The 144,179-nt window shown below is 35.5% G+C and overlaps 1 pseudogene; it reads right to left on the bottom strand.

Annotated features, from left to right (window-relative positions):
• Positions 1 to 715: 715 nt before the first annotated feature.
• Positions 716 to 1,588, bottom strand: LOC113262386 (ADP/ATP translocase 2-like; annotated as a pseudogene).
• Between the last annotated feature and the right edge of the window lie 142,591 nt (positions 1,589 to 144,179).

Here is a 144,179-nt window from a genome sequence, read left to right on the forward strand (position 1 = left end):
TCATTTTTGATAAATTATGAAATTACCATGAACTTAATATATATTCATTTGAAATAAATTTGTTATGAAATTGCTTATAATTTCCTTATTAGTTTCCTAATGACCATAGGATCTGTAGTGAGGACTTTTCTAAGCCCAATACTGCATATTTGTAGCTCCTCTCTTTTTCAACTTCACTAGAGGTTTGTGGATTTTATGTTTAGTGGATTTTTTTCCCAAATAAGCTACTTTTTATAGGACCCACAAAGTATATTTTATTCATATATATATAAATTATATATATTCTACTTTATCTCTGCTTTTTTTTTTTACTTTGTTTCAGTCTATTTTATTCTTTATTTTCCAATTTTGAGATGAATGCTTGACTCACTTTTTCCTCTTTCTTAATATATATACATACATGTTATGTGTTTTCAGAAGAAACACATCTTCAAAAGAACACATTTTAGTTCATCTTCCTTTTTCAAAATATTGCAGATATTTTTTATTTCTTCAAATTTATCAGGAGTGACTGAAATAAAAAATATAATTGAGTCCCATCATCATGTAAATGGCTTTAAGAGACAGCTGGTCAGATGAATATTATTGCTTCTCATTTTCAATCAGTAAATAGTTGCCATTGATAAATAGCTAGCAGTCCGTCAGGAATGCTCAAGTTATGTTATATAATACAACATGACTGTTCACAGGGTGGGGGAGAGAACTAGGAAATAACTTATGCCAACTTCTTGATTTTGTCATACAAGATAAGCACAAAGGCACCACTCATGCCCCCAAGAACATTGGACCATGTCCCTTTGAAAAAAGCTTTGGCCCCTTCATCATGCTCAATCTTCCCCCAGCAGTCAAGCATGTCAGTTACTTTGTGTCCTGACTGCATCATCATTTGGCGATGAACAGTGTCAAATGGATAGGAAGTCAGCCCAGCAACCACTCTGACAGGTTCTGTGATCATCCAGCTGATGAAGTTGTGCGTATTCTTGGCATCTAGAAGCACTTCCTTTGCAGTGTCATAGATACTGAAGTAGGCAGCTCAGTAGGTAATGCCATGCACAGTCACATTAAAGCCTTGGTACAAGCCCTTAATCCCAAAAAATGTATAGATCTCAACCAGCTAGTCTCTTCAGAATCCCCTTTCAGCCCCAGCTTTGCCCACATCAACTGCTAGACTGGTACGGGCAAAATTAAGAGGTACATAAAACACAAGGATGTGACCCCAGGGGTACCACCTAACATCAGATTCCCTGTGAAGTAGGGCCAAAACTGGGTTCTCTTGTCCACACCACCTAGGAAGTTCTGCTTGATTTATCTTTGAAGGTGAAGTTAAGAGCTTGGGTGGGCAAGTGTCTGGTGACATTGGCCAGGTTACCATGCTAGAAGGACAGGGCTTCATGCTCCTTGGGGGTGTGAACCATGCAGTCTATAATGCCCTTGTATTGCTTATCTGCATGATTTGCTTGCGGGCTTGCTGCACCCGTAGCAGAAGCTTGACCCACTGGAAGTGTGCTGCCATGGCCTTGGAGATGGCCAGGGCCATTCTACCTGCTGGGAAGTCCTTGGTGAGGACAAGGTCCCTGGCATCTGTCATGTTGAAAGGAAAGAGGAGATGGGCAACTGGGGGCTGTGATAGGAACCAGCCGGGACTCCAGAACTCATCTTCTAACTTTGATATCTAGTATTTTCATTTTCAATAATATTAAAATATGTTTTAAATTTTCCATTATGATTTCCAAACATTTGGATATTTTTACTTTTTGTTATTGATTTCTAGTAAAAGTTTATTATGGGCGGAAAATAAACTTTTCAATTCTTTGAAATATTTTGAGACTTGATTTATAGGCCAGTACACAGTCAATTTTTGTTTTGTTTTTAAAGTTTTTACTTATTTATTTTAGAGAGAGTGCATGAATGGGAGGAGGGGCAGAGGGGGAGGGAGAGGGAGAGAGAATCTTAAGCAGACTCCACGCAGAGCCCAGGAGCCCAACACCCTGTCATCCCACAACCCTGAGGTTATGACCTCAGCAGAAACCTAGAGTCCCACCCTTAGCTGACTGAGCCACCCAGGCACCTCACAGTCAGTTTGTTTAAAAAAGGTTTCATGTGTACTTGCCCAGCAGGTGCATTCTGCAGCTGTTTCATTATCATGGTGGTTCAAATATTCTGCTTTTCCCCAGTTCTTCTGTTATGTACCTAGGGAGAGATATTAAAAGCTTCCACTATCATCATAGATTTTCCATTTATCCTTGTACTTATGTCAATATTTGCTTTTTAATATTCAAGGCCAGTTATTAGATTTAAGAAATTAAAATGTTTATGTGGTCCTGGCAAATTAAACTCTTATTATGAAGCGATCCTCTTGATTTCTAATAATGCCTTTGCCTTAATTCTGCTGTCTACTAATATTAATATATCTATGCCAGCAATCTGTAGCTCTTTGTATAGTAAATTTTTTCTAGCATTTAACTTATAAATCTATATCCTTTATGTTTAAATTATTAATGTTTAAATATTTTTCTATAAACAATAGGGATTTAAAAATACAAGTGACAATTTTTAAAAAATAGAACATTACTTTTTATACTAAAAGTAATTTTTGAATTTAGACTTTATAGTTTTTATCGCAGTGTGTTTTCATTTGTTCTATGTTTATTTCTCTTCTTCCCATTTTTTGAAATCACTGCATCATTTTTTACCCCTGCTGGATTAGTTTAAAGATACGATCAATTTCTGTTTAGTTGTTATTACAGATATTACCATATGCTCCCACGACTTATCAAAGCCCTAGGCTGATAAATTGTTTTGCTCCTCCCAGGTAATATAAGGACTATAGAGCAGTTTAACTTCCATAAAACCCCACCAGCCATGATTGTACTACATTTACTATGCTCTCTCAAAGAGTGTTTTTCTGCCTGAAAAACTTTCTTTGATATGTTGTTAAGGTTGGGGCTGCGGGTGTTAAATTCACCAAGTTGGTTTTTTGTTTTTGTTTTTCAACCTCAAATTGTCTTTGTCTAGCCTCATTCTTGAAAAGTATTTTCCCCACATACTGAATTTTAGGTTGGTAAGTTATTTCTCTGAATCCCTTGAGAGAAAATTTTATGACATCCGGTTTCTATTCTTGCTCTTGAGAAGTCAGCTAAACATCTAATTGCTCCTTTTTTGGAGGTAATCTTTTTTTCTGTAATTGCTTCTACCTTTTTGTTTTGTCTTATCTTTTCTCCCCCTGTACTTTTTGTGTAATGTGGTATGTATAGATTTTGTTTCATTTACCTTCTTGAGATATAACAGACTTCTCATCCATAATTTCATCAAAAATTGCATACCACATTGTACTCTCCAAGATTCTAATGAAATCGTCATTACAGCTTTTATCTTTATCCTACATGTTTCTCTCTCTTTTTTATTTCCTACTCTTTTTGGATGCTCTGTGCTTCATTTTAGTTAATTTCTTATTTTTTTCCTCTTAAATTAATTGTCTTCTCAGTTGTCTCAGTCTATTGACTGTAGCATTTATCATACTCGTCTAGAAATTCTATTTGATTTTTTTTCAGATCATTCAATCATTTTATATAATTGCTAGTTTCTTGCTTAAATATTCAAGTGTGACATTCCTCTTTATATTTTTTAAAAGAATGTTTATCTGGGAGACAGGGAATGAGTGGAGGGAGGGGAAGGGGGGAAGGGAGAGAATCCTCAAGCTGACTCCCTGCTGAACACAGAGCCTGATGTGGGCTTGATCCCTGGACCCCGAGATCATGACCTGAGCCAAAATCAAGAGTTGGACACTTAATGGACTAAGCCACCAGGCACCCACCTCTTTATTTTTAAACATCACAAGCATAGCTGTTTTATAGTCTAGTTACAGGTTACTACAGTGTTTATAGTTCTTCTGTCTCTGTGTCTTCCCCCAACCCCACTGCTTATTTGAACAAAAAATTATAATAATTTTTTGATGATAAGATATTGTTTTCTTCCTTCAAGAACGATTCCAGACACATAAGGACACTAAGAAGTCAGTTTCTCCTTAATCTGATTTCAAATTTGAGGTTTTCTGGTCCATCCAGATGATTTGAATGCTGGGTACAGTAGGGATAGTTTAATTCCAGTTAATCCTCTAGGGTATAACCATTTCAGTATCTGCTTAGGGTGGTGGGGATGATTTAGTAGTTCCCCAACTAGAGACCAAGTAGATCAAGATTTTTGATCTCCTGAGTCTGTGAGGCTATAAATTTTTCAGCTCAGCCTCCTGATCTCATCTTTGATAAAGAAGAAGACCTTAGAGGAAAAGCAGCCTGAGTATAGGACTCACTTCACTTCTCTGGATTCCAAAGAATCTGGTTTTACTCAGCCTGCTAATTCTTACGAACTTATTCTTACCTAGTAAAACAAGAATTTTGTTTTTAATTTGTCCTACTTGTAAAGTTGGTTTCAGCAGGAAGGTTGGCCAAAATTACCTGGATACTCATTATTGAAAGTGGAATTATTTTGGAAAATTTAATTTTCCTTTTGCAAAGTGCTCAGGCATTACAGGGACTCATTGACATCTAGGGATCTTAGATATAGTTTGTATCCTTACAAGGACCCAGGTCCTTAACTTCTGCTTCCATAGGCCAGTGAAATCTATCACAGGAAAACCATTGAATCAAGATCACAGTCAGTAGCCCCTAAGACTATAATGGTAACTCTTAGTAAACTCATCTGTTATTTTATATTCCTTCTCTATTTATATTCCTTCTTATTTATTCAAAGTTTATATTCTTTATTTTATATTCCTTCTCTATTTATATTCCTTCTCTATTTATTCACAAGGGGAATCCATCTTGCTTTTTCTTTCTCCCTCCCTCCTTTCCTCCTTCCTTTCTCGCCCCTTCCCTCCTTCCTTTCTCTCTCTTTCTCTCCTTCCTTTCTTTCTTCCTTTTCTCCTTTCAAATAATTCATACTCCAGGAAAGTATCTTCACAGACCCAAATACCCAGACACTTGAGTAGTACAACACTCTCAGGAGAAAGGTAGCAAATTATTAGATTCTTATTATCATGAAAGACGAATTTTTGGAGTAGAGTATGGGTGATACCATTTAGTTAGAAGAGTGATCTTTCTTTTAAATCTTTTCTTTTGCAGTTTAATTTCACTGCTTAGTGCCTGTGCTCTCGGATGGGATGCTAGAGAGCAGCATGTATAGGAAGGAGTCTAATCAGGTTGATTAAGGTGAATGGTCACTAAAGATATTACTTAATATCATGATTGCCATTGTTTTCATAAATACAAATACGAATAGTTCCTGTATGGAGTGTTCATATACCAGGCACTCGGGTAGACAGATGGTACACACTATTTTAATCCTTAGACGTTAGTGTTATCTGTTCAAATGGGGATCCAGAGGTTCAGAAATTTTAAGTGACTTGTCTAGATCCAAATTGAGAATGGAGTTTTTCACTTCTCAATCTGCCCAAAGCAATCATTGGAGAAACTTTACTATTATCTCAGGCTAAAAATTCAATGTTTGGGTGGTGAAAGTATTATTTTACTGTTATCTGGCAGTGATGGGGGATGGAGGAAAATGGAGAGGCTCAGCCAAAGGTGCTAATAAAACAAATGGCTTGAAGTGCATACGGTTAGGCTTGGTCTATACATGTATTCCTTATTTATTGCCAAGTCTTCCAACTCATCTGTGACATGTTCCATTTTTGTGCATATTCTCACTCTTCTAAACTTACGTTCAATCCTGTTTTCACCTGCATCTACCCCAGATTGAAGTTTTGTTGGCCCTGCATCCAAGTAGAGACAAGCAGCCATTTCTTGTTTGTTTCTGTAATTTGGAACTGTCCTTACTCAGCTTAATGCTTGGGGCTCAACAGTGGCAATGGCTGTGAGGGGATGGTACCCACAAATAATAGATCAGAGTAGTCCTGGGTAATAACTTTCCATCTTTTCCCCCTCTGGCTACTGTAAGTGATGGTGGACCTTAGGAGCTAGGATGAGTGCTCATCTGTCTTAATTCTCTTTGACAGCATAATATGTGTTTCTCTAGGCTGTATTGTACTTACATTACTGAAAGTTGATTTCATGCCAGGAGGTAAATATAGTGAACGGAAGTAAAGTGTTATTAGTTTCATATATTTTATTTAAAGAAATGTAATTATAATTCTTGGTGTCACCAAAATAAGTTTGCAAAGTTTAAGCTTGCCTTTGTAAACTTCGCTTTTTCTTAAAGACTTCTAGATGAAATTACAGTGGTTCTCTCAAGGTGGGAGGGTGTTGTAATTATATACTGCAGTCCACTCTCAGTTGTCTGTAATTACTGTGTAAGTTATTATTACAAATTGTTGTTAGTAGGCATGATTTTTATGATTTGGCCCTATGAAATTAAATGTTTCTTTTAAAGGTTACATCTCAATCACACTATCATCTATAACAACATTTATGTGAAAAGAAAACAATGTAAGGTGAGAACAGTGCAATATTTATCTTAGACATTCATAAGTTTTACAAAGAAATCTCTGAAGACTACATCCTCATAACTGTATCCCTGAAACAATCCTACTCTGTCATCCTGCAGGTTTATTTGTCTGCAACTTCACAATTCAGGGAAGGACAACTTTGGTAAACATCCTCTAGCAGTTGATGTTTTGGGGAACAATAAACCTAAATCTTACATATTGCTTTACTTTAGCTCCAGGAAGATATTAAATATTTTGACAACAGTCTGCCTTTCTTTGGCATTAAGTCTTTGCTTATATGCTACCCCAACAGTTATATTAGTAGCTGTTAAAATGTGATTATATTAAGCTGTTTGTATCAAATTGTGGGGTGCCTTACAGTTTTACTATTATTTCCATTTTTATGCATACAAGGAAGAATACTCTCAAGCAAACCATTGGCAGATGTTCCTAATTTCATCACTGGTATTGTTTTTAAATGTTTCAAGGAAAATGCTCATACCATCTAAGTAGGAGACGTTCATCTCAGCCCAAGCTGTGAAAGCAATTGATAAGTTTCTATTAGCTATAGGATTTTTTGATTTCATAAATCTTACATGGCAGGAATATTAAAATCTATAACTAAGAATTTGTATTTATATTCCCACTGTGGGTGGAAATTCTGCCCCTACCCCCATCCCTAAGAGTCACTCAGAACCAGTGGTTGAAAGAGATAGCTGAGTAAAATCGTCTTCATTTTTGCTGACATAATGGGCTAAGTCTACCTAGTATATACAGTGTATTCAGAGCTCTGAGGAATTACTTTGCTTTGGATTTAAGACTCCTAATTTAAATGGGTGGTAACTACAGCAAAAAAAAAAAAAAAAAGTGGATGTCTCATCCTCATAATCTGGTTTTAACATCCAGTAACCTCTGGATACAACTCTAACATTATCACCAAGAAAAAAGAAGAAAGGGAGAGAGAAAATATGTGTCTGTTCTATATATTACTGTGATTTGTGCTGATTATATACATATAAATGTAATCAAAATATAGGTAAAATATGTGTAAGTGTGTGTGTTTTAAGTGAACTAAAGGGTGCGCTAACTTCGTTTCAGTAAAGAGATTGAATTTGGAACAGCAACTGCAAGAGGCATCTGTACCTCCCTTTGGTCCCAAGAGGCCAATGAATTGCAGGACATAATAGGTATTTCCACCTATGTGCCTTTCAATTCTGATGTGGGCCCTAATCTTTCCAATTCTCCCAGAAAGGGGATATTGCTTTTGCTTTATTACTTTGACTAGAAATGTGGTTTTAAAAGCCTTCACTTGCTTTTTTCTTTTAAAATAACCTTTACTTCATGGGTTAGGGAACCAGTGTCATGATATTGCCAGCCTTCTAAGATCACTATGAGCACAATTCAGGTCAAACTCGACTTCTGATTTGACCCTCATAAATTCCCACTGTCACTGCTAGATCACCATAATATCCTGTGTGGCCAGCAATTAGTTGTTAGTTTAGAGCCTTGTAGTAGACAGAGTAATGATCCCCCAAAGTATGTCTTACTCTCGGCAACCTGTGGGTATGTTGTGGAATTAGAGTTGTAGATGAAATAAAGATTACTAATTAACTGACCTTGGGATGGGAGCATTATACTGGGTTACTCAGGTAGGCCCAATATGCTCACGAGGGTCCTTATAATGGAAGAAATGCACATGATCGCGTCAAAGTGTGATATGAAAAAGTCTTGACCAGTAATCACTGGCTTTGAAGATACAAGTGGGCCAGGAACCGAGAAATATGGGCAGCTTTTAGAAGCTAGGAAAGGAAGAAACTAGATTCTCCCCTAGAGCCTCCAGAAAGGAAGGAAGTTTTGTTGACATCTTCATTTTAACACCCATTTCAGACTTAGGACTTTCGGAACCGTAATTTTGTGTGGGGGGGTGTATACTGTAAATTTGTGTAATTTGTTATAGCAGCAATAGAAAAACTAAGTCCGAGACCATGTCAAATAAATCTTTAAAAATCTGGACATTTCTCTTCCCTTAACTCATAATCACCTTGGTTGATAGCAGTAAGCTCTTAAAGCCATAGTACTTCAAGATATGAATTTTGGGAAATACAAACGTTCAACCCATAACACAGCCTTTCTAGAGCCGGGATTAAGGGATGTTTGGGTGTGTTGCTCATAATAAATCTATTCCATCAACTTTATGTCATTTAATCTTTGGAACTTTCAATGAATTTTGGGTACCTCAATTTCATTTATAATAGATCTCAAAAATATCAGCCAACCATTCAAACAAAAGGTAGAATCTTACTCTTTTTGAGCTTATATATTGAAGTTAGTCTAGTTAAAAACAGCTGCCTCTCCAAGGTTTTTGAATTCTTCATGTTTCTCTTAGTCATCTGTCACAACAGCTCCTTGGTCTGTTGGCCTTCACATCATTTCTTTCTATGTGCCTACAGGCTTAATAAAATTAAATAACACGTTCTTGCGTACTATTGGTTAATAGTCCCATCTTCTAAAGTCAACTGGATCCTAATTACCTTCAAATCAGAGGAGTTAGAAAAATAATCCAAATTTCCTCAACCACTTGGTTCCTAACTGTCATCTTGGTCAGTGTGTTTCCTTGAAAACCACTGAATCCACTGCAGCTAGTTTTGCAGGTAGGGATTTACTGGAAAGCGTGGATTACCTGACAAAAGTTCTAGGAGGATCAGGGAACCACGTCTTCATGGCACAGGAGCAATGAAGATGTAAGGGAACATCCAAGTGTCGTGTGATGATTCAGACAAAAGCTTCTATTGTCGTCGCTTGCTTTGAGGGACTCATAAAGGAGAGAGAAAATGTAAAGGTTGGAATGGCTTTCCTGTTTGGTTTTGCTGAGCTTGAATCTGTAATATGATATCTTTCAACAAAGTTGGGAAATGTTTGTCTATTTTATCTTCGGCTCACATGTATGTTTACCGTTTTGATGTTCCACAGCTAGCCAAAGCTCTGTCCATTTTTAAAAGTCTTTCTCTCTTCTTAAGATGAGATATTTGGTGTTGATCTATATTTGAGTTTGCTCTCCGTCATTTCCATTTCGATTGGCATCCAGCTAATGAACTTACTTACATACTTACTGTATTTTCACTTTTAGAATTTCCCTTTTTTTTGGTTCCTATATCTCTGCTAAAATTTGTTACCTTTTTAATTCATTTTCAGCATGTTTTTCTTTATTTATTATTCATAACAACTTTCTTAAAATCCTGTCTACTAATTCAAATATCTGACTCATCTCATGGTTGGTTCTTTTTGAGTTTTTTCTTTGACTGGGTTGTACTTTCCTGATGCTTCAAATGAGGAATAATTTTGTATTTGTAATCCAGGCCTTGAAATTTTGAAATTTTGTTGTGGAGACATTGAATTTTTTTATAGTGTTGATGTTTTTTATATTAGCAGGAGATTGTTTGAACTCGAACTATAAACTCTATCTACTTGGAAGTGGCTCAAAACTCAGTTTCTTACTTTGATCTTCAGTTGGGCTGCTTTGAGTTCATCCAGCTCACACATGGTTCAGGGTTTGTGCAGAGATTTAGATAAGTCTGAATGTCGAATTTGTGCCTTGACTCTAGCTTTTGCTTTTTAGGGGTTCCCCTTCTCTGGTTCCAATTTTGCGTTTGTCCAAAAGTCTTGCATTTAAAAAGAATTTTTTTTTAGCCCAGAAAAGCTTCGGGTTTTCTTTCTTTTAAATTTAAATTCAAGTTAGTTAACGTAGAGTGTAGTATTGGTTTCAGGAGTAGAATTTAGTGATTCACACTTACATAGAACACCCAATGTTCATCCCAACAATTGCCCTCCTTAATGTCGATTATCCATTTGGCGCATCCCCCAACCCTCCTCCCCTCCAGCAATCCTCAGTATGTTCTCTATAGTTGAGAGTCTTTATGGTTTGCCTCCAGGTTTTCTATCAGAAATATAACGATTCTGCATGGTATTGATCAAAGCTTTCCATCAGAATAATGCCTTAAAAATGAAAATTTGTCTTGTGCCACCTTTTTTTTTTTTTTATAGTGTTGACTCACATTCAAAATCTGTTTACTTACTCACTGGTATCTTTAGGTGATTGTTACTACTGGGTTTTTTCTTTGTTGTTTTGTCCTATATATTTCTTTAAAGATTTATTTATCTATTTTGGAGAGAGAGCATGGGGAGGAGGGGCAGAAGGAGAGGGAGAGAGAGTCTCAAGCAGACTTCACACTGAGCACAGAGCCCGACAGTGGGGCTCGATCCCAGGACCCTGAGATCATAACCTGAGCTGAAACCAAGAGTCAGACGCTTAACAGACTGTGCCACCCAGGAGCCCCTGTCCTATATTTTCATTGGAATTTACAATTGCCATCTTTAGGAATTTCTGTCCAGTTGGAGCACTCTTGGTCATAAAAAAATCTAAATGTGCCTATTTTTTTTTAATGCGAATGTAGGCTCATTGCCTAATTTTTGAAACATAGCCATACCCATTTGTTTACATATTTATTGGCTGTTTTCCTTTGAGAGGGCAGAATACAGTAATATGGACAAAAACCATAGGGCATGGTCACAAATTCTAAAGTATTTACAATCTGGCTCTTTACAGAAATAATTTTCTGACTCTTGTCTTAAGCTATTATTCAGAACATGTACTTCTTTTGCGGGGATGGGTTAGGGTGGGGATTTTAGCATATCGATTATCTGGTTTCCACACATATGACATACAAATGTCAGTGTTAGTTGAGTAAAAGTTATGGGTTTCAGGGGATAGGAGACCAAAAGGGTCATTAATATGTACCAAGCACTGCAATGATATTGATTGGGTTCTAAGTGCACACAGAATTGCTGCACAGCTCAACAATTGAGTTCAAGGTGAAGGGCATGCCCTATCTAAATGTTTTATTAATACAGATATAATTCTAATATATATTTTAAAAAAACACAAAATGTATGTAACACAGCATTGAAAGCTCTTCATTGAAAATGGCTAAACAAGGAAGGAAAGAAAGCTTGGAAAGAAAACTCTAAACTATGTTGGAAAATATTCCAAATGTAATTATGATTAGAAACTCAAGAGGGAGTGAATTTCTTTTTTGTTTGAATTCCCTGCTAATTGATAAGGCAATTGAGATTGAAGTAACAAGGCCAAAGCAAAATTTGTTTTTTTAAAATGTGCTCTGTAACTAGCTAACTTTCAGTATGTAGGGGGGCCCAATGTAGACAAACTTACATATCAACATTTGTATAATTTTTATAAGCTTTGAGATGACAGCATACTTGTGGAGTACCTGTGCTTGGCACATGATAGATACTTAATAATTTTAGTAGTATTTTTTTTAAAAGATATTATTTATTTACTTAGAGAGAGGAGGGGAGGGAAGGCAGAGAGAGAAGGAGAGAGAATCCCAAGCAGGCTCCAGGCTCAGCACTGAGCCTGATGTGGGGCTTGAACTCACAACCCTGAAATCATGACCTGAGCCAAAATCAAGAGTCAGACACTTAACCGACTGAACCACCCAGGCGTGCCTGTAGTAGTATTTTTAAATATAATTATTTTTATTTACCTCCAACACCATGAAGAAATTGCTACCATTCCCACTACTGCCCTGAGATGGTCTCACTTGTAAGAGATTATGTTAGACAGAGTCTAGGACAGTCTGTGGTATGTATTAGGTAGGCTTCCTACCTTTCTGGTTTTTTTGTTTCTCTTGTTTCACCCCTGGGGAAAAAAAATGCTTGTGAAGCCCTAATTCATTTATCAATTGGCTTGATATTGACCCCAAAATGAACTCTTATAAAGAGAATTACACATGTGCACATGTGTGTGCAACAGACCCCTGGTTCTTCAATTAGTGCTTTTAAGGGAATGATAGTAAACACTGACTCTTTGTGAAAGTCACACAGCTTTTAGAAGATGGATTTTTTTATGCCACCAAAAGAGCTAATGTATATGTCAGTGGCATTTTGCAAACAAATGAACAGTGCTTCGGAGGCTGCTTAATTTGAAATGAGAGAAGAGATGATAGGTAGCACGCATCATATTAAGTTAGACTTACTAGCTACTGGGTGATAAAATATAGTTTAGGCAGTCAGTCAGTTTTGCAGCATATTTTTAATATCTCCAGATATTTGTGGGAATTGATTGCTATTATTTCATTAGGTAACATAATTGCATTATTTTAAGGTTGATATCATAAGCCACAAGCACATTTGAAAATATAAGAACTAAATCTTAAAAGGTGACCTTCCATCTTAGAACATAGATAAATAGTAAATGAGCTCTATAACCTCGAACATTTATGTTTCAGGGTAATTTAATAACAATACCCTTAACTAAAATACTCAAGTGTGATACTATATATCACACTTAGAGGTATTCACAAGCCTATAAGGGTAATTAGTTACTGTGACTTTTCCAATCCTACCATATTAAATTCAATTAATCTATCATTGATTGAAAGATACTTGGTTTTATTAGATGTTTTCTAGGTATTCGCAGTCAGTAACAACACTTGTATATTCGAAGTTGTAGCCTGGAGAGACAAGTCTTTATTCATTTCCAAGATAATAGTTGAGACGTTATATTTAGTTTTTATGAAGGTTGTTGGTTGGTCAAGGTCGGTTGTGTGTGTGTGTGTGTGTGTGTGTGTGTGTGTGAGAGAGAGAGAGAGAGAGAGAGACAGACAGACAGACAGAGAAACAGAGAGACAGAGAAACAGAGAGATGGGGTGGGGGGTAATTTTGCTAAGATCCTTTTAGTTTGAAAATACAGAGCTTTCCTACCCCATCCTGCCAGTTTTTCAGGTGGCCTGTTATCTCCGAGAAGGCAGAAACTAGATTTTGATGTTTACAATACCTGTGATACTTTGCACAGCATTATGTTCTCATAGATATTAATTCTGATTCCAAAGGAACAGCAATCAATTATTAAAGCTGTTACAAAGTAAAGAAGGGAAATACATGGAACAAGAATTTGTCTCAATTACTCTAAATGGCAGTCCTCAAGTGACATCGGGGTAGTGTGTCTTATTAAGAGCTACAGCTTTGGACCCAGAGATGAGCTTGAATCACAGCTATTCTCAGTTTCTTTGCTGAGATGGCTGAGATTTGCTGATACTGGGCAAGGTAATTATGTTCTCTAACTCTTACTTTTGTTATTGATTGATGGGAAAAATAAAAATACCTATTGTATTGGTTTGTGTGAATTATTATTCCTTTATGTATTTGTGTCATGATGTCTAAACAACAATTACAGTATTGAAAACGCCTTCTGTCCCTAAGATGTTTGAGGAATGTATAGCGCTCTGCCCACCATGTGGCACGGAGAGAGTCCTAAGGACATAGCCCCTGCTGCTGCTGGCTGTCTACCAAGTAGTCATCCCTCCGTTCAGTCTTGCAAACAGAATTCTGATTTTATTCACATTTGGGGGAAGAAATGTACTCTGCATGGGGCATGACTAGTGGTTGATCTAGTCAATTACACTAACACTATACCTTTTTACCTGATTTAGGATTAACTGTGTGATCCTGTTCAGACTAAACAAACGTAACAGTAACTCTGCTGAGGGACGCTGGGGAAAAGGTTTCCCTGTGACTGGAAGGAAGGGGTACATAAGAGGTGCACCCCTCCCTCCCTTCCCACCTTTGCCTTTGAACCCGGTTGTATGCGACTGTGAGGCTTGCAGCAGCCTCAGGTCATCATGAGGGTGGAGCTGGGACAATCATAAGTGATGGAAAAGCCTGACGTGAGTGAGCTGCTGGATTAACCTCCGAATTTCTTGTCATTCAAGATTTATGAATATAACCATATGTTTAAGCCACTGATAGCAGGTATGCTTTTACTTAAACCAAAGCATTTTAAGTTTGCTGCTATAGTTCAAATGTATTTTCCTATTAAATTCTTTCTTTGGGAGATCCCAAGTGAAGAAAGAAAGGAATAATATCCCCAAATGCTTAAATTTAATAATTGATATATTTCGTTTATACATTTATTCAATACATGTTTCTTAAGCTCCAAAAGTGAAACAATTTTCTAAATACTGAGTGGGGTTTATTAAATGAAGTAGGATAGTTAATAAGCAACAGCACTTTGTACTGAAATTCCAAGGGCTTAGAAGTACACCAGAATGGAATTTTAATCGGGCATTGCAAATAATACGATTTATGACCTTTGGGACAATACTTACTTTCTCAGAGTCTCCAAAAAGTGAGGATATGGTGATCCCTACCTACAGTATCACTTAAAAGATTGGTGATTAATATTATTTATCACTAAGCACTATCTCTAACCACAATAAATAATAGTTAAATGAATGAGCAAATGGTGTATTTTCTCATTGGTACTAATAAGGATATATTTTGCCTAAAATTTAGTTCTCTTAAAAGAGTGGAACAAAATTCACTGTAGAAAACATCACTTAAAACACCAGTTATTAGAAATTTAAATAAAATTGAAATGTGTATGGACCCAAGGCCCTTCAGAAGGTACATCTATGCTCTGCTTGTTGTCTTGTAGATTTTCTCCTCAGCATAATATCGCGACATTAGCTACCTATCTTTTGCTTTAACAATTCAGGCCAAAATGAAATTTATGTATATTTACTTCTTTTGTTTGAAAAGAGCTGTCTAGAATGTCAAATAAAATTTCCTCATTTTAAAAGTAAGGATGGCTTCTGATACAAGCTATAGTTAATGCACACAGGAGATGTGTGTGTGTGTGTGTGTGTGTACTTGCATGAGGCAGTCTGGGTGGGACAACAGAGTTGTAGGGCTCATAGGGAAGTGGGGAGACTGTGCTTCATCATAAGGGAAGGCTGCTGCCTGCCAGCTATCGCCACATGAGAACGTGGAAACTTCTGCCTTCCTCTACAAAGGCAACCATGGTCCTGTAGCCATAAATCATCACTCTCTTGCTTTCCTTTATGATAGTTTTATCTCATCTGTAGTTTTTAAGAGGAGTCTGCCAGTTTCACTGACATTAAATTAAGTGTGTATAACAGTGACTATTAATGAACATTAATATATTCTTTCCTAAGTAGAGAACTTTCAGAAACAAAAAGCTCTTTTCAAAATTTTCACCTATATTTTACTGGCATTTATGTAAATCAAATAGCAGAAAATTATAAACAACTAAAGAATTTGGAATCTTATTGAATATAGCCTAAAAATAAGATATATTCTCAAATCACTTACATAGTTATTAACAATAGTAATCCAAGCATACTGTGTGCTTGGCAATGTTGTAAGCACTTCATGTGTATTGACTCACTTAAACTCATATTACTGTTATTCCTATTTTATGGAAAAGGAAACTGGGACACAGAGAAGTTTATTAACTTGCTTAAGGGTACTCAGCTACTGAGTGGCAGATCTGCGATATGATCTGGGGTATGATTGAGACACTCATCTATAGATCCCATGCTCTTACCTCTTATACGTTACTTGTAGGAGGTGAGATTTATTTTAGTAATCATTAGTAGGGGCTAATGGTCAGTTCTGAAATGCTTAGGGATTCTGGACAATTAAAAAATCAATAAGGCTTTGAATAAATATTGGTTGTTTGCTTATAGGAAGAAAGATCTTCCTAGGAACCTGAGTACAAGTGATGCTTTGGACAGGCAGTGTATAAACGAGAGTGTGCATTTGGGCAGGGCAAAAAGCATGAGTAAAGACAGTAGTGCAGGAGTGAGCTTGTAATATATTAGATATTAGGACATGGATGAAAATAGTCTCAGAAAAAATTATTTTTGTATCCCTCTGTTGTCTTTCCTCCTTTGCTGTCTCCATACTTTCCTATTCCCTTCAGAGCCTCCTCGTAATTAAATGATGTGAAAGGCTTAATAATGATTCCCCAAAAACGTCCACACCCTAATCCCCAGAACCTTTGAAAAAGGTTACATACTACGTGGTAAGAAGGACACTGCAGATGTAATTTAGAATAGAAATTTCAAAATAGGCAGATTATCCTGGATTATCTGGGTGGGCCCCAGCTTCTCCGGTGAGCCCTTAGGAGCAGAAAATTTTCTCTGTCTGGGATCAGGAAGACTCAGCAACAGCAGAAGGCAGTTGAAATGCTGCAGAAGGGAAATCAGAGTGATCCCAAGCCTGAGGGGGCTCAGTCTGCTGATGTTGGTTCTGAGATGTAAGAGTCCCATGTGAGTCCACTGGAGAGGGGCTTCTAGAAGTTAAGGTGTCCCTGGCTGAGAGCAAGGAAGGAAGGGGAACGAATCCTATGATTTTATGAAACTGGATCTGCCAACAGTATGAACGACTTTAGGCTGGATTATTCCCCAGAGCCACTATAAGGGATACAGCCCTGCTGACACCTTGCTTTTCATCCACGAAGAACTTCCTCAGGCTCTGACTTACAGAAACTGTGAGATAATAGTTGTATATTGTTATAAGGCATCAGGCTTTGTTGTAATCTGTTGTAGCAGGAATGGAAAATGAAAACAGATGATGTACAGAAGATTATATTTGGACTACAGGGAGGCAGGGCAAGTACTGTAAAATTTCTATCATTTTTCTTTATTCCTTACTTCAAATCCTGATAATAATGGGGATATGTACATGTGTGCCTGTATGTGCATATATGTACATACACACACAATCATATATACTCCCCAATCTTTTTCTCAGACTCAGCAGCCTGGTATTAAAAATTATCCGTTTCTACTTTTTTTTGGTCAGGACTTTTCACTAAAGGAATCATCATTCCTCAAAGTGCTTTAAAAATAGTAAATTGAGGGATACCTGGTTGGCTCAGTCTGTTAAGCTTCTGCCTTCGGCTCAGGGCATGATCCTGGGGTCCTGGGATGTGTCAGGCTCCTAGCTCAGCGGGGAGCCTGTAGCTCCCCCTGCCTGTGTGCCTGCATGCGCTCTCTCTCTCTCTCTCTCTCTCTGACAAATAAATAAATAAAATCTTTAAGAAAATGGCAATTGAATAGGTACCTTTTCAATTTTTTCCTCTCTGCACAGCAGAAGTTTTCACTTAACTGGGATATTTTTATCTGAGTCAATATTTAAAGAAAAGCAGTAGAATAAGGATTTTGTTTATTGAGAGTTCTGTGAGATTAGATTCTTTATGGATTTTTATATGGAGGGAAGGGAGAGGAAACAGTTTTCCCTGCTAGTATTTGGAATACAAAAAGAAAAGATTAGTCATGAGAAAGATACTGGTAACTCAGGTTGGTTGTAATTTCTAAACTGTTTATGCCTTTTGCCAAAGGAAAGGATTCCAGAATTGAATATGATTTTCCTCTTGGTGTATCTTTGCATTACTTTTCATATTCAAGGCTTTACCATGGTCTACTGCCCTCATGTGGATCTGTTTGTGAGGATTAAAAACAACTGCTTAATTAATGATAATACTAAAGTTAATGACTTCACCTTTTTTCTTTCAACCATTGATTTTAGTTTTGTATTTATGAACATAGTAACAATTTTTGAATATTTTTTCAACATCAAAGATGCAAAGTATATCTGAAAGAATTATTCTATCCAGATAAGTTTTCATCAAAAATTTAGAAAAATAACCACCAAACCTCCTGAGCTTAGGGCAGAGGCTTTATTTTCCTTCTTAACTGAACTTAAACTGGATACTTTTTGTTGATTAGCTATTTTGGTGTTGTCATTGAAATCACTAAAGCTATAGTGAATAGAAATGTCTTTTTGTGTGCAACCAAACTTTTAAAATGACTTGACACCAAGAGGAATGTAGAATCTGAAGTGCTACACGCTTAACCTTAAGTCAAAATAGAATTATAGAGATTGTTAGATTGAGCTGAATTCTAATGATTTGGGTTATGTTTATCTAATCTCTTTTGTGAATAGCACTGTTTTAATAAGTGTGCTTTATTTCATGTTGATTCCAGAATCTAGACCATTGATTACCTTGATGTTTAAAGAAAAAAATAGTTTAAATAAATGTACTACTCTGTTTAATTGTTCTATTGTCAAGAAAAAATATTTAATATCTCCTATTGATAACTGGAGCTATCACTTACTTACTGTGACTCCATGGTTCAGGCTAGTAGAAACCAAGCACTTTGCTCCACACAGACATAATAAATACTTATGATTTAGATTTTTAGATTTTATAAAGTATTTCTTAATATTTTAAGGTGATTTTAAGCATAATGCATCATAATTTAGGAAAAATTTTATGAAGAAAGCAGTAAAAATCACCTATGACTACACCATCAAAATAGCGTTAATATTAATTTTAAGACTTGTTTTATGTATATGTAATGGGAGAACATTTTGAAAGAAAATTAATATGATTTTTTATGCCTTTCTTATCATGAGATCTTCCTACTCAACCCAAGGTATTCTTTTACATGGAGGACATTATTACATAAGATATATAAAAAAGAAAGAATGATAATAAACTTTTGACATTCAAAATAAGATTGTTCAGAAAGTTTTCAAAACCAGTTTTCATAAAATAGAATGATTTTTTCTAAATTTATTTTAGCTTACATTTAACCTATCAAAGGGTAGATCAGAAGGGTTTTTAAAAAGATTTATTTATTTATTTATTTATTTGAGAGATAAAGAGAGAGACAGAGAGAGAGAACATGAGGGGGGAGGGGCAAGTGGAGAGGTAGAAGCAGGCTCCTCGCTGACCAGAGAGCTGAACGTGGGCCTATCCCAAGACCCCGGGATCATAACCTGAGTCTCCAATCCAAGCCAAGGATCTAATCCAATTTAAACTCAAAATGGGTGAGAGTAGGGAGGGCGGTGAGGTCAATGATTTAAAAATCAGGTTCTGAAAAACACTGAAGGCAGAAAGGAATGGAATTAAAATGAAGTGGTCACTCCAGGAGACACAGCTGTGAGCTTAGGCAGAGAGAAGGAGGGAGTGTGTATGTAGTTTACATGCAAGATTCATTTGGTTGCTATGTGAGGGTGTGTTGAAATAAGGGCCGGTATGCCAGCAGGGCCAGGCCATTGTAGGGACAGACTGGACTCAAAGACTACATATGGGTCAGTAGGTGAATGAAAATACAGTAAGGCTTCAAAAATGATTTTAACCAATGAGGGTTATGTGGAAGTCATGTCAATAGGAAGGGCTACTGAGAAAAGGTTGAAGGGGTAAACAGGGCATGAGTGGTGTCATCTGTTGACACCCTCAGATCCTAACACAAGAGCCAGGCAGACAGGGGGTAATGCTTTCGAGCCCACAGTAGCCACTGGGGACCTTGCTGATGCAGTGACCCGCTTCTTCTGTTTAACAAGGTCACGCAAGCTTTTCTGCCCATATTCATCTGGACATCATCTTGAAGAGGAGAAGTAATTTAATGAGGAACAGAAATAAGACGGAGCTGAATCATTATCCAGAAAGACTGATTCACTACATTTTTTAAAATCGTTTAACTAAGGATGAAATCTGTAAATATAGATTTCCTGCTACCCAAAGGGGAGGGACTTGGGAGGAAGGCCATATTAGTTATTAAAGATCATCCAAATTTTAGTGTAAGTGACTTTTAAGCCACTTACATAGCAAAGATTAAAATATGTACCTGAATATTTATGCATCTATTGAAATATTATTAAGTATACAGTTGACCCTTGAACAACACAAGTTTGAACTGCGTGGGTCCACTTATATGTGGACTTTTTTTCAATAAATACAGCATGGTACTGTTAATGTATTTTATCTTCCTTACATTTTTTTTTTTAATAATGATTTTTTATTATATTATGTTAGTCACCATACAGTACATCCCCGGTTTTCGATTTCCTTACATTTTTTTAAATAACATTTTCTTTTCTCTAGCATACTTTATTGTAAGAATATAGCGCATAATACATATAACATACAAAATATGTTTACTTGACTGTTTATGTTATCAGAAAGGCTCTGGTCAACAGTAGACAATTAGTAGTTAAGTTTTAGGAAGTCAAGTTATACACGGATTTTCAACTGTGGGGGCAGGAGAGGGTGTTGCTGCCCCAACCTCTCATTGTTTAAGGGTCAAATATATATGGGAATATGCACACAGACACACATGCACACACATGCTAAGGAAATCCTGCTATTCTACCTAATACTATATAACATAGTAACTTTCTCCTTTCAAAAATTAAGTTTGAGGTCATATATTTAAAAGCACTCTTTCTATTGTGGAATGTAATTTATAAATAATTATAAAACATATGTTTATGGAATAAATTCACACCTCAGAAGCCTACTATAGATTCCTTCTTAGTCATAATCATTTCTCTACTCCAAGAAGTATTCACTAACATGCCTTTATAAAAGCTATTCTCTTATTTTTATGTACACTTTATCACTTATATGTATTTCCCTAAACTATATGGTATATTTTGCTTTTTTTGTTCTTTATTTAATGAAATTATATTGTGTGTAATTATGAATGAAATTTCAGGTACATAGTATAATATCATTTGACTATGTGACAAGTTTTTATTCATCCTATTATGGATAACATGAATTTTCAGTACTTGGGTATCACAAACCAAACTGCTCTAATCATTCTTATACATCTATATCCTATGCAAAACAATGTGCATTTCTCTAGGGTATATAATATCTGCCAAATTGCTGTAACACAGGGTATGCATATTTTCCACTTTATTAGGAACGGCAAATTATTTTTCAAATAGACTAGACCAACCACATCATGCTTAGTAGTCCTTGAAACATTTTAACTTGAAAGATACTTTGTCATTTGTGTTTCTATTTCTTTAGCTGGGAATATAGGTTGTTTTCCTTTATATATGATTACATATTATGCTACAATGAATTTCTTTGCAATTTATACACTGTACCAAAGTTTCTGTTTTTCCCTCTAATCAATTCTTAGATTTTTAAATTATTTTAATCAAGAGTTTGATCAGTTTTGTGGTTCTTAATACAATTTTTATGCTTACATCCACTATATTTTTGTAACAGTTTGCATGTATCTATACTCCTTATCCATCTCATGGAGCATAGTGCTGTTATTAAAAGTCTGTTGTACAGTGACATCAAAGAAGAAATAGATTTGGCAGAATCAAATACACCATGTATATATTTTTTCTTTTGTATGTCAGCCATTTCTTATAAACAGGGGTGTTTCCCAGTTTCCCAGAATAGTAGAAATGCTTTTTCTACCCAAATTCTTTTCATTAGGACATTGAAATTACGTTAGTCTGAAAACAATTTTTTAAGTGTACATGATTTCTGGCATTATCTTTCATTCAAGAAAAAAGGATCATATTAAAACTTCCACGATCCTGTTCTAATGTACAGAAGAGTCAAGTGTTCCTGCTTTTAGGACTAGAGCCAAGCAAACCAATAAAGGTAAAGTGTGTTTATATAAATAATCACGTTTCTAAGTGAACTTTTAGGGTTGCTAAAACTGAAATATACCTGGAAAAAATGCAAGTTTAAATAATTCTATATATCAAATATGCATTGGTTTTCTTGAACATATCTTAAAAGTTTTTTATACCCATATATTTTCTATGAAATTCCCTAAGATTTTATTTCAAAATATCTTTCCTTTTGGATGCACAGTTATTTTTAAAGGGTTAACCATGCAGAAAAGTAAGTTGTGAATCAAGAATAACCACACTGGGAATTAACCTCTAAGGGAAAGACAAATCTACTGAGACTGTGCAAGACGGAACTGAACTAATGCCAGTCCATTTTATTTGGATTGAATTGCCTACAACTGGAGCTGCATTAACTAGAGCCCTTGATTTCTTTCTCTTTTTTTTCCCCTTTAGTAGTGGCCTGACTGATTTGATTTCAAGTTGCCTGGGGTTTTAAGAAACAAAATCCTCCCCCATTAAAACTGCATGGTGTTTATGACCACCACAGGGATGGTTTAAAAAACAATGAAAAAAGTTGACTTATGAAAAATAAAGCTGGCTAATTACAGCAAATGGGCTTAATTTAAAAACCACAGGTGCCTCTTTTATAAGCTTTTGTTGAGCTCTTGCCCATAGCATGTTTATATGACATGGATCAAGCCAAAATCTTTGCTGTGGCCAGCTTTAAATGGGAAACATTTGGTTCACCTCTATTTACAGTTCAGACCACGTATGATGTCATAGAAATGTTAAAACCTATAAAAGCTTGTTTCTGCCTTGAAGAATATTGCATCTGCTTCATTATTTATGGAATTTAAGTAAAATGATATCAATTAATGCCCTGACAAAAACCTGTTTGCTATATATTTTAATTGAAAATAAAAAGGGTTTACTCTGGAGTTCATATTATTTTACTTTTAGAAATCTGCAATATGAGAAGTATTAAGATATATTTAGTGAAAACAGTTTTGTTAAAAAAAAAAAAAAAACTTTGGTCACAGTGGAGATCCATATGCTTATAAGTAAGATGTGTGTGATTTTATAGTCTAGGACTGAAAATGTTTCCTCAGGTATATGTATACATTCTCATAATTAACATTTCACTTGCAAGTTTATTTCATTTAACTTGGTTATTTAGCGATATTCATCTCTTTAGTTATATAGCATTTCTTGCTATAAGGACCTTGTAATCACAGAAGGAATGAGAATATCTGTTTTTTTTTTGTTTTGTTTTGTTTTTTGGTTTTTTTTTGCCTAACTCCTGACACATATATTTTCTTGATATATTTTTCGCGAATGTGATAAGCTTTCAAATCTCCTTAGTCTAGGTGCTTAGAGTTTAGGTTAGTTCCTTGGGGTCCTCGTATTTCTAAATCAAGCAGGCATCTAATCTTTTTCTTGTCCTTGAGTAGTTAGAACTTTTGGGCTATAATCAGAGATTTAGAATGAAATCACTAAAAGAGAATCAAGGAGGAAGCCAATGAGTCTCATAGATTACTCTCTTGAAATTAACCCAAAAAAGTAAAAAGCACAGCCAAACATATATATTAAATGTTGCCAATTACTTTTCAATACAAACACTCTATAATAAACAAATACCAAAAATTCACTAAATAGCACCATTTCATGTACCATGTTGAATCTGTGCATAGATTGAAATGAGTTATGAAATCCAACTTATAATTAGAGGTGCGCATCTATTTTCTTTTTATATTTATCAGGAAAAAATCCACGTAAGCCATTTTGCTTTGATTATCTTTTTATATTAGTTTTACAGTTATATTTGGACAGAATGTGTTATATTGCAGAATGAGACCCTCAGGTTCTTCATCTGTTAAATCAAGCTGACACATGCTTTCTTGTAGAGTTCTTGGTGGAATTGCAAGGACTCAGTAAATGGTACAGTTACATTGTTGTTATTGCATTAATCTATAAATTTATAGCACTCTTGTCAGAAAAAAAATCACTCTGTTGTGCAAAAATATTTTCTTTATCAACAATTACTAATTATATGAGCTTTGGCACTCATGTGCAAGTCTAGTATGTGCAGATATTGGTAACAGCTATGTGACACAGATTTTACTATCTTTTCAGGAAAACTCCACAGAACTTTATTTCCGTCAAAAGATATTTCCATCCTCATTATTTTATGTTTCTAAAATGGACAATCCTGATTATTGAAGAAAGATAAATAGGAGATTTTCCCATTATCACAATTACTATCTGCATAATAGCAGATAGAGTTTATTTAGTACCCACTACATTGCAAATGCTGTGCTGTTGTATAATAAACACATTATTTCCGGCCCTTACAACACAAATATTATCTTCATTTATGATAACGTGAAAGTAAGAAGTGAGGAAGTTTTGTAATTTGTCCAACGTGACCAAAACATGAACTGAATACAAGTTTGGTTGACTTCTGCTTTCCCGATTTTTCTGGAAACACTGTCATCATCTTTCATTGAGGTCGGCTCAACTAGCTAATTGATACGGATAGACTTCTAAGCCTAGAGCTAGTTTACCTGCATTTGGAAAGTTTAGAAATAACTAAATATCGTGTGACCTGTTCTGTACTACCTTTGCTGTAAGAATATTCATTTGACTCATTTTATTCTTTTCTTAGGGTATTGCTGACCACAGTAAAGCTTAAATGATTTGCTCAGCAACAACCCATTTTTCCAGCCATGGCTATAAGATACCTTGCTGTTACTGTGTTCTCCTTTAAAGAGTGTGTGTAGAAAATTGAACTGCGCAAACACTACAGCATAGCTATGACTTTAAATATATATAATAGGAATGACATTTGATAGTTCATTTGCCACTGAATTACAGAACTTTAAAAGTCGAAGGGTCGTCATAAACTAAAGTTCAAACTGAAGATTGAGGCCCAGAGGATTTTCAGAGAACTAGAATTGCAATACAGGTCTTACACACATAAATGGGATCTACCTAAAAGATTCAGGTAAATGTCCTAATACATTAAAATTTGAGCTGAATGCGAGGTTCATTTGTTCTTTCGGTAATCACTAAATGCTTTCTGTGTCTCAGATGTTCTTTCAGGCCCTGGAAACCAAGTAGTGAATAAAATAGGTAAGGTTCCTGCCCTTCTGGAGCTTATTCCTTAGTGAAAGTTAAAACAATTTATAAGCCAGAGAACAAATAAATGAAAATGTACTTCAGACTTTGATAAATGCAATAATGAACAAAGTGCCTGGAGACTGAAGTGTGTGTGTGTGCGTGTGTGTGTATTTATGAAGGTGTATGTGAAATACTTTAGGGAAAACCCACCTGGAGGATATGACATGGAAACTGAGACCTCTTTGCAAAGGTAATATTTGAGACTCATTTATAATAACAAGCAGACTGTGTGAAAACCTGACATCAAAGTAGTTCAGAAAATGCAAAGGCCCTGAGGTCTATAAAGCTTTGAAAAGTTTGAGTGAATAGAATTAAGGCCAATATAGTTAAAAGATAGCACAGAGGAAGCTTAGAATTTTCTACATAGAAGGGGCCTGAGGAATAAATCTGTAAGTAGAATTGGGGGATTATTTTGAGACTTGTAAACACACTATCTTTAGTTTGATTGCAAATTTATTTGGGACAACTTTGGGAAGACAGACAAAAATTGCAGGAATCTTAACTTTGGCATTCAGAAGCAGACAGCGTGGCGGTCCTATAGGTAGAGGTCAGATCCTGTATGTCTGGTTAAATCATGTAGTGAATGTTAGGTAGTTTACATTAAGTGATATGATATGTTTTATAATTTTCAAGGATCAGTATGACTCCTGTGTAAAGAATGGAAGGGAAAATCTTTGTATTAAGAGATTAATGTTTTATGGTTTGTTCAATCATTTATTTAATATCAAGTTCCTATCATAAGCCAAGCACTCTTCTAGACACTGAGGAAATAGTAGTGAATACAACAAAATGAGGGCAGAAATACAAAAGTAAATGGCACAAATATAGATGGCGGTAAGTGCTTCATTCCAAATATAAAGGATAATAGGATATAAAGTGAAGTGGTACTAGCCTGTCTTGCTAATTTATGCAAGTGTTTGGGGGAATACATCACTGATTATGTTATTTGAACACAAACTAGAAGTCAATAAAGTAGTAAATAAGGTAGATATTTATCAAAAGGATATTCCACTGTAAGTACAAAGATAGTGGGGGTAATTTTTTAATATATTTTTTGCCTTCATTTTGCCAAAAAAAAAAAAATACAACAAAAGAAGAGTCAGAATTTTGGCTTTCTATACCTGGCATATCTGTTGATTAGATATACAAATAGAAATATAATTATAACATAAATTCAATATATATTGCAAAATCTTCAGTCACTATGGATTACAGCATCTAGTAGACTTCAAAAAGGACACTATCATTTAGAAAGTAGAAGAATGAGAGACCTACAGTAGTAATTCCCATATCCTGCTGATGAATATTGTCTGTACCTCCGTCCTAGAGATAGGAAATAGTCCTTGTTTAGGACACAGTCCTGTATCTCCTCTAGCTCTTCAGTCCATTGTTTTTCATGGTTCTTGGCTTCTCTTTCTGGGAATTCTTTCCTTTTCTACTATCCCCTGTGGCCTCATCTAAGGAATTTACTGAAGAATCAGCTCTCTTTAAAGGCTAGATAATATCCTGCCCATAAATGTTTAGGGCATCGAATTCCTCTTTGAAGTTTGAATATTTGTCAATAATTTAGTTTTGCCGTACTGGGTATTAACATTCTGGCTTTATTACTCATGCATCAGTCTGTGATTGATTTGATGTTTCTGTTTTTATTATAGATGAAAATAAATTTTCTTCATTAATATTTAAGATTAAACTACTAGGCGCAGTGAATACAAAGATTCAGACACATTTCATGTCCTCCCCCAAATTCTACTGAGGACATTGATAAGAATATCAAAAGTTACAACATTGCATAAGTGCTGGTTGTGTAATAATTGTTGTCTTTGCTGTGCTCTGGCAGCAGGGAAGACTATCAATCTGGCCCTGTAGATAAGAGAGAGATTTTTACATATAGTGTTTTTAACTTAAGCTAAAATAATAGAGAGTCATTAGCCAGAGGAGGAAGGGTATTCTGAAAGAGAATACGTAAAAGCAGAGGGCCCCTAGAAATTGACATTCATCTGGGAAAAGGCAGATGACCTTTTGTGGCTGGAATATAGCCCAACTACTGGTAAGTGAGAGGAGGGATTTAGTTGACATAGGTATGTTAAGCAATTTGGATTTTATCTTGAGGATAAGAGAGGAGACAGTGATGTGTTAAACATAGGGATCGAGTTTAAAAATAAGTAAAGGATTTGCAGGTGCTAAAGAAAGGAAGGAGTGGTGATATTGGAGGCTGAAGGAAAAGGCAAAAATCTAGAAATGTTGATGGGCCGAATTTAAATGGTGACCAAAGGGCACTGTGGAGAAGGATTGAGAAGGGGAAAACGAGAAAGAGAAAGAGAGGGAAGCAAACCATAAGAGACTCTTAACTATAGAGAGAGCAAGCCTAGAGTTGATGAAGGAAGGTGGATGGGGGGATGGGCTAAATGGGTGATGGATATTAAGGAGGGTACTTGTTGTGATGAGCGCTGGGCATTATATGTAAGTGATGAATCACTAAATTCTATACCTGAAACCAATTTTCCCATTTATATTAACTAACTAGAATTTAAATAAAAACTTGAAATAAAAAAAAAAAAACGAAAAAAGAGAATGTGGGGCTGGGAGAACTTCTTGACAGGGTGAGGGAAGGAGAACTGGAGAACAGTTCTCAGTTCTTATTTTACAGAGGATATTTGAAGAGGAGGAACTGATTTTGTATATGTGATAAGATTATCTGTGCTGAGACAGTGGTTTATGTTTTATCCAAATGGATAGTTAAGTATAAATATGGATATGTATGTCTGGGGATCAAAAGAAAGAGAACAACCATAGGTCATGTGACCCCAGGGGGATAGTTGGAGGAAAATGATCTGGTAGAGAAGCAGGAAATGGTAAGAGATAGCAAAAGTAAGAAAAGCTTTTTCACGGAAGTGAAGAGAGGAAGTATTGTTGATGGAGAAGGTTGTGAACAGTGGCTGAGTTTCAAAGAGAAGAAAGCCAAGGAAAAGGTTCAGTGAACTTGGCCACTAGGAAATAATTGATTATCTTAGGGGGGAACAATTCCAGCATAATGTATTTATACAGATTTCTGAGGACTGAGATGGAAATGTAAGGCAAGAAAGTGGAGGTGATAAAACTTGGCGCTAATATTTATTACACTTGATAATGAAAGAAGGACATTAGGGCAACACTGAGATTGTTTATTAATGTGTAGAGAGACTCTAGCGTTCTGTATGGCAAGTGCTGAGAGGTGGCAGGATGGTGGAAAGGAAGATGATAAATTGAGAAGTGATACTTGTCTGAGCAAATCCCTAAGGAAGTGCCATGAATTGAACAGGGGAGAAACTGGAATCAAGTGAGAAGCAAAAGGTGATTCTACTTCTTTTAAAAAGGAAGTAGAAAGAGTATTTATGAAAATATACCTAGGGATTATTTCTAAGACTTTAAGTGGTAAAATTAGTTTTGTAGCTTTCAATTTATCTAAATATTTTGCTTTTTGTTTGATATGCAAATTTGTACTGCAGAGCTAAACAGCAATATGAATTCTCTGAAAAAAGCAAAACAACACAAAACAAACTCACAATCAAAAAGAGCAGAAACAAATAAGTATTGGTTGGATATTTAAATCAACTATCCCGTCTCAGAATAGGACTGAAAAATAATTACTTTGAGGAATTCCACTCTGACCTCAGAGGGCACGACGTGATTGCCACATTTAGCCTGTATTTTATGTGTTGTCAGGCTGATCTCCTTGAGGTTAGAAGTTTTCAGTTGTGATTTATGAAGAATAATAATTCGATCTGTTTCAATAACTTGTCTCTAAGTAGAGAGTACAAAGTAACACTTCAGCACAAAATAGAAATGTTACTTTTTGCCTTATATTAAAATATACACCCACCAAATAAGTTGTGATTTGATTTTTGAAATGATTATTCTTGGAAGCAGCTTTGCTTAGTAGATCATGCAGCAAAAATGATGCTAGTAATAAATAGTGAAAATAAATGTATCTGTTACCTTCAAACTGATTCACTCTAACCCTCAAAACCAAATAGAAACAAATAGAAAATGCAGACGTCAATCATATATTATAAATGGTAACAATTTAAAAATATTATCATATGAACCAAAGAGTTTAATCAACAAATATGGGCTTCTTGATACCTAACGGTACGTGGGTGGGTTTGGGTTAAGTGGGGGAGAGAGAGGAGGCTGGAGGGAAGGCACAGGAGCCAGGGCTAGGCAGTGTAGTCTCTGGATGCAGGATGGGAAGAGTTCGACCACTCTTGATGGCTTCTGAGATTAGCACTCTAGATAATGTACCTACGTCATTCCTCAGAGCTGGTCTTTTGTATGGCTATAGACCTAGTCTGATTCTAAAATGTCTAACTGCACAAGTTATGTGGCCTATTCTCCTCTCTGAAGTATGTCCTCTTTCCTTATGATGCAAAAATTCCTTTAGCAGAAGAAAAGTTAAAAACTCTTTTGTTGTAAATGAGAGTGAACAGACTTAAAATGCAAATATGCCCAGGAAAGACAGCACTTTGAATATGACATAGTTTCATTAGATACCATAACGGCAAGTGCTGATTTGTTATTAGCGTTGTTTTCTTTGGAAGCTTAAAGTACATGGGGGTGAGGGGCAGACATATGTATATTGGGTTCATGAAAGGAGGGATAACTGCATAAAGGAAGGGTTCAGACTTACAAAAGACACCATTCACACTCAATTGCACCTGGCTTCCTGTACAAATCCAAAAGAAAGCCAAATTTGAAAATATTTTTCCCTTGTAGGAGCAAAAACAAACAAACAAACAAACCAAAAAAACTCTATTAGTTGTAAAAGTTTTTTGCTTGTTTTTAACTAGTCTCACATCACATAGAGACATTTTGATACCAGTGATTTGTCAGTGTACAAAAGAATTTGTTGTAAAAATTTCATCCTAAAACCATATTTTGTTTTGCATACCTAATGAAATGAAAGTAAGTCATAAATACATTAGAACTTTTGTCCCTCTGTCAGCATAATAGGCCTTTTCATATTTTCTAATCCTTCACACCCTGACTATTCATAATAGTTATTTGCAAGTGAAGAACATACTATTTCAAATGACCACAATTTGAAATGCAAATATAATTCCCTGAAGTGTAATAGCAGACACTGTAATGTTAGGGCTGTCTCTGACGTGTGTTTCCTTGTCTTGCCAGTTGTGAGACTTTGGGTAACATATGGCTTCTAAGCCTCATTTTCCGTACATATTTACTAGCCACTGTGTGCCCCGAATGTCAATGGTAAGATGCATATGTGGCACATAGTAAATGCTCAGTAAATGTTAGTGAAGAACCCTGCCAATGATAAAGCAGGCAGTTGCTTACCTTTTAATAAATAGTAGCATAGATTTGTTACCTATTAGTGTCATTTGGAAAATGTTTTTTTCCCTTGGATTGAAAATAGGTTTGAAAGAGTAAGTGCAAAGACAGCAATTTTTTACTATATAACTGTATAGTATGTATATATGTGTGGCACACATTTATTAGCAATAGAAAATTCTATTTTAGTAGTTTATCAAGTAGTTATTTCTAGTTTTAACTAAGATAACATAAAACTCTGTTTTTTGGAAAAAAAAACCCTATTTTTTGCATGGTATTGTATTTTCTAAAAAACACTGGTAGGTGATTAGAAAGAGTCCACAAACCTAGGCTTCTGGAAATGAGTAAAGTTGGTGACAAGGGCCCTCGAGAGTATTAGGTAGACAGGATTTGGATCAGACTAGCAGGTATTTGGGGAGCCAAGAATAAATGTGCCTGACATCCTCTGTGTCTAGGGTCGGTCAGCTCTAGGTCCTGATTTGTATCCAGAAAACTTATAATACGACTTTCTAGGTATAGAAAGTGGAAAGATTTCAAGAGATTTTTGATTCCTGCTTTCATAGAATCTACCTACTCAGATATGAAAACCAGACCTCTTTTATCTTAGAAAAATGATAACCTATTGTTTTGCAATACCTTTAGAAAATGAGTTAATTAAAAAAAAATACTGTTGCAAGAAAAAGTCTTCCTATATAATCAGTGTACTTCATACCAATCACTTATCTTCTGTGCATTCTTATATCGTGATTTCATTAGATGTAGTATCCATGTGAGAGCAAATTTCTTACTCTTATTTTAGTGATGACGACTTTGAGGCTCAGGCCGTTTAACAGTTTTGGCTAAGGGTGCTCAGTTGGTAGATGTCATGCAGTTATACTGCTAATGAGTTACCATGATTTTATGCTCTTTTTGTTTTAAAAGATTATTTATTTATTTGAAAGAGAGAGATAGCTAGAGAGAACATGAGGGGGGTGGGTAGAGGGAGAAGCAGGCTTCTCGCCGAGCAGGGAGCCAGAGGTAGGGCTCGATCCCAGGACCCCGGGATCATGACCTGAGCCGATGGCAGATGCTTAACCGACTGAACCACCCAGGCACCCCGATTTTATGCTCTTGTTCTATTTTCAGTGGCAGTAGGTAACTGGTTGTATAAAACCGTCCAATGTCTTCTTATATTTTCCCTCCTTAGAAAGGAAAATGCTTGCAGTACAAATAAATAAATATGTGTGTATACTTTTTTTTTTTTTAATAAAGAAGTTTCTATGGACTCATTCTCAGTGGGACATTTGGTTTGAGATTTATTTCCTAATATTGGTAACATGTATTGGGGAGACACTTCACTGTTCAGAACCTAAAGCACAACAATTTATCATGGTGTGGCTCTTGGAATTGAAAAAACTCGAAATCAAGTACTACATGTCACTTCTTAGATAAATTACTAGGTAAATTTTGCTAAGTTTCCTCATCAGTGTAAACCATACTTTTCTCACATGTAAAAGAAGTGTAGTAATACCTTAGTTATTATTAAAGGATACACCGTATGTAAAGCAAAAGGTAAGCACTTAACAAATGATACCATTAGTATTATTTTTTAAATTTTCAGAAGTGTGGATTTAGTCAAAGTCCAAGACACATTTGTTTTTCTCTTATACATGTCATTTTCTTACAACAAAATAAAGTACACCGCATTTTTCCAAACTCATTATCTCTTTCTTCCCTGACTATCCAAATGTTCACATCTATCAGCCAGTGAATTATAGTTATTTGTCTAATTCAGAGGTCAGCAAATGTTTTCTGTAAGGTCCAGAAGTAAATATTTTAGGCTTTGTTGGCCATGTGGTGAGTTGTAACTACTCAGCTCTGCCATCGTAGCATGAAAGTTGCTGTAGATGGTACACAAACAGACAGTGTGGCTGTGTTCCAGCAAAACTGTCCTGTCAAAACCAGCTGTGACTGTGGATGCGCTTGGCTTGAGTCACAGTTGTCTACCCTTGATATGAGTTATTGATAATCACTAAGTACTATTATTCAGCACACACACACACACACACACACACACACACACACACACATATATAATATGTTATATGCATATAATCACTTGTATTTATGTAAAATTAAACATTTAAAATAGTACACATGGTAATTATTTAAAGAGAATTTCCTGTTTTATCAACTGGCACTCTGGCATATATTAGTGTCTCTTTCTCCTTATTTTAGTATAATTAAATTAGGAAAATTTAAGAAAAATATAATTATTTAGGTTAGGTAGATTTCAAAATTTTTCACCGAACCTGCAATAAGAAATGCTTTTTACAGCATGACCCCGCATTCTTTTACACATGCACATGCGTGTGCGTGTACACACACACACACACACACACACACACCTGTGGGTTTCACCCTGATCTATTCAACACTATGCTATGGTATGTTATGCTATGCCATTCCATGCCATACCATTTTATTATATTCTATTTCAAGCAAAAATAGTGTAAAAGTAAACTCACTACAATGATCTAATAATGATCTACTGATCATTCATGATCTACTAATGAATTATAAACTATAGCCTAGAGAATGCTGACAAAGGATGCAAAAACTCAGGGACAAACTTCTAGTAGATTCCTACCCCACAAACATCTTCTCTCATAATGTCTAAATAATACCACCTATTATAAAATTAGAAATGAACTCAGATCAAAACCACTCACTAAAAATCAAAGCAATATATTCACCTGAAATAAATATAAAAAATAAAATTTTATTATGAAAATCGTTCCTCCTATGCTCCTCTCATTCTCATTTCCATGTGCCACTTTGAACTATTTTTGCTTTTGGTTATCGCTTCCATATCTCTAAGTTTATACTGCTATTTCTTTTTATTTTTGAGGTATAATTGACATATAACATTATATTACTTTCTGATGTACAACTTAATGATTCAATATTTGTATATATTGCAAAATGATCACCACAATAAGTCTGGTTAATATCCGTCATCATATCCATCATCACACATAGTTAACAACTTTATTTTCTTGTAATGAGAACTTTGAAGGTTTATTCTGTTAACAACTTTCAAATATACAATACAGTATATTATTAATTATAGTTACCATGCTCTATATTATTCTCAGAACTTATTTATAACTAGAAATTTATACCTTTTGACCTCTTCACCCATTTTTCCCACAACCCACCCCTGCCTCTATGTCAATGACCAATCTGTCCTTTGTACCTGTAAGCTGTGTTTTTGTTTGTTTTAGATTCTACATATAAGTGAGATCATATCGTATTTGTCTCTCTCTCTCTGACTTATTTCATTTATCATAATGCCCTCAAGGGGTTCATTCATGTTATTACAAATGGCAAGATGTCCTCTTTTTTTTTTTTTAAGATTTTATTTATTTATTTGACAGAGAGAGAGCGCAGCAGAGAAAGAAAGAGAGAGAGAGAAGTAGGCTCCCTGCTGAGCAGGGAGCCCAATGTGAGGACTCAGTCCCAGGACCCTGGGATCATGACCTGAGCCAAAGGCAGATGCTTAACCAACTGAGCCACAGAGGTACCCCCAAGATCTCCTTCTTTACGGAAGAATAATATTCCATTGAATGTATATACCACGTTTTCTTTATTCATTCGGTGGACGCTTAGGTTGTTTCCATGTCTTGTAAATAATGCTGCATTGAATTTGGAGGTGCATATATCATTTTGAGTTAGTGTTTTCATTTTCTTTGGGTAAATATCCAGAAGTGAATCTGCTGGATCATATGGTAGTTCTATTTTTTAATTTTTTGAGGAAACTCCTTAGTGTTTTCCAAAGCACTTGTACCAGTTTATATTCCCACCAATACTGTACACAGGAATTCCTTTTTCTCCATAACCTCATCAATACTTCTATTTCTTATCTTTTTGATAGTGGTCATTCTAACATTCTATGGAGAAGTGATGTCTCTATATTGTTATTTCCTGATGTGTTTATTTTAGACATTATCTAATTATTTCTTGCATGGAAATCACCATTATTATCTTCCCTGACTCCTTCTTTTCTACAGCATTAATATGGATGAAAGTAAGAATGGCTATTGGGAGACAGAGTTTCTCCCATATATAGTTTTGTTTTCTCCTGAGTTTTGTGATTGTCTTTTTTCTAATAACCTTTACTTCCAGGTGTGTTTGGGAGTGTGTGAATGTGTGTGTGTGTGTGTGTATGTGTGTAAGCATGCATTTGTTAGTCTTAAACATATTATATCAAATATTTGAAGTTTTTTTTCTTTTTCCTAAAGTCCTCCTACCTAGCATGTCCATCTTCTGAGTCATCTGCCTGTACTTCAGGCAGTTTCTCTGGTTGATCTTGAGCTCCTATCCATTCTCTCCTGAGAAGCAAATACTGTTTTCTGATCACATGTCCTTCCTTTCTTTCATACTTTCTTATTTGCTGCCACATAGGGTAGGTGAGAAAGAGATACCTTATCTGAAAATATTTCATTCCAACCTCATTGCTTATTTAAAACTTTTGAAACATTTAAAAAAAATTATAAGCTTACAAAAAAGTAAGTATGGTACAAATAGGCACAGTACAAATAACTTTATACTTCTAACAAGAGGAAAGTATAAATAATGTTTTTCATCCCCCTCTTCCTCCTTCTTTTATTCTCCATTCTTTCCCTCCTCTCTCTCCCTTTCTTTCTTTCTTTCTTTCTTTCTTTCTTTCTTTCTTTCTTTCTTTTTCTTTTTTTCCTTCCTTCCTTCCTTCCTTCCTTCCTTCCTTCCTTCCTTCCCCTTCCCCTTCCCCTTCCCCTTCCCTTCCTTTTCCTTCCCTTCCCTTCCCTTCCCTTCCCTTCCCTTCCCTTCCCTTCCCTTCTTTCCCTTCCTTCCCTTCCTTTGGGTGGAAAACCATTTATCATGATAACAGATATCAAAAGAAAGCTGGGGTGGCAACCTTTATATCAGACAAATTAGATTTTAAACCGAAGACTGTGGTAACAGATTAGTAAGGACACTATATCATAATTCAAGTGTCTATCCAACAAGAAGATCTAACAATTATAATTATTTATGCCCCTAACATGGGAGCAGCCAATTATATAAGCCAATTAATAACAAAATTAAAGAAACACATCCATAATAATACTAATAACACCGCCTCACTGCAATGCACAGATTACCGAAGCAGAAGATCAATATGGAAACAAAGGCTTTGAATGACACACTGGACGAGATGGGCTTCACAGATATATTCAGAACAGTCCATCCCAAAGCAACAGGATACACATTCTTCTCAAGGACATGTAGAACATTCTCCAGAATAGATCACGTCCTTGGTCACAAATCAGGTCTCAACCAGTCCCAAAAAATTGGGATCATTCCCTGCGTATTTTTGGAACACAATGCTTTGAAACTGGAACTCAATCATAAGAGGAAAGTTGGAAAGAACTCAAATACATGGAGGCTAAAGAGCATCCTACTAAAGAATGAATGGGTCAACCCAGGAGATTAAAGAAGAATTTTTTAAAATCATGGAAACAAATGAAAATGAAAACACAACCATTCAGAACCTTTAAGATAAAGTGAAGGCGGTCCTAAGAGGGAAGTATATAACAATACAAGCCTTTCTCAAGAAACAAGAAAGGTCTCAAATACACAACCTAACCTTACACCTAAAGGAGCTGGAGAAAGAACAGCAAATAAAGCCTAAATCCAGCAGGAGAAGAGAAATAATAAAAATTAGAGCAGAAATCAATGAAATAGAAACCATGAGAATAGTAGAACATACCAACAAAAGTAGGAGCTGGTTCTTTGAAAGAATTAATAAGATTAATAAACCCCTGGCCATACTTGTCAAAAAGAAAAGAGAAAGAATCCAAATAAGTAAAATCAAGAATGAAAGAGGAGAGATCACAACCAACACCGAAATAATACAAACAATTAAAAGAACATATTATGACCAACTGTATGCCAACAAATTAGGCAATCTGGAAGAAGTGGATGCATTCCTAGAGATGTATAAACTACCAAAACTGAAACAGGAAGAAATAGAAAACCTGAACAGACCCATAAGCCACAAGGAAATTGAAGCAGTAATCAAAAATCTCCCAAAAAACAGGAGCCCAGGGCCAGATTCCCAGGGGAAATCTTCCAAACATTTAAGGAATTAATGCCTATTCTTCTGAAGCTGTTTCAAAACATAGGAATGGGGGCAAAACTTCCAAACTCTTTCTATAAGGCCAGCATTACCTTGATCCCAAAACCAAAGACCCCACCAAAAAGAATTGCAGACCAATATCCCTGATGAACATGGGTGCAAAAATTCTCACCAAAATACTAGCCAATAGGATCCAACAGTATATCAAAATAATTATTCACCAGAACCAATTGGGGTTTATTCCTGGGCTGCAAGGGTGTTCAACATCTGCAAATCAATCAATGTGATACACTACATAAATAAAAGAAAGTACAAGAGCCATATGATCCTCTCAATAGATGCAGAAAAAGCATTTGGCAAAGTACAGCATCCTTTCTTGATTAAAACTCTTCACAGTGTAGGGATAGAGGGAACATACCTCAAAATCATAAAAGCCATCTATGAAAAGCCCACAGCAAATATAATTCTCGATTATATTGACACGGCAGGGATGCCCACTCTGACCACTGTTGTTCAACATGGTACTAGAAGTCCTAGTCTCAGCAATCAGAAAACAAAAAGAAATAAAAGGCATCCAAATAGGTAAAGAAGTAGCCAAACTCTCTGTCTTTGTAGATGACATGATACTCTATGTGGAAAACCCAAAAGACCCCACCAAAAAATTGCTAGAACTGATACAGGAATTGAGCAAAGTGGCAGGATATAAAATCAATGCACAGAAATCAGTTGCATTTCTATATACTAATAATGAGACAGAAGAAAGAGAAATTAAGGAGTAGATCCCATTTATAATTGCCCCCCAAACCATAAGATACCTAGGAATAAACCTAACCAAAGAGGTAATTTTTTGATCTGTACTCAAAAAACTAGAGAACACTCATGAAAGAAATTGAGGACACAAAGAAATGGAAAAACATTCCCTGCTCATGGGTTGGAAGAACAAATATTGTTAAAATGTCTATGCTATCTAGAGCAATCTACAGTTCAATGTAATCCTTATCAAAATACCATCAACTTTTTTCACAGAGCTGGAAAATATAATCCCCAAATTTGTATGGAACCAGGAAAGACCCCAAATAGCCAGAGGAATGTGAAAAAGAAAACTGAAACTGGGAGCATCTCAATGCCAGATTTCAAGCTGTACTACAAAGCTGTAATCATCAAGACAGTATGGTACAGAACAGAGAATCCAAGGGCGCCTGGGTGGCTCAGTCATTAAGCATCTGCCTTTGGCTCAGGTCATGATCCCAGGGTCCTGGGATTGAGCCCTGTATCGGGCTCCCTGCTCTGCTGGGAGCCTGCCTCTTCCTCTCCCACTCCCCCTGCTTGTGTTCCCTCTCTCGCTGGCTGTCTCATCTCTCTCTCTCTGTCAAATAAAATCTTAAAAAAAAAAAAAAGGAATAGAGAACCCAGAAATGGACCCTCAACTCTATGGTCAACTAATCGTTGACAAAGCAGGAAAGAATATCCAATGGAAAAAAGACAGGCTCTTCAATAAATGGGGTTGGGAGAATTGGACAGCCACATGCAGAAGAATGAAACTAGACCTTTTTCTTACACCATACACAAAAAATAGACTCAAAATGGATGAAAGACCTAAATATGAGAGAGAATCCATCAAAATCCTAGAGGAGAACACAGGCAGCAATCTGTTTGACATCGGCTGCAACAACTTTGTGCTGGACATGTCTCCAAAGGCAAGGAAAACAAAGGCAAAAATGAACTATTGGGACTTCATCAAGATAAGAAGCTTCTGCATAGCAAAGGGAACAGTCCACAAAACCAAAAGACAACCAACAGAATGGGAGAAGATATTTTCAAATGACCTATCAGATAGAGGTCTAGTATCCAAAATCTATAAAGAACTTATCAAACTCAACACCCAAAGAACAAATAATCCAGTCAAGAAATGGGTAGAAGACATGAAAAGACATCTCTCCAAAGAAGACATATAAATGGCCAACAGACACATGAAAAAATGCTCAAGGTCACTCAGCACCAGGGAAATACAAATCAAAACCACAATGAGATACCACCTCACACCAGTCGGAATGGCTAAAAGTAACAAGTCAGTAAATGACAGATGTTGGCAAGGATACGGAGAAAGGGGAGTCTTCTTACACTGTTGGTGGGAATGCAAGGTGGTACAGCCACTCTGGAAAACAGTATGGAGTTCCTCAAAAAGTTGAAAATAGAGCTACCCGACAACCCAGTTCCATGCTCATGGACTGGAAGAACAAATATTGTTAAAATGTCTATACTACCTAGGGCAGTCTACACATTCAATGCAATCCGTATCAAAATACCATTAACTTTTTTCACAGAGCTGGAAGAAATAATCTTAAAATTTGTATGGATCCAGAAAAGATCCCGAATAGTCAAAAGACTATTGAAAAGTTGAAAACTACGGGGTATTTACCGCGAAGATGCAAATGTAGTGATCCAAAGGATCACTCCAATGTTTATAGCAGCAATGACCATGATAGCCAAACTATGGAAAGAGCCCAGATGTCCATCGACAGATGAATGGATGAAGAAGAGGTCATATATACATGCAATGGAATATTATTCAGCCATCAAAAAATGAAATCTTGCCATTTGCAACGATATATACATTATATAAAATACAAAAAGTTATATAATTGTGCATTCATTTATTTAGTGTGGACTAGTATATTCACTTATTATTCTTATTTTGCTTTTCTTAGGCCAAATAATGTTTCTTTTCTGCAGATAAGATATCTGTGTTATTGGATGCTAACTGACTCACACCTAGGAAGTGATGTAATTGGTCAGTTATCTAGATCAAATAAATTCTTTTTAATCAAGGTGTACTTTCCTATAATATTGGGCTGTGTACTGGGGCATCTGATTCCTGATTTCAGCTCAGGTCATAATCTCAGGGTCGTGAGATCAAGCTTCATGCTCAGGGTGGAGCCTCCTTGAGTTTCCTCTCTTCCTCGGCCTCCCACCACCCAGCTTGTGCTCGTACACATGCTCCCTATCTCTTAAAAAAAATAATTGCACTGCATATTTTATTTTATTATGCTTTTATGATTGGGTATTCAAAATTTATCCTGTTTGGTTTGTTTTTGTTTGCTTAGAATCTAAGAAATATAAATGCCTAATCAGAGTTTAGGAGCATTTAAATCTTAATAAATTTTGCTGATGTATTTATTCAACAGTTATTTTAAACATTTTCTCATAATCTAAGTCATGAATATGCAGAAAATGATGACACCTCCAAGTGCTTCAAAACTGTGTTCACTGCATATTTTGCACTTATAAAGTGTTATGGGGTATAAAAATAATAAAATTCAAGAACTCAGTTCTCTAGAAAATTACATGTGAAATAAAGATTTAATATTTGCAAACATACATTTAATATCATTCATATTACAACTTTACAAATAATGAGTAAAAATGAAGGAAAAAATGAATTTCAGAAGGTTTACTCAGCCAAGACTTTTTGAAGGAGATGAGCTTTCAGTTACTTTTAGCAGGAGAGGAAGAGAAAGTATTGTTGGAGATCAGAAATATGAAGATATTTTCTTGTTATCTGCTAAGACCGAGTACAAAATCGCACCAACTCTTAAGCATACCTTCTTTATATACATTTTCTCCACATTTATGATTAATTTTCAAAAGTTTTTATTTTTACCATGGATCAGTTCCTGCATGATTTTTGAGCAAAGTTTTCATGGATACATTTAATCATAGTTACAGTAGTTTTTTGTCCTAGGCTATATTTGGAGCTTCCACTCATTTGAAGCATATAATTTTTTATAAAAGATTGCCTCTATGTAATAGCCTCCTGTTATAAGCAAATCATAATGATGAAAAATATTACCTCTAATTTGGTATCTGTATGAAATTACCAGTAGTATTTCATGTAGATGAAAAAGTATACATTGACATTTAAATCTATTATATATATGCTTCATTCTATATTTTTGATTTAGTGATGCACATCTTCATGTAACTTTGTTTTTTTACTCTACATATTGTAATTATAGGGAATAAATTTTGTAGAATAAATTGAGCTTTTAGGGAAATTTTGTTACTGGAAACATCTGGGGGAGAATAAAGATTATATTTTCTCATAACCACATAGAAAGATTCAAGTTTTCAGTTGCTCTCAGTTTTTTAATAGACAAGCCTCTCCAAAAAATAGATAATAATATTTGCCCTTTGGGCGAAGCTAACCTTATACTCCGAAAGGGTGTGGTTAAATTCAGGCTCTGAGTTTCATCTATAGTTACAATCCTAGCAAGTCCTGCACTGCCATTCTGTAAGTGTCCAGACAAAAGAACTTTCTGGTTGTCCACAGTTCCCATGACAAGGAGGTCAACTTCACCTTTAGATCTAACCTGTTAGGCAATATGTGTTATGCAGGTTTTGGGAATAGATTGGTTTCTCTATAGAATGTTTGGGGTCTGCCATTGAGTAAAAGAACCAAACATGATCTTCAATAGAAGCTGTGCTTGTGTATAGAATAAGATAGGAGTTGGCCTTCTTTGTTGTTTATTTCTTTGAGGCTTTTTAAAAAACCCTGACTCCTGTTCTGCTTTTTGAGGTAGCCCTGTGAGCAGTTTGTGGAATCCTTATAGAATGCAAGCCTTTTTGTGTTCTGCTGTTGAATTATGGAACTGATTCTCACTTGGTGTCAAAAGTGCTACCTCTATTAATAAGTTGACAACTGTTCCAAATACATCTTTGAAGAACATTTTTGAGTTGGAGAAATAGACCAGAATAGAAATATAAACAAAGCAAAAAGTAGAACATTAGCCATTTTTTAATCTTTCTACTTTTTGCCTAGCGGCAATGTGACACTAGACAAACACAGCAAGTTTGTTTTAAACAACCTTCTCCAAATTTTTTTTTTCATAAAGTTTATTTCTCAGGGCAGTTTTGGGTTTACAGAAAATTGAACACTAAGTACAGAGAGTTGTCATATATCCCCTCCTTCCTCCTGCCTGTTGCCTCTCCTCAACAGTGTTTTCTATTATTAATATCTTGCATCAACGTGATACATTTGTTACAATTGATTGTGTTGTAAATTTTAATAGGTTTTTGAGAAATACGTAATATCACATACCAGTAAAATATCATACAGAATAGTTTTACTGTCCTAAACATGATTTATGTGCTCCACCTAGCCATCCCTTCTCGTTTCTTCCCAACTCCTGGCAACTATTTTTTTTTTACTGTCTCTGTAGTTTTGTCTTTTCCAGTACATCATATGGTTAGAATCATACGGTATGTAGCTTTTTCAGACTCATTTCTTTCACCGAGCAATTTGCATTTGAGTTTTCTCCATCTTTTTGTGGCTTGATAGGTAATTTGCTTCTATCAGAGAATAATATTCCATTGTATGGATATATCACAGTTTATTCATTCACCTATTGAAAGACATTTTGCATAAAATTTGTATACAATTTTTGGATATAACCAGGTATGTACAGGATTTTATGTAGATGTAAGTTTTCCACTTATTTGGGCAAATAACTATGAGTTTGATTGCTGGAATGTATGGTAAAACTATGTTTAGCTTTGTAAAAACAAACAAAACCCCGCCAAACTGCCTTTGAAGGCAGTGGTACCATTTTGCATTACCACCAGCAATGAATGAGAGTTCTTATTGGTCCATATCCTTGCCATCATTTGGTAGTGTCAATGTGTTGGGTTTTAGCCAATCTAACAGGTGTGTAGTGCCATCTTCTTTTAGTTTGCAATTCCCTAATGATATATGAGGTCACACATCTTTTCACATGGTCATTTTCCATCTGTATCTTCTTTAGTGACGTTATCTGTTCAGATCTTCTGCCTACATTTTTTTTGTATTAGGGTCTTTGAAAACTCTTATTATTGAGTTTCAGGAGTTCTTGCATGTAGGGGGATACAAATTCTTTACAGATATATATTTTGCGAATATTTTTTCCTAATATGTGACTTGTTTTATCATGTTCTTCTCAGTATTCTTTGTACAGAAGTTTTAAATTTTAATGAAATACAATTTACCATTTTTTTTGTGGATCATACTTTTGGTATTGTTATCTAAAAACTCATTGCTAATAAATAAATAAATAAAATAAAAACTCATTGCTAAATTCAATACCACCTTGATTTTCTCTTCTAAAAGTTTTTTTTTTTGTATTTTCTACATAGACAATTATGTCATTTGCAAACAAAGACAGTTTTATTTCTTTTTTCCCCAATATGTATGTTTTTAAGTTTCCTTTTCTTGTCTTCTTTTTAAAGATTTTAAAAATTTATTTATTAGAGAGAGAGCGAGCATGAGCGGGGGGGGGGGGGGAGGGGAGGGCAGAGGGATAGGGAGAAGTAGACTCCCTGCTAAGCAGAGAGCCTGATATGGAGCTTGATCCCAGGACTCCAGGATCATAACCTGAGCTGAAGGCAGACACATAACCGACTGAGCTACCCAGGGGCCCCTCCTTTTCTTGTCTTATTACATTAGCTAGGGCATCCAGTATGATGGTAAACAGAAGATATAAAAAGAAATATCTTTGCCTTGTTCCTGATCTTAGGGGAAAGCATCTAATTTCTTACCATTAAGTATGATGTTAGCTGTGGGGTATTTATTTGTTTTTGTTGTTGTTTTTGGTGTGTTTTTATTTTTGTTTTTTGTGGGGGGTAGATGCTGTTTATCAAGTTGAGGAATTTCTCTCCTATTCCTTCTGGAGGCTTCAGGGAGTGGGGATATATTGCCTTGCTTTATCCAGATTCAGAGGCCTTTTCCATGTCTTGGATTTCCTCCATCTTTAAAGTCCATCACTCCCAAATCTCTACTTTCATTGTTAGATCTACTTTTTCTGAATTTGACCCACTTAACTCCCTCTTCATAAGGTCCTTGTGATTACATTGGGCCCACAAGGATAAACTGGGTTCATCTACACGTCTCAAGATTGTTAACTTAATCATACCTACAAAGTCCCTTTTGCCATGTGAGGTAACATATTTCCTGCTTTGGGGGATTAGAAACATCTTTGGAGGCCTTTATTCTGTCTACCGTAATATCATCCCTTGCTTTCATCTTTGCTATTTAAATTTTTCATATTCCTTTAAATTCAACTGAAATATCACTTCCATGGTGAAATTTTTCCTGAACTATTTAATGGGATTTATTTTCTTTTTCCTTTTCTTTATATACAGTATATATTTTTTTACCCTGGACTTAATTTATATTTGCTTGGACTCACTAAAAATTCTCCTAACTCTTTTGTTGTCTTTAGTATCACTTACTGTTTATCAGATTTCTTCTTTATCATTATAATAAGACTCTGAAAATATTTATTCATTCAACAGATATTTATTGTGCCCTTATTAAATGTCAAGTCTCATGATAGACAAGAGGAATAATAATGTAAGCAAAAGAAACACCTTTCTTAATAAGTACAAATCACAAAATATTTAATTGTAATATGGGATAGATTTAATGACAATAAGATTATATGAAATTATATAGTGGAACTGAGCTGGTCTGGTGGGAGCAGGAGTAGTGGTAGTGATGATGATGGTGGAAGATAAGGAGAACTTAAAGAGTTTTGCAAGGATATTAAAGTGATACTTGAAGTTTGGGAGATATTCCAGGCAAAGAGAACAGCATACGCAGAGAGTTTGGGGCAGGACAAATACTCAAGGTACTGAAAGAAAGTTGGAGTGACCAGCTATGGAGAAAGAGAAAGAATGGTGTGGAATGGGTTTGAAATGTCGGCAAAGGCTAGATCTCTTTAAAGCCATGTTATCAGCTTTCACTAGCAACTGTGAGTTTTAAGCAGTAAATCACCATGATTATATCTAAGTTCTAAAGGGATCACAGTGATAATTGAATTTATTTTTTAAAATATTTGATATTTCCTTATAGCCTGATTATATCTTAAAATAATTCTTCATACTACCTTCTATGCATCCCTACTGGTTAAGAAGATTTTTGTCAAAATTTTCTTCTTATAGTTTTTAATTTAGAGAAAATAGCATATGTATTTAAATATGATTTTTCATACTTTGAAAAGCTCCTAAATCAGGAATATGACTGTAACCTCTCCTTCTGTTGTTCCCTACCTCTACATTCTACAGAGAATACACAGAGCCTCAACTTTTCTCTCACACACCCACAAACAAGTCAGGGTCACCAAACTATATGCTATAGTCTAAACTCATTCAGATTTCATTTCTGTAGACTTTTCTTTACTACTACTCACTTCACCACACTATTTGCCGTTTTCTTAATACATCATAAACCTCAGAATAAGTATTTGTGAGTTTTCAACCACGTTATGCTGTCAGCCTACATTAAAGGTTAAATAATCTTGCTAAATTCACTATTGAATAAATACATCATCCCATGCATTGTCTTTATATTGAGAGTATATAAGAAACCTTTGTCACATGATCTTCTGCTAAATAGCTAGTTGTCTTTATGTCAGAGACATTGTATATATCATTTACAGATTGTACTTTCCTTTTTGACTTTGTCCTTAGGTGGCTTAAACCTTTATTTAAAATGATATTCAACTATATTGATCCACTAAGAAATAATATTGTGCGAGCTACCCTTACTACTGGAATTATTTTCCTACCCTTTTTTAATTTTTCTAGGATTATATGAGCTATTATTTTAATCATCTTATACCTCATATACTTATGTTACTTTTTTATTGCAAAGTATATCATAAAAAGCAGTACATAAAGCAGCTGTATTAATAAATTATTATTAAAAGAACACCAATATAACCACCTATGAGAACGAAAATTACAGTGTCAGCCCACCAGCATCACTTTGCATGACACTTCTTATTGACAACTGCTTCCTTCCACCTAAAGAGAAACAATATTCTTACATTTAAGTAGTGTTCTGATTTCTATGGTAATCATTTCATTACTTTTACTTATATTTTTACCTGTGTAATGAGAATCTTTTAGTATGTTATGTTGTGTCTGGCTTTTTTGGATCAAAAATATATGTTGTGATTTATCCACGTTATTGCAGTTAATATTTCTATAATTTCTATAACATTTCTATAATAGTTTTCATTGCTAATGTGTTTTCTATTAGTTTTGACAAACTGTGAATATCAATTTTATTGCAAGTTTCTTATATGTTCTTGTCTTTTAAATTTCTGTAGGATATATAGTCATATTTACTTTGATTTATTCCTAAAACTGATTTAATTTTTTACCTTCCTCTTTCTTTCAATAATCATTGTGCTAGAAATTTTTCAATTACATTTTTTCTAAAGAAGCAATTTGCCTATTTTACATTTATATTCTATTACAACAATTTTCATTCTGGTCTTTATTTCTTCCATTTTTGTTTTATAATTCTTTTTCTAGTATTTTTAGGTTAATCCTTAGCTTATTATTTTTTTGCCATTTCACTTTTCTCATATGTTGTATTTAGGCTATAAAATTTCATGTAAGCATGGTTTAATTTCTACTGTAATTTCTTCAACACATGGATTATTTAGGAGTATTTTTCTTAATTTCCAAATATATGAAGTTTGTAAACTTCTAGCTTTATTGTCCAGTAAAATGCATTGGCTGTATCATTTCAATTTTATAAAACTTTTTTGACATTTGCACCAGTATATTGTCAAATTTGCAAATAATCTTTGTACGATAGAAAACGATGTAAATTCTGCAACACTGTCAATATCCTGTAAATGTGTATTTGGTCAAGTTTGTTTTATGTTTTACCAACTCTCCTAAATCATTACTTTTTCTGTGAATATTGTGTTAAAGATCTCTCACTATAACTATATATTTGTCTATTTCTCCTCCTAGCTCTGCCGATTTTTGCTTTATCATTTTGAAGACATGATTAAGTGAAAATTTGTTTATTAAATTTATTTATTAAATGTTTTTGGTATTTTAAATATTTCCACTCTGTGATAATGATCCTTGAAATGTCTTGAAATGCTTCTGGTCTTGAAGTATATTTTCTCTATTACTTTAATATATTTATATGCATTCCCTTTAGTAGTTGCATGGTATATCTTTCTCCATCTTTTATTTTCAACTTTTCTATATCATTAGTCTTTCAAAGTATGTTTTATAAACAACACACTTTTGTTTTATTCAATAAAACAATCTTATCTTTTAATTGAGCATTTATTCCATTTAATATAATTAGTGGTATGTTGAGTTTAAATCTACCATCTTAATACCATCTTTTATCTTTCTCTGTTCCATTATCTTTCCATTCTTGCCCTATTTACAAATAATTATTTGTTATTTTAATTGTCAATTTGGAAATATTCAAAAGTGGGATAGTTGGATCATATTATGGTTCTATTTTATGTCTGAGTAACCTTCATACTATTCTCTATAGTGGTTTACATTCCCATACACCAATGGTATACAAGGCTTCCATTCCCCACACATCCTCACAAGCATTTGTTATCTTTTGTCTTTTTTTTTTTTTTTTTTTTAAATTAGGTTCCAAAGTGGGGCCTGAACCCTGGATCAAGACCTGGGCTGAGATCAAGAGTTGGATGCTTAACCTCCTGAGCCACCCAAGCCTCTTTTGTCTTTTTAATAGTAGCTATGCTAACAGATGTGAAGTGATATCTCATTGTGGCTTTGATTTGCTTTTCTCTGGTGATTGATGAGGTTGAGTATCTTTTCTTGTACCTGTTGGCCCTTTGTATGTCTTCTTTGAGGAAATATCTATTCGGTTATTTTGCCCATTATCTCTCTATCTATCTATCTACCTACCTACCTACCTACCTACCTATCATTTGTCATCATCTATAGTCTATTTAGCTCTATCTATTTTTGCTATTGAGTTGTATGAGTTATATAATTAAATGTTAATAATTTTGGATATTAACCCCTTTTATCAGATAGTTTTCAATTATTTTTCCCATTCTGTGGTTGCCTTTTCATTTTGTTAATAGCTTCCTTTCTGTGCAGCAGCTTTTTAGTTGGATATAGTCCTGCTTGTTTACATTGCTTTTGATGCCTTTGCTTTAATGTCAAATCAAAAAGTAATAATAATAATTGCCAAGACTGATGTCCAGAGGAGCTTACTTCCTATGTTTTCTTCTAGGAGTTTTATGGTTTTGAGTCCTAAGTTCAAATCTCTAATCCATTTTGAGTTGATTTTGTGTATGGTAAAAGATATAGGGCCAGTTTTGCTTTTGTATACGGAAATCCAGTTTTCTCAACATCATTTACTGAAGAAACTATCCTTTCCCTATTGTATATTCTTGGGTCCTTTGTCGAAAATTAACTGGCCATATATATGCATGGATTTAGTTTTGGGCTCCCAATTCTCTTCTGTTCATCTGTGTCTGTTTTTATGCTAATACCATACTGTTTTGATTACTATGGCTTTATAGTATAATTTGAAATTAGGAAGTGTGATGCATCCAGCTTTGTACTTCTTTCTCAAGATTGTTTTGACTACTTAGGGCCTTTTACAATTCCATATAAATTTTAGGATAGTTTGTTCTATTTCTAAGAAATGCCACTGGAATTTTACTAGGGACTGCATTGAATCTATAGGTAATTTTGAGTAATATAGACGTTTTAACAATCTTAATTCTTCCAGTCTATGAACACACAATTTCTTTCTATTTTTTTCATCTGTATCTTATAGGACTATGGAACCAAGAAGCTTGTGTTCAAATCCTGTTTTTATCATTCTCGGGTGGTGTGACATTGAGCAAGTTATTTAAATTTGGGGTTCCTTAATGTCCTAACCTATAAAATGAGGATGGTAATAAATAAATTGACTTCATTCATAGGACATGATGAATTAATATTTATGGAGAACTTAGTGCTTAGCACAATAGACGAACTATTTATAATATGTCACAGAAAATGTTAAAAAATAGTTATTATGATTAATTTTTTTGTGTCAACTTAGTGGGCCGTGTTGCTCAGATATTTGGTCAAATATTATTCATTACATTCACTATTTAAACATTATTCTGGGTGTTTCTGCCAGGGTTTTTTTTGGATAAGAGTTACAAAAAAAAAAAGTGAAAATAAGATTACTCAAAAAATCAGTGGACTTTGAGTAAAACAGATTGCTCTCCATAGTATGGATGGACATTATCTAATCAGTTGAAAATATGAATAGAACAAAAGATGACCTCCCCCAAGCAAGAAGAAATTCTGATGGGCTGCTGCCTTCAAACTTCAACTGCACCTTCAGTTTTTCCCTGGTCTAGTCTATAGGGCCAGCATATAGATTTTGAACTTGCAGGCCCCAATTATCATGTGATCCAATTCTTTAAAAACAGTTTCCGTGTGTGTGTGTGCGCGTGTGTGTGCGCGCAGATACACAGACACATCCTATTATGGTTGACCCTTGAATAACACAGGTTTGAAATGTACAGTTCCACTTATACATAGATATTTTTTGATAAATACAGTACAGTACTGTAAATGTAATTCCTTTTTCTTTATGACTTAAATATTTTTTGTAGCTTACTTTGTTGTAAGAATATAGTATATAGTTTTTATTTTATTATTTATTTTATATTTATTTTATTGTTTTATTTTATCTATTACAAAATATATGTTAATCAACTGTTTATGTTATTGATAAGGCTTCTGGTCAAAAGTAGGCCATTATAGTGGAGTTTTGGGGGAGCCAAAAGTTATACATAGAGTTTTGACTGTGTGGGGGTCAGTATCTCTGACTCTCACATTGTTCAAGGGTCCACTGTAGTTCTTTGTCTCTGGAGAACTCTAATATAGATGTCTAATAGTTCCACATATTTTTTCATTTTTCAAATAAAAATGGTGTAGCTGATGGTATGAAATTCAGCACTACGAAATACAGTACAACATCTTAATTTTTATTAGTTTGGACAGTGGCCTCAAACTGTTTTGACAGGCCTTATCTCATGTTTTTTCTATTGATAATAACTGTGGTGTAATAAACTCTTGAGGTGGCCCCACCTTCTACTCTTCATGCTCTCGTGTAATATACTCTCTTCGAATATGGGTGGGGCCAATGACTTAACTTCTAACCAATTGAATAGAGAGGTGATAGGATATATTTGTTCATGTGCATGTAGTTATGTTACCTAGATCCTAGTGCCTGCCTCTATACTCTTCTCTTCCTTGCTGGCTGTGAAGAAGGAAATGGCCATGCTGGGGAATCGCACATGACAAAGAACTACAGATGGTTTCTAGATGGTGAGAGCTGCCCTAGTCAACAGCCTGCAAAACAAATGAAGCTCTCAGTCCCACAACTGCAAGCAATTGAATGCTGCTAAGAGCCACAGGAAGAGGCAAACACAGATTTTTACCTAGTTTACACTCCAGATAAGCATCAGCTCTGGCTGACAATTTATAGCATGGTAGAACACTCCGCTAAAGCATGCTTGGACTCCAAACCCACAGAAACTGTGAGATAATAAATGTATTGTTTAAGCTGCTAAGTTAGTGATAACACTATTACACAGCAATAAGTAACTAATAAAATAACATTTTATTACAACATCTATAAGGAAAATTATGCAAGTTTGGAATTATGACATATTTACTTTATTTTACATAATTTCAGTTATCTGTATTTTTCTATGATCTCAAGATACATTCTTAGGAGAATTAAATCCTGGATTCCTTCCCTGCCCTCTTTTTCTAATATATCTCCCTCACCACCTGACAATAATAAGGGAAGGAGAAGAAGAAGGAGAAAAAGAAGTAGAGAAGGAGAAGAAGTAGAAGAAGAAGAAAGAGGAAAAGGAAAGGAAGGAGGTGGGGAGGATGGTGTTAGATGCTTAGCTTCTTGTGCAAACCTCTGGTACACCACTAGTTGCTTTGTGTTGACCTAATTAGTTTCCCAATTTTCCCAAATAGGCTGCAAGGAGATCAGAAAGGGTGTGTTAGTTATGTTTGTATATCAAATTGCCAGAAACATGATAGGTATTCAATACAGGTAAATTAAATGGAAATACTTAATTAAAAATTCTGCATGAAGAATATTTGCTTATACTTAATGCAAAGAACTGCAAAATTTTACCCAGAGAAATGGAATTTTACCAAAAAAATGTTTGGACATTTTTTCTCTTTTTTATTGCCATAGTAACAATGCACTTTTCAGTGTGTCCTTATAATATTCATCAGTTTTTCTCTTTGCTGTCTTTAAAAATAGGAAGAAAACATACTGTCCATCTGGAAAGAAAAGAAAATAATAAATACAGCATTAAATATAATTTAAAATAACATGTGCGATTATTTTTACCGAGTGTCACTGTGCCTAAAAAGAGGAAAAGATGTATTTTATGGTATAATATCCTTATTCTGAAAACTCATGGGAAAATTCATGATCTCTCACATGTATTAACCACTCAACATGATGATTTTGAGGTTTTATGACTCTATTTTTATAAGAAACATGGAGACTTAGGCACTAAACTTCTTTTTTTGACAATGTCACAAACTTCAGGTTATCTGTAGATCTTAAGTATCTTTTTTGTAATGTCCTGCCTCACTCAATTTATCAGACCAATACAGCTCTTCTCTTTAGATCACTTCCACCAAAACTTACACCAACTAATGTTAATATATGTTTGTTGCATCTAATTTGCTATGTGTCTGACTTTCAGGACTACTTCTCATTTTAGTAACATATATAAAATAAAAAACAATTGGATTTAGTTTATGTAAGAGACTGATCTGGCAGTAAATTTCACAAAGAGAAAAAAATGCAAGTGTCCACAGGGGTAATAAAGGAAGGGAATGAAAATTTGTTAAGTGTGTATACATATATGTGTGTCTGTGTGCATACATGTATATATGTTTATATATACATATATATGTGTTGTGCTATACATGTACATATATGCATACAAAATAATAAGCATAGATATTAATAGTATGAGACTAATGAGTAATAATTCACATAAATAATTATCCATCTTGCCAATAGAACAAATGTTGTCCTATTTCAGTGAAGGCAAAAAAAAAATGGTGGTTATTGTATGTCCATTTATATTCTAATGAAAAATATCTCCTTTTAATAACTTTATCTCAGATTCATTGACTAACCAAGTTCAAGGAGAAAGTTATCAGTATATGTTAGAAAGCCCCAAGATTATGGAGTTAAGAACAGTACATTTGAGCTTGTGCAGGTTTCATAACTGCTTCATATATCAAGTGTGAATGGTAATGATTGCTACCTTGTAGCATTATTTGTTATGAGAGTTAACTAGAAAAGTGTTATATAGTAATTAGAGGATGCTATGAGATTAAGGAACAAAGAGATTGGGTTATTTGAGAATAAATCATAATCTCCAATACTGCTGTGGCTTTACTTTAATGCCACTTTTAATATAGACAGAAAAGGGAGTTGTCTATATAATGTGATTTGAAAGGTGCCAAAAATGTTTATCCATGCTTTACAAAATGTTATCCCACAACAGCAGTGATAATATGTGAAATTTTCGTACGTATCATTTAATTTCTTGGTTTCAAGACCTTGTAGGCCCTGATAAATTGATAATTCCTTACAATTGTGTCATCTCTTAAAATTTGCAAGAAATTTCCACTTATTATCTATTTTAATCTTTCCTCTGACCTGTGATTTAGACATTTTAAAGGTAATTATATTCACGGAATCCCTGGCTGGCTCAGTCGGTAGAGCATGTGACTATATCAAGATTGTGAGTTCAAGCCTCACATTGAGTATGGAGGCTACTTTAAAAAAAAAAAAAAAGATAATTATTTCATTTGCAGGCCTGGTCCACATCAGACCTGAGAGATGAACTCAGTGCTTTTGACTCCACTGAGCGCTGGCAGTGGTCTCTTCACAAGGCCATGGCTGACTGAAAATGGCATCTGGAAAAGTTTCCTCCCAAGAAGAATTTAAGGCAAATTAAATTAGCTCTTATCAGCAAAGATAAATTCCCAGGTAAATGGGCATAGGGAGATTATGATGGGAAATTGTATCAAGAAAATTCCACATTATAAAGAACAAGGTCTGAGGGCAAGTGTAAATAGGAGAGTCAATTACTGAGGAGGAGCACTGTGCTATCACCAGATATCCTGGAGCTGGGAAGGGCCTAAATGAGAAGGAGTACAAACAGGGTCACTGAAATACGTAAGGATACTTTGTGACCTGGTTCCACTCCATATCCATGTTTTTCTGTTCCTTGACTTGCATTTTACAATTTAATCCTTCATTCAACAAACCATTACACTGGATCAGGTACCGTTCTAGATCCTGGGATTGGGACTGTGAACAAAAAAAGATGAAAAGTCCTGCTCCTCTGAAGATTAAACTGTAGCTGGAAATATTAAAATCCTTAATAATCTGTCATCATCCTTTTTTTCTACCTACAACCCTGCTATCTGCAGTGCTCTTCCCTTCCCTTCACAGATCTTTAATATTCTGCTTAGTTTTCACATCTCTATTTAGGAAGCTTTTCTGTTTTTTACGATCTGGACAATATCCCCATATCTTATGTGCCTTTAATATTACACTTAACACACATATATTTTTTTACTCTGTTATCAGTGTTTTTTTGTTTTTTTGTTTTTTTTTAAACTTAAAGGTAGGGTCTGGCTTTCTTTGTATGGGAATCACCCTTGCAAAACCCAGCATCTTACACACCTGCATGGTAGAGGTTTGTCCAGTGAAAAAGTACACTTCCTTTGCAAATATACCCAAAAGCTATCCTTGCTTTTTTGCTGTTTTGCTGATTGCATTTTGGTAAATGTTTAGTTAAATTTTCCGGGGTGGTGGTCTTCATTGATCAAATGATTAGATATCTGCTAAATTTCTATGTCAACTTGGAACCATGTAGATATGTTTTTCCCTGCCCTTAAAGATCCTTGAAATAAATAATGAAATATATAAATTAATTATATAAATAGAAGCCTGAGAAAGCATAATGTTCACAGTCAACGTATCTGCTCTGTCTATACCTTTAAATTCCCTGTGTAGTAAAGGTAAGGTGATGGTTTGTGAATTAAATACACCTTCCACCTCCCCTCTCCCCATCCAGAGCTAATGACTGACATTCTTACTGTCATTCTCAAAGATTCTGAGAAGCAAATTAGCCCAAAGATAATAAAAAAAAGAACAAATTCCAAACCCATTAGGGAGAAAAATTACCTATGGAGCTGGAGTTGATCTGATATATCCAGCAAAATTGGGGATAGCAACTTGAATAATGATCCGAAAGACTGACAGAGTGATGGATAGACTTCTGTAAACCCGTGGGGCTCGTAGAGGATTTCTTCGCTCTCTCTCTGCAGTAGCAGCAACTGGCATGGTTTCTTTACTCTATAGCTGAAGTGTATTAGAATATATGATGAATTAACATGGACTTTTTTTCCTTTTCTCGCTGTCCATTTTATTAAAAAAAAACGAAAGAAAGAAAAAATGCAGTGTTAGACATATACATTAAAGTCATGTTGTATATAATAATTATCCCTTCCCTGTCATTTGTTTACTTATTATATATAACCCCTCATTCGGTTAGCGAGTTTCATTTTGTTCTGCTAAATGAGCAGACACTTAACTAGCTGCTTATAGAATCTATTAGCCTACTTTTCACCTTTCCTTTCAGAATTCTTGTTTAAAGATCAATAGTCCCTTTCCTCTTACTAACAACCTGAGTGCTGCAGAAGTCACGTGAGCGTGGGTAGATGAGTGTGCCTGCCCTGACTTTGCTGCTCTGTGACTTAACAGTTGAGTTGCCCTAGCCAAGTCGCTTACCCTTTCTGTGTTTTCTCACTTGTGAATTAAATAACTCACAGTAATGTAATGAAGTTTAAATGATACTGCAAACAAATCATCTAGAACTCTGTAAGCACCCAGAAGTGTTCGTTCCTTCCCCGTCCATGAGTATAGCCTTTTTTGGTGACCATGTTTTCACACTATTTATTTTATTATAATAAGCAGAGAAAAAACAAAGCATATAATTTAATCATAGTGTTACTCATGAAGAAACATAGTTACTTGTCCGAGTTCACTTAGCTAGGAAGACCTTGAGACAATAATCTTTAAATTATAACCTGGGTAGTCTGGCTCCTACAATTCATACAATTTTAAGAGTATAAAGGGGAACAGATGGGAAAAAAATACATGTTGGTGCCTATTACATGCCAGGTTCTGTGCCATATCCTTAATTTCCATTATTTTCTGTAATCACCACAGCTATCCTGAAGGTACTTCTAAGAGTAAATTTAGACTCACAAATGTTAATTCATTTACCATTGCTCACCCAGCCAGTTTGTGGTGAATTTAGATTAAAATCCAGGCAATTGTGAGCCTAAAATCTGTATTCTATCTTATCATGCTGCCTTCCATATTCAGAGGGATCTTAGGGATAACTCACGTTAACTTTCTCTTTTTCGATGAAGTTTGCTCTAAGGAAATCAACTTAAAGTAAGCCAAAGCTTGTGTCCTATATGTTCATTAGTTTTTTTAAAAAAAAACTTTATTTGACCTATTGCTTTCTTATAACCACAGTCACATATTTCAAGTTTTTCTTTGTCCCTGAAATCTTTCAATATTGAAACTATATATCCTCAAATTTTATATGAAGAAGAAAACGCTGAGTTTTAGCCCTTATCTAACTTCCAGTATGGTATTTGGTAATACCTAAATCAGTGTCTGTCTCTTCTATTTGCTTATGTGGTGAAAAATGCTAGTAGATGATTTTAAAGCACTCTAAGTATTAAATGGCAAAAGTGGTCATAACTGTATATATCTAATAAGACCCTTGACATAACCACTTAAGACTACTTGAAGAATACATACAAAGAAGTGTGATTGTTTAAAAAATATACATGTAATTCATCCTTTTTATCAGAGAGCCCATATTTCTGAGTCTATAATTTTCTACTTGCCCCTAAAAAGCATACCCCCTTTTGTCCTTCTATTTTTTTTTTTTTCCAAATTTCCCAAAGTATCCACCTTTTAGATCATCTACTCTTTGGGATGACTGCCTTAGGAATCCTCTAATTCTTCAAAATAATAGACAAGAAGTTTTAATATACCCCTCTTCTCAGATTTGTGAAATATAGCTGTCATAATGGCTGACTTTTAACACAGATGACATCATTTTAACATCATAAAGGAATTTAGAATTCTGTCAATATGATAGAGATCCTAGAAGGTTCATTATTTAAAAGAGGTTCCAGAGTCCACAGTTTCTCATGGTTCATTCCCCCTTCTGTTTACCCCCCCCTTCATTCTTCCCTTCCTTCTCCTACCAGGAAACAAACTGAGGGCTTCAGAGGGGAGGGGGATGGGGGATTGGGATAGGCCAGTGATGGGTATTAAGAAGGGCACATATTGCATGGTGCACTGGGTGTTATCCGCAAATAATGAATCATGGAACATTGCGTCAAAAACTGGGGATGTACTGTATGGTGACTAATATAACAAAATAAAAATTAGTAAAAAACATAAGTCCTTAAAAAAATTTAAAAAATAAAAGAGGTTCCAAATGGATAAAACCAAACACAGTAAAAAGCTTACAAAAGATCTTAGGATATCTTGAAACAACGATATTTTTGGTAACCTCTTCATGATAATACCTTGCAGAAATATGAGTAGAAAGGAGGTTTACTTAGGAATGCTCTGTCAGTGAGGTTGGAAGGTATCAGCATTAATTCTTCCTGTGTAGCAACCCAAGATTCATTGTGTTGTCCCTACTGTAAAGGCACCTCTTGCTCTATTCTTACTCCTTTCTCCTAACCATTTTTGAGCTATCTCCAAACAAATGACACTAGTTAAAGTAAGATATCTCCTTCAGTATAACTTTTAAATTAATGATATGACAAATTGAAATGCTGAGAACTCAGTAAATGCTGTTCTTTTCTCTGCTTTCTATAACTTTTAGTGGAATGAATTTTTCAGTAATGTGTATCAATGTCTCAGCACACAGTGAGGGCAGGGAGTCATGACTGTGATTGTTTTTCTAGCTTGGCTATTGATCAAGATATGAGTTCAATACATGCCAACTGAATTAATCCACATACAGTTATACCACTTTATTTATACATATGTGATTGTATGAAGATTTAGGTATGATTACATGTTAATGCTACTGAAAGTGCTTGTATATACCCCCTTCAACACATATGTAAGCTTATTCTAAGAAATCATAAATTATGGATTAATTCGGATAATCACTTTTATCTTCAACTATGGTATTTTATTCATTTATTTAAACAGAGGTCTGTGTCAAAATTTTATATTTATGTAATTGCTTTCAGATTTCAAATTTCACAAACATTTTTCCATTCGATCCTTATAACTACAGAAAGGAAAAGTTGATATTAGTATTCTTTTTTTTAAAGATTTATTTATTTACTTTTGAGAGAGAGGAAAAAAAAAAGTGCACATGCACACAAGGAGAGGGGCAGAGGGAGAGAATTTCCAGCAGATTCCCCTCTCACAGGGAGCCCTACTCAGGGTGATCCCACAGCCCTAAGATCATGACGTGAGCCAAAATCGAGAGTTGGTTGCTCAACTGGCTGAACCCCCAAGGCGCCCCTAGATATTAGTATTCTTGTTTTAGAAAAGGAGAAGATAGAAGTTAATTTGAACCAATCAGTTTATTGATGCTAAAGTAATGAATAGTTATTTTCATAACAAAATTATTTTGCCAAATATTTATGTTTAGAAGATTCATCAAAGTATTTTTTATGTAAACACATATGCTTATTCACCATAAGGTTGGGTATGTGTCAGAGAGGTGAATTTTGCATCTTTCCAGAAGGCTCTTCTCTAAATGGATGTACAATATCATTATTGTGGTAATCAGCAATAATTTTCTTTTCCTGTAGTTTCAGTCTCCTTCCTTGAGATTCTTTGTGCTGGTGAGATAACACAGCATCCCTCTTGAGTAAGGCACAGTCATTGCATATTCTATGGAGAAGATGTAAGCTGTGGACAAATGAAAACTGCTGCTGTGTTTTATCTGGCTTCTTAGAGATAAGCACTCTAAGGTCAAGATAAGTTTTTATGCTGTGTGCTCTTTATTAATTGCTTAAATTATGATAAGAGGTCAAAACACAGGGGTCCTTCTAATTTATTTACTAATTATTATGTATGTCTGTGTGTATTTGTGTATGTGTATACACATATAATGTCTCAGAGGGAAAAGGGGGGGAAAAGTAATATACAATGAAATTTAACGACAAGAAATGTGAAAAAGCAGACATGATACTTTGACAGCCAGAACAACATTGGTTTGTGGCCATGTTAGAGACAGTTTGTCAGTTTGAAGAGGAAAAATCCAAAATCCATGAAACTATTTTGTTCACAGCCTTAACAAACCTGAAATGTAAGATTAATTTTTATTTGCATAAAAATCCCATAACTCATATAATTAATGATAATTATGTCCTCTAAAGTTATACATGTCCTTTTAAGGATCACAATGGTTTGTTTGTCTACAAATATTTAGTTAATAGGATACAGTTTGTCTCACCTAATATATTTTCATGCTCTTTTCATGCTTCTGTTAACATTATTAAATTTGTAATTTTGTTTTTTATGCTTGTGGTACATTATATCTTCAGTTCTCAAAAATGGACCCATGACTAAAATGTGGTTTACTGAAGCATAAAAAGTAATGAAAAGAGTAACGTAAATAGTACAACCCCAAATAACATCATAAACAAAGAGTGAAGTGGTCTCTCGTCGTAAATATAGAATGCAAATCTCTATATGCTGGAACACATAAATCTTCAAGTGTCACGACTTCCCATATGTGACAGGAAAAGAAAAGTGCAAATAGGAAGTACATTTATGAATATCTTAAAAAATTGAATTATATTTGACTGGAGATTAATTTACCACAATTCCCCAGTTCATTTTCCATTATAAAGCCTTGTCAAACAGGGCATAAATGTCTGGCAAGACTATTTCTTGAAGGATTAATTGATGTGTTCCCTCTGCTTCCTTGTGAAGTTTCCAGCTTGTACCCTGAGCAATATTCCACTCTTCTCGACTGCATGAATTAGGGAAATCACTCATTTAAGAACTAAAAAAAATAAAAAGTCTAAGATCATACAGGAAGGGAAGAAAAGATAAAAGAAGGATGGGAGGAAATCAAGAGGGGAGAGAAGAGGAAGAAAAGAGAGGGCAGACAAAGAGGAAGGGCTTAAAAGCCCCCAATCTTATCTGAAAAATAGGCAGAAAATACCTTCATTTTTAGGCACCTGAACTGCATGGATTCTGGCTGTGTTGTCATTATTTTTGTTCCCCATTGAGAGGTCCACCAACTGATAAAGTGCAGCCCTTTGATTTGAACATCCAGTTGCAATGAAGCTGTCCTTTGACCTAAAGACTCTACCTTCATTTTGCACACTCAAAAATGTCTCATTATATGTGACTGATCCACCATTCTATAGTCTGGGGCACATTCTACACTCCCCCAATGAGGGGAACTTACACCAGCTGTCTTGTGGGGTGGTAGTGGTGATGTTGATGCTCCCTTTGCAGGGGTGAGGGTTGAGGGAGCTAGTAAGAATAAGTTGAAAATTGTCATTCAATCTGCGGGATCTATTTTCATGCAATAAAATCCATCAATTTTGTTGCTAGGCATACCAAAGAGACCAAAAGTTGGGGAAGCATTTATGGTTGCACTCTTTATAGCAAAAGCAACCTAGAAACCTATAGTCAACTGCTATATTAATGACAAATTTTACATTCAAAGAGAAAACAGAAGCTAGTGTCAAAAATCTTTATCAAATGATATTTTAGGATGATGTGTAATATTAATTATGCATTAAAGGAAGAAAATAATTATTATGCGGTAGGTGCTTGCATATATTTTGCTGAACAATAGAATGAAACCAACTATACAGACTATGAATAAATTCTTGGCTTTTGCTCTATGCAGATATGTGGGAATTATACTTGATGGCTTTTTATTATGTTTATCAGTGAGGAATTCATGCTATAGGATAAGAGATTTTTATTTGGTTATCATTTATTTTGTGACTTTGGCCTTGCGAGAGGGTTGGGATAAAGAAGAGGGTCTATTTTGTGAGCCAGTTTGGGTGTACTTTAGTACTAATGTACATATGATTTCGTTCAAAGTGAATATTTTGTGAACACTGATATACTTTCTGACTTTGACTTCATGTATCAAAAAGTACCAAAAGTAGCAAAAATAGTTAGAATGAAACAAGATAAAAACCTCAGGGAAAAAAATAGTGAAATGGAGATAATTAATTTACTTGACAAAAAGTTCAAGGTAATGGTCAAAAGGACACTCACCAAACTGGAGAGGAAAATGTACAAACAGAGTGAGAACTTCAACAGAGAGATAGGAAATATAAGAAAGTACCAAATAAAAGTTACAGAATTGAAGTACAATAATTGAACTAAAAAATATACTAAAGAGATTTAACAGCCGACTAGATGAAGCAGAAGAAAAGTTCAGTCAACTTGAAGACAAGGCCGTGGAACTCACCCAATCAGAACAACAGAAAGAAAAAAAGAATTAAAAAGGTGAAGATGGTTTAAGGGACTTTTAAGACAGAACCAAAAGGACTAACATTGGCATTATAGGGTTCATGTAACAGAGAGAAAGAGGTAAGATGACTAAATTGAAGATATAATCAATGAACACTTCCCTAACCTAGGGAAGGAAACAGATATGTAGATCCAGGAAGTCCCAAATAAAATGAACCTAAAGACATTATAATTAAAAGACACCTAAAGTCATTAATATGAAAAAGTCAAAAGTTAAGATAAGGAAAAAAATCTTTTTTTTTTTTTTAAGATTTTATTTATTTATTTGACAGAGACAGCCAGTGAGAGAGGAAACACAAGCAGGGGGAGTGGGAGAGGAAGAAGCAGGCTCCTAGCGGAGGAGCCTGATGTGGGGCTCGATCCCAGAACGCTGGGATCACACCCTGAGCCGAAGGCAGATGCTTAACGACTGTGCCACCCAGGCGCCCCGAGATAAGGAAAAAGTCTTAAAAGCAGCAAGGGAATAACAACTTGTTAGGAACAGGGGAACAAGACTATCAGTAGATTTTTTAGCAGAAATTTTGGGGCCAGAGGGCCCTCATGATATATTCAAGTGCTGAAAGAAAAAACTTCCAAACAAAAATACTCTAAATGTTCAAGTTATCATTCAAAATTGAAGGAGAGATGAAGTTATCATTCAAAATTGAAGGAGAGATGAAGGACAAACAAAAGCTAAAGAAGTTCATCACCATTCAAATTGGAAACAAAAACTAAAACTGTCACTATTTGCGGATGGCATGGTAGTACACATAGAAAATCCTAAGGACTCCATTGAAAAACTGTTAGAACTGAAAAACAAATTTCATAAAATTGCAGGATACGTAATCAATATGCAAAAATCTGCTGCATTTCTATATACTAATAATGAGCTATCAGAAAACAAAATTAAGAAAACTACACATTTGTAATTGCATCAAAAAGAATAAAATACCTAAAAATAAATAACCAAAGAGATAAAAGGCATGGACACTGAAAAATATAAGACATTAATGAAGGAAAGTGAAGAAGACAGAAGTAAAAAGAAGTCTGTGTTCATGACTGAAAGGCCTGCAGGACTGGCCTGCAGTACATTTGTTACTGGTGTGTGAACAGGGAGATGCTAAAATTGAGAAGAGTTTAGAATTCTTGGAAGTAATTTTATGGTTATTTGACGACATACTGCATGTAAGCCTGAGATCAGTGGACTCATTTCAGGGAGCAGTTTTAGACCAGTTTTGGTGAAGTTCATCTTGTGAAGTAAGTTGATGTAGAGTGAGATGCTTATGTGTCATAGGATTACAGTTCAACATGTGGTACTTCAAAATTTGTAAAGTATAACTCAAAGTGATACATAAATCAGAGAAAACATATCATTTTTTTAATGACATTATTTCTAGGTCATTTTCTTTTGTGTTTTAATTAAAACAGGGTTTAAACTTATAGTTTAGCAGTGTTAGGTAAAATAAAGAAGTGATATTTACATTGTTTATTTTCATTCCTAATGATGTAATGATGAAACATTCTTCACTGAACTACTTGGTGAAAACAATATAAAACTTTTCTAAATGTTGCAAAACGGTAGGGTAAAAACAACTCTGAGCTTAGGTAAAGAAAGGGTTTATTCAAAAGGACAATTGTAATAGAAGAGGGCTATTACAGTAGGGTGAAGGACGCTTTGACCATATGATCTGCAGTCTCCAACATCAAGCAAAAATGAATTTTCCCTTATAGGGACAAGAAACAAGGCTAGAAAGAACAAAGTGAAGAGGAGGGGAATGAATAGGAGGTATGATCAAGCAGTTGATCAGAAAATGTCTTCCCTTGAGGTCAACTGATTTTCGATCCTCCAGAAAGTCTGTATGGAAGCATTGGTTCACATTCTGATGGGGGCTTAGGCTAGGCATGACTCAAAGCTGGGTTCAGTGTGTTCTGAAGGGAGGAGAGAGACTTAAGTTTACCCAAGTTAAGTTAGCATGTATGTTGTCCAGATTGGTAAATGAATACAAATAGTTAAGCTAATCATGGTTGAGGCAAAGAATGGGAATTTGATCTGTGTCTAGCCTTGCCATAGGTAAACAGATTGGGGGGCATTTTGATTCTTATCTAAGTCATATGAGGAAGAATGGTTCTTTGCAGTAAGTTGTTTTAAGAACACAAAAGAATCAAGGGTAGTTTCTTAACCATCACTGTTTTTCAGGAGCACAGGGCTCAAGTAGAGTTTAACATTGTCAGTTTCCCCATTTGCTTAAGCCAAGTGAATACCATTCATCTCTGAACGACTCAGAGGTAGTAAAACACCAGAGTGGGGGCTAGGGCTCCTGAGGACTCTTGTTGGCATTGTTTCTGTAAAATCACTTAAAATGTTTGTTGAGAGTTGGTGGCCAAGGTCAGTTGTGTTAGGTTTCCATGTCTTAAAAGAGGGATGTCTAAAATTAAAAAGAGAGAGAGAGAGAGAGAGAGAGAGAGAGAAATACGGATGTAAAAGGTTGACTAAAATAAAAAGCCAAAGTTGAACACTGGAAGGTAACCAGTACAGTGGATTCTAAGAATTTGGTGGATAACAATCTTTCAGTGATGCAGCACTGCTCAATTTCTTGAAGCTTATAAGATGTTGATAGTCCTGGTGATATTGGGCAGTTATCTCTCCTCTAAGAGCTTACACGGCCTGCACATTTTATCAGATCTCCTTGATCACCCTGACACTGGATTGGACAGGGAGAAACCTGTCCCCTGCATGGTCTACTACCATGATGAGTCCTTCAAGGTTGCCAAGTCTTCAGAATTTAGCACACAGTGCTTCTGCAGATGTTGAGAGCAAAGGCCTCATATAAGGCTACCTAGCGTTCAGATAAGAATCTGGTTAGGCAAATTTTAGCTCTTGGTGATACGAAGTTAGTAAGGAAGGAGAAAAATTGAAAACATGAGTTGGGGATATAGCCAGATACTGAAGGAAACTGGAAGAATTGAAAATATTGTAAGGTTTGACAATGCATGCCAGACGAAAGGATTTAGTCCAAATTACATGTAGGTAACAAAATTGATTTTCCTATCCACCAGTTACTTAGAATTTGCAAAGTGGTACAAAAGACCTCAAAAACTATTAACAGGGCCAGAGTATGATAACTTGCGTGTATGTGCTATAGTTTTTCATTGAAACACAGAAGTTCTTTCTGTAGTCCTCTTTCTTTTGATCAAAGATAATGTCAAATAAAGATTATTGTAGACCATAAATTAAGGCTCCTCTCATTAGATTTGGCTTTACTATTTACGTACTTATAAGAATGGTGATTTACCTTTACTGGCAGGAGTTTTGAAATTTGCTTTGCTGACAATTTTTGTAAGGAATCTTAGATCGAGGTTTTTAAAATTCTGTTAAGGATAGGAAGCCAAACCAATGACTGCATGTTTTACCTGCAGTACCTATGGGTTTGTGAATTTCCCTCTTCTAGAGGTCTCCCAAATATTCTAAAAGTTTTCCTTGCCTGCAGAGAAAGTCTCTTACTCACCTGTAGGGCTGGGAACTCTGTATGCTAGTTACCTCACCATTTTTCCTAATAGGCTTTATGACAATTAACTCCATAAAGGTAACTTTAACTCCTTAAATCAAAGTGTCTAGTCATATCTGATTGAAAAGCATCAATCTCCAATATGACATTTCAGTCAAGGCCTTAGTTTATTAGCAGTGTTTCCAATTATGACCTGTTAACACTGGAAAACAGATTCTTACCAAACCTAAGCAAAATAAGAATATTTAATAAGAGTTTCCAAAAGAATAATATTAAATTAATATTAGAATAAGAATAATTTAAAAATTTTCCAAAAGAAGAATCTTTAATTAATGTTAGAATAAGAATATTTAATTAATAAGTGTTTCTAAAATGTGGAAAGATGAGGTAGAGAGAGAAGGATATATGTTTCATATCAGTTTACAAAAGTACAGTCTACTAAATTTTTAGGAGTTATAGGAAGCATGAGAGAAAACAGAAAGCATTTCTCTGTATCTAGAAAATAGAGTATTAAATTATCAGCAGTATTCCAAGCAAAACCCATAATCATCCTTTATCAGTTCATTCAGTGCTGTGTAATTAATTTCGTTCGATCGATTTGGGGTTAACAGTCTCATGAACCCATCTGCTTCTACACTAGAGTTTTGGAAATCCTGACTCAGTCTAATAATATAATCTCAAAGCTATTAAGGCAGTGCTATCTGAAACCTATGCTCAAGAGTACCCGGCATAGTCTTTTTCTAAGGATCTCTGAGACAGTCTTTTTTTTTTTTAAGAAAAATCATTCCAGTCTGTAGTTGATTTGCAAGTTCCAGAAAGCACAAGAGTAAGAAAAAACTATGTGTAGAGTATGCAAGACTTCAAAATAGTTGTGATTAAATTACTTTTGATAATTTTCAAAAGTGAAAGATCTAATGAAATCTCATTTAAGAATAATGCAACTGACAAGGAAATTTGTGACACGCAAAACAATGTTGACTGAAAATGAAAGTGAGAAGAGATTTTAAAAGTATACATAACATATGACTGAATCTTAGCACAAAAGTGAGAAAACTTTTTTTTTTAAGATTTTTTAAATTTATTTGAGAGAGAGAGAGAGAGAGCACATAAGCAGGGGGAGAGGCAGAGGGAGAAGGAGAAGCAGACTCTTTGCTGAGCAGGGAGTCTGATGTGGGGCTTGATCCCAGGACCCTGAGATCATGACCTGAGCAGAAGGCAGATGCCTAACTGACTGAGCCACCCAGGTGCCCCAAGAACCTTATTGTCTTAAGTAATTAAGGCTATGGTAAAGTCAAAAGAAAACACAAGAAACAATTCCGATATAACAGAACTTTTGGCATCTAGGCAGGTTATTCAGAAGGTAAAGATATGCCTCTTATAATGAGCAGACCAATAATTCAAGAAACTTTGTTATTTTAACAGAGAAAACCAGATTCTAGTTTTGCATCAATATATATAGTTGACCCTGAAAAATACAGAGGTTAGGGGGTGCTGACCTCCAACACAGTTAAAATCCCCTTTTGACTCCCTCAAAACTTAACTACTGATAGCCTACTGTTGACTAGAAGCCTTACTGATAACATATTTTTTATGTTATATGTATTATGTACTGTATTCTTACAATAAAGTAAGCTAGAGAAAAGAAAATGTTATTATAAGAAAATCATAAGGAAGAGGAAATACATTTATGGTACTCTACTGTATTTATTGAAAAAAAATTTGCATATAAGTGGATCCCTGCAGTTCAAACTCCTGTTGTTCAAGGGTCAACTATAACATTTTATACAAAAGCGCTTTACAAAAATTTCTTATAAAGAAACCCATCAGAGCTTTGATCGCTTTGAGCAGAACAAATAAAATTGTTTTTCTGTGCAACTTTACAATTTTCTATATGCATTCAAGTTTTGTCCTCCACTTTCCCCTTTCTTATATGGAACAACTAATTATTTTACATTGGAACAGAACTACTCTCTTTTCCTTTAGCAAAAACACTTCCTGCATACCTTATATGGAAAACTCTTTTTCTCTGCCACTATTTCTCCTAGTAGAACCTCATTAACATAGTGATTATAAATTTTAAGTACATTAACTTCTATTTCACAGAGAAAAGTATAAAGTATATAATTGTGAATGTCTTAGGCTGGGGTCTTGTCATAGAGCTTAGGAATATATATCGTCTCACTTTTATAACCACGTATATCCTTATAATATAATTTGTCAATATGGCCAAAAATGAATACATTCATTAACAGACCCAAATACATACAGCTTTAAGATTAGGCTTAGTAATTTATATTTCAGTATTTTATCTTAGAAATGATTTAGTTAATTAAGCAATAGTCATTAATTAAGCAAATTTAACGTAAGTCTAAGATTTTAAGTTACCAAAAATCTTGGAGATTATGCCTTCACACTGACATACCAAAAAACATAATTATTGTTGAAATAAAGTTTGTTACAATGATTCAATTCGATTTATCATGAATTTACATTTTCATAAACACCTAGTAGATATAATGCAAGTTTATTTATTCAGTAACGTGTAAGTTTAGGGAGAACATATCTAAATAGAAAAAAAGAAGAAGATTGTGTTAACCTCAATTTCTGGCTATTTTAAGAATATTCCATTTTGTAAGCACTTATTTATCTCTAAGCCAATTAGGATAGAGTTCCTTTAAGGCATTTTATAACTTGGTAATCATCTGGAGGTAGGGAAATATTACACATACATACTTAAACACATACATATGATGTCAGTCTGCTTGGATGGGCAGAACGAAATACTCTTTGTGGCTCTTTGTTGTGCCCTGACCACATGGGTCTCTGTAGTGGCCTTGCTTCTGTGGCTCTTTACGGAGGCAGCCTGACATGCTGAAACCAAGGTAGCGATTCCCTCTGAAATCAAGGAGGAATCAGCCTTGCCCTCTGGGTTTGTGTTGAGAGTGGCAGCCCTAATGATCTCTGAATTGCCTTTGGAGCCATTTTCCCTATTTCTTGAAGAATGATACATGTATATTCACAACTGGATAAATTTATGCTCCTTTCTTGTAGAATCCCAGAGATCTGACAGCCTCCGTTCATTTTGTTCTGTTTTCTCTGTCCCCTGTAGTTCCAACTGGCATTGTTTCTGCTTATGTAATCCCATCTTTATCCCTGGTCTGTTGAGATGGCTGAAACCAATTAAATCCATGTATTGCATCCACAATTTCTTTATCAAATGATTGTACAGCCACACTCTTAGTGCTCTTCTCATAACATGTTTCCTTGTTCTCAGTAATATGGATAGGCTGAGAATTTTCCAAATCTTTAAGGTCTGGTTCCTTTTTGCTTAACAGTTGCTTCAAGTTGTCTCTCCTCTTGCAGTTTATGTAAGTGGTAAAGGAAAAGCAAGCTTCTCCTAAAATACTTTGCTTAGAAATTTCCTCAGCCAAATATCCAAGTCCTACCTTCCCCAAAACACTAGAACACAGACAAGTTCTTTGCCACTTTATAACAAGGATCACTTTTCCTTCAGTTTCCAATAACCCGTTCCTCATTTCCATCTGAAACCTCACAAAAATTACCTTTAATGTTCATATTTCTGTCAACAGTTCCTTCGAGATGATTGGGGCTATTTCTAGGAAGTACTTCAACACTCTTCTGGGCTCTATGCATCACTCAGTTCTGAAACTACTTCCAGGTATTTCGGTATTCATTATAGCAGCGCCCCACTTCACAGTACCAAGGTTTGTGTATAAGTCTGTTGGGCTGGCATAACGAAATACCACAGACTGATGGCTTAAGTAACAGAAATTTATTTTCTCACTGTTCTCGATGGTTTAAAACCAAGGTGCCAGCATGATCAGGTTCTGGTGAGAGCTCTCTTTATGGCTTGCAAATTGCTGCCTCTCACATGGCCTTTCTTCTGTGTGCAGGGGTAGTGGTGAAAGAGAGAGAGAGAGAGAGAGAACACAAGAGTGAGTGAGAGAGACAGAGAGATAGAGAGAGCAATCACTTCCGTGTCTCTTATTTTTCTTATAAGGATACCAGCCCTATGAGAACTCCTCCCTTATGACTTCACTTAACCATAATTATCTCTCTAAGGGCCCTGTCTCCAAATATAGTCACATTGGGGGTTGGAGCTTTAAGAGATGAATGGGGGGGTGATCCCATTTGCAGCACACACATAAATATATATGCATCCATATACAGACAAACAGACCCAAATACAGAGATTATAGGTTCAACTCTAAAATTTCACCTATGAGTCAGACAGAAACACAGAAATACGAAGCGCACTGGTTTATAGGAAAGGTCTGGCTCTCACCTTTGCTCCACTTGTACGTTATCAGAACTGTGCTTCAGGCTGATGGGACAGTTTGAGGTGACGTGCTCAATATAAGACTTAAAGAATACCCACAAATGTTTGTGGGGGATACTTTTAAGTTTTTAAGTAATCTCTATACCCCACATAGGGCTCTAACTCACAACCCTGAGATCCAGATTTGTATATTCTAACAACTGAACCAGCCAGGCACCCCCTCTTATTTATTAATTTTTTAATCTGGTGAGTAATCTTATTTAGTCTGTAGGTTAAATTTTGGACAAGGGACTAAATAGAAAGCAAGTGACCATCTGGGTGTTTCCAAAGCTGAATGACATAAAACTAGCCTGCCTTTTACTAGTTAGCTTTTTAAGTCTCAACTGGTTGCTTTGGGGGTTCCTGAGCCCCTCCAGAGGCCCCAGTAAAGGGAAAGGGCATCTAAAGGTGGAGTGTGGAGTGGCTGTAGGCAGTTGAAGGGCCAGGGTGGGAAGGAAAGGTCTGGCAGAAATAGATAGAGGGGTGGAAATAGATATTGAGGCAGGGTGAGGGGCGAGCGGGAAGATAAGGGTTCCCTGGAGCTGAAGGGAAGATCAAAGGCAGCAAAAAGGAAAAAAGAGAAGGGGTGTGTGATGGGTATGGGAAGTCATAAATGGTCCAGTTTTGGGCAGTCCCAAATTTCTAAAACATCTAGAACATTGAAGTTTTAAATGGTTCTATGGTGATATTTTACCTTTTCTCAAGATACGGAACTGAATAGTGCCTGTTATGGATTAAACGTTGGTGCATCTCCCATCTTCATATGTTGAAGCCCTAACCCTCAATGCAGTGGTATTTGAAGATGGATATTTAGGAGGGAATGAAGGTTAGATGAAGTCATGAGGGCAGGGCCCTCCTGATGGGATTAGTGAATTTCTAAGAAGAGATACCAGAAAGCTTTTCTCTTTGAGAAAAGCCATGTGAATACATAGCAAGAAAGTAGCCATCTGCAAAGCAAGGTCACTGGAACCCAACCATGCTGATACCATGATTTCAGACTTGCAGCTTCCAGAACTTCTTTGTTTAAGCTCGCCAGTATATGGTATTTTTTTTATGACAGCCAGAGCAAACTAAGACAGTGACATATGGGAAAACATGTAATCAGTGGGAGAAGAGGAGGCAGGGAGCCTAACAGAGTGGAAGTTACTCATAGGAATAGATAATTTAAGTAAGAGATACAACCTTAAGTGAGCTGAGAAAGAGGTCCACTTGATTAATTCCTTCACACAATCCCCAAAGAACCAAGGAAATTCTTCTATGCATTATCCAGTTGAGGAGCTAAGGAAATTCCCTCACACAACCCCTGGCTTGAGGAGCCAAGGAAAGACAGAAAGGGCCTCAGAAAAGCCCACAAAAATTCTCTGTGCATGAAAGAATCGAATGTTTACCGTGTTACCACAGACAAATGTCCAGAACAATGCATGGGGAATTGAGACTCACCACTGTGGTGAGTTCCCCAGCTGAGAAAGGACACCAAAGACCAGAGGAGTTGGAATGAATTCAGGTGAAGACAGGAGGGTCTTAGGGTGGGCAGCACTCCATCTTAGTCCCAGCACCTAAAAACTTCAAAATAAAAAGAAATCGAGACCTAGATAAGGAGAAATTTTATTTGAAAAGACAATTGCAATAGGGAGAGGGAGACCGTTGTATTAGAGAGAGCCAAGATCTGCAAGTGTCTCAAAGGTCAGGCAAAAAGGAAGTTTTGGGAGGGGATGTGGGTTGAGCAGGTGGTGTGATCAGACATTTGACAAAGGAACTAATTTTTTCCTATGGTCAGCTGATTCTTGAAAGGGTCTTCTATGGAGGTTTCACATTCTGATGATGGTCCTGTCTTAGCATGGGTAAAATTCAGGGTCTTCGAAGTAGGAGAGAAACCTAACTAAAGTTTGGTCATGTTGGCACGTATTTTTGTCCGGATTGCTCAGTGGGTACAAATAGTTCAGCTAGTCAAGTATAAGACAAAGAATGAAAATTTGGAGGATCTGTGTCTGGCCTTGAGATAGGTAAACAAGGGGCATTCTTGAGTCTTATCTAAGTCCTCTGATGAGTAAAGGTGGTTCTTTTCAGTAAGCCATTCCTCAGAACACAATTGGGTGAGTGTGTGTGTGTGTGCGCGTGCGTGCGCATGCATGCGTGTTGGGGGTCAGTTCTTAGCTATTGCTGTTTCCAGGAGCACACTGCCTAAGTTTGATTCGCTTTGCCAGTTATAAACCAAATGATGGTATTGGAAGGAACTCTGAAAAAATCCCAAAAAGTTATTAATTTTACTTAGAAACAAAGTATCTTGTGTACCAAGTTCAATTTTATAGCCATAATTGAAGAGGAATGTTTAAACTAGTGTCTTATTTATAGGATCATGATGTGACTAATGAAGCAATAAAACCATCAAAATCTTAGCAGAAATTATGAACAAATAAGAAAAATTTTCAACTCCTCCCAAATTACTTGAAAGAAAGTGTATTGAATTAAAGTCTGATAGATGTTTTATAGTTTACCTATAAACATTACTGCTTTGCATTATAATAAAGTAAGAGCCAAGACTAAAATATACAATTTCCATGTTGTTATATTTGCTTAGAAATACTGGGTGAATTTGTAGTACAGGAAGTGGTGAAAATGCTACTTTCCACTGATACCTTAATGATATAAGGACCATCTTAGAGAACAAACTATCAAAGTATCTTTCATTGCAAGTTGGCAAATGCCCAGACATGGCTAACATGACAATTTAAAATATTGAACATAGTAGTGATGGGAAGGAAGAATAAGTTTTTTTGGCTTAATTGATGGAAACACAACTACCTTTTAAAATATTTTATAAAAATTATATATATATATATATATATATATACACACACATATATGTAAATATTACATTGTTTAAAAATTAAATTTCTATAGGAGTATGTTCTGAAGAAACAGTTGTGATATCAGAAGAACATTCTGAAGTCCTTATGTAAATTAAAGAGTGAGCTTGTGCCAAAATGTAAATTGATGCCTTGCTTCCTTCATGGAGAAAGACTTGCAGTGGGAAAGAAAAAAATAAAAAAAGGTACCTAGTCACTTAATAATATTTATTAATTACAAAAGGCTAAAATATTAAAGTTGAAATTATTAAGTGATAATATGAAGCTGCTCATAATAATGCATGATGGAAATCAAACATTCTTTTCAAAATGTTTGAATTACTGAACTAACATTTAGTATTTCTACAAAGTAAAAATCAGTTTGGTATTAATTTTTTAAAGTTATAAATTGGACATCAGTTTTCGTATTGCATATATCCGGCATTTGTAATCTTTTAAATTTTTGCACACAAAGGATGAATGCAACATAGCCTTCAAAGACAGAGAAGACCAAAGAACAAAAAAAACCAAAAACCAAAAAACAAAGGTTAGAAGTGTAGAAGAACTGTTTCCACAGATTCTTTAACATGTTTCTTAATTTAAGAATGATAAGGGGATGTTGATATTACATATCTCTAAAAAGTTATCACTGAAATACTTGAGAATTTTGCAGAAAATTTTGATTTGAGCTTTCCAACAAAATAAAATTCAAATTGGACATCTATGAATCTACAATTTTTTCCTTAATCATAAAATAATTTAAATTTAATCATAATTTTACAGAATAAATTGTTGAAATTGCTATTGATCAGTAATTAAGATGAATTTTGAAAAGCAGCATAACTTCCTTCATTTGGATAAAAGTTAAAAATAAACTTTCAGAGATTGACAGAAAAGATTTTAAATTTCATCTTGCATTCAATTCAACAAACCTCTTGGAGAGTGGCCTCTCTACCCATGCTTTTAAAACAAAATGTAAACATACATTATCCCATGCAAGTACCACTGCCATCAACCTTGCCTAGATTAAATAAACTAACAAGCAAGAAGCAAACTCATTCATCCTATTATACATACTGATATACATGTAATTTATCAAAGCTTTTGGAAAGAAGTTTAACATGGAAAGCAGCTATTTTGCTTATAACTTTTCATTAAAGTACAGTTTGAAATGACAAACAGGTAGGAATTTGTCTTTTTATACTTTACCACTTTTGAACAGTCAATGGGGCACGTGGGTTGTTTTTAAATTCTTCTTTCCTAAGTATGGAGAATTTGGTCTTTCATACTTATATTTTCCTGTTATTTTTTTCTGGCAATTTATTGTTATATTTTACAAGTCTCTCTAACCATGACTGATTATTAATTAAAAAATGATAAGAAGTCCCTCACTGAATATAACTTAAAAAGCAATGTTGTAAAGCATTCTATGATATTCTGTTCTAATTCTGCACTGGACAAGGAATACAGTTTTCATAAAATATACCTAAAAATGTTTATGTTTGCCTTTTGGAAATATTTTCAAGACTTCAAAATATGGAAGTCATAGTAGTCAAAAAACATCTACTTTCTTTTATATACCGGGCATATATGTTTTCTTCAGTGCACTCACAAAGAATATGACCAAGAAGGACAGTAATATTAAACAAATTCTAACAAATATTATAACAAAGAATAATAAGATGTTTTTGATTATAAAAATAATTACAGGGTATCTTGTGGAGTATATAATAGGGGACTATTTAGGATATATAATAGCCCCCCAAAAACGTCCACATCCTAATCCCCAGAACCTATAAATGTTACTTTTTTTTGGTAAAATTGACTTTGTAAATGTGATTAAATTAAGAATCTTGAGATGGCTCCCCATTCATTATCCTAGGTTACCCTGGTAGGTCCTGTGTAATCATAACAGCCCTTATAAGAGGAAATCAGAGTTACTCATAGAAGATGTGACTATGGATTGAAATGAAGAGACCATTAGCCAAGAAATTCAGGAGGCCTCTAGAAGCCAGAAAAACAAGGAAACCAAATCATTCTCTAGAGCCTCCTGCAGGAACCAGCCCTGCCAATGTCTTGATTTTAGCCCATTCAAAATGATTTTGGACTTCTGATTTCCAGAACTAAAAGATAATGAGTGTATGTTGTTTTAAGCCACTAAGTGAAAGATGATAAATAGAAAACTGATACAGGGACCTAATGTTTGTAGGAGAGGCAGAGAAGGTTTTCTATATGAAATGATATTTTATCTGAGGCAAAAAGAAAAGCAGAAATTAGCCAGGTAAAGAGGAGCAAAAATTTCCAGGTAAGGGACATATAGCACATGCATCTGAGGCAAGAAAGAACACGATGGGTTACCTGTTGCATCTGTAACAGATTGTACATACTTAGTGACTTAAAACAACACAAATTTATCACATCACAGTTCAGGAGATCAAAAGTCCATAATCAGTCTCACTAGGCTAAAATCAAGGTGTTGACAAGGTTATGTTCCTTCCGGAGAATTTAGAGGAAAATCTGTTTCTTTGCCTTTTCAGGTTCTAGATGTTGCCTGTATCATTTCTTGGCTTGTGGCCCCCTCCTAGCCAGCAACAGTATCACCCCAAACTCTTCTCTGACTTCCTTGCCTCCCTGTTTTACTTATAAGGACCCTTGAGCTTACATTGGGTCCCCTGGGATTATGCAGGATTACCTCTCCATCTCAAAATCCTTAACTAAGTCACATTCATAACGTCCTTTTTACTATGTAAGATAATATATTCACAGGTTTCAGGGACTAGGATGTAGACACTTGAGGAGTGTGTGTGTAGTGAGGGGGTTATTCTGCCTACCACAGTGAGTTTAAGAAATGGAAATGATAGTAATGTCTAGAGAACAATTGTCAGAAGGAAGAGTAGTACGATACGGTCTTAAAAGATACGTAGCAATGAAGAGCATCTTAAACTATGTTAAAAGTTTCAAATTTTACCCCAAAGGAAGTCATTTAATCTACCATAGAACACCTAGAACACTTCTGAAAAATTCTCTGATCTTTCTTTTTTTCTTTTTCTTTCTTTCTTTCTCTTTCTTCTTTCTTTTCTTTTTTTTTTTTTTTTAAGCGTAAAGATAATGTTGGCCTCCATGTGAGGAACTGACACGGAGTAAGTCAATAGGAGGTCAATGCAGAGGCTAGGAGAAATAGTGGGACCAAGGTGGTGGAACAAAGCTGAAAATGAATGGGTAGATTTAGGAAATTTTTCAAATGAAAAATGAAGAGGACTGGTAAATGGTTGGAAGGATAGATGATCAAGTAAGCTTCAATATCACGATTTCTCTAAAACCCTGGCATATATGAAGGCCATGTAAGCCATAAGCTAAGAGGAGAAAATAGATAAGGGAAAAAATGGGAATGGGTAAATCTTGGATTTAATTGAAGATATACAATGTTTTGGTATCACAGATTTCTTCAGGTGAAGACCATTTTTCATAGTTTAAAAGCATGGGTCAGAGGACTAGACTGGGAATGATATATTTGTGATTTCTAGACATCATCACATCGTAATTCAAACCAGTGGAGTGGAGGGTATTGCTCAGTGTAGAGTGGGCGAAGAATTGAGCAAATCCAATGTTTAATGCAGTAGGAGAACATAGTATGAAGGTGATAAAATACTGTTTTAGGAAAATGTAGAAAGAAATCTGGAGGCTGACATGTCGTGGGAACCAAGAGATGAGTGTATTTTAAAAATGATGTTTACAGCCGTGATGAAAGTTGCTAAGAGTTTAATGAATAAAGACCAAAGAAGTCCACTGGATTTTGTTAATGTCAAATTTCTTGAAAACTTGGAAATTGTAACTTCTGTGGAGTTAATCAGGCAAATGTCGGAGTTTAGTGGATTGAGGAAGTGAAATCCCTAATTATTGACAACTCTGTTCTAAAGTATGTCTGTAGGGGTGCCTGGGTGGCTCAGTCATTAAGCATATGCCTTCGGCTTAGGGCATGATCCCGGAGTTCTGGGATCAAGCCTCACATCAGGCTCCTCTGCTGGGAGCCTGCTTCTTCCTCTCCCACTCCCCCTGCTTGTGTTCCCTCTCTCGCTGGCCGTCTCTCTCTCTCTCTCTCTCTCTGTCAAGTAAATAAATAAAATCTTAAAAATAAAGTATGTCTGTGAAGAGGAGTAAATAGATGGTGGAGTTAGTTGGAATTTGTTGTGAAGTCTGGGGACTTTTTTTAAATTAAATTTTATTTATTTATTTGACACAGAGAGAGCACAAGCAGGGGGAGTGGCAGGCAGAGGGAGGGGGAGAAACCGGCTCCCGGCAGAGCAAGGAGCCTGATGCGGGGCTTGATTCAGGACCTTGGGATCATGACCTGAGCCGAAGACAGACACTTAACCCACTGAGCCACCCAGGTGCCCCCCTCCCCTTTTTAATGCTAGAAGAAACTAAATCATTTTTCAGTGCAGATACAAAGTGCAGCATAGAGATACAGAAGTGAGGAAAGGCACAATAGTTTAATATTCCTAAGACCTTGCTCACAAAGGTGCTGCCCAGCTTCAAGGAGAGACTTTTGACCAAGGATAATATAGGATTTAACCACAACTTGTGAAATGTTCTCATTTTAAAGGTCTGTTTCTTGTCCAATCTCCAACGAAGTCAAGATGTTACATTTATTTTTCTTTTGAAAAATTCTGCAATTCTGTTTATTTTTTATTTAAAAAAGGTATCCTTTTTCTTTTAGTTTTTAATTCATGTTGTTATGCCTTGATTGCATGATTACACTTGTGCCTTGATTGCATTTTATATTTATAAATTCTCATTTATTTAATCTATGTATCTCAAACCTTCAACTCTTTTCCTTTTATAAAGTTACCTGTTCTTCTCATCTTTATTTTTTTCTATATTTTCTTTACTTTTATCTTGTGTTTACTCTTGTGGGAATTTTAATTTTCTTTCAATTTTTTTCTCTATTCTTTTACTTTCAATATATCACCATTTTTTTGTTGTTCTTTTTCATCTTGATCTTAAAATTAGACCATCTTTGAATTAATTTTTTTCCTAAAAATCTACTTGTGTATTTCAATTTTTAATATAAAATGTTTGTATTTTTAATTATTATTAATAAATATGATAGAGCTCTTTCCCACATACAGGAGACTTTGTTGGTTTTTTTCCCATTGTTTGACACTGATGCAAACCACTCCTATTTTTTCCAGCAGATCTCTTTATCCATTTAATGATGACTCTTACAAACAACAACAACAATATCAACAACAACAACAAAAACAAAAACAATTATAACAGATTAAGAATAATGGGTTAATTCCTACCAAAAATTCTTTCTCGGCAGATTAAATATTTGATATACTGTAATGATTTTTTCTAGATATTCACAGCTTGTAGTAGTTAAAATAGAGATTTGTATTTTAAAATTCATTGTTTCTGATGTATTAAAGCACTGAATTTAAAGCAAACTGACACGGCATTATCATAGGAGTGGTGATCATTCTGATAGACTCTTATACAAAAAGACATGTAAAGATAGTGAACTCAATGCTACTACATGAATAATATTCTTGTGCTTTAAACTTCTGTACAATTATGTTCTTTTTCTTTTTTCTTTCTTTTCTTTTTTCTTTTTTTTTAAGAGAGGGAGAGAGAGTCGGGGGTGGGGGTGGGCAGAGGGAGAGGGACAGAGACAATCTCACAACCCTGATATCATGACCTGAGCTGAATGTACTATGATATTCTTAAGAAAGGATTAGGCCCATACCACCAAATTATTTTGCTTTTTCTTGCTTTTACCATTTAATATTATGCTGTGAGCATTTTGACATTTAAAATATTTTTAAATCAATGATATTTCATCATATGAGTGATCTGTAGTTTAAACATTTTCATATTACGTTGCTTCAAAATCTTGCATATAATTAACTTTTCCTGATGATTACCTTCAGATACATACCAAAAAATGAAGTTATTAGATGAAAGGATGTAGCCATTTTTAAAGTTCTTGCTACTTATCGCCAAAATGAATTACCACACCATGTAATGAATGCATGGCTGTTTTGTTTCAACTATACTATTATCAATTAGCCTCTGGCTCTGCTCCCTGGAATTGGCTTTCCAGTCCATTGTGCCAGAAAAGGGCTGCAAAATTGGGGCAAATTTACCTTGTATATTAGGTTCCCATGTATTCTATGTAGTTACTTTAGGTCATGGATGGTGGGTCACCCTTCAGAATTAGGTTTACCTTATTACCTGGTAATCTCAACTCCTTGATGAGTTAAAAAAAAAATGATGTTACAGATTTTCCAGATTTTCACCATTGTTCAGCTTGGAATGACATTCTGCTGCAGATGTACACATCGTAAGTGTTAGTAGAACTCTTTCTAATTATATCTTGAATTGTTCTTCCATCCAGTACTTCTGGTACATTCTTATACTTTTTATATCAGATTTCCATTCTCTGTCTTTCATAGTTCTTATATTTTCCTTTATAAATTCTTCTTGTTTATTTCCTCTGTGTTATCTATTCTAGATCCCTGATGATGATTTCCTGTCAAATTTTCTTATTGCCTCAATAGGTATTTTAAAATTTAGTTACAGTTCTTCCTCAAGACAAATAAGACAAAGAATCACATGTCACATGCTTTTTAAAAATTTTGGTATTACTCTGCCTGCTTCCTGCTTTTCTTTCATAAAAGTCAGATCTTGTAGCCTGTTGAAGGAAATGAAGAAGGTTTTCTAACATTTCTTAAGGTTACGCTATAGAGTCTTTTCCTGATATAAATACTTTTGGTTTGAATTTCAAGATGATGTTCTTTTTATTCTGTGCCGTAAGAATTTTTTTTTCAGTATCCTCAAATTTTGTTTATTTTCAGGGTATTCTTTGTTTAGAACTGACATTTGCACCCAGGAAGCATGTATGTGGTCTAGAGTCTTGCTAAGCGTGCTTTGGAATCTTGGTAGGTTTGCAATGTCCTTGAGATGACAAGAAGGCAAATTGCATTATACAAATTCTAGCATAATTTCTAGTAAGATTCCTATAGTAGTTAAGAAATGGGTATGAAGTATTCTACCCAATACCAAAAATCATCCACTCTGATGAGTACAAATCTGTTGCCTTTGATCAAGAAATTGATTGTGAACTGGAGGCATTTCTTACCTACTTTCAGGAATAACCAGTTTTCTTTGTTTCATTGCTGCAAACATGGTTTAATTAATTGGGTTTGCCAGTATAACTCCATGGCTTTTGTTATTGAAAGTTCCTTTTTATTTTCAGCAGTAAGTTTAATGACTTGATTTTAACATTATTATATAAAAGTATATTCTCTCCTCCATTTATGGGCATCTGGGGGAAAGTTGAAAAGGTTGAGTCAGAGATTACCATTCAGGCCATTTTTAAACTAAAACCTAACAAAGTTTTCAGACAATGACATGTATTCTATGGTCATCATATTAATGCTAAAGTTGGTGATTTTTGATAAAGTAAATAAACAGCTGTTTGTTACTGATATGGTATAAGAGGTGCGTGGTGCCTGATCATTAAACTGCATCTGTGGCTTGATCAGTTGTTGTCATATATTTTATTGAGTGCCTAGCCTGCGGTCTGAGCTGTCAAAGCTCCACAATGGCATCACCCTATGAATATCAGAGCTTCGAAAGTTGACAGAGAGCATTGTGAAAGCAGCCCTATTTAAATTTCTTTCAGGCTGTTACCTAGTTAGATAAAATATAACTTTTGTCAATTTTAATCTATGTGAAGAAAGAACATCTAAATTAAAATCAGACAAAAATGGTATGCTCATTTCCCTTTCAGTTTTTCTTCCAATTTAACATACTTTACCCTCTAAGTCTGGAAGATACCTAGCATAGTCCTGTGCTGTGATGCGTAGATCTGTTCTGCATTTCTATGGACAGCCTAATTGAGTCTGTGTTCTTTCATTTCTGGTTGGAATTTGCTGGAGATAGCAATGGGGTACTGAAGGCCTGGTGAAAAGAAGTCCTGGAAAATGATAAACAATTTAGACTCTTAATCATAAACTAGAGCAAGTTGGTAGATATAGGGGCTCCCAGAATGAACTATACCATGTCAAAAACTTCATCCGTTTTAGAGTTTGCGGCAAGTGAAGTGGGATTGGAAACTAAGAGCTGTTAAGCAAATAGCTTTTCCCAAATGTATTGGGTGTTAGTACCCGTACATCTACTCCCCCCATTTCCCAACCTTTCAAATATGATTAATCTGGGGCTTGGAGATTTTAATAACTTACATTATCAAAGCTATCAGAGTTGGTAGACTCACATTTTGCACTTAGGTCTTTATGGATATGAATCCTATACTCTCTCTCCTCTTACATTCTGCCTATAATATGTAGGATATCATTTAGGCTTTAGAGTTACAAAGTACTAATTTGACTTTTTAAATTTAGTGTATAGCTAGGATTCAGATATATCAATTTAAACAACAAAGTTGTATAAAAGATAGCCATGTGAAAGGAGTCATTTCAACAAGGAAAAACATAGAATATTCATGTGTGGGGCAGTTGGGTATATCTTTGTGATTTGGCAGAAAGCAATTAAGATACCTAGTATCAGGTTGGCCTGAGAGTCTCAACAGTGGGTTCAAACACTAAAAAACAACAAGAAAAGTATTTATAATTATTGTTCTAGATCAAAACAGAAACAAATAATATCATAGTCTTATTAGGACCGAAGAAAAGTGAACAGTTTTCATCTTTTCTCTTATTTCTGTTTTCACTTAAGATGCATAGTCATGTGATTGCTTTTTAAACACATAGGTGATATGGTCAGCATAGTTAAGACAATGGTGTCTATCTATCTAGAGCAGCCTTAAAATGCCATGTGTGTGGGAGCCACTTAAACTATATAAAAAGGTCAGTCAGTGTTTGTGGCTTATAGGATTTCAGGAGTGAAGGGCGGGGGGTGCCATTTTCACTTGGCACTTATATAGATGGCAACAGTCTAATCCTTCTAAAAGGTTTACAAAATACTTTTGATATTCTATGTAAGAAGCAACTATTATTTACAAATATTTTAATACTTTCAGATATTTATTGCTTGAGAGAGGATAAGAAGAGTACTTTGAGAAAGGAAGTAATGAGCTTAGAGTAAACAAGGAAATAGATAATACTTTTGGAAAAAATGAATCTATCAGTGTGTTGGAATGAATAGGTTCATTCTTAGGTGAGTTTGAAGATACGTCAGGAAAGGTAAGTAGTAGCCGGGTTGTGAATAATTAGGTTAAAACATTTGGATTTTTCATTAGGTTGTTGAGAACAATAAAACATTTAAGCAATAGACTGGAGAGTTCCAATTGTATTATAGGAGGTTAAAACTGGCAGAGATGCAATCTATCAAACAGAGCAAAGAGTGCCTAAAGGCAGAGTATTAGTCAGTTTTTGTTATATGACAAAGAGCCTCAAAATATCAGTGACTCATAGCAATAAATGTGTCTAGCTTCTTTTTCATAGTTTTGCAGGTCAGCTGAAGCGCTTTGTCTTCAGGCTGCAAATTGTCTAGGTTTGCTAAAGACTGCAGGTTCGGTTCAAGTGTGCCCCACAAATGTCTAACCCTGGGATCAGGGTCTACTAGGGACATTTCTTTTCTCTTCACAATAACACAAAGCACAAGCAGACACATCTTCTGACTCTTAAAGCCTCAGCTCAGGTCAGAACTAGTTATTTTCACTTCCTTCTCTATTCCATTGATCAAAGCAAGTCAATGGCCACGTTCAGTATCAATGGAGCAAGAAAATAGAGTTTTCCAATTCTAGTAGTACCACGATGTCCCATGGCAAAGGGTGTGGCAGTATAAATGTGAGTCAGGGAATTGAAGAACTTGGTCCAAGAACCAAATCTACCACCTAGAGAGTGGTTGGGGAGCTAATATAGTAAATTAGACTTATTTTGACAAGAGCCTCGATTGGGGTAGTGACAGAAGAAATTTACAATTTTAGAAAGGAAAGAATTCAAGAGACATTTCTAATAAAAAGGAAGAGGATTTTCAGACTGGTCGGATGTCAGGGATCCTGGGAAAAGATTCAAAATCAGTACAAAGTTTTAAGTGTAGGGGACTGAATAGATGGTACAGTATATGTAATCTGTCTTAAAGGCAAGAAATTTGAAAGTTGTAATGACTCTGAAAAGCAAGTATGTCTAGCTCCAGTTTTGTTATCTCAACCACCATGCTGTATTGCTATCAGTCATATTATTGCCAGAAATAAAGCACAATATGTCAGATGTGTGGGGAATTAATCAAGCAGCTTTTAACTGGATCCATTGGTTCAGTCCCTCCCTATACCGATTGAGATCTAAACCTGTCAATCTAAATTCACACATTCTCTTCAGAAATGACAGGAGTCAGAGATATTGGAAGATAGCTGGAAGTTTTGAGAGCTTCCCCAAGAAAATGTTGGTTTGCTCTATTTTGGCCCATTTTTGTGGGATTCATTTAGAACTAGACAATTTATCTCATTTATCGGTGGTGTGGATTATTCTTTTTTTTATAGCTCTTTTAAATTGAGATTTCTAGTTGTATCAAGTTTTTCATGACTCCAAGCTAATTTCTTCATGTGTATACATGGGGAAAAAAATAAGGAAGCTGACCATGTGTGGTTTGAAATCTTACAGATAGGATTGATGCAAACATGAGAATAATTATCTTTTATTTAAATTGATCTTAGAATATGACTATGATGTGGAGCACCTGGGTGGCTCAGTTGGCTAAGTGTCTGTCTCTTGATTTTGGCTCAGGTCGTGATGTCAGGGTTGTGAGATTGAACGCCACATTGGGCTCTGTGCTTAGGGAGGAGTCTGCTTGACATTCTCTCTTTCCCTCTCCCTCTCCCCCTTCCTCTGCTTACATTCTCTCTCTCTAAAATAAATAAATAAATACAATATTAAAAAAAATAGTATGGCCATGATGTATATATGAAATAATCTTTGGAAATTAAAATAAATGCTAGATGTATCTTTAGACTTTATAATGTTTGATACATTTTTAAAGAAAAATGTAATTGATTTGAATTTGCATTTATATTTAGACATAATTATTAATTGTTAAGCAAATTTATAAAAAGTTATTTATAACATAGAAGTTTCTGTGCTCATGAGTCAGAAACCAGATAATTTAGTGGAAAAAAAATCCATCAATATCATCATTTGATATCATGTGGAGAGATCAATAGGTTTCTTCAATGTTTTTGGCAATACTTATTTTGGTGTTGTATTGCTATAGTCTAGCAATACAGCAGAAACTTTTTTTGTTTTTTTGTTTTTTTCTTTCAGGCCATCAAGCATCCATTGCTCTATTTTCTAATTATTAAAATATAATAAAATTAAAAAAAGGGGAACTCCATAGCATTTTCCCAGAATATAACATCTGTGACCTCTTTTTATTTACCTTTTCTATCTCACATAAGGGAAGACTGCATATGTGCTAATGATCAAAAAAGGAAAATGAACATATTAGAATAAAAGAGTAGTTATAAAAAAATACTTAGCTTGGACAATGTAATTAAATTAAATATATTTACCACTATCTGAATTATTGCTTTTAAGTCAAAATATTGCTCTCAAGTCAATGAAATTATAACTGGAATTCTAAATATTTCCAGGCATAGAGATCTTAATTTATGTGAAAGTAGTATTTTTAACCCTTCAGAGCTGTTGAAGAGCAGTGAAATTTGCTAAGTGACTTAAATTCTAAAGTCAGACTCAGGAGGTTTGGATCCTTCCCACTGATGCTGAATTTATAGCTTAACCTTTGATATTCTCTTGTAAGGAGGGTTGAAATACAAAATGGTTGAAGTAGGAGTGCAGAAATTGTCATCAGATATCAATAAGCACTATGTTTACACAACACAAATAGGACCTGTAAATTCTTAAAACTTACCATGGATCAAAATATGAAGTTGGGGTTTTGGAAGAAAGAAATAAAAAAGGACACCTACATTTTAAAAACGTTCTATATATTTTTTTTATTTCTTGGCAAAGTGGTCACCAATAGAAAGAATAAGAGATATACTCTTAGAGTCTGCAAAGCTGCCATACTTCTAAGGTGGTCAGAGATTGAATTCTTTAAAAGAATGTGAGGGGTGCCTAGGTGGCTCAGTTGGTTAAGCATCTGACTTTGGCTTAGGTCATGATCTTGGGATCCTGGGATCAAGCCCCATCTCAAGCCCTGCATTGGGCTCCATGCTCAGCAGGGAGTCTGCTTGACCTTCTCCCTCTGCCCCTCCCCCTGCTCATGCTCTGTCTCAAATAAATACATAAAATCTTTTAAAACTTTTTAAAAAGTAAAAGAATGTGAAAAATGCATATGTTTTGTTTTTCATGGTTTTTATTTGTTCACTTACATTTTCCCCATTTATAAATATAAACAACAACAGAAACTGATGCAGCTGGTGCAGTAGTTGAGCACCAGATTCGTCCCTCTGTGTCAGACCATAAATTGCTTGTTCTGTTTCAAAGCATTATATTTCTCTCCATATTTATAATTGCTACCATTGTTAAATTATCAGGTTTACCAGATAATGTTATATTTTATCTTTTAAGCAGTTAAAGAGAAATGCATATAATGCAAAAGAAAATATAATAGTGTTTTTATTACTTATTGCTGAAAAATTCCTGTATATTCTTTTCAAACTTCACAAGATGTATTGTTTCAAAATTAAAAGAAAAAAGAGTCAGTAAGGAGATTCAAATTCCAGAATGATGAATCAGTTCTGAGAAAATGAAAATTCAGCAGTTACTAGGAAATGTATAGGATATAAAATATTCTAAAATGCCCTTTCTTTTCAATTTTTGTAGTATTAACATCAATATATGAAATTTACAGAGTAAAAAAAATGTACTTATATAGGCAATAGGAAAACCATTTTAAGTATGAACATATGAAAAGTTTTATGAGTAAAAACCAGCATAATTTATCTGGAGTCACAAAGAATTCCACCAAAATTGAAGTTTTGTCAGTCACTGCTTACATGACTTTGAGTTGGTTACAGTCTGCTCTTAGCCTTAATTTCCACATTTCTTAAATGAGGGAAATTAAAAGGCACCTGGGTGGCTTAGTCGGTTAAGCATCTGCCTTCGACCAGATCATGATCCCAGAGTCCCAGGATCGAGTCCTAGGATCAAGTCCTGGGATCGAGTCCTGGGATCAAGCCCCACATTGGGCCCCCTCCTCAGCAGGGAGTCTGCTTCTCCCTCTGCCTCTGCTGCTCCGCATGCTCGTGCTCTCTCTCTCACTTGCTCACTCTCTCGAACAAAATAAAATCTTTTTTAAAAAATAAGGGAAATTAAAAACTAAATCTTCATTTTTTGATGATCTGATGGTGAAATTTAAACATATATGTGTAATTTAGCAGTATAACATTGTACTTGACGTGTAGTAAAGTAAATAAATGATTTCTGTTATTATTGTTATATTATTCTCATTGCGGAAATATATTGAGTGCCAGTACCTAGTACTTGAGTCCTAATAATTTGGAGACCATAGCAATGATGATTTACCACAATTTTTCTATGTAACTTTTTATTTTTATTTTTTAATTTTTTTTAAAGATTTTATTTATTTATTTGACAGAGAGAGAGAGACAGCCAGTGAGAGAGGGAACAGAAGCAGGGGGAGTGGGAGAAGAAGAAGCAGGCTCCCAGCAGAGGAGGGAGCCCGATGTGGGGCTCGATCCCAGGACCCTGGGATCACGCCCTGAGCCGAAGGCAGACGCTTAACGACTGTGCCACCCAGGCACCCCTCTATGTAACTTTTTAAAGCTACTTTTTAAAAGTCAACTTATCTACACTATGTCTAGGTGATTTTATTCATAATCTATGCTAATGCTTTTATATTTATATCTGAGCTAATGTTTTCCCTTAATTTCCAAACTCATATCCTACAGCATATCTGACATATCAACTTGCACATCTCTCAGGTGCATGATCAAAATTGATCAGATCCATCAACTGCTGTCCCCCCAAAACACGTGCAGATGAACGTGCATACTGCACACACACGTGCATACTGCACACACACACACATGCACACGCACAAATATGTACACACAATAACAAAACACCAACCAATCAACTGTTCGAGTTACTATGAATGTATAACAAGTAACCCCAAAGCTTGGTGGCTTAAAGAACAATGATGTTTACTTTGCTCACAAGTCTGCCATTTGGGCAGGGCCTGGTAGTGAAATCTTGTCTGTGCTGCCCTTGGTATCAGCTGGGATCCCTCTAAAGACTGGGATCTGGAATCATCTGAAGACCCATTCACTCTATGTCAGGTAGTTGATGCCGGCTTTTGGTTGAGATCTTAACTAAGGCTATTGACTTGAGTGCCTACCCAGTCCTTTCAGGGTAACTTTAGACTCCTTACAACCTGATGGCTGGTTTCCAAGGGTGAGCCTCCTGGGAGTGAGATTTGCTTTTATAACCTACCCTTAGAAATCAAACAGCATCCTTTCCATTGCATTCCACATATCAATGCAGTCACAATGATCCAACCAGGTTCAAAAGAGCGGAAATAGACTCTACCTCTAGTTAGGGAGTTGCAAATTTCTGGAAGTGCGTATGAGATGAGAAATGTTGCTATGGCCAGTTTTAGAAAATACAATCTGCCACACCAACCAAAAATACACAATTCAGTTCCTTATAATCTCAGTAAATGTCACTATCATTTTCCTGTTTGCTCAAATCAAAAATCTAGGAATCAGCCATAATTTTTCCTTTGCTTTAATTCCTCATCTCAGTAAACCCAGCTGGTATTATCACCCATATTATATATCTTGAATCCCTTTCCTTCTATACCTTTGTTTGATCTCTATTAATCTCAACATATTTTTTATTTCTTCCAAACCTCACCAAGTGAACTAACACATTACCTGCCACTTTTTTTTATCCCTATCCAATCCATTCTCCACATATATGTGTTACCTTTAATAACAAAAAATACCTAAATGTCACTTCTTTGCTTAAATAGCCACACGTAAGCACAGAATATTTTAATTTTAGGGTTTTTTTTTTATATTGAAGTATTATAAGGGTGTATGGAACATTCTAGTGGTGAGAGTTGTGTACAATGGAAAAGCGTAACAAATACTATCAAGCACCTTTGGTTGTTTAAAGACCAGCAGAGTTCCATTCAGTTTCTGCCTTGAGATGAAATTAAAAATGGAAACATTAGATGCGATTTCTTTTAAACACCCAGAATGTCAAATTTTTTGTGATTTCTCAAAATGTATATTATTATTTTCTTCTAAAAATAAGTATACAGTTCTTAAACTTCTTTTTTCTCTAACCGCCATTATATAGATACACATATATAAAGTTAGAAATATTTTTATGTAATGCATTTTACACAAATTTTTACTTTTTAATTTTCTCAGTATAAGAGGGTTCTAGGATATCATGAACCTCATGTTTTTGCAGTTGTAGAGGAAGGGAATCCCTAGAATTTGGAGAATGATTGCAGAAATATGAGGCATATAATATCTAAAATCTATCAAAGCTACTTTATCATTTGGCATCATAATCTGGTAGTAAATATGAATTTGGCCATAATTATTGAATTAAAAATAAACTTTCAACAAAGTATCTTAAAAATAAATGTAACTCATTAACTTAAGTAGTAGGAAGATGATAAAAGACATTGAATAATTCGAGGTAGAGATCGGAGCTGAAAGAAAATGTGAATTACTGTAATATTTCAGAGACAGTAGTAGACAACACACTCCACTTATGAACTAGGGAAAAGAAAATCTGTTCTAAGAAGATGAAGATAAGTGAATGATCTCACTGAGCAGCCTTATTTTGCAGGTAGGCATATATGAACTATTATATAGTTGTAATGGTGCCTGATTGTAGAGAAGAAAGGGCAAATAAATACCAGCCAAGAATGATTTCACATCACTGACATTCCTAGAATTGAGTGTGCCTTACAACTTTCAATTTTCTTTAACAAAATTTATGTAAAAATATTCTGAAACACTCAATATATATGAAATAAAAACTTGGGAATAAGAACTAAATAATAATATTATACTGAAAATGTACATGGCCATATATATGTTTTTCTTTGTAGACAAGCTCAGACTACTTCCCTATTAGACATCAAACTTTATATTTTGTTTTCAAACTGCCAGGTATTTTTCTAAGCATTTTATTTAATTTTAAGATTTTATTTTTAAGTATTCTCTATACCCAATGTGGGGCTTGAACTCACAACCCTGAGATCAAGAGTCGCATGCTCCACTGACTGAGCCAGGCAGGCACCCCTTTCTAAGCATTTTAAATGTATTATCTTAGTAATATTTACAGTAACCAACAAAGTTCTAAACACCATTTTGGATTGGGTCCTACAGCTCTATTTTTTTCTCTGTTAAATTCTTCCAGCATATAATTGTATAAGGCAAACAGCCATCTTGAAAAGACACAGACAGCTTATATATTATTTACTTTTTCTTTTGTACTGCTTCATGTTGATATAAAATACATTTTTTATGTCAGCTGAGAAGAAAAAGTAATCAGACTTTAGATAAGTTAAAAACATTTCTCAATATCCTCTATTTTATCTGCTTTTCATGCTTGATTTTCCTTATGCTCAATAGTACATTTACACAATAAAAATGACCTCTTCAAATATAATCTATAATGTGTAATCTATAATACAAAATGCATAACATATTTATAAATATATATTTATCCACACAGTCCTTTGTCAAGAATTTTAAATTGTTACATTTTCTTTAGCCATTTCATATTTTATGTAATGTAGTTCAGACAAGAAGCTTGAAAACAGTATCTAATTTATATTTTATAAAAGCATATTTCTCTTTTATTTTTTCCTTTGCCAGTGGCAGTCTTGCTAGTGACAGTTTTTATTTTTCTTCCAAACTGTGAAATAGCAGGTATTGTGTATGCCTAGGGCATACATGTATGCCTTTAAGCAATATGTGGACTGTTCCTGGCTTGATCAAAAACTGGACAGATATGCTAAATTTACTGGTTGGATTTTACTTCTTTTCAGATCACAGTCTTCTAAAGATTCTTTAGCTACCTCATGAATTTGTGTTTAATAGAAGGCATTTTACATTTAAGCTATTGAAAAAATAATCAAGTTTTGAGGAAATGTTCTTATTTCAGTAAATTTGCGACTATGTTAAAAAATACATTGACTTAAAAAAACGAAATGTGTTTCATCCAGTGCTTTTCAATTTTTTTTTCTAATTACCTCAACTCTGAAACATTTTTTTTCAAATTTATTTGTATTTATAAATGATCTTAGCAAAACCTCATGTTTCATAGAAACTGTGTTTGAAGTGAGAAAAAATAATTCTCCCAAGTGATAATTTCCTTAGTTAATTAGAAAAAATTGGTAATCCACAGTACATAATTCACATTATATAATTACATGTGTGAGAAAACTTTCACTAATGCAGTTATTCAACATCTGCACCATAGATTTTGAGGTCATTATATTATCTATTGCTTAGTGACAAACTACTACAGACTTAACTTTTCAAACAACACAACACGTTGATTATCTCACTGTTTCTGGGTATCAGGGATCTAGTAATGGCTTGGCTGGGTCCTCTCCCAGGGTCCCTTACAAGTCTGAAGTCAAGGTGTTTTCGAGGACTGGAGTCTCCTCTAAAGGTTTGAGCTAAGGTCGGCTTGGAAGCTCAGGTAGTTTTAACCAAATTCAATTTCTTGAGGTATGTTGGGTTTTAGTTCCTTATTTGCTTTTACTTGGAGATTTCCTCCGTTGCTTGCTTCAACAACGTGTGCAAACTGAGAGCTCAATAGAGAATATCAGCAAGATGGAAGTTACAATCTTTTCTTAATTTTTTAATTTAAATTCATTTTAGTTGATGTAGTGTATTATTAGTTTCAGGAGTAGAATTTAGTGATTCATCAGTTGCATAAAACACGCAGTGCTCATTACATCAAGTGCCCTCCATGATGCACATCATCCTATTACCCCATCCCCCACCCGCTTCCCCTCCAGCAACCCTCCATTTGTTTCCTATAGTTAAGAGTCTCATAGGGGGCCTGGGTGGCTCAGTCATTAAGTGTCTGCCTTCAGCTCAGGTCGTGATCCCAGGGTCCTGGGATAGAACCCTGCATTGGGCTCCCTGCTCAGCGGGGGAGCCTGCTTCTCCATCTCCCACTCCCCCTGCTTGTGTTCCCTCTCTGACTGTGTATCTCTGTCAAAAAAAAAAAAAAAAAAAAAAAAAAAAAAATCTTGAAAAAAAACAAACCCTCAAGCACACAGATTCAAATTGAGACTTAAAAAAAAAAAGTCTCCTATGATTTGCCTCACTCTCTGTTTTCATCTTATTTAATTTTTCCTTCCCTTCACCTATGTTCATGTTTCATTTCATAAATTCTACATGTGAGTAAATTCTTTCTTGACTGACTTATTTCACTTACATAATACCCTCTAGTTCCATCCATATCATTGCAAATGGCAAGATTTCATTCTTTTTGGTGGCTGAGTAATAATCCATTGTGTGTGTGTGTGTGTGTGTGTGTGTGTGTGTGTGTGTGTATACACACCACCTCTTCTTTATCCATTCATCTGTCGTTTTACATCTGGGCTCTTTCCATAGTTTGGCTATGTGAACATTGCTGCTGTAAACATTGGGGTGCGTGTGCCCCTTTTAATCACTATGTTTGTATCCTTTGGATAAATACCTAGTAGTGTAGTTTCTGGATTGTAGGGTAACTCTGTTTTTAGCTTTCTGAGGAATCTCCACACTGTTTTCCAGAGTGGCTGCACCAGTTTTGCATTCCCATGAACAGTGTAAGAGGGTTCCCCTTTCCCTGCATCCTTGTCAACATCTGTTGTTTTCTGAGTTGTGAATTTTAGCCATTCTGGCTGGTGTGAGGCAGCATCTTACTGGGTTTTTGATTTGTATTTCCCTGATGCCAAATAATGTTGAGCATTTTTTCACGTGTCTATTAGCCATTTATGTATCTTCTTTGGAGAAATGCTTGTTTATATTTTCTGCCCATTACTGGACTGGATTTTTTGTTTTTTGGGTGCTAAGTTTGATAAGCTCTTTATTTTGATTTTGGATACTAGACCTTTATCTGTTATGTCATTGGCACATATCTTCTCCCATTACATAGGTTGCCTTTATTTTTGTTCATGTTTCCTTTGCTGTGCGGAAGCTTTTTATCTTGATGAAATCCCAATAGTTCATTTTTGCTTTTGTTTCCCTTGCCTTTGGAGACCTGTCTAGCAAGAAGCTGCTGTGGCCAAGGTCAGAGAGGTTGCTGCCTATGTTCTTCTCTAAGATTTTGATGGATTCCTGTCTCTCAGGTCTTTCATCCATTTTGAATATTTTTGTATATGGTATAAAAAAGTGGTCCAATTTCATTCTTCTACATGTGGTTGTCCAATTTTCCCAGAACCGTTTATTGAAGAGACTGTCTTTTTTCCATTGGATATTCTTTCCTGCTTTGTCAGAGATTAGTTGACTATAGAGTTGAAGGTCCATTTCTGGGTTCTCTATTCTTTTTGTTAACCTATGTGTCTGTTTTTGTGCCAGTACCATACTGTCTTGATGATTACAGCTTTGTAATACTGCTTGAAGTCTTGAATTATGATGCCTCCAGCTTTGGTTTTCTTTTTCAACATTATTGGCTATTTGTGGTCTTTTCTAGTTCCATACAAATGTTAGAATTCTTTGTTCCAGCTCTCTAAAAATTGCTGGTGGTATTTGGATAGGGATTGCACTGAATGTTTAGATTGCTTTGGGTAACATAAACATCTTATAATATTTGTTCTTCTAATCCATGAGCATGAAATGTTTTTCCATTTCTTTGTGTCTTCCTCAATTTCTTTCATAAGTGTTCTATAGTTTTTAGAGTACAGATCTTTACCTCTTTGGTTAGGTTTATTCCTAGGTATCTTATGGTTTTTGGTGGAATTGTAAATGGGATCAATTTATTGATTTCTCTTTCTGCTGCTTTATTTTTAGTGTATAGAAATGCAACAGCCTTCTGTGCATTGATTTTATATCCTGCCACTTTGCTGAATTCCTATATCAATTCTAGCAATTTTTGGATCCCTTTCTGGTTTTCTACATAGAGTATCATGTCATCTGCAAAGAGTGAAAATGTGACTTCTTTTATGCCGATTTGGATTCCTTTTGTTTCTTTGTGTTGTCTGATTGCTGAGACTAGGACTTCTAGTACTATGTTGAACAGCAGTGGTGAGAGTGGACATCCCCATCATGTTCCTAACCTTAGGGGGAAAGCTCTCAGTTTTTCTTGTTGAAGAAGATATTCACCATGGGTCTTTTGTATGCGGCTTTTATGATGTTGAAGTGTTTTCCCTCTAACCCTACATTGTGGAGGGTTTCTATCAAGAAAGGATATTGTCTTTTGGTCAAATGCTTTTTGTCTCTATTAAGAGGATCATATGGTTCTTATCCTTTCTTTTATTAATATGGTGTATCACATTGATTGATTTGCAGATTTTGAACCACCCCTACAGCCCAGGAATAAATCCTGGTTGGTCATGGTGAATAATCTTTTTAATGTACTGTTGGATCCTATTAGCTAGTATCTTGTTGAGAATTTTTGTATTCATGTTCATCAGGGCTATTAGTCTGTAATTCTCCTTTTTGCTGGTGTCTTTGTCTGGTTTTAGGATCAAGGTAATGCTGGCCTCATAGAATGAGTTTGAAAGTTTTTCCTTCCATTTCTATTTTTTGGAATAGTTTCACAAGAATAAGTATTAACTCTTCTTTGAATGTTTGGTAGAATTCCTCTGGGAAGCCATCTGGCCCTGGACTTTTATTCGTTTGGGATATTCTTGATTACTGATTCAATTTCTTTTCTGGTCATGGGTCTGTTCATCTTTTTCTTTCTGTTTCAGTTTTGGTAGTTTATATGTTTCTAGAAATTTATCCATTTCTTCCAGATTGCCTAATTTGTTGGCACATAATTGCTCATAATAATTCTCTTATAATTGTATTTCTTTGGTGTTGGTTGTGATTTCTCCTCTTCATTCATGATTTTATTTATTTAGATCCTTTCTCTTTTCTTTTTGATAAGTCTGGCTAGGGGTTTGCCAATCCTGTTAATTCTTTTAGAGAACCATCTCCTAGTTTTGCTGATCTATTCTACTGTCTTTTTTTGTTTTTTATATCTGTATAATTGATTTCTGCTCTAATCTTTATTATTTCTCTTATCCTGCTGGATTTAGGCTTTATTTGCTGTTCTTTTTCCAGCTCCTTTAGATGTAAGGTTAGATTGTGTATTTGAGACTTTTCTTGCTTCTTGAGGAAGGCCTGTGTTGCTACATACTTCCCTCTTAGGACCACCTTTGCTGCATCCCAAAGGTTTTGAACTGTTGTGCTTTCATTTTCATTTGCCTCCATGTATTTTTTTTTTTATTCTTCTTTAATTTCTTGGTTGACCATTTCATTCCTTAGTAGGATATTCTCTAACCTCCGTGTATTTGTGGTTCTGCCAAATTTTTTTCTTATGGTTGACTTTAATTTTCATAGCATATGATCTTAAAATATGCATGGTATGATCTCAATCTTTTGGTACCAGTTGAGTCCTGATTTGTGATCTAGTATGTGATCTGTTATGGAGAATGTTCCATGTACACTTGAGAAGAATGTGTATTCTTTTGCTTTAGGATGGAATGGTTTGAATATATCTGTGAGGTCCATCTGGTCCAGTGTGTCATTCAAAGCCCTTGTTTCCTTGTTGATCTTCTGCTTAGATGATCTGTCCATTGGTGTGAGTGGGGTGTTAAAGTCCCCTACTATTATTGTATGATTATCAACGAGTTTCTTTGAGTTTGTTACTAATTGATTTATATATTTAGCTGCTTCCACGTTAGGGGCATAAATAGTTACAATTGTTAGATCTTCTTGTTGGATAGACCCCTTTATTATGATATAGTGTCCTTCTTCATATCTTATTATAGTCTTTGGTTTCAAATCTAGTTTGTCTCATATAAGTATGGCTACTTCAGCTTTCTTTTGATGTCCATTAGCATGAGAAATAGTTCTCCGCATGCTCAGTTTCAATCTGTAGGTGTCTTTGGTTCTAAAATGGGTCTTTTGTAAGCAGCACTATTAATGGGGTTTGTTTGTTTTTTTTTAAATCCATTTGGATAATCTATGTCTTTTGATTGGAGCATTTAGTCCATTTACATTCAGAGTAATTATTGAAAGATATGAATTTAATGCCATTGTGTTACCTGTAAAGTAGCTGTTTCTATAGGTTATCTTTGTTCCTTTCTGGTATTTGTTACTTTGGTCTCTCTTTCCACACAAAAGTTCCCCTTTAATATTTCTTGCAGGACTGTTTTAGTTATTCACAAATTCCTTGAGTTTTTGTTTGTCTTGGAAACTCTTTATCTCTCCTTCTATTCTGAATGACAGCCTTGCTGGATATTCTTGGCTGCATATTTTTCCCATTAAGCATGTTGAATATATCCTACCAGTCCTTTCTGGCCTGCCAGGTCTCTGTGGACAGGTCTGCTGCCAGGCTTATGCATCTACCCTTGTAGGTTAGGGACCTCTTGCCTTGAGCTGCTTTCAGGATTTTGTCTTTATCTTTGTAAGTTGCACCGTATATCGTGGTGTTGACCTACTTTTGTTGATTTTGAAGGGAGCTCTGTGTGCCTCCTGGACTTGAATGCCTGTTTCCTTCCCCAGATTAGGGAAGTTCCCAGCTACAGTTTGTTCAAATAAACCTTCTACCCCTTTTTCCTCCTCTTCTTCTGGGACTCATATAATACAGATATTTTTTTTCACTTTATGGATTCACTGAGTTCCCTAAGTTTTCCTTTGTGGTCTAATAGTTTTCTTTCCCTCTTCTTTCCAGCTTCATTATTTTCCATAATTTTATCTCCTATGTGACTGATTTGTTCTTTTGCTTCATCCATCCTTGTTTTTATGGTCTCACCTTGGGACTGCATCTCAGTGATAGCATTTTTAATTTTGGCCTGACTAGATTTTAGTTCTTTTATCTCTACAGTAAGGGATTCCCTATTGCCCAGCTTGTATCTTTATATTGTTTTAAATTCTAGTTTAGACATCTTACTTATATCCATATTGATTAAATCCCTGACTAGGAGTACTACTACCTATTCTTTCTTTTGGTGTGAATTTCTCTGTCTCATCATTTTATCCAGAAAAGAAAAGAAGAAAGAAAAAGAAAACAACAACAAAACAAAAAGTAGATCATGGGTGTGGTTTGTGGTTTGGTCTGCTTGTTAAAAAAAAAACTAGATCCCCCCCAAAAAAGAAATAATTATATATGTGAAATAAAATACAATGGAAGGAGACAAAAATAGAAACATATATAAAGTGTATATAAAAATAACAATTGATAAAGAATTTTAAAAAGAATTTAAAAAAGAAAATAATTTAAAAAATAATAAAAGACTAAAAAATAAAAATACAAGGAATGCTAGATGCTGTTTTCCCCTAGAGCTGAAGCTTTACAGCCCTCTATGCTCAGTAAACTTGGTGCCAGTAAGTTGTTTGTTCTGGTCTTCTGGGGGTGGGGCCTGTTGTGCTGATTCTCAGGTGGACTTGCCCTAGTCTAAATATGTTTCCAGTATGCAGTCAGGGCTTGATATAAGCAGCTCTGGACTCCATTAGGTGGAACTGTTTTGCTCCCTGAGGGCTTTCAGTACTGATAGGCAGGATGGATATGGCAGCACCTGGATCTCTCACTCTGGAGCTGGATATTTGTGCCCCTCATTCTTCAGTGAGCCCTCACAGAAGAACAATCAATTACTCTTGCCTCCCCAGTTTCCGTCAGAACTCTGTGTTCACCCTGCCTATGACTGTTTTATCTCAGGCATGGGGGCAGTGGGTGGGTCTCACCACACTTCTGCCCTTTGCTGGACCCATCCCAGGAAAGCAGTCACATGACCATGCAGCAGTTTGCACTTTATGAAAACACAGCAAAAAGCTGGCCCCTAGTCTCACTGTTCTCAAAAGGCTTCCACATTCCTATGCCTGGGAACTGTGCTGCACTCAGGCACCTCCCCTTCTTCAGGTGACCCACAGGATCCCCAGACCATGTTGTCACACCTGGTATTCTGCCCAGCTTCACCACCAGAGCACCTTTAAGCCAGCCACACACAACCCCACTGTAGCAGACTACTAAAAGTTCTAATTTTGTGCTCTACTACTGATAATACTTTGCGGTAGCCTCCTTAAGCAGTCTTCTTCCCCGCCACCATATCCTCGGCTATATCACACTGGGTTCAAGTCTCTGCACCTCCTATCTTCCAAACAGTGGTCACTTTTCTACTTGTAGACTTGCAACATTTGTTTTCTTAGACCTCCAATTGATTTCTCAGGTGTTCAGAATGATTGGATAACTATCTAGTTGTATTTGAGGGATGAGACAAACTTAAGGTTCCCCTACTCCTCCACCATCTTAGCTCCTTCAGTCCAAAGTTACAATCTTATGTAACTTGTTGTTTTTTTAATGTCATCTTTATTGATTTCATCCTAAATGCCCACATGAGGTGTTCTGAATCAGAGACAGAATTTTTAAATTAAATATTTCACAGTAAATTATAGTGTCATCATCCATGTGTCCTAGTCTTTATTCCTAGGCTTACAAAAAGGGAATAGGTCAGTTATTTCAAGGGAAGAAAAGCTTGATATTCCCCTTCCCTGCCCCATAGTGAGGAGTGGGGGAGGGGGAAATATTGTTCTATGTTTATAAAGGGCAAGGATGTATCTGCCCTTCCTTTCTTCTTTTGCCTTCTGAAAGGTGATCTTCCTTACTCCAGGCCTTTGTTATATAAATAAAATCTCTCTTGTGGATGATTACCCCTGTGTTTGGTCTACAACCTAGAGAAGTGTTCAAGTTTGTGGGCTTCATTTCTTCTTGAAATGTAAATCTTCATGAAGATACCCTTTGCAGTCTTTCTGGCATGCCGTGGTCTTAGCCCAAAGACCTTCTGACGATAGACATACACACCATTTAACTGTCTAAAGAGATAAGAGAAGTTTCATTATTCTTTTGAATTGGAGCAATTAATTAGATAAAATGGCTACATATCTAATTGCCACGGTATGTGAACAAGTTACTAGGAGGTTAGGGCTTTTTACCTAAACACTGGAAAATCCAGGAATATTTTATTTTCCTCCAGTAACCAAATCATGGCAGTATCTCATCACTTCTGTCATAGTCTACTAGTTAGAAAATAAGTCACAGGTGCTACCCACACTCAATTACATGGGGCATAGGTGCTGGAAAGTAGAAGGTGGAGATATATTTGGGGGCCATCTTTAAGTCTATTCACCACAGTCATCCTTGATGACATAAAATATTTTGAAAATAAATATAGGTAAAAATAATATTTTTATGATTGTATTTGTAATAACAAGTTTTAAAGATTTTATTTTTATTTTATTTTATTTGAGAGAGAGAATAAATAGAGGAGGGGCAGAGGGAGAGGAAGAAGCAGACTCCCTGCTGAGCAGGGAGCCTGACACAAGGTTCAATCCCAGGACCCTGGGATCATGACCTGAGGCTGAAGGTAGCTGCTCAACCAGCTGAGCCACCTAGGTGCCACATGACAACAAATTTTAAAAATCTAGTTTCATATCAACATCGTGTGAAACAAATCTTGGCTCAATCTGTATAAATAAACCATAGATTGCTGAGAATTCATTAGACCAATAATGAATCCACATGACAATATTCTATTTTTGAGCTACTTCAAATGTAACTTTAATTTGTTTTCTTTAAAAAGTCTTATTACTATCTTTCTAAAATCAATAGAGATTTAAAAAAAATACTGGTAAGCCATACCTTATGTAAAAATAACATTTTGTATCTTATGTTTATTTTCTTCATAACAATGTGAGGAATATAAGGATTTTTAATTACAGTTTGTCTTCAAGGAAACTACATTAAAAGAACTTTCTCTAACTTAATCAAGGTTATCCAGATACCAAGGTAGAGCCAAGTCTTTTAAACCAGGTTTCCAAGTCATACGATCAACAGGTTACTTCATATGTATCTCATAGTTTTATTTATTTTGTTTTATTTTATATTACATTTAAAAATCAGTAAGGAAGGGGCACTGAAAATAATTTTCTGAGAAATACATATTTTTCACACTGGTGTTTCTTTCCTCCCTTTCTTTCTTCCTTCCTATCTCAATAAAACAATCTTCCTAAATCTATGAAAATTAATATTTGTGAAAACTGTGTTACTTCCTTAATATTGATAAGCTTATTTGTTAGCCCCTTTTTTTTCTTAAAGCTACCAAGATCATGCTAGAAAATGAGAATTTTGAGGATTCCCTTTACATTAAAATATTAAAGTGAAAAGTAATGCATAGCAATGATAACAAGTTTCACCAGGCCAGGCATGTGCTTTTCTATAAATTATCTCATATGGCTATTGAGAATCCATCTAAGAACTTTTCAAAATGTAGATGCAAATCTGATTGACAATCATGAGAACAGACAAGTAAAGCACAGAGCCAGATCTTATTTAAAACTGAAGCACACTTTATTGAAAAGCTACAGTACATAGAATGTTACCAGGTTTCACCACCAGCATTCCTGTGGTCAATGAATGAAAATCAGAGAGTATTCCTGCCTAGTCAACTAGTAAATTCCAGTTCACCAACTGCCCATGAAATTTCTCTGAAATATGAAAGAATATGTATTTTTTTATAGTCCAATAGACAAATAGATACTTGTTCCCTGTGGTAGACCAATTTTGAAATGAGCAGTCTAAGAACTGTTTTCAGTGGTATGTTGTCATTTTTCATGTTTGTAGAAGAGAAGAAGTTTAATTTCTGAGTAAACTTATAATTAATACTTATTGAACTCAGAGCATGTTATTTTATGAGAATAGCATGGGTAATTTTATATTTTTCAGTATCCTGGACTGATAAAAGGCTGTTCTTTTGGTGGCTTAATTTCCTTATATCTTAAATTAAGGGTGGACTTCAAAATGTCTAAAAATCTTTTTAGTTCAAATATTTATTGACTTCCATTCTGTCTACTTTTTGAGATCACTGTTTGGTAGATTCATGTCATCCTTATTTTCTTTCCCTCTATGATTACTAGAATACTGATAGTCATGTTTTTCAAGGACCACTATATGACAATTTGTAGAATGAAAAATAGATTGAATTTTTAAAATTTGAGAGACATACAAGTTTAGGAAAAGTAAACCAAGTAGATTCTGATTTTAATTGATTTATTAAGTAAGATACTTAAGGGCACCTGGATGGCTCAGTTGGTTAAGCATCTGACCCTTTATTTCACCCAGGTCATGATCTCAGGGTTGTGAGATCAAGCCCTGAGTTGGGCATGGAATCTGCTTGTCTGTTTCCTTCTGCTCCTCCCCACACTTGCTTGCTTTCTCGCTCTCTCACTCTCTCAAGTAAATAAAATCTTTAAAACAAAGATATTTAATACCTTGACATCCTTTACATACACAAAGGTATATAATTCATTTGTGCTTATAAGGTAATTCAGGGATATTATGTTGCTCCCTCTCTTCATAAAAAAAATATAGCAAGTTTTATTTACTCCAACTCCATTTGTCCTCTGTTCTTACTGAAGTTACTAATTCCTTCAGGTTGTCAAATACATGGGCATTTCTCATTCTTTATCTTACTTGACTTCTTAGCAATGTTTGATTTATTTGATAAATTTGACCAATTCTTTGTGTTAAAATAGTCTTTAATTCAATTTCCTGATATGTTCTTTGGCTCTGTTTTTCCTATCTTCATTACGTTTTCTTCTTTTCTTGTGATTTTTTTTTGTATATGTACAACTTCAGGTCTTTATATTGTGCTTGTATCCCCTTCATGCTATATATAATTACTTTGCCTAGCTTACATAGTCCCATGCTGTTAGAAACCATTTGTATGTTGACCTTTTGCAAAAAATATATCACTAGTCCTTGTTTCACTTTTGAGTTTTGGGTTGCAAAAGCAACAATCTACTATATATCTACATTTGAATGTCTTAAATATTCAGTCCTAACATGACCAAAATTAATTGTCTTAACTCTGGTAGGGGAGGAAAAAAATTTCTGTACCTTTACAGATTCATTTGGCTTGTTTATTAATTAATTGACCCAAGGAAAATAAAGATGAGAAAAAACAAATTTAATTACTTATATGAGAAGCACAAAAACAGACCAATTGAGACTTATATGCCATTCTGATGTAAGAAGAAGGGGGTAGGTATTTGAGACTTCAAAGGAGAGGAAGATAATTCACAGGAAGTTGGGAAGATCAAATGTTTGATAAACAAATATTTGCCATGCCATGCAGAGACAACAGGACACAGACAGGAATTTGAACAATCCCTGCTGAGATCCCTCTAGCTTACCCTTTGTAGTTATCTCTAGTGATAGTTCTCTTGCTGGAAGAGGCACTCTATTTAAATTCCTTCAGGCAATTAAGGGGAGGAGAAAAGCTCCTTCTGAATCCTTTGGGCTCAGATTGTCTTCATCTCAAAACAATCCATACATTCAAAGACTTCCAGTCTTTAATAAATAACAATAATTTACCATTTCTTAATAAATAACATCACCATCTCCCAGTTGCTCACAGAAGAAAATAGAACAACCATTACATATAGTTGAACACCTATCCTGCCAATTTTGTCTCATAAATAATATCTCAAATTTTTAACAATTTATTTCTATTCTCACTCCACTAAACTTTCTTAATAATTTTGCCTTACCTTCTATAATAATTCTCTTCTACTCTTTTTCCTAACCTATCTAATCTGCTAATAGCAGCCGAAATAATTATAAATATTAATCACATGATGTCATTTCTCTAATTAAACTCTTTCACTGGCTTCCGCATTGCATTCAGGATAAAATTAAAGATCTTTGACCTTGCCCCCATGATGTCCTTCTGGCTTTATCTCCACTCTTATTATCACCCACTCTTTCACATCCAGCCACCTTGGGTTTCAGTCAGGGTCTGGGCCCTTCTTTTAGGCCTTATAATTTCATCTCTTTTTTCTGAAAGCATACCTCTCCATTACTTGACTCCCTCTACTCGGTGCTCCAAATTCTTTTGCCTAGCTAATTCATACTCACTAATGAGGTTTTGGCTTAAAAGTTGATTTCTTGAGAAAAACTTCCCATGATTTTCTAATCTGAATAACTTCCTTAAAAAAAAAAAATAATCTCAGAGAATCAGTTTCCTTTACTTTATAGACAATATTAGTTTCTAAGCCTAACTATGCTCTCTCCTCTCACTGGACAATAAATAGTGAGCTTTCTTTTCGTTTTTTTCCCCCACAATTTATCACTAAGGTTTATTATGGTAAATAGTACATAATAGATGATAATTTTGATATAACAACTTCCCTAAATTTAATTTTTCTCTAACACCCCAAATAATGTTGATGTTTATTTGCATAGTGTTTATTCTCTTCTGGATCGTCTTTTTTGCCTCTTGTTCATCAATCCATCTTATCTCACCAGAAGGTGCTTATCATTTCTTCAAAGTACTCCAAATCAGTTTGATGACCCTTTTGTTGTGGAGATATGCAATGCCTGTGAAATATCATTTTTCAAGCTTCATTACATTATAATTTATTTTTCTTCCTTAATTTTCCCTACACTTATCTATAATAAGTTCAAACATGTATCCTCAGACCTCTTCTAAAATATCTTCCTAGACTTTTTACAAACTTGCATCCCCATGGTTTTCTAATTTATCTAGTAATTTTTCCTTATTTTAAAATAATTTCTATTTAATAAGTTTAATAATGGCCATGATAGCACAAAAGCAACTGTTAAAAATTCCATGATAGTTTTACATTTCAATGACTCCTTAAATTGTACCATAAAGAGAATGCCTTTCATAAAACTGTAGGAGGTCCAAACATAGCTTTTGTATAGCCAGTGGGGGAGGAAAAATAATTTTCCCTCAATCCTTCTAGGTTCTTGGTTGAGACATAACCTTGTAATAAAAGATTAACAGGAGAAAAAACAAACAATATTAATAACATGCATATCTCTTATATAAATTGGCGATACTCAGGAAAACAGTAATTTTCTGAAATGGCCAAGCCACCACCCTAAACAACATCTTTAGCTAAAGACAAAAGATGTTGGGGGGAAAGAAAAGACTGGTTATAGTGGGTTACCAGGAAAGGCACAGACAATAAGGGTAAGGTTGCTATGTAGATTTAAGTCCTTGACTTCTCCATTGATAAAGAGTTTTGAGAGATTTAGAGTCATCCTTCTCTCCCTGGTAGAGAGGACACCCTTAGAGATGGAGATTTCTCTGATACATGTAAATGTCTCTTACAAAAGGATAATTTCAGTTTGGCTTTCAGAGCTTCTCCCAAGTCTGCTACTTCTTAAAAAGAAACAGCCTAAATAATACTTATTCAGGGACACCTTGGTGGCTCAGTTGGTTAAAGGTCTGCCTTTGACTCAGGTCATGATCCCAGGATCCTGGGGTCAAGTCTCACATCAGGCTCCTTGCTGAGCAGGGAGCCTGTTTCTCCCTCTGCCTGATGCTCCCCCGCTTTTGTGCTCTCTTTTCTATGACAAATAAATAAATGAAATCTTTAAAAAATAATAATAATACTTATGCCAAAAAAACCTATATGGGGGGGGGGCAAATTCTGTTCCCCTAGTCTCTTTGTCAGGAAAAGAGAGAAAAGTGATTAAAAGGTCTTAACTTCACTTTGCCTGAGTGGGAGCTTATTGCAAATGAGAATTTATATAAGAAGTTGACTATGGGAGATAAACACTGGGCTTCATTTTCTTTCTTACAGCAAGAAAAAAAAACTTATTTGGGAGAAGTACAGAGCATTTAATTAAGCTCATTAAATGCTCGATATGCATCTGGTCTTTTTCTTGATATAATATCATTTCCTTTCAGGAAGGCATCAGAAATGCTGATTACCAAGCCATCATGTATTATGGGCAAAGAACTGTAAGTGAATTACTTGTTTTATATCACTTAACGTAATTCATTTGGTCAGTTTGTACTTGGTGACTTTGTCAATAGTTACTTAAAAGTAGCTAATTCACAGCCATAGAAGGCAGATTTCTTAAACGTTTTCTCCTTTTCACAGACAGTTTTATGTAATGTGTTGTCACTAGTAAGATCAATTTGAAGAGACTAAGTAGGAAGACGAAAAAAAAACACCAATTATTTTGGGGGGGGGGGCAGAGAAAGAAATAATTAGGCTTGAGTATAATTATACTTTTTTTGTTATCAGTGTCTGTACACATTTTCTCTTTCACTTATTATTTGCACAGTGTTGTTTTTTAACCTAAATCAATCATATTGTTTAAATAGGTACTGTAAGGTGATATAGGAAATGTTGGGGTTTGGAAACAACAGCCAAAAAAGAATTCTTGAGATGTCTTTGGTGCAAAAAAGTAGTTTTATTAAGGCAAAGGGACAGGACCTGTGAGCAGAAAGAGCTGCACTGGGGTTGTGATGGGTGAGAATTATGTACTTTCAAGTTGGGACGGGGTTAGAGACAGCACAAATCTCCAAGATATTTTGGAAACAAGGTTTCCAGGATTCTTGGGGGGCTAGCTATTGTTAAGAAAATGTCATTTATTACTGTTTAGTAAAAACTCAGTTATGAGACTCCGGATGTATACCAGTGTGCTAGGATTGTTGCCAAAATGTATCTTTGGGGTTAGAGATAAAGGAAATTTCCAAAGGAATTTTTATGTGTTAAAGTAGACTTAATGGATCCTAAGGGGTTGGGCTAAGATTGTCTTTTGCCCTTAGCAAAGTGTCAGCATTGAGGCAGTTGAGCTCCCAGAGGAAGGTCACTCTGCCTGTTTGAAGGACTTGTCAATGTAGTAAGGAAATTTAGTTATTTATTTTCTTTTTGCCTTTGTTTCCCACATCAAAGGGACCCAGACACAAGTCTCATGATGAGAGAATTTTGTAAGTGGTGCCACTTATTTCTTTTAGCTCGCTTGACTTAAAAACTCATACTAAATTAAACTTAATTGCATATATGGAGAGTTCCCAACTTAATGATGTTTTCACTTATGATTTTTTGGTTTTACAATAGTGTGAAAGCAATTCACATTAAATAGAAATGGTATTTTAAATTTTGAACTTTGATTTTTTTCTGGGCTAGCAATATGTGGTACAATACTTTCACATTTTTTTAAAAGATTTTATTTATTTTGAGAGAGTGAGTGAGAGAGCTTGAGCAGGGGAAGAGCAGAGGGAGAGAATCTCAAGCAGAGCTTGATGTGGGGCTCTGTCTCAAGATCTTGAGATCATGACCTGAGCCAAAATCAAGAGTCAGATGCTTAAATGACTGAGTCACCCAGGTGCTCAGTACTCTGTCATGATACTGGACAGGGGCAGTGAGCTACAGCTCCCACTCAGCCACATGAGGGTGAGCAACAAAGACACTTACAGCCATTCTTGTAACTACACCAAATGAGAGTTTGTCCACCTGATGCGTAGCAAGCCGATAAACACTGGCAGCGAGATTTGCGGTGAAGAAATGCAGGATATTTATTGGTGTGGCACCACCCATGAGAATAGGGAGCTAAAGCTCTCAAGTCCTAACTTCCCTGGTGGCTTGCAAGTGAGGGTTTTTCAGGGCAGAATTGGGGGCAGGTATCTCCTGAGAAGGTAGATTCTGTTGATTGGAGGCCCAGGAGGTCATGCTAGCAGGTGCTCTGGTGCTGCTTCGTCTGGTCCGCTGCGGGACCTTTCCATTTCAAAAGCCTTGGAATCTGAAAGTCCATGGAGTTTCCTTTATTCTTTATGTTAGAGATTTCATGAGGTACATCTTGTGATTGAATCTTTAAGGTAGTGCTGATTAACTACTTGTAAACTAGCGAGGTTGCAATCTTACAGTTTCCTTGGCTGGTCCAGGTATGCCGGAGGGGGGAATATGAACTCTAGTGTGCATCCTTTCATCTGAACTGACAGCATGGATGCCAGCTTCATTATTTGTCCCTACACCCATTCTGTTTTTCACTTTCAGTATAGCATTTAATATATTATGTGAGATATTTAACATTTTATTATAAATAGACTTTGTATTAGATAATTTTGCCCAACTATTTGGTAATGTAAGTGTTCTGTGCACGGTTAAGTTAGGCAAGCTGAGCTATGACATTTGATAGGTTGGGTGTATTAAATGCATTTTCAACAAGATATTTGCAAGTTATGATGGGTTTATTGAATGTAACCCCATTTTAAGTCAAAGATCTATATATTAAATACTTGTAATGTTTATAGCTGCATCATCTACAATAGCCAAATTATGGAAACAGTCCAAGTGTCCATTGACTGATGAATGGATTAAAATTAAAATGTGACACACACACACATTATATATGTATTCCATTATAGATCTATAATGGAATATTACTCAGCCATAAAAAAGAATGAAATCTTGCCACTTTCAGCTGTGTGGATGGAGCTAGAGAGTATTATGCTAAGCAAACTAAGTCAGTCAGAGAAAGACAAATACTGTGTGATTTCACTCATATGTAGAATTTAAGAAACAAACAAGCAAAGGGAGAAAAAAAGAGAGAGAGAGGCAAACCAAGAAACAGACTCTTAACTATACAAAAGAAACTAATGATTACCAGGGGGAAGGTAGGTGGGGGAATGGGTTAAATAGGTGATGGAGATTAAGGAGGGCACTTACTGTGATGAGCACCGGGTATTGTCTGAAGTGTCAAATCAGCATATTGTACACCTGAAACTAGTATTACACTACATGTTAACTAACTGGAATTTAAATAAAAACTTAAAACATATAGGGGCGCCTGGGTAGCGCAGTCGTTAAGCGTCTGCCTTCGGCTCAGGGCGTGATCCTGGCATTGCGGGATCGAGTCCCACATCGGGCTCCTTGGCTGGGAGCCTGCTTCTTCCTGTCCCTCTCCCCTGCTGTGTTCCCTCTCTCGCTGGCTGTCTCTCTGTCACATAAATAAATAAAATCTTTAAAAAAAAAAAAAAAAACCTTAAAACATATATATACTTGTAAATATTTTTTTTAATTCAGTTGTTTTATAGATAACAAACAGATTATGGAGAATAATCAATCATATTCTATGAATATTTAAAATAAAATATGCATCTTTAATATATATTATTATAAGAATAAATACACAAAGTGCATGAAATCATTATTCACTGTATTTTGATAGTCAACTTACAATTTTTAATAAATGAAGGAAATAAATTTTATTCTGATTTGGTCAAGATTTTACATGTTTTTGCCAAACATCCTTTAATTATGACCAGTCCTTATGAATTGATATAGTCAGTTGCTTGCTATAGGCAATTATCTCACTCTTGATGCATTTCTGCATAGTTCCCTCTAGTAGGTCCTCTTGTGTGTGCTCTGTCCAATATGCCATGCACAGGTTTATGCTTGATTCAGTTTAGGGAGTGTCAATATCCCAAATATGTTAATCTGTGGGAGCATCAATGCCATTCCAAGGGCTAAAGACAGGCTACCCTTAGATAGGCCACTTTGGTATAATTGATGTGGGAAACAAAGACAGAAGAAAAATTATTAAATCTCTTTACTACTTACAGCCCATTGACAAGTCCTTGAAACAGGCAGAGTGCCATTCCTCTAGGAACACAGCTGCCTGGATGTTAATACTTTGCCAAAGGCAAAAGGAAATCTTAAGCCCACCCCCCAGGATCCTGGAAGTCTTCTTTAACATGTAAAAATTCCTTTGGAAATAGTTAATAATTTTGAAAAAGGAAATACCTGGGAAGCTTACACTATCCCTACCCCCTTCCAACTTGAAAGCATATAATGGGCCACTCCTCATGATCCCAGGGCAGCTCTTTCTCCCTATGGATCCTGTCCCTGTGCTTTAATAAAACCACCTTTTTGTACTGAATATGTCTCAAGAATTGCTTCTTGGCCATCAGATCTGAACCCTAACATCTTTCCTACATCAATAATGACTATTTTGAGTTAAATAGCATCAAAACCCAGCAGATTCAGGAAAAGCTTTTTACCTCCCTCTCAACTATCTAAAAAGAATTTAGATAGAGGAACTGCTCCAGAAAGAGAGCTTTCACCATAGATAACTACATTATCGTATAAAGTAGACATGGTAGACAGGGAGAAACCAAGCAAGACTTGTTTGATCCAAGTCTCTATGTCTCATTGTTTCTGAGTGGCCCAGCAAACATTTATTTACCAAACATTTAACCTTTTAAGTATTATATTCCTTCCTTTTTGAATCCCAGGCCCCTACCCCCATCTCCTTAGTTTAGGGTGGCATATATACTTAATTTTGCCTGTCTTTGGAATTTCCATGTCTGTGTGGATTCCCCATATGTATACTATTAAATTTTATTTTCTCCTGTTAATCTCAAGTCAATTTCATTCTTAGTCCAGCTAGAAGGATCTTGAAGGGGACAGAATATTCTTGCTCTGTGACAGCATCAAATACTTTTGATCCTATATTCTTAGTTATATTTGTTTTTCTATACTGGTCTCTTTTTTCTGGCCATATAATAATAGCCTTCTTTTTGGAACCAAGGGCAAAACACCTGAAATCCCCTTGAATATGAAGTATTAACTTACTACTTGGATTTTAGGCTGAAAATGAATCACTCATACTACTAAATCATTATTTTTTTAAATATCTTCTTACTGGAAGCGAAGCCCAGGCATTAATTGTTCTCGTTTCTTATACATTTCTTGTACAGTATAATGAAAACAACAGATACATATCATGCCTAAGTTTTCTTTTAATTTATACAAATCTGTGCTGCAGAAACATGACAAAGCCTTTAACAATTCTTAATTAGTAGTTGAGAAGTAACATCTTAGGTCTAGTTTAACACTTTTTGCTTTTTTTTTATGAACATCTATTTATAAGATGCAGATCTATGTGTGTGAATAATATATAGTTAATTAAACTTCATAGAGAATTGAGCCCTTTAATGTCACAGAACAATCAAAGAATTAAACTATCTTAAAAATAAAGTCACAGTGGTTGCGAATATCATTTACATTAAATATTTCTAAAGAAATACTGATTATTAGAAGTTAATTCTAATAGATAACTGTTGTATTAACAGAGTAATTTTTTTATACCCATGCTAAAAAAAAAAAATACACAGTGCAGTGGTTTATCCTCAAACAGCAAAGAAATCTTAAAATTGAGAAATAGATCCAAGTCCACTTTTATTTAATTATATTTTTTCCTTAGTTAACCAAAGAGCATATGAATTTTGGTGAAAATTCAATGAATAATTGATATATTACATATCCTACTTTTGAAAAAGGAAGTTATCCTAGAAGGAAGTAGAGTTTCAGTATTAACTGGTGTGAGAAGAGGATATTGTTTTTTGATGTTTACTTCTTTGTAACCCTAATTTTATTAGAAAATACATGTTCAATATTGGCATTACACTTGTCATCATGTGGGATCTAGAACACTTAGAAACATTTAACTGAAACAATAAATGAATATAATTCATCTATTTAAGAGGATTATAGTTAGGTTTTATGATGTGAAATAAACTTACTTGATATACTGATTATATAACTTATTATAATTTTACTAATATACTTTGCATTACTTTTGAATTCTTATAATATACTTGATTATTGAATGCTAATACGAAACAAAAAGTGTAATGGAAGGAGTTGAGTCACATGTTTGGAGAGGAAATAATTATGAAGAGTTTATTTTGACATAGTTTTATAAGGTAAATATATTTTTGCCAATACTGAAGGAGAAAAGAGTCAAATAGAACAAAAATATATGGATGCAATAGTTAATTTTGTGTGTCAATCTGACTGGAACACAGGGTGCCCAGATATTTAGTTATACATTATGTCTGGGTGTGTCTGTGAGGGTATTTCTGGATGAGATTAGCATTTGAATCAGTAGACTAAAGTAGACTGCCCTCCCCAACGTGAGTGGGCATCATCCAGTCCCTTGAGGACATGAGTAGAACAACAGCAACAACAATGAAAACGACAACAACAAAGCAGAGGACATGAGAATTTGCTCTTTGCTTGACCATTGGGGTGGAACATCAGTCTTTTCCTGTCCTTGGACTGGGAAGTTTATCATCCTCTCCCTTGCATCTCAGTTCTTCAGTCTTGGACTGAAGTTTTCACTCTTGGCTCTCCTGGTTCTCAGGCCTTCTGACTTGGACTGGAGCTATACCATCAGCTTTCCTGGGTCCCCAGCTTGAAGACAACAGAGTGTAGGATTTATCCTCCATAATTGTGTGAATGAATTTGTTATAATAAATCTCTTTAGATAGATGAATGGATAGGTAGAGATAAAAAGGTATATATGGTATGGATTATATTTTTCTGGTGAATCCCTGACTAATAGATTGGGTAAAATTAAAGTATAACTGTTAGCATTCATGCATATTATACTTCCACATAAAGTGCCATTTACTTTAAGAAATATGTAGGAAGATAGATAAATAGAAAATATTTTCACACAAAATCATTAATTTACTGAACTAGAATGTGATGCAATTATTGGTGGCTTCTCTGAGGATTTTGTCAGAAAGAAAGAAAGGAAGGAAGAAAGGAAGGAAGGAAGGAAGGCAGGCAGGCAGGCAGACGTTGTGAAAGAAGGAAAGAGAAAATAGATACCCATAAACTCTAATTTTGTTTTGAAAAAATATATAGTTCCTATGTTCTTACAGAAAGAAATTATTTTTTCAAGTGTCCAAATGCCTAAAAAATCCAAAGAACTCATGATAAAATGAATCACAAAAATTAAAACTATTAAAATGTCACTTCGGCAAGAAAAGAACTGCTCTGTATGGTCCAAGGTGTACCATGATGATGTGAACTACAGTGTTGCCATTAAAGGGTTCCTGTTGTCACAGTGGCCACATAATGAACAGAGTTGTAGATCATAATATTCATGGTGACTTAGGAATTGAGAACATTTTTAACTTTTTATAATTTGGCAGGTAACTTTTAGAATGCTGAATTGGAAAATGCAAATATATTTTACATATCTCATTTCTTTATATAACAAAAGAAAAAAATAAGGTAGTATTAATAATATGTTAAAGGTAAATCAAGAAACAGAAAGATAAAAGTCTATGTTGTGAATATCTAAGTACCAGACATATTAATCTAGGGAAAAATTTTTCAGAATAGAAGTTTTAAACTTAGGGGCGCCTGGGTGGCTCAGTCGTTAAGCATTTGCCTTTGGCTCAGGGCATATCCCAGGGTCCTGGGATCGAGCCCCGCATTGGGCTCCCTGCTCTGCTGGGAGCCTGCTTCTTCCTCTCCCACTCCCTCTGCTTGTGTTTCCTCTCTTGCTGACTCTCTCTCTCTCTCTGTCAAATAAATAAATAAAATCTTTAAAAAAAAAAAGTTTTAAACTTAACCATTGATCTGTTATTTGCTTAAATGGCAGAAAGCTAACTAGAGCAACATAATTATATGAACATTTTCTAATGTTCTTTTTCTTTTGGTTAAGAGTGAAGTATACAATATCAATAAAGTGATTCAAGTTAATTTAGGTAGTATTTTCCTTCAATAATATATTATTATGTTTGTAGTATCAACTAAGACAATTAAGTTAAAATCACAGTTTGATATGTTCCCTCTTTAGGCCTAATGAATTTTTTAAAAAATGTACCATTTATTAGATCAACTTATAATGAATATTTTGGTCATTTTGTTGCAAGACTTGATGGTATTCTTTCAGCTATGTGTCAATGAAACTTAAGAAAAAAATTAACCCTATAAAATTGAGCTTGCTTCGATCCTTTCCCAGATTTCAATAATATTCCACACCCTAAGAGAGTGTTCCAGACACTGCTTTACAACTTCTGTGAGTGCATCATTTACTAGTAAGAGAGAACGGATCTGTGTAGACTTTAATAGAAGATCCTTACTTTCATATGGAAAATGACTTTTCTGATCATTTGTAGGATGGTAATTATTCACTGTGTCCTCGCTAGTGGTGAATGTATTAAACACTGTATAGAGATCAGTTAATAAAGCAATGAGGCGGAAACCTGCAGGAAATCCTATAGTGCTCTCCATCACAAACAGGCTTTACAAAATGCTATGGGGATGAATGCGAAGCAGGCCTGAAGTACCAAACACTGCTGCCGTAATAGAAGGAGATGCCCCCCCTCCCCTGTACTTGACAGGTCATCCTGTTTTTCCATGCCCAGAGAATGGTGAATTATGTAAAAGTTCGTAGTAAGATCTTTGGATTTTACAAAAGCCAGCTTAATAATCCAAATATTATCCTTTAATGGAAGCACAGATCTGAGAAGCAAGATAAAGGCACATTCCAAATTATTTCTGTTTCCAAACTTCTTGCAGAAGAAATAATATCCATCTTCCTTCACTAGAAAATTAAAAGCCATCCTCAAACAAAGTCCTATCCTTTTATTTCTCTACATCCTTTATAATTATTATCATATTTATATTTTTACCATTTACTAGTCCTTTGTATATTACTACTGACCCCACACTATTATTGTTACACTGCTGATAGACATTTTTGAAGGTTCTTTTCTGTTTCCTTTGAGAGCCAGGTTAATGAAAGCAAAGGGAAAAAGAGACATGGATATTCTCTGCTGGTTTATGCAAAGGACCCACTAAGACCTTTATGAATTAACAAGTGACCCAGCTTGCCAGTGTCTGGCACTTTTCATTTGTATCTGGGACCAGGACATATGTCCCTAATTTTAGAGTGAGAGGATATTTATGGGGAGTAAGGGCTCAAGGAGGTACTGTTTGCTAATGGACGAAGTTGGGCCAAGTTATTGAATTATTGAAAGGATGTGAAATCAGTGACCAAAGAATTATAGTCATTGCTGTGTTTCTCAAAGTTTTTGCAGAAGTATCTCTAATGCCAGGATAATAAACCAGGGACATCTAGTGGACTGTGTGGTGTCCCAATGCCCCACTCCTAAAATTTCATGAAAATTTCACATTCAACTGTATAAAACATCAGCATTTCATCATTAAAAAATGATACTTTATTTTACTTATCGTGTGAGATTCTTTTATTTCTCTTTTCCTAAATGGCTAAAATAAATATTTATTAAAAATCTAGGTTGGGTGAAGAAACATTCCTTATCTGCACAATTTCCTTTTGTGGAAAAATATTTAGACATAGAAATATATAGATATAAAATATAAATGTGAATGAAAATTTTCCAGCTTAATAAACTGTGGCAGAGGAATTCCTGTAGGGAAGAGCTGGGATGATGTTTGCAAAGAGATGGTGCTGTTCAGCATTAAAAATTTTCAATAAATGAATTTTATTATTGGGAAATTTAGTTGTGTCTTATGCCAGTGAAAGGTTTACTAACTCACTCCTCAGTCGTTTTTACTAGGCTAGATGTGTTCAGTGAAGAAAGATAACTCATACATTTTTTTAACCACTAACACTACAGTTTTCATTACACGCAATGAAAGGTAAAAAACGACTTTATATTACCAATGATCACGTTTCTTTTTCAACTCTTAAACTTAATTTCTATCACATGGATATTGTCAAGTACCTTATAACAATTCACAATTTGCTTACAGTTGTTGAATGTAAATTCTCAGCCCTGAAAGATATCTCCTAAATAATCCAAATTTGCGAGCCACTTGTTAAGCAAACAATGAATTCTTTCACCTTATCCTCATGTTTACCCTTTGAGAGGACATCATTATTTTTCTCTTTGAAGAAAAGCAGAAAATAAATTTTGGCTAATGCATTCTACATGCCAAGTAAGGATTTATCTCTGGATGTAAAGAAAGCTTATAAGTCGCTTCAAACTCCATTATAAATATGGCCCAAATGTGTTTAAATTAGTATTTTAATTTACCACGTTGCCACCCAATTGAAGATATTGAGAAGACAAGGATGAAATAATTTTACCCTGAGGAATCTCACTCTGTTAAAGATGTCTTGTTGCTGGGTGCGGGATGCAGAATGGGCACCGTGTGAACTCCCACTCTTGCATTTTACCTGTCATGGTTTTGATCCCACGTAAATATATATCTCTATTTTTTCCCACTTGAAAATATATATAAATATTTGAAAAATTCTTTCCAAATAATTTTACAATTTAATCTGTATTCATACGTTTTTTTATACGTGGGGAAGCAAAAGAAAACAACAAAACGACCAAAATACTATGTGTTCATTCATACAAAGCCAAGGTAATATTTTGGTTGATTTTAGCCTTTCAACCAAGTCTTCAAAACATTCTCTGAGCCTTTTAAAATAGAGATATCTTTTTTCCTGTCTCGGGTTTCTCTGTTTTGACCAAATATAGATACATTTAGATCTTCAATGCAGCACTTCATACAATTTCTTATTACACAAGCTTATTCCTCCAACATGAGTTTAAAACTCATCTTGTAAGAGTCTTCAGCTATTTTTATTTGCTTGTCACAGGTAGAAACTTCATTTTACTAATTCAGATGTATAATAAATAGAAATTTATTTTTCTAAAGCTATAATTTTTTTTTGAGCCCTATTTCATCAGTGTCAAAATTTGTAATCCAAATTATTTCACGGTCTTCCCTTTCCTTTTCTAGGTACTGAGTCAAGGCTCTGTGGGTCTTACATAGTCCCAAAACGCTGAGGGTATGATGGACATCTAGTTCTAACTGTTCTCTGTTCACCCTGACTTCTGTTGAGTCATTGATTGTCTTGTTTATTTCTCCGTGGTCATTCTATACAGATTTCTACTATGTTATTCCTGGTTCTCATCTGGTCCATTAAGTTCAGCAAATCTCTTTTCTTCTGTAGTACCATGCTCAGGCCAAGAGAAATAATTTTGTTGTTGCTCCCACAATGTTGTGCTTGGGGAACTTTTTGAGCCTAATTAAGCCTCAATCTGTCTGGAAATTCCGTGAAACTGTTTTTATTTTTGGCCCCATTTTGTACTGCATGCATATTATTCTACTGCTGCTGTGCACTCTGGGACCTGAAGAGGTCTGTTACACTTTCGAAGGCTCTATCTGCATAAACACACAATTCTGTCATCTTTCCCTGGAGACTCACTACCTTGCTAAGGTGTTAGTGGGAGATAAGATACAATTACACTGTGGTCTCAGTGGCCTCAAACATGTACACAATGAATAGATTAAGTAAAAATAACAAAATGTAATACAAAATAAACTAGACTGACTATTTGCCTGGTTCTGTATTCATGTTTTCTTCCTTTTCCTCTTTTTTTCATCAAGATTTTACTTATTTGTTTGAGAGAGAGAGAGAGAGAGAGAAAGCATGAGCAGGAAGAGGGGCAGAGGGAGAAGCAGGCTCCCTGCTGAGCAGGGAGCCTGATGAGGGGCTCAATCCCAGGACCCTGGGATCATGACCTGGGCTGAAGGCAGACGCTTAACTGACTGAGCCACCCAGGTGCCCCTTCTTTTTTCTCTTTTAATAGGGAGAAGTTTTTCCTTCTTTCAATTTCAGGCTTCTCCTCTTTCCTAGGCTTTGAACGCCATCTGGACTTCCTGAGGCATTTGTTTCTGCATGTAACTAATTCCTGTTTACTGACTCATTCCGATGGCAGTGGTGATGATGCTGTGTATCAGGGCAAAGTCAGGAAGAGAGAGCTCATGTCAGGTAGTTTAATAGAGGCAATATAATAAAGGTGATAAAAGACATGACAAACCAAATGGGTGATAGTAAGACATCCAGAACTTGGCAGTAGCTGAACTCTACTATCACCCCGATAGTTAGAAGTACAGGAGGGAAAGGTGCTACCAGAGTGTAGGCAGATCTTGCTGAGACCTGGCATGGGGCCAAGAGAAAGAGAAAGATAATTATAACTATCCTGACTGCAGTCTTCTGCTTGTGCATCCAGTATCTTGAAACTAATTGGAAGCCAATAGATAAAGGAAAAACCCAAGAAAAAAAAGAAGCAGACATCTGTGGTGTAGAGCAGAGCAAGACCACATCAGGGAATCAATCTGAGAGTAAATGAACCAATCGCAGGTCCAATTGCCAAGATATAACAGCATGTCAACTTTATGAACCTTTGATGTCAGCAGTAATATTATCTCCACTTTACGGGAGAGAAAATTAAAACAACGTCATGTTAAAAAATGGTAATAACAATGAAGAATGGGTTTACGGGGCTGGGAGAATAGGAGAGGTCTGGAGGGAATATCGATTTTTCCGTTAGTCTCCTTTAGAATGATGAACTTGTTAAAATCAACACGTATTCCTTCAGTAAGTAAAAGTAGTATGAAAATGATCAAGCACCTCCCATTAAAAAACTTCTTAATTTCTAATTCTTCCTCAATTTACTTCTTCATCTCTCTCATCTCTTTCATAATCAAACTTCTTAAAAGATTTTTGTGAACTGGTTGTCTCTTGTTCTGATCTTTTCGCTCACTCTAGCCTCTGCAATGTCTTCTCATTCTCCCACTCCACTGAAACAGTCCTTGGCAAGGACCACAAATGATCTTTTATGATGACATGCAGTGAGTAATTTCCATTCCTTTTTACTTGACCCTTTCCCCTTTTTCTTAAAAAAGTTTTTGCATAAAAGACACCACATTTTTTTTTTTAATTTCCAGGCAGTAATTTGAAGAAAGTAGAAAAAGAAGGCCACATCCATACCTTCTAATGAACTTTATGAAAATACCATACATTTCTATTTATATCTACTTGGCTAGAACTAAGTCATAGGGCCATACCTAGCTCCAAGAAAGGCTGGGAAATAAAATCTTTTAACTGGATGGAAATATGCTTATTAAAAAAATGGAGTTCTGAAAAAAATGGAGTTCTGCTGTTAAAAAAAAAAAAAAAGGACTGAATAAATATTTTGAAATTCCTAGCAGTCTATGCCGAAGAGGCTATGTTGGATGTCTTCAATTGTCTCAATAAAATAATAAATCATTAATACTTAGCACAGTGGAGTTGAGAATGTAGAGTGAAGACATGATATATTATCTCAGAATGTTAGAAAACAAATGTACTAAAGGAATATAATAATTTTAGGAGTTATTTATTTTGTGCTCATTTGAGGAATTTTATTGTGACTTGAATGTGAAATATGTCCAGTTATATGTTTTTCTTTCCCCTAGAAATAGTCAGGTGCTCAATTATAGGCAGCAAAATGGTATAGGTTGTTCAACAAGAGGTTTCCTAGAATGAAAATGGAGGGGAAAGAGGCAAATGAGTTGAGAGTATTTTCAAATGAGTGATTGTAGTGGCACACTGTGTAATCAAGATGGACAAAAAAGAAAAAACCTGGGAGAGGGCTAATCACAAGGGTTATAGTAAAAGGGCTGGGGAAGGATTAAGAATTGTAATGTTTCAGATCTGGTTGGATTTCCATTGAAATCAAAGTTAATTGTGGGAATGGGTATCTGTGGTAGTATAGAGATGAGACTTCAAGGACCAAAGAGATTGGGTTGAGGCTAATTCATCTATGTCATTGTTGAAGTAGCTGAGAGATGTCTTCAACAAATAGGGAACAGCTCTGTAGATGGTATCAAGATACAAGAGGGTAGCAAGGAAGATGACACATGCTTTAGATAGCATTAATGCCTTCAGAAGAAGGTGAGTGATTAATTACCTGATTGTGGCATTAGGGAGGAAGGAGGACATTTATCTCACCTTTTGGTCATGAGATTTGTGGACTGAGAAAGAAAAAAGAAGACTTTCTCTTAAGAGCAATTCAGTGAAAGGACTTCCACAAGGGGAGCCAGGTTTTAGTGATGGTCAGTCAGCCATGAAAATATTCAGACTAAAGATGGCAACTGTAGGGGAGTTTGCTAATCACATACTAGAAGGTTGCAGTGCACGAAGGAAAGAGGCAGACAATTGGGTAGTAAGTAGTATGGGAGCTAGTGATTACTGGCATAAATAGACACGTGGGGTATCATGGCCTCAGATCTCATAGTCCAAAACGAGGGTAAGCCGAACATCTTTTTCCTAGGCCTTTGTGCTTTTCCCATGATTCACAAAAGGACGGCTCCTTGAAGTTCCCATTTTTCTAATGGTTAAGGAAGGGGCTTTATTGTAATCGCTTGTTTAACTTTATTAAAATTCCTAATAGTTTTTCTCCCTACTGTTTTGTAAACTCTATGAAGTCAAGGACTCATCGATACTGCTAACAATTACATTTCCAGGAACTAGCATACTGCCTGGCTTTGTCTATGTGGAGCTTCTAGTGAAAATTTTGCAGGGGCCAGGATGATAATATAAACAATTAAAGTGGACTAGGTTTTGTCTTTTTTGTTACAGAGATGGTTTGCGTATATAATTGTGAAAATAGCCTTATTTCTACAAGTAAATAAATTTTACCCTTTTCTTAAAATGTGATATGTTATTGGTCTAGCTTTTGCTTTTCAATTATTTATAGAGTCACTGATATAAAGATGTGTCTCTGTGGATTACAACAGTGGCAGGGCTCTGATAAAAGAGAATTAAGAGAGCTAGGATTTCATTGGGGAATGGTCAGAACTATAGTGAAGATTACATACCCTGTCTAAAGGAGACAGCCATTTTTCTGTTCCAGCTGATTGTCTAGCATGCATAAATGCAGGTCCCAGTTTCTAAGGCAAGAAGACAGAAATCTAGATTTGTGTATGAAATGCCCTGATTTTTTAAATATTGGTTCAACTTTTAAAACACAGTGCCAGCAGATGCCAGCTGGCCGTATTTGAACTCATATCCTCAGTCTAGTCTTCTATGTATTTAGCAGTATCTGTTTAAAAAAAGAGGGAATGAATGAAGAAGATAATTTTCTTTAACTTATGTAAAACATATGGTTATTTTTAAAGGAAAGTCTTCTCTAAATAAAGCAATTTAATAATGCAAACTTTATTTTATAATTTTCTTATTCAGAAGTTGCTTTTTTTCCCCCCGAAGTTCTTAAGGGTTACATGCTGCCACATTCTAAAGCTCTGTTTACCCAGAGTAAATCGTGTGCGAGATTTTGTAATCATTTACTCTTTATTGTGAAATTATTTTTATACATAGTTTATGATTGGTTGTGATCTCTTCCTAAAGATAGTAATACTTTATTCATCAAACAAAATTACTCTTAAAGACATTGCAGAGTTAATAAATTATTTTATATATCAGATTTAACTATTTCTAATTAAAAAGCAATTTCGTAGTAAGAGTGCTCTTCTGTCAGGGCTTAATCAATGAATAAGGAACATTGATAGTAGGCTATCATACTTCTGTTAGCCTTGGTGGTCTATAAAGCATTTCCATCTTGGTTTTCAAAAATGTTCTTAAAATATCTCCAATTTAAAGTAGCAGAATTGAGATTCCTCCCCAAAACAACTAACAAAAAAACCCAACATAAGTCAAAACCAATATGTTTGTCTATTTTGCATAGAAATCTATACACAAATGTTTTCAACGTAATGTAGTTCCAGTGTAGAAACATACTTTTTGAGTATATAAATATATTATGAAACTCATTTCCGTAAGTATAAATTAGCGTGAAAATAAAATCTTATTTTGAAAGGTCCTCTATTTATGTTAGAAAGGGAGAGACTGAAAATGCAAATAGAGAATGACCAGACTGTTTACAAAATACAATTCTAATCCACAACCTTCCTAGCAACCAGTCCAGGAAGCCAACCCACAACCTCTTTACCAGTCAGCCCCAAATAATCATGTCTGATTGGTAAATGACAATTTTGCTCATTTTGCTCCAACTTCCAACTTAGACCAACCGGAGAAAGCCAACTAGACTTCCCTAAGCAATCCCTCGGATGCTTCACTCCTCGTTAGCCCACCCCGCCAGCTTCTTCATGCCAACAACCTCCCATCAGAGCCTTCCTTTTTTTCCCACTATAAAGTTCCTCATTCCCCTGCCTGCTTTTGAGTCTCTGCCAAATGCAGGTGATGGTAGCTGCTCCCTTACTTTATAGTAAGCTCTGAATAAATAGCCTTTCTTGTTCTCATTTGGGCGGCCTTTATTTCCATGGGAGTTTTATGAATTTTGATTTCTTGCTTGTTTCAAATGAAAACAAGTAAGCATATGGCAACAAATACTTACTGCAAGAAGAACTATAAGATAAAATATGATGATAGATATTTTTATTTTTTTAGATTTATTTGTTTTTCTAAACATCTTCTTTCACCTTCTTGCTAATGAGCTTTCTCCCCTATGTATTCTTAGACCCTGCCCCTCTCAGCTCATATAAGCTTCATGTTGCCTCATTGTCTTTGGAATTTCAGGTCTGTGTGAATTTCCTGTACATATGCCTATTAAATTGGATATTCTTCCCATTAATCTGTCTCATGTCAATTTGATTCTAAATCCAGCTAGAAGGACCATAGGGCAGAGGAAGTTCTTCCTCCCTGACACATGCTTTTAAATTCATCTTCTCATTTGAGTCTCACAAAAGTCTTGTTAGGTAGAACTTATCATTGTTTTGAAGATGGGGAAACTGAAGCTTAGAATGTGCTGACTTCCAAAATTCACATGACTAGTGGCAAAACTGAAATTCAAGCCCAGCTCTTAATGGCTTCAGACATACAACCTTTCCTTAGCAGTTCTAAGATTTTTCAGGTCCTTTTTGAATTACCATCTCAACAAATGCTGTTTAAATGACAAGTTGGGAATGGGCTCTCTTACAAGTACTTCTTTTTTGATATTAGCATTCATTTATTTTCACTGTTAGTTTTGCTTCAAGGCAGTAACAGTAGGAATTTTGATAATTTTATTACTTCATTCAGTATGTATTGGGCATCTATTTTCAGCGAGGCACTCTCCTAAACATAAAGGGTGCAAAATCCCTCACATGTCAGCTGCTTTGCAACCCAACAGAAGATATATCCACAAACAAACGAACAAAAACAATAGAGCTCTGCAAGCCTGATGAAGAATGGGGATGGTTTAGGGAAGGTTTCAGAGAGGTGGTGGCAATCTCTCCTTCTTCTTTTCTTTCCTTACACAAGTGTTGGCTAAACACTGACTATTTATCAGGAACTATTCTAAATGCTGGGGATTTAAAAATGAATAATACATAGTTTTGGGGTTTAAATTGCTTACATCTAAAGGAGGAGACCAGTGTACATACAAATAATGGCAATGCTAAAGTTGCCAAGGGGTTGCAAAGAAAGGACCCTTTCCTCTGCTTAGAGTGCCAAGGAAAGCTGAGATATAAAAACGAATATTAGTTCATCAGGTTGAAGCAGGAGAGCAAATTTCTTGTCTCAAGGAATTGAGAATGAATCTTGCAGACAAAGGAGAGTGAGCAGTGATAGAGTTTGATTAAGCAAGGATACAGAAAAAGCTCTCAGGAGTAAGAGACATCCCAACCAGGTTGCCAATGAGGGCTTTTCATCTCTGGCCTTTTATTAGGAATATATCAGGAAACTTGCTGGTGGTTAGGTCAGTGGCCTGGAACTAGACATGACACTTATACACTGTGTGAGAGTTTTTGTTTCTGTGACATCTATGATATATAGATATGTATTGCTAGGTCTGGTTAATCTTTTAAATTAGGCAAAAGGCAACTTTTCCTCTGAGTTCCGGTCAGTTTTTGTGGTTATTTTTATTTTCTGTATTCATAATGTAATTATTAGAGAAACATTTTAACCCTAGTAATTGGGATAGAGTGGTCTAAATTTTCCTGATCTCTGTCTTTGTTCTGTCTCAGCATCTGCACACCTGAAATACCATCAGAGAAAAGTCAGGGGCCTCCTATCTCTCTCTGCCTATACCTTAACCCTCCCTACTCAAGATGATTAAAATTCTGTGCATAAGGGAAACACATTCTGGATTTTTATATATATTTTTAAAGATTTTATTTATTTATTTGACGCAGATTGAGAGAGAGAGAGAGCACAAACAACAGGAGCAGCAGGCAGGGGAGAGGGAGAAGAAGGCTACCCGCAGAGCCGGGAGCCAGAGGTGGGGCTCGGTGACCTGAGCCAAAGGCAGATGCTCAATGGACAAACTACTCAGGTGCCCCTGGATATTTTTAAGTGTCTGTTGCACTCATTCATTTATTATCAAAATTGGAAAGGGAAGTATTTAATAGATACCCTACTAGATCACTTGGTGCTCAGCATGGTTTTTTTTGGCTTCATTATGAACAGCATTCTTGCTTCTTCTTGATGATTCGGATCAATAAATCCTGCCAGATTGGTTCCTCTTTTCTTTGGCATTGGGTGCCAACAGGCATTGAGTGGCCTCTGTAGCTTAAATTTTATTGAGACTATGGATAGATTACCTCTTGGAAGGATTCCTGATGTAGAAACTAAAAACTCTAGGACCTAAGGTTGTAGAATGAGAAGCATGAATCCTTTAAAGGGGTCACTGGGTTAGATGATGAACAAGGTCACTCCTAACTTCACTCTTTGCTTCAAGACCTATGTTTTCTATTTATCATGTTCATTGCATCATTTAATGGTTCTTGATTCAGGATGGAAACCACATCCTGAAGTTTGGTGTTCCATCCTTGCAAGATAACATTTCCGAGCTAGCACTTCAACTGTATATTCAAAATGCTGTCCCAGTGTTCCATTAGACTGGCAACCACAGGGAGGTGCAATATGGGATTGGACCAGTGGATTCTGTGTTCATGTGTCTACTGTCACATGTCCTTTGCTACAGAGTGGCTCTTGGTTTGAGATGATATTATGCTTGATGATCTCCTATTGGACATTTTGCAACTTTATTGAGGACTTGTGGGTAGAAAAGGCAAACCTGTACCTAAGATTTATGGCAATTCCAGTCAAGATAAATCACTCCCTTTCCAGGATCAAAGGGGTACAATGTAGTCAACTTGCCATCTATTGGTTGTTTGGTCTCCTTGGTGGATGGTTTGTCTGGAATTGTCACAGGTTTAGCATTGAATGTCCTGTGTCCTGGATCACCCCTCAGTCTTGGGCAAACTGAGGTTGTTGTTCACCCTACATGGTACTTTATCAGGGACTCTGTTTCTGTCTCTTTCAGTGGTCAGTTTGACATTGGGCAGCAGAGGTAGCTAGATCAGCTTTTGTAAGTAGGAGCTCATGCTGTTGGGCCCATGCGTAAGTTCTATTTTTGCCATAATGGCTTGTCTGTTCAAAGCCCAGTATACTACTGTTGGAGTAGCTGATGTCAGAAGCTATCTGAAGTCAAGTGGCTAAGTCATTATGTCTACTTGTTTGCTTAGGCTTCTTATATATTGGATGGTGTCATTGGTATCAACATGCAATACAAAGACTGTACTTTATTCTTACACCCATAATCATGCTTTATGCTTATGCCTATAAGTCTCTCATGTGCCTTTACTCTGCCCTTTTTTTTTTCATCATCTCTGATCTTTTTCTTCCCTCAGGTCCCAACCAACAAGCAGAGGCATTTACCAGTGCCCATTATCTAAGCATATTCATTTCCAGTTGCCCACACCTAAAGTTCTATTCCCTTTAATGTTATTTCTTTCTCTGTATCAATTATTTATTTCCGTATACCAAATATGTGCTGGTGGGTTTGAGCCTGATTTGGGTTGGTTAAATCAGTAGCTGGGAAGACAGGTTGAATGAAGGCAGGAGGGGACTGAGGACAAGCTGGGACCCACCACTTCCCTCACTTATGTATTCAAAAGACTGTAAAAACAGTCTGCTTTTCATTTTTTTTCTATATTGTGTCTCTACACAATGGTCACGTTGACAGAAACATTTCTTTCTAGATTTACCATTAACTCACTTTTCATTTGTTTCCTAAACATAGTGCTATTCTCTCATTCAGTCTCTTCAATACACTCTTTCTCCATCTTTCCTTTGCCTCCTTTTCTAAATATTTCCATTCTTCTTAGACCCTGTACCCTGAACTTTTTGGACAGCTCTCTTTCCTGAATTTTTGTCATTATTTTCTTTCAACTAAATCCTTACCTAACCCATAGCTAATTCTATTACGTGCCTGTTCTCTATAAATTAGATGCTAATTAGTAAAGAAATTGAGTCTACCATCAACTGAGTGGCTTTATGGAGATCCCATGTCTTTTAACATAGGATTAATTCTGATTGGGGAGTATACACCCTACCGAATATCATAAAAAAATGTTTTGGAAATGAGGACACTCATTTCTTAAGTAACACAATGCATAACCACTGGCTTCATAAATGGATAAATCTGAGAAAACTACAAGTTGTAATTTTTAAAAATTAATAAGCTGCCATGTCAGGGGCTGACATCCCAGAGAATAACTCCTTGGAAGGGAATGTTGCATGTTTTTACTGCATGTACAGCTTCAAAGACTTGCAAAGTCATGGATGAGGCTGGGTGTTAGAGGTATCATGTCAGAAAAGGAGTGGAATATAGAGGAATTCTCGGTTTTGGTGTATCTCTTATGAATTTTCAGAAGTCCAAAATCTATGATGGAAGACACAGAATGATGCATTTGTGACATACATATTTTGCATTATGAATATATAATGTGAATTTATACAACGTACTTCTCTGCTACCAAGCTTAATGCATTTATTGATGGCGGAGATATATGGTATTGTTTCAACAGAGCATTCAGATTTGTATAGTATTTTATACTCATCATGTAGTATTTGAATATATATGGCAACATTAAGTGATTAAGCTACAAAATTTCTTTTACATCACTAAATTATATTCAGAGTACGCATTTGAAAGTATAAATAGTAAAGGACCCTGAGGTATCAATTACATCCCAAAGAGTGGAGCAGTGCCAAAACAAATATAAATTTCCCCATGACAAGTAATTTTATCCCTGTGTTTTAAAATTAAATCACTTTGGTAAACTTGGACACATGTAGTCTTTGGACTCAAATTCATTACTTTTCTCACTTCACACTTTTACATTTGTGTTTTCTGAATGGTCATAGATCTCTTAAAAATCTGCAAAGAATATGTTGCTCATTTGGGGAATATATTTTTAAATGCTATCATTTTAGGGGCAGCAGAAAATTTTGTCAAAAGTCAGAAACTCAATTGTTTTTTAGTCATTCTTTGTTCCAAATGAGAAGAAAACCTTGGAGTCAATTTTGTAATTTGTTTTCAGTGAGCTTTATTCATGCAGAAAACTACTGAAAAAATATCAAAAGATTTTGTTAGAACAATAGAACACTGCTTTTGTTAGAATTTGCAGTGCAGGAATGACAGAAGAGCTAGTTGTCGAGTAATTTTTATGTGGAAAGGTAAAGAGAGGCCTCATATAGAAAATATTTTTAAAATTCTTAATTATGATACAAATCATGTGTGTCAGTCATTGTGATTTTATAAAGGCATGGTTACGTTTTAAATGGGACTGGAAAAAACACAAAGGTCATACATCCATTGTATTGATTTTTTTTTTTTTACAATACTAGCCAACACCTATTATAACATCCTTAAAAATGCAAATATTAATCTTGTCAGAAATATTTTAGAAAAAATGAAAATAACCTCTAAAAAATTAAAACAAAATAAGTGTTCTTTCTTGTCTGTGATATATCTCACTGTATATACACACATATATATATACTTGATGTTGAAAATACCGTAAAACTTTACTGTAATTTTAATTATTAATAATATCAGGAGTGTCTGATAAGAGAAGCAAATTGTTATTAACATTCACAGCACCAAAATATTGACCACAGTTCAGACAAACCAATTTATCATCATCTTTTAAGTATCTTTCTATAACCAATTTATTGTATTAAAAACTACCATGTCTTCCCTTCCCTTTGTGTTGCTTACCTCCCTTTCCTTTCCTTTCCTTTCCTTTCCTTTCCTTTCCTTTCCTTTCCTTTCCTTTCCTTTTTCCTTTCCCTTTTCCTTTCCCTTTTCCTTTCCCTTTTCCTTTCCCTTTCCCTTTTCCTTTCCTTTTTCCTTTCCTTTCCTTTTTCCTTTCCTTCCCTTTTTCCTTTCCTTCCCTTCCCTTTTTCCTTTCTTCCCTTCCCTTTTTCCTTCCCTTCCCTTCCCTTTTTCCTTCCCTTCCCTTCCCTTTTTCCTTCCCTTTTTCCTTCCCTTCCCTTCCCTTTTTCCTTCCCTTCCTTTCCCTTTTCCCTTCCCTTCCCTTCCCTTTTCCCTTCCCTTTTCCCTTCCCTTCCCTTCCCTTCCCTTCCCTTCCCTTCCCTTCCCTTCCTTTCCCTTCCCTTCCCTTCCCTTTTCCCTTCCCTTTTCCCTTCCCTTTTCCCTTCCCTTTTCCCTTCCCTCCCCTCCCCTCCCCTCCCCTCCCCTTCCCAGCAAAAGAGAGCCACTGTTCTGCTCATTTTGTGATTTTTTCTCTTACACTGGTCAGTATATCTGGTTCTGTCAGCACCACTGAGAGTTTGTGTGAAGTTGCATTGCTTTTGTAGCAAAGATTTTTTTCTGATAGCCCTACGTAGACATCTTCAAAACTGACTTTTAAACATAAAACAAAATAAATATTTTTCTTATTGGGAAGGTTCTGTTAGTATACACTACATCTTCCAGTTGTCCTATCTGTCATTTTCAGTCTATCTTTGTACATTAGACAATCCACAGATATTCACATTTTGCTTTTGTTTCGCTGGTTTACAGTTGAAGTGAACATGTACAGCATTGACTGAGCATATTTATTTTCTCAGTACTTCCTGAGAAGTACTCACAAAACTAAATTAATATTGATGAAGATGAAACATTACCAGACTGGAATTGTGTATAAGAATTAGTGGTAAAATCTCAAAAAGAATTTCTCTCTCATGTTGCTTATGCGGAAAACACTTAATTTTTCATTCCAGCCTTTGCTAAACCTCAATGATTTCATAATAGCTCCCATTCCCCAAGGAAAATAAATTATAGCATCCAACAGAGATTTCTTTCATATGCATGAGTATTGTCTAGTTTACACAAAGAAAAAGAGTAAAGATGAATTTGAAGAGGTGAAAGGTAAATGTAAATATAGAAAAAAGAAGAAAAACAAATGGAGTGCAGGAAAAAAAACATTGCACAACAATGCAAGGATGGAAATGACTCAACTATGAGCCACTTCATGCATTTCAATCCAGGCCATATTCAAACTGTACACTTTTATACTATGAACCTGCAAATGCCCTCCATCTTCAGTCCGAATTACAGACTTTGCTTTTAACGTCAAAGGCACAAACTGTCTCATCACCCTCTGGGAGATACCAGTGTATTTTGGCTCTGAAAAACAGGGACTAGACTGGTTGTTGGTCACTAATTTGACCCAGTCTGTTCTATTTATTTGCTGTTATTTTTAAATAGCTTTGATTATAATTAAATATCTCCAGTGAGGTGATTTTGCTACTTACCAACTGCTTGATCTTTCTCTATAAGGTTAGAAGGAAAGAGGAAACCACCCTCTGTATAAGCATTCTGAGACATTGTGAGCCAGGGCTTTCAACCTGAGGCAGGGTATCTCAAAATATTTATTGCCAAAGAAATGGTTGTGGTTCCTGCTTATCACTAAATTTGGCAAAAGGTTAATGTTTGATGATCAATGTTAACATATTTTATTCCTTGAATTAAGTTGTACTTACCTAGGCTTTATTAAATTGTAAAGATACTTTATAAAGTAAAACCATTAACTTTTTACCTAAAATTAAGGCAAAAAAAATTCTGAATTTCAGAAGGATTGATACCATGATATAGTTTTTTAAATATTGGAAAGTTATGAAAATGAATACTTGAATGTAGCTATTATATTTTGACTTTTGGTACCCTTTTCTTTTGGGACTCTAGGCCAGCTAAACCTTTTTGGCTGATAGCATAGGGTAGGGAAATCAATCCAAAAATAAGCTGCCACATTATCTATAATAATGAGCCAAAATACACAGAAAGGTGACTTTTATTCTTTGATCCAAAATCCCATTCCATACATGGGTAATGCCAGGAGTTTAAACAAGTCATGCAAAATGGATGTGCACCTATCAGATTTATTCATACTGTTTGCAACTAAAACAATAGGAGGTACTACGTGTGTGGTCCAGAAACTCAAGTGTACACAGCCCTAATTTAATCCCTTTATTCAAAACGCAAGTTCTTTTCCTACTATTATTAATCAATATCTGAAGATGAGTCAGGGTGTACTGGTCTGCCAGGAAGCGGTTAGAGGTGTCCAGGAGATGATGATCTCCTCAGTCCACAAAGAAGTTGTGCAAGGCCTGGGGAGCCAGTGAGCCTGTGCTGACTGTCCCCCTTGTCCAGTTATTCCAGTGTGCGTGCAAACATTATTTTCTATGTATACCATGACATTTCAAAAAAAAAGTCAAAATTATTTTCTCCTAGGCGGACTTTCTTTTAAGGTGAAACTAGCTAGGCACATCTTTCACATGAGTAATAGTCACTTAATATGTATGTAATATTTTTCATTATAATATAATTCCCATAAGATGTGGGTAGGAGAAGAGTTTGTTCACTAAGGAGCCCTGGTTATGCTGTTTATCATTATGGAAACCTGAATTCTTCTTTATACCAGAGCTGTGATGGATTCCCCTGCCTTCTGCATTGTAAAGGAGTGTAAAATGTAATACAGTTCTTGTTTCTTTTCCTATTTTCCTTGTTTCTACACAAAAGTCACATTGATACAAATATTCTTTTAAATTTCCTAACCAAACCCACTTTATCTACTCACTAAAGTTGATGTCTTTCTCTTTTCCAGTACAATACACGTTACTTTCTCACCAATACGGTTCACTCAATATTATATTACTTGTTTTTCTCCATAGATCGATAGAAATGGCTTTTTTTTCTTCTTATCTCTGGCTAATGCAATAGGCTTTCAAATAATAGGATGGCATTTTGGACTTTGTGTCCTAATTTTTAAGGGAAAATAAATGCTGTAATTTGTTGGGTACGTGTAATATTGCAGGTATTTTTGGAATTATCTGTGTTTGCTGTGAAAATTGGCTACTTTTTGCTGTTTTTTTACAAAACTCATATCAGCAACAATAAAGTCCATCTAATAGACAAAAGTCCAAGGCTGGCTTTTTTTCAATCTGAATTTCTCTACCCAAATAGCTCTTATTGCATATAGCCGTAAGTATCGTTTTCATAAAAATGAAAATGGACCCACATTGATTGATTGTTTATAGTCATGGTACCTGCCTGTTTTATGTAAGCTTCCATACTAAAAGCCTTGAAATTTTTCTTGGCCAGCCATAAATACTTGGAATATCCCTTCTGCTCTTTGAAATATGAGAACCACCCCAGAAAGTTTCTAACAGAATCATTACTCAAACATCATTTTTGGCAGAAAACACTGAACTTTGTTTAACACTAGTGGAATAGTTCCAAACATTGGCTGAACATGACAAAGAGAGTAAAAGACTTGTTCAGTGTGATCAAAAAACACTTCAGGGATCCTGAAATATCCCCGGAAATTCCCAATCTCCAGAGTGGCCACATTCAGGTGAGCGTAGGAAGAAAACTAATGATATGTTGTGCTTGCGTACTTGCTGAGGTGCTAATAGTTCATAGTTAAACTGTAATAGAACCACTGAGATCAGAAAACAGAGCATACCTACAAAGTGTTGTATTCTCAATATAAATACCTCTGTAATATATATTTTTCAAAGCAATGTGGTTCTACATTGCTACAAGAAGTGTTAGATTTTACCCAAGGGAATTACCATGAAGAAACAGCGTTGAAGAAAAAAATATATTGCTAGATACTCTCCATATGTGATTTAAGAGTTTTGAATTCTTCAGGATCTGTATTACTCCAACTATTCCACCAATGAATCTTGGTTTTTGATTAAGACCTTTGGGTTATTACAGAAAAGTAAAGAGGCCACAGGTAAAAATATTCGCATGGAGGTGAATATACAGCATAGAAGCTACGGATCAGGGGTAGGCCATACGGAGCCAAAAGTAACTCCTAAAGAACCATGATACTTTGGGTCTTGAGAATTACCAGTAGAAATAGAAATTTCTACCAAGAAGAATGTGATTGTACTGAATCATATTTGTTGATATTGATTTATAGTTTGTGTTTTTATGCTTCTGCTTCATAGCACAGAGTAGCTTCACTGCCAGTGCTTAAATTAAAGACAGAAGCATGTGCAGACTGGGATGATTGTGACTCAGTTCTGCCCTATAGGGAAGCTAACTCTAATGGGTAGAATAGTGATACAGGTTAAGAAAAAAAAAATCAGAAAACATGACTACCTTCACTGAGGGTCAAATGGTACTTACAGACTATCAGAGCTTCATGAATTCAGAGATGTCAGCAAAAGCAGTTGTAGTTGGGGAAGTGTGGGAAATGACAAGACTTGATTGGATCTTTAAAGAATGAGGAAAAAAAAATCCCAAACAGGTGGAGAGAGTATTGCAGGAGGTGGGCAACTTTCCAGGAACAACAGAGAGCTAGGGATTTGTGGTGAATAACTAAGTTTGGCTTAAGCAACTGATTTCCAATGGCAAACAGCTGGTGAGAAGATGGGACAGGCAGGGTGGAGCCAGAAGAGAAAGTGTGGCCCTCCCCCTCCCCCAATGGTCGTTGGAAGAACCCTTTCCTTGTTGCCTCCCTCTCCTGCACTGCAGGTCTGAGGGAGAGGGTGGCAACAAGTAGGGCTGTATGAAAATTTATTATTGGTAGTGTTATTTTATTTTTGATTCATTTACTGGGACTTAAGTTCTATGGAGGAGGTTTATCTATTATTTTTCTTTTTTAAAAACTATATTGGTTTAATTTTTTCATAAGGTCTTTTTTTTCCATGAAAATCTTCCCAAACTAACCGAAATATGCCATACACACACACCCTCCAGTGTAGACCCAGAAAAAATTGAAGCCCTATCCAATTTTTTATTTTCCTTCTGTGTGTAGGAAAGCAGTTCTTAAGCCTTCTTCAAAAGAGGGACTGGCTCTCTCTGTTCTGAGAAACTAAAGTGTTTCCTTGGTAACCAACTTCTCAACCTCCCAGAACCCTCTCAATGGCCCTGGAGGTCTTAGAGGCATCACCGTGTGTTGGCACGTATTTTCTAACAACAACAAATTGCTTTGGTCTGTGGCCAGTAGGATTACATTGCTGCAAAGTTTATTGATAAATGTTCTGAGATTGACTAGGATCTCCAACTTCAGAACCACCGATTATTTGCCAAACATCACATAGACCCTCTGGCTAGACAGAATATAGCCTGAAAACACCATCACAGCATTCTCAGGTTTGCCCTGAAGGCAGTGTAAAATCAGATGATATGACACTTTATTACCAGTTACTAGAGGTATGTTAGATCAAGGGAGAACATCAGGATGCCTTATTTTAAGGGATCAAGCAAGTTGAATTTATCAAGCCATAGGAGTAGAGGTGACACAGGAAACTCAGAGGTAAGTTAAAGTAACAGAAGAATGAGGAGAGGGTAGTGTCATGGAAATCTGGAGGTGGAGAGAATTGAAGAAAGAAATGACCAATGGCACAAGAACAAGATAAGTCTCTCTCTCTCTCTCTCCCTCCTCTCTCTCTCTCTCTCTCTCTCTCTCTCTCACACACACACACACACACACACACACACACACACACACAGACACACACATCTATTGCATTCAACAATAAAGATATTAACTTTTTTTTCCAAAGCAGTATTAGTGAAATATTAGGGACCAAAGACAGTTAAGTGGTGGAGAAATTAATGTGATAGGGAAAAGAGAAGAAGAAAGAAGAGAGAGGAGAGAAGAGAGAAGGGAGAAGGGAGAAGGGAGAAGAAGAAGAAAGAAGAAGAAGACGATGACGACCACTCAGTAGTCTTTCAAGGTACTTGGTAGAAGGGAAAAAAAAGTTATTATAAAGTTACATAGTAAATAGTTAATAGAATTTTCTTTTGTTCTGTTCTTCAGGGTGGGATAGTATTGTGTATGTTTAAAAGTTGAAAACAAGAACAATTGGAGTGAGAGAGACTGAATACACAGAGTAAAAAGGGGCTAACTGATAAAATAATGTATTTTAAGACGTAGGAAGAAAAGTGGGGGAATTGTCATTGAGTAGAAACAGGGTATCCAAAAAGGTATCAATCTTTATCCAAGAGTTGAGTTACAATGATAAAGGTAGTTTCAGGAAAAAAGAAGACGTGTAAAGGAAAAACAGCTAAAGTTTATTTTAATGTTAAAAATGATGGTATATGCTTTGGACTAAGTATCACTTTCCAGGTTCGAATGTATTTGATGTATCAGTAGGATCATGCTTGTAGATCATCATGCTCATCATAGAACATGCTTGATGTTTTTATTTCCCCAAGAAAGTAGATTAAACCTTCTGTTTAGGAGTGAGGAAAATCTTTCCTTTAAATGAAATAAGACAAAATTCCTTACACTACTGGATTAATCTGAGCCTAGAGAGATGTCTGGGGACTCAGTCAAATAGGCATTGTAGTCCACTCTATGACTTAAAATCTTACTTTAAGGTGGAAATCATTGAATGAGCTATAGAATTGCACATTTAATATATATTAAACTGTCACTCTTTATGCAATAAAGAACAGCCTATATATATATATATATATAAAAGAACAGCCTGTATAGGAGTAAGGATGGAAGAAGAGAAAACAAGTCTTATTGTGACAATTCAGTGAAAGATGAGGTTAGATTGGACTAGGAGTGTAGTAGTATAAGAGATGTAAGAAGGGATTCGGTGAGATGCCTATTCAAAGGTAACATAGCTGATATATTGATGTAAGTGGAATGTGGAGAAGCAGAGGCATCAAGGTTGATTCTGAGATTTTTCCTGCAGTTATTGAAAATCATTCATGAAAGAGTTTGGGGTAGAATACTAAAAATTTGGTTTGGGACACAGTGAATTTGAAGTCTCTAATAGGCATCTAAATGGAGATGTCAAATAGCAAGTATGAGACCTGAGTTAATAAATGTAGTTCGAGTCAACAGACTGATGTTATTTAAGGTTATGCAGTTGGACAAGATAACCAAGGAAGTGAATACAGATGAAGGAGAGATGGAGTCTGAGATGATGTTTCATTGTGTAACAATGTTTAGGAAGTGAGAAGGTTAAGAGAAACCAGCAAGGGAGACGAGGCCAAAGTTAACTAGCTCAGAGGAAGCAAGTACAACCAAAATACACATGTATCATAGAAGTCAAGGGAAGAAAAAATTTCAGGTATGAGTGAATGAGCAAATAGGGCAAATATTGCAGCTAATAGATTAAAAAGAGGATTAAGAATTTTCCATTGGTTTTGGTAGTCTGGAGGTCATTAGTAGCATTGAAGATAGCAACTAATATTAATGTGTATTAGCCAGGATAAAAGTATGATTGGATTGGGTACAAGAGAGGAGAGGAGGGGCGCCTGGGTGGCACAGCGGTTAAGCGTCTGCCTTCGGCTCAGGGCGTGATCCCAGCATTGTGGGATCGAGCCCCACATCAGGCTCCTCCGCTATGAGCCTGCTTCTTCCTCTCCCACTCCCCCTGCTTGTGTTCCCTCTCTAGCTGGCTGTTTCTATCTCTGTCAAATAAATAAATAAATAAATCTTTAAAAAAAAAAAAAGAGGAGAGGAGACAAACGGGGAATGATAGGTATCTGGAAGGGGATATGAAGTCAAAGTTTTAAAAATAATTATTTTTTGATATGAGCAATAATAACATGTTTTAGCTGATGGTTATGTTCCATCAGAAGAAAAAATTAATGATGCAAGGGCAAAAGGAAAAGCAGCAAATCAGTCATGGAGTCCAGTGCAAAACTGAATGATGGTTTGGTCTTGGGTAGGATTTTGAATAGTTTATCCCTGGCAACAGAAGGGAGTTCATAGACAGAGAGAGACAGAGAAAGAGAAAGCCAGGCCAGCTGGTAGATATGGTGGTGATAATTGGGGAGTTTGCAGACTTTCTCTTCTAATTGATTTTTTCCCAGAGAAATATGCATAAAGTTAATTACCAGAAGGTAGAATTACTGAGGAGATATGGGATGCTCACAGGAAAAGCAAGATCTACTATTTCATATAATAGTACAGTTTTTTCAATCTCAGCAAGGTTTCATCAATTAGTCCCCTCCTTTCTTTTTTTTTCTTTTTTTTAAAAATTTTTTATTATGTTATGTTAGTCACCATACGGTACATCTTTAGTTTTTGATGTAGTGTTCAGTGATTCATTGTTTGCCTATAACACCCAGAGCTCCATGCAATACGTGCCCTCCTTAATACCCATCACTGGCCTATCCCAATCTCTCACTCCCCTCCCCTCTGAAGCCCTTAGTTTGTTTCCCAGAGTCCATAGTCTCTCATGATTCATTCCCCCTTCTGTTTACCCCCTTCATTCTTCCCTTCCTTCTCCTGCTGATCTCCCTGCTATTCCTTATGTTCCATAAATGAGTGAAACCATATGATAATTGTCTTTCTCTGCTTGACTTATTTCACTCAGCATAATCTCCTCCAGTCCTGTCCATGTTGCTTCAAATGTTGGGTAATCGTTCTTTCTGATGGCTGAGTAATATTCCATCGTGTATATGGACCACACCTTCTTTATCCATCCATCTGTTGAAGGGGATCTCGGCTCATCACAGTTTAGCTATTGTGGACAATGCTGCTATGAACACTGAGCCCCCTCTTTTCTTCGCTTCCTTTCTTACCCCATAGCATGATGTTCTAATCATTTATTGGAAAGTACTCTTCAACTCTCCAGGCCCCTTATATTTTGCTCACATGTGCCTGGTAGGAAATACACATTGGTTCAACAAAAGGATCTCTCTTATTTCTGATTGTATTCATGCTGCTGAATGCAGTAAGAGAACTCATTGGGTAAAGTTACACAGTTTTATGTTAAATATATGGACACAAACTCTGTTGGTAATTTGACATTTACACAACACTGTTAACTGGAAAATTTGCTTATTCTTCTTCTGACTGTAATTTTTCTCTCTTCTTAATTTATTCATGTCTCCCTCTTTCTTCTCCCTTCCAAAGTAATGACTTTGCCTCACACTTCACTAAGAAAATCAAAATCATCAATTGGGACTGACTCATCTTTCCATCATCAAATTTATAAATCAACCTGTAAATGCAACCATATTTTCTTTCTTCATTTTTACTAAAAGGGTGAAAGTGTCTCACTTCCTTAAAGTACAAATCTTCCACTTGTATAATCAATCCCATTCTTCCTTGTTTTTGTAAAGACCTATCTCTTCTATTTCCCATCTATCTGCTTTATCATAACTCTGTTCGTTCCCATCAGCGTACTGCCTTCTTTTTGCAAAATAAAACTTTTAATACTTCTTGCATTTGAATTTGCATTCAATTAATTAAAATCAAAATTTAATATGCTAGGTTTTCTTAAGAGTTTCAAAGATGTTGAAAAATAAATATACTTGCAATGTATCTCAATGATTACAAACTTATTATTATGTCTACAAATAATTTTAACATAAATTATCAATATCATTCATTTATTTAATTACTATTATTTTTTGTTTCCTTAGCAGTATTGCAACTGCACTGACTACTCAAGAAAAACTTTGCTTACCTAATCAAGGAAATTAAAGTAGGAATTCTGGCTATAGACACTCAGTTCTTGCCTAGAAACTGGTTGTGTCCTTAAGGTGATTGAAACTCAACCTGACACTAGTTGGGTTTTATCCCTTCTTATTTTAAGTTTTGACAGTCATTTCCATGGCACTTTCCTGATTCTGCCTTCTAGCAACAACTACCTGTGTCAGTAAAATCTAAATTTTAGTTTTGAAACTCAGGATCTCTGAGTCAGCAGAATTTAAGGTTTTTCTCTCTCTATCTCCCAATTTGGAGCCACACTTTTATTATATTTTTTTAAAAAACTTTTCTGTCCCTTGCTTGGCTCTCCTTAACAAATCTGATTTGGTGTATCTAGGAGGGAACAATAAAATCTTTAGTTTTTTAATACTTATCTCCTGTTCTATAGTGTTATCTATCAGAATCCCTATCAAAAAATATTATCAATAGTCTAGTCTATCCTCTTTTAATAGTCTTCTTCTAATTATTCCAAATATACTTCATTTCTTCATTTCTCTTCTTTTCACAAATTCTTGGTAGTACTCTTGTATAACCAGTATCTACTTCTTCTCCTAAATTAAGGAAGAACAAAGTTCCTACTTCATATCTAGAGGAGAACTATATTGTAAGGATAAGTTTTATTACACTTCCGGTCCTTCTCATTCAATCTGCTATGTAAGATGAGTGATCTATGGGATCGTGATGTTGGGTGAAGGAATGAAACATGCATGGATGCTTATTGAATTAGTTCGGGTATGAGTTAAATTTCTGTAAAGAAAAAAAAAAAAGATGCAAAGACTCATTGGCTCTAACAGAAGTTTATTTCTCTGTCATATTTTGGCCCAGAGGTTGAAAGAAGTTTCAAGGGTATTAGGCACGCTAGATGAGCAAGCATTTATTATCTTCAACACCTGACTTCCATTTCTTGATTTAAAGTGGCTCTTCCAGTTGTTACCATTTCCCAGTGAGCATAAAGGAGGAAAGAGGAAATGAGATAGAGGGAAATAAGCTTTCTTTTCAAAATGTTACCTGTGTGTTGCACATATCTCTTTTGCTCTTAATTTAATTGAGACTGTGGCCGCTTAGTGACAAGGGAAACTGAGAAGTGTACTTTGTATCTGTGCTGTCTTGGTTCAAAATCAAAGGCAGAAGAAGGTTGTTAACAAATGAATGAATGGATAGCAAGGGGTGATTAGCAGTATCTTATCTGGCCACTCAAGTGTTAATACATTTCTCTCACACAAGGTTCTATTCTGTGCGAAGTCCACCACCTCTGGGTAATATGCAGTGCTCTCCATTGAGTCTGGATGTTACTATTCAAAGTCTCTTGATATGTACATTAATAGATGAATTACTCCCATCCCTCCCTAGTCCTGTCACACACACACACACACACACACACACACACCTCTCTAATACACAGTGTAATGGGAACAGAGTATTCACAGTAAAAGCACTCTTTTGGCCATCTAGAAGAACTTATGGCACATAGTCATTAATGTATAATAATGATGGACTCCAGCTAGACAGAAATAATAAAGACTTGTTCAGTTAGTTGTGGAAAAACTTCCTTGGTTAGACCTTGGTTCTTGTCTGATTTGTTCATTGTCCTTTTTGGCTTTCAGCTTGCCTTCCAGAAGATTTTCATGTTCATTACATAGTCATTTGTTTGTAATCATTAACACTTTTATTTATTTACATTGTTAAATCCATTCTTCATTTCTCAGATTAACTGAGGCTATATGAGGCTATATAATAGAAGAAAAAAGTCTTGGCTGTGAAAGAAACACCATGATACGATATACCATATTGAGCTGAGAAATCTTGGTGAGATGGATTATGAAAAGGGTATGGAAAACAATTTTATCTTCTTTGAGTACAGTTATATAGAAAAAAACCTAACATTTCCAATACTGTTAGGCACCCAAACACTAAACATAAGTCTATTCAAATTGCAAGCCACAGAACCAAAAAACAAACAAACAAAGAACCCCAAAAACCCTTCAGGAGAACTGTGTTCCAGTCAGTCTCTGCTTACGATCTGGCTAGTTCTTCCCTGTCTGCATTTATTTCATTCAGGATCTTGCTAAAAGCAACAAGGTGAAGTCATACAAAGAGCAGAACACTTACCTTTCCAGAACGACATACAGGCTTGGAAAGCATGTGGTTTGCCTTCCATACTACTGCAGCTGATTGAACACATATTTTGTTATGACATAATAAGTGTTGATAGCTTTTAAAACTTAGATTTTTATGTGCTTAAGGCCCAAAGCTCATTTGAGAATCCAATGCTTCATTTGAGATTTTTATTATGATAGCATGACATTACTAAGTTCTAAATTATATATTAAGTGTAGTGTAACATAAGTTACTATAATAGTATGCATAGTTTCCATCTTTGATGTGTTATTTGTTTCCGTCTCTCAGAACCCAGAGAGAAAAAGGAAACAGATGATAAAATATTTTCTTTTTAAGTATGTGATCTGGAATTTGTTCCTATCACTTTATCTGTCACTTAATCTGAACCATAGCATGAAAACGAAAGGCTGGGCAATTCAGTTTCTAGCTAGGAATCCATTTGCCTTGACAAAATTCAGTGGCAAGGAGGTATAGTTCTGAAGTTATGAAGGGAAATGTGATACTGAGAGACAATAGTCTCTGTCACATGCACCTGGTTGGTGAAGGCGTTCTTCTGTCGTTCATTCTCTTTATGTGGAAAATATGCTGGGATTGAGCCCAGGATCTTTTAAAAACTCCTGAAAGCCAATTTCTCTATATATTGACATGAAGGGATTGAAGTGTATGAGTCTGAGGCAGCTTCCCCCCCCCCCCACATGAATGGATAATTGGAGTCTGTTCTGCAGACTGAATCTTCCCTGTGGACATATCCCAAGCAACTTCCAGTTCAGCTTTACTAGTTATAGATTTGTTGCTATAATCACAATATCTCTTACTCCTGTATGTATTTTTAATTTTATTCTGAATTTGATTGGGAAGAGAAGGGTGTGATCTATCAATTCTCTCAAACTTCAAAATCTCCTATTCATTTTTTTAAATAGCTTTCTGACCTGGTACTAGCTCCTCTGGTCTACTGAAATTTTTCATATCTAGTTCATCAGTGGTCTCCATGTTGCCACATTCACAAACATCTTTCAGGCCTCATCTTTACTCAACTCCAGTGGTTCTTGACAGAGCTAGCTCTTTGTCTTTTATTTAACAATTCTGATTTGTTTGCATGATTTCATACTTCCCTGATACTCATATTATCTCACTAGTTGATTCTTTCTCTTTTTTGACTCTTCTTTGTTTAATCAAACTCTAATTATTATATTTCATTTTAGTCCCCAAGGACTTGGTCCTGACATTTGTTTTTACATTCTCTCTGTGGTAAGTTGTATTATTGTTCATAAATATTTATTCTTCCTTCTCCTTTACTTCCAGCTTCTCAATGGATGATTTTAACTTTTCATCTATTGGTCAAGTGACTTACTTTGGCCAACCTTACACAAGCAGATCTACTGTATGCCATAACTGAGCAGGAGCTATAAATAAAATGACATGCTTTGGCTCAGTTTCTCTTGCTTTTCCCCTGTGTATGAGAAAGGTCATGTCCTAGATTGCCACTGTTCTTCACGATAACGTATAGAATTAAAGGACAAATGTAGAAGATACGAATCTGCCCCACAGATTATAACAGAGACACAACCATCCCACATAATACATGTGAAAAGAATGAGAAGTAACCTATGCTGTTTTTGGCCACTGAGGATATTGGGATTGTTTGTTACAGAACATAGTCTATCAAAAGCTGACTAATATAAAAATCTGTACCTATATTCTTTAGCTCAAAGATAACTCATTTGCACTGAGGAAAAAATAATAAAACCATCAATTATGATAATTTGGAAAGTAATATAATGTGTCCAGTGAAACTAGTTTTGACTTACGAGGTTGGGAAAATATACGTTAATGTGAAGATTAGTCATTAAGTTGCATTGAATAAAATGCTACCAGGTAAAAGCAAGAGATGAGCTCAGGAATTAAAAATCAAAACAAAACAAAATAAAACGCCCCGCTTATTTTCAAGAAAGGATAAAAAAGAAATCAGAGTTTTGAATATCCGATATTTACAGGGCTAGGAAATATAATGGGTTCTCTTTTCTAAGCAGTAAACATAAAACTAAGAAATGTTTTGAGACCCAAAGCCTCATTAAGATGCCTCCTTAGGTCAAAGATCAAATCACTGGCATAGCCATTAAGACACATGCTCATGAAAAACACAAATCATAAGCATGGTTTAATCATTTGTTAATCTCTCTGAATAGATTATTTCATGTAATTTCTCTGTTACTAGATGGTATCTGGTAAATCTTTTTAGTTGAATAAAATAGTTCTAAATAAAGTTAAGAGTATGAGTCAATGAAAGGAAGATATACTGAGAATATCTATAATTAACTTAAAGAGAAAAAAACATGTCTCAAAAATAATTGTATGGCTATTAGAATAATGAGCTGGCTGGCATAAATAGGTTTAAAAACTCCAACCCTATTTTTAAGAGATTTGTGCTTTTGAAATCACTGCAAGCCTGTAGTAAGAGAGTTTGTGACTATTCAATATGTAAAATGAACTTTTGGCTTGCAATTTCTATTGGAAAGGAAAAGACAGAAAATTCTCATCACATGTTGCCAAGGAGGCTAATCAAAAGAAAACTCTTCCCAGAAGGCAAGGCTTAAACCTATGGAGAACAATGAATCAAGAATTCCTCCCAGTGGACAGAAGCAGAGACTTTTCAAAGAACATGATCTACTACCAACAAGAGGGATCTGCAATGTTTGTCAAGCTGAATTTCAGATATCTATAGACCAGTGATTGATTGCTGTCTGCCTCTCATTATTCTCTTTTCAAACACTAATCCTTTTTTTTTTTTTTGGGTGGATATTCCACCATTTTATGATGGATGTGTGAGCCTGAGGAGTGCCATCATTTAAAGTGGAGATTATTACAAAATGATGGATTTATAGTCTGATGCCATGATTGGATAAGATACTTAGGATGTCTTTCTTGGGGTGTGTTTTTTTGGGCAGAAGGAAGGGGAATAAATGTTTGTGATTTAGAGGGCAGAGCATGTTAATAGATTACTGATCACAGATATTTACCCCTCCTCTCTCTCCTTACCCTTCCCATTGGAGAAGCGTATTTCCTCATTCCACTTTTTTTTTCAAACTTGCCATGAGACTTAATTTGGCTAAATGAAATGAGTAGCCATGCTATTTGGCAGACTGAAGCATTAAATGTGATCGCGTGGAATAGCCCGCCTCTTGATTGTGCTTCTACCACAAGAAAGGCATGACTGGTATAAGGTTGTTCCTGCAAAAGCTGGGTCCAGAATGAGAAGACACGTACAACAGAGACTCAGGGAACTCATAGCCCATACATGTAATATGATCAAGAAATGAACTTTTGTTATAAGTTTCTAAGATTTGGGAGTTTTATGTTTCACAGCATGAACATCATGGTACCTAGCTGCCAAGCACATTTCATGTATTTGGAAAATTGCTCATTAGTTGAATTCCTCTAGTCCAAGGCAGAAGCCAGGTATTCACTTTCATAGATGCCTTTGCAACAAGAGTGAAGACTTGTAACTAATACACGTTAAGCAAACTGAGTGCATCTACAGAGAACTTCAATTCTAAAGAGATCATCGTGAGGAAACAGGTGTCACATGGAGTTCATGTTTAGTTGAGGATGATAGTGCAGGCTTTTAGGGGCAGTGTGAGAGAGAATCAGGTACCCAGTGCCTGGGATCACTTATGCCAAGAGAGGTTTCTGATCCCAGAAGCAGTGACAGAAGTTCTTCACTGACATTGTCCCACAGAATAGATCAGACACAGGACCTTTGTGTGGTGTATGCTTTTTGTAGTGGTACTGCTTTAATTTATTGGAGTAGGTTTTAAGTTGCTTTCATTCTCTTTCCTTCTCTCTTCCCCTCCTTCCTTCCTTTGTCCCTTCCTTCCCTTTGCATGATCTATGAATTAGTTACACTATTTCCTATGTCATGTTAAACCCTACATCTGAGTTTTTCCATGATTAGATACACTGAACTTGTGACAGATTCTAGAACACTGTATTTTTACAAACTCAAAGCCTTTGCCCATCATATGCTATTAGTCTGTGCATCTTCTCATAGCTCTTCTTGAGTCTTCTCTTCGTATTCTTCTTTTTTAAATTCTAATGCAAGTAAGTCTTCAATAAGGTTCTATTCTGACTAACATATAAGAATCCTATCTCCATCTCTCCTTCACCAACCCAATTTGTAATTCTCTCAGAGCATCCTTTCTTATTAGTTCTTCCATAAAACTAACAACTATAATTATTTTATTGGATTATTTTCTCATTTGCTGACTAAAATACAAGTTTCTTGAAAGCAGAGATCATTCCTATTTTGGTCACTGTTTTATCTCTGGGTCCCATCAAATATGTATTTCATGGTGGAAACTTAATGCAAAATTGAATGAATGAGTCAATAAATGGATGAGTGGGTATGAGTTAGGGGATTAAAAGTGTGAAGAAGATTTGAAAGGGCTACTTCAAGGAAATGCAGAGGAAAATGGACAAGGATTTCCAAGCAGTATTTAAAGTCCAGCTCTGGCTAGAGAATATTAATGTGTAAAACATCTACATTTTTATGCTATTTTCTTTTCTCTAGTATAGCTTGGCAACAAAAGCATAAAAGCCAAAAGGGAGGCTGGGCCTTCATCCAGGATTAGAGCTTTCTTTGTAATACAGATGAGGTAAAAGGAAGGAATACAAGGGAATTGGGGGCATTTGTGACCAAGGAGTTTAGATAATTTACAATACAATCTGGGCTGGTAGAAAAATGAGTGTTGATAGATTGGAGAAAGGGATGGAATCAAAAGAGGTGAAGTCCAAATGTAGTACAATTAAGGAAGTCAGAATAGCAGAAGATTGCAGTTATAATCAAAGTAGAGTGTATTATATTTTAAATTTTCTGAGGCTGAAAAATGACAAGTGATGATAATTTCCAGAATGTAGCCATGTATATAAGGGCTGAAATGAAATAGATGTAAAATTCACTGGAGATCAAGGAAGGGAGAGGGTGGGTTTTGGATGACTCTGTTTTTTAAGACTGAAATCTGCCAAGATAACTCTTGCTAATTTATTTTCTAAAACTTAACTTTGTATTACTGCATAATTTAATTCAAGTCAGTTCAACAGAAATTTGTCAAGCATATAATCCAGGCTATAGTTAGGCTTCTATCTTCTTCGTATTAACTATGGAGAAGGGCCGCTTGCTCGGGGCAGAGAAAACTCTCAATCTGAGCACATAGTTTGGGAAATGGAGCATGGACTGTAGGTCCCTCTGCTTCCTTAGACATGGTACTTTTGTGCTTGGCGCATCTTGCACAAACATACATTTTGGCCCCAAATACACTCAAAGAATGAAACTGTTGGAAGAGGAAAGGAAAGTCGAGGAATGTAACTGAGGCCCTTACATGTACTAGACATTGTGCTAAGTGTTTCAAACATGTTATCTCTTCTGATTCTCACTATAACCACATGCAGACAGAAATTATCTCAATGTCCAAGTAAGATAATTAAGTTTCAAGGGGATAAATAACCTGTCCAAGTTTAAACAGCTCTATTAAATGGTGGAACTATAATATGAGCCCTTACTTTTTTTTCTGTTCAGCAAATAAATGCCAAAAATAATACATGGCTAAAAAATAATATATATATTTTTTCCTCATAATTCTGTGTGCTATCTGGGCAGTTGTTCCAGTCTGGATCAGTTTGGTTAGGAAGAGACCGAATAATCTAGAAAGCCTCACTCCCATATTTGGAACAGGCATAGTGCCCGGGAAGACTTGGGACCCCCCTCCATATTTTTTTTCATCATTTAGGAAGTCTTTCCTAGCTTGTTCACCTAGTGCAGGGTTTTTAACATAAAAGATGGCAAGCTTCCAGTATTTAAACACCTCTTAAGACTCTACATTACATTTTCTAATGACACATCCTGTGGCCAAACGCAATGGATGACATTTCTCCCCCTCTTGAAAGGAGAAGAGGCAAAGTCACATTGCAAAGGTATATGCATATAGGGAAGGCAGGGACTTGTGGGTGTCTCAAAATCTATCATAAAAACCCAGTTTCAAACTCATGATCTTTCTACCATGTCACATTGTTCACTGACCATTTTTAATTCTAAGATGAAGATAACATTGCTTAAACCTTTGTGAAGCCGTGTAAATAAAAGAAAACATTTATTTAGATCCTACTACATTGTTAAAACCATCTTAGGAATGTCTCATTATCTCATAATCATATTAGAGAGTAGGAATTTGGGGAATAATACCCCTCTTCAGGCCATCATTAAACAGTTTAAGTTATGTTTTAGAAATTCAAAGTACTACACAATACAGCTGTAAATGGCTAGAAGAGATATCATAAGCCTGTAACTTTGATGAAAATTTCTTTTCTGTCATCTTTTTGGACGATGAGCTTTTCCTCTCAAAGATTCTATCATGTAATAAAATAGAATTCATTTTAGGCTATAAAGTATAGCCACCATTCTAACCACAAAAAATTCTGAGAAAAAATATACATGTACTCACATATGATACATAGTATTTGGTACATAGCATTACCTTAAACAGACTGGATATATACGAATGGGCAGACACTGTAATAATTTCAAAAATTCTTTCATGTTGGCCTTGGTAGATCTGATAAATTACAATCAGTTTAACTTAATTATCATTGTCATTAGTGTCGTTTACACCGAGTCAAACACTGAGTTAGATGCCTTCCATGGATTTTCTCATTTAATCCCAATAGTAACATGAAGTGGGTAATGTTATTACTCTCACTTTGTGGGGAAATCTCTGAGCAACAGGAACTTTATGTAACTTGTGCACAGCTCCACAGTTAGCTAAATGGTGCAGCTACGGTTTTAGTCCAGTACTCTTAATCCAGAATTCGAACATTTAACTACTTTATCCTTCTTCAGTTTACATCAACTATTTTTATAATTCGTTCCTTCATATTCGCATCAACCACACTGATACCCACTAAACATTTAAGGTAGCCCAAGTTCTTTGCTGATATACCATCACAGCCACGAATGAAGATTACTAACTCAAAAAGATGAGTATTGCTCTTTTCACCTCATTTGTTGAGGAAAATTCAGAAATACACTGTGGAGCAAGTCTCCTTTTGGGGGATGTTTAAAAGCTAATTGGTGCCTTTCCTGTGGGTATGAACTACGTTCCACTAATAAGATGCATTTGTGTGAGTCCCGGAAGGTGACAATAAAGCAGAACCCTTCTCCCTGAGGTTCTTGGCTGTTTGAAACAAAGTTTGAAAGTGTGCAGATGTGTGACACCGGTGTCCCTGCATCCATTCCCCTGTGTCCCCGCATCCATTCCCCTGTGTCCCCTGTGATGGCTGCTCATTCCGATATACGAACCCACAAACTAACAGTTTTGGTTGCCGATACTCCTCCGCACTGTGTTTGTGAAGCAGTGGTGGTGGCAGTGGGGGGACCCAGAAGCTTCTTGCGTCTTGACTACCTTCAGCAGTTATGTTAGAAGTAACAACTTCTATGATGTACTGTATGGTGACTAACATATCATAATTAAAAAAATAAAAAATAAAGTTAAAATAAAAAAAAAAAAAGAAGTAACAACTTCTGTAGTAATAGTTATTGCAGTAAATGGACATGGAAAGCAGAATTCCAAACGAGCTGTGTGGAGTGATCTCATGGGTGGGAAAAAAATCCATAATATAAGCAAATATGTGAGAATTCATTTTTCAGAATATAGAAATCAGAATGTTGTTTAGAGAATTATTTTTTCTATTTGGTCATAGAGCATATTGTATATGGTTTTTACAGCTGTGTCCAAAATATAGTTTGAAATATTCCACAGTAATCGTGTGCTTGTTGTATCACATTTTAGAGTATAATCTGCTCTGTGATCTGCAGTTTACTTCTCTATTTTCATAATATCCGTATCTGATTAGAATGTCTTAGCTACTATTGCCACCAGGGATCTGTTTACTGTGGCTATGTTATCAGATTATATGTAGATTAGTGTTGGAGAGACTGTCCAATCTAATTTTACAGGTGTTTAAACTGAGGTTGAGAGTTTAAGGGTCTGACCAGAACAGTTGAGTTCAGTATACTTTATCCCCCACTGCTAAAGAGAAGGACAACATTACAGAAGGAATAAAGGAAACAGAAAATGAAATGAGAGAAATAGCTATTAATTAGGGATGTATTCCAGGATATCTCTCAAGTAAATTTCTCTCTCTCTCTCTCTCTCTATATATATATATTTTCATATAAACATATATCTATATCCCAGCACATTCCAGAGTGACTGAATTTGAATCTCTGGAAGTAGAGATGTCTATGCAACGCGGATGCACAGAACCGCTTAAGAACTACTGGGCTGGAGAAGGATACTGTGTGCTAAATACCAGTATGTAAAACTCACTGTTGAAATGCTCTGTTGAAACTCCATTCTTGGACCTCATCTTTATTGTTGGACACAGCATGTGACACCACTGATGCGGTTTTTTCTTGAAATCCTTCCTTTTCTTGGTTTCTCAGACTTTCTTGTCTTTTCCCTTCTATTTCTTGCCTACCCTGTTTGAGTCTCCTGGTGGACTCTCTTTCCTCTAATTACCCTTTAAGTGTCGTATCCTCCTCCACAGTTAGCACAGTAGATCTCGACTGGGGACAATTTGGCAATGTCTGGACACATTGATCATTGTCGTGCCTCGGGATGCACTACCAGCATCTAGTGAGTAGAGACTGTGGGTGCTGCTAAATAGCCTACGTTGCACAGGGCAGCCCCTCTGACAAAGGATTATCTGGCCTAAAATGTTAGTAGTGACAGAGTTGGGACACCTCGAATTAGAAGAATGCAATGTTTGTGCACTCAGGATTGTTTTTGCCTATGCAGAGTAAGTAAGAAAGGCAAGCACTTGTGTATGAAGTGGCCTTCAATTTTTTTTTTCTTTTAATTAATAGAACAATACCTTTAAATGCTTTAGCCTCTGTAGAGCACATTTAAGGACAGGAATTGCTTCTCAGTCATCTTCATATCCACAGAACTTAGGGTAGTAAATACTAAAAAAGTTTGTTCAACTTTTAAAATAGCCTAAAGCCATGGAAATTGGGGGAGTTAATTTACTGAAATGATTATGGTTCTGCTAAATGTGTTCATCTAAATGGGAACTGATGAAAGGAATATCAACTTTATGTTTTTCAAGCTTTTGATAGA

Source organism: Ursus arctos, unplaced genomic scaffold, assembly GCF_023065955.2.
Source record: "Ursus arctos isolate Adak ecotype North America unplaced genomic scaffold, UrsArc2.0 scaffold_9, whole genome shotgun sequence".
Taxonomy (NCBI): domain Eukaryota; kingdom Metazoa; phylum Chordata; class Mammalia; order Carnivora; family Ursidae; genus Ursus; species Ursus arctos.